Source organism: Odontesthes bonariensis, chromosome 21 (genome assembly GCF_027942865.1).
Source record: "Odontesthes bonariensis isolate fOdoBon6 chromosome 21, fOdoBon6.hap1, whole genome shotgun sequence".
NCBI lineage: Eukaryota > Metazoa > Chordata > Actinopteri > Atheriniformes > Atherinopsidae > Odontesthes > Odontesthes bonariensis.
The window spans coordinates 22,231,375-22,347,244 of record NC_134526.1 but is presented as its reverse complement, the minus strand read 5'-3'; the positions used below and the strand labels follow the sequence as shown (position 1 = coordinate 22,347,244).

General features: G+C 41.4%; 3 protein-coding genes across 5 annotated transcripts; 2 read left to right on the top strand and 1 right to left on the bottom strand.

The window, feature by feature from the left end:
• The first annotated feature begins 7,119 nt into the window (after positions 1 to 7,119).
• Positions 7,120 to 58,338, top strand: pvalb6 (parvalbumin 6). Of its 3 annotated transcripts, none has more exons than XM_075454099.1 (5): positions 7,120 to 7,348; positions 55,457 to 55,522; positions 56,707 to 56,839; positions 57,267 to 57,376; positions 57,605 to 58,338. In XM_075454099.1, exons 2-5 carry the CDS (start codon positions 55,462 to 55,464, stop codon positions 57,628 to 57,630), a joined length of 330 nt encoding a protein of 109 aa, XP_075310214.1. In that variant the 5' UTR covers positions 7,120 to 7,348; positions 55,457 to 55,461; the 3' UTR covers positions 57,631 to 58,338. The 3 variants fall into 3 exon arrangements, with proteins under 3 accessions (XP_075310214.1, XP_075310213.1, XP_075310215.1); XM_075454098.1 differs by lacking the exon at positions 7,120 to 7,348 and adding an exon at positions 43,459 to 43,541; XM_075454100.1 differs by lacking the exon at positions 7,120 to 7,348 and adding an exon at positions 55,001 to 55,103.
• Positions 58,339 to 58,923: 585 nt separating this feature from the next.
• On the bottom strand, positions 58,924 to 77,183 carry baiap2l2a (BAR/IMD domain containing adaptor protein 2 like 2a). Its single transcript, XM_075454097.1, has 14 exons — positions 77,129 to 77,183; positions 76,698 to 76,773; positions 74,664 to 74,750; positions 72,566 to 72,627; positions 72,380 to 72,451; positions 72,016 to 72,096; positions 71,755 to 71,886; positions 69,379 to 69,477; positions 66,848 to 66,917; positions 65,850 to 66,057; positions 64,278 to 64,343; positions 63,308 to 63,491; positions 60,388 to 60,428; positions 58,924 to 59,947 (listed from the first exon to the last, which is right to left on the bottom strand). Exons 1-14 carry the CDS (start codon positions 77,180 to 77,182, stop codon positions 59,869 to 59,871), a joined length of 1,311 nt encoding a protein of 436 aa, XP_075310212.1. The 5' UTR covers position 77,183; the 3' UTR covers positions 58,924 to 59,868.
• A 3,557-nt stretch (positions 77,184 to 80,740) lies between these two features.
• On the top strand, positions 80,741 to 100,899 carry nptxra (neuronal pentraxin receptor a). Its single transcript, XM_075454394.1, has 5 exons — positions 80,741 to 81,763; positions 94,927 to 95,209; positions 95,704 to 95,936; positions 97,840 to 98,019; positions 98,411 to 100,899. The coding sequence occupies exons 1-5, from the start codon at positions 81,062 to 81,064 to the stop codon at positions 98,639 to 98,641; spliced, it is 1,629 nt and encodes a 542-aa protein (XP_075310509.1). The 5' UTR covers positions 80,741 to 81,061; the 3' UTR covers positions 98,642 to 100,899.
• The last annotated feature ends 14,971 nt before the right edge of the window (positions 100,900 to 115,870 follow it).

Here is a 115,870-nt window from a genome sequence, read left to right as displayed (position 1 = left end):
GGAATATGCTGTAAAAGTTTAACAAAGAAAAAGGCCACTCCACCCAGGAGGGAAAACAAAAAAACTATAAGCAAAATTAACTCTGTACTTCTTACAGCATCTATATTATCAAACTTACTCTGGGAAAAAACAAAATCACTCTCACGAGGATAAATACCACTGGGAACTAGGAAACATGGGAACTCGGAAACGGGCTTGGCAAAACGCTAGGATGATACACTATACGGAGACAGAAACAACACACTGGCACAAGACAGGGGGAGACGCAGACTCTTAAGCACACCAGGGTAATGGGAAACAGGTGGAATCATTCATACCACAATCAGACTGGAACACGAGAGGAAGAGCAAGTGACCTGGAACGAGAGGGAAGTTAGTCTTTCAAAATAAAACAGGAAATGACGAAACAATACATGAAACGAGACAAAAACCCAACTTAACCTCACCACGGTGTGACAACACCTACCTGCATTTCATAATGAGGTTGCCAGATAAGCTCTGAAACGACGCCAATAAGGGCAAACGACGCATTCTAAACCCAGCATAGTAACAGCTGTTTCAGAGAGCCTTTTAGAGCCTTCACTGGCAGTGAAGCGGCTGTTCGTTGCTGCATCTGCAAATGGAAATGATATCTCTACCCTGCAAAGAGAGACATGTCGTTTCATTCCAACCAAGAAGTGAAGCTTCCTTCTTTGGGCACGAGTCAGCGTCTTGCTGTCGGAAACGGGGCCTTTGCCCCGCGTCATCGGACAGTTAGGAATGAATACAAATTGTTCCTTTTATTAGCAAATGACAGAAATAGAACAACATTTTGGTCTAAACAGCAGCAGTGTTGACAGATGTAAGAATAGATGAAATCATCAAATGACAAGATGAGGTGTACCACATAGTGCAGGTCACCATCATCAGTCCTCGTAAAGTAACAAAGTGAAATCAGTCAAATCGTGGACGTCTTCACTGAAAATCCAGTTTGTGTCAGTTTCATGTCACTTTTTTGCTCTGCTTATTGTTCGTAACGTTTGGCTGACCTTCAACTTGTTTCGGTTTTATCCCTCTGACTTCCTGTCAGCAAATGTCTTTCACACCTCTGAGCAAAGTTGATGATGAGTGAATATAGAGCACGACCAATTCCTCTTTTCATCAGTCGACCCTTTGTTTATTCGACACTCTTCTGCCTTGTGTTCCCCACATAACAGAGCCCTTATCGAAAGAAAACAAACGCGTCGCCTATCATTTGAGGGACCAGGTACTCAAGACAGTGAAATGTCTCTGTTTGCTTCGTTTTTTTTGGCAAACAGCTTGTTCATTTAAGTGCTAAAAACAAACGGATCAACCGGAGCAAAGCGTTGATGCAGAACTGTCCGTTTCAGCACTTTGCGGTGGGTTTGGCAGGAGTCCCAGCAAGTTGGGAAGACGAAAATAGCAGCAAAGAAACCAAACCGCCTGGTTCTCAGAAAAAAATGAGGAACTCTCAAACCAGTGCCTTTTTTTTTTTTGAGAAATAGAACAGTGTGACAACGGGCACCGTCAGAGCCCAAAATGAGCGCGAAAGATTTCACAGGCGTGAAAATTAGACCTTTGTGGCAACAGCTGATAGTAGATCAGGTCCTTGGCTTTATTTCTCATGACCGGCAATGTTGAATGTGTCACAAGGGTTACCGAATATAACTAACAGATGATGGGCGCATAGAAAGTGTTCTAGCCATTCCATTTGTTACCCCTTGAGTTGGCAAACAACAACTACTGCTCAACATTTCTCAACATTTTGCATTCAATGGACTTCGGCCTGCACACATAAAAACAGTCATGTGAAATCTGTTGATTTGTCACCACAGGCACAAATCTGAGGATGTGAAAATGAGCAGATATGCACGAAATTGTCGTGGAACTGTTGCATCACATTTTATGGGCTCCACACTTAAAAGTCAGAGGGGCTGGGGGGGACCCAAACGAGACTTTAATGCCAAACAAACTGAGTTCAAATCCTGTCCCAATATTCTTTTTAAAAAAAGAGTATCACTTTAAAGGGATAGTTCGCCTCTTTTGACATGAAGCTGTACGACATCCCATACTAGCAATATTATTTATGAACATTTTCCCATCCCCCGCTGCGTCCTGTGAGCTGAGTTACAGCCTCGTTTTGGCGGTGAAGTAAGTAGTCCGGCTAGTTGGCTGGGGCTTCACAAATAAAGCGTTTTGCTTCTGAAAAGAATATGCATTCAAAAGAGTAATACATTTGCATCACAAAATCGTATCTTCCGAAAAAGTTACACCTCACAATCGCTTGGCACTAGGTTGCAGTATCAATGCGCGCTGCCACCTGTCGACAGCTGCGCCTGTTTCTCGGTGTTTACTGCTCGGAAAGTTAACGTAATCATGTCTGACTACGACACCGATGATGAAGACATCCCTTTTATCACAGAGCTAAAGGGATAGCTACTGTTGCCACGAATGGGAACTCATCATGCCACAGATGCAAGACCTTTCAATTGATGAAGAGGCCAGTGTACCAGCTTCTGTCTGCATCACATATCATAAAGACTTCCCCGCAATCCTGAATGCTGGACCTTTTTCCAAGTTCCCAAAATGAACTGGAAGAAGCGACCCAGGCCAGCTCTCCACCTCCGTTGGCATTACTGGGCGCTTCGAACCAGTGCACCACCATTTGTCGGTCACCCTGTGTCTCACAGCTGCAGCTGTGGCTCCAACTTCAGCTGGGACCACTTCTCTGTCCCTCCTCTCTCTCTCTGCCCGTTCTAACTCCATCTGGTGAAGTTCGGCATCTGTATATTCTGGTTCATAAAGATATCCCTTTAGCTCTGTGGTAAAAGGGATGTCTTCATCATCGGTGTCGTAGTCAGACATGATTACGTTAACTTTCCGAGCAGTAAACACCGAGAAACAGGCGCAGCTGTCGGCAGGCGGCAGCGCGCATTAATACTGCAACCTAGTGCCAAGCGATTGTGAGGTGTAACTTTTTCAGAAGATACGATTTTGTGATGCAAAATGTATTACTCTTTTGAATGCATATTCTTTTCAGAAGCAAAACGCTTTATTTGTGAAGCCCCAGCCAACTAGCCGGACTACTTACTTCACCGCCAAAACGAGGCTGTAACTCGGCTCACAGGACGCAGCGAGGGGTAGGAAAATGTTCATAAATAATATTACTAGTATGGGATGTCGTACAGCTTCATGTCAAAAGAGGCGAACTATCCCTTTAAGATTGAGTCACCGTTTCTCCACGGTTGGCCACCTTGCAAACTACTGCAGTAATTACACACTGCTATAAAATAGGTCACGGTAGGGAAAACTTCATGGCTTCTTAAATGAAAGTCCTTTTCCTGGATGACACACTGCTGCGGCACACGTTGGACCGACGAGTCACATGTCCTTCTGAAAAACGTGACGCTGAATGTGGCACACAGCGTGTTATTTTTATTGCAACAGGCTGCCACAACACAGGACAGTTATTATTTCTGTCATTATCCTTATTCACTTGGGTACTTTCATGTAGAGATTTGGACTTGAATAAAAAATAGTTATACTTGCATTTAAGTACAATACTCAGTCCCATACCAAAAAGTACAGTACGTTCCCCTGAAATTAGGTAGATTAAATGTAAAAAATGTTTTTTGTAAAATTGCCTGTAGAGTTTAGGCTTTACTCCTCAGCAAATATCCTCGGTTACTTGTCTCCTCAGCAGCTCATGAGACTGAAACGATTCAGACTGCTTCACAGGTAAAACATGTATATGTAAATGTAAAAGTACTATTTTGATCTTATAGACAGTTTACAACACACTGTGCACATCATAGTAAAACCATCTCTATACTACCTTCGAACAATAAATAGGCAAGAGAGATGTGAAGAGCCTTAATTCCAATAGTTACATGGACAATTTAACTTGACAGCAGTTTTGAGATGAAATAACTTTGAAGTTAAGGCTGAAAGCAGTTGCACTATAATTTGACATCATTTACATGGTACACATGACCGAGCCAGCGGAGAACATTTATTTCCTTTGCACCGCTAACTGAAAAAGTGTTGTTGCTCTGAAGAAGTGACAGTTAGCCCCGAGATATGGATACACTGAAGTGTAAGTCTGTGCACTGTTTTTAAGAGACTGGATGAGGCCATTTCAAATCCTTATAAAGTGTTCTACAACAATGTGAAGGTAGGTGGTGAGGATCATAGTAACATCCGTGTGAACGCCAGAATGCAGGCCTCCCCAGCACAATGTTACACTACAACAAGATGTGCAATGCTGCCACCTGATGGGGTGTAAATTATTTTTTTTTGAGGAGCTTTCTGCCCTTTAGCTGCTGTCCCAGGGTGTGGTTATTACTGACAGCAGCTGATGTGCTCTTATACATCTTGCCTGGTTAACAGAGCACAAATTTTTACGGCGGCAGTTGGTTGCTTTAGTTTGATTTTTCAAAGACAGAACCAGTATTTTTGGTCATTTTAGTCGCACGCAGGGCAGTATACATCAGATGTCGTCCAATGTTCTGAACAAAATACAGCAGGAAGTGTGATTACCACAAACAGAGCAGGTCATATTAAAAGATGTAGTGTTTTTCCTCTGGTTATATGTATTAGGCTCTGCTGTGTTTCATAAAAGGAAAAAAAAAGTCCCAAACATGCAGCAGTGACATTGAAATAATTCATTAGATTCACATTATGGTCCAAATGATTAGAACAATCTGTTGCTGCAGACTAACAGCGCTGCTTTCACGTTGCACAATCTGTAACTGTAAAACAAATCACTCTTTAAGGCTAATGAGAATGTAATGCGAATTAATTAGATCAACACTGAGTGCGCCTGGTGTGTTTAGGGAAGACAAGAGCCGGTAAAATGCACCGTCAATCACTGGACTCTAATTAAGAGAGGTGTGCTTGTCCAATAAGAGCCCATTAAAGAAATTATAAAGCAGTTGTGCTTTAATCTGAGCCTGCTTCCGCTGAACAGGACACAGTTTGGGTTCTTTATCCCTTCTCATGCATTTTGTGACTTCTCCTCCTATCATATGGCACACACTAAAACACACACTGTTATACACAGTTCCTTTTAGTATACCACAGCAGAGTTGCCTATTCCTATCGCTGGCGCGCAGTGAAAGTGAAAGCAGGACTCGAATCCCCTTGAGGTTTGTACGAATGTCAACATTGGCTCACGAGGCCTCTGAAATTATGTTAGCACTCAAAAAACCCCGCTTAAAAATGCACAAAAGAATCTTCAGTGACAATACTATTGTCACGACCCCTCCGTATCCTCATTTTTTCATCGAAGTAATCTTAAGACGAGCCTACAAATCCAATGACACTGATAACAACAGAAAATAACGCATGCATGGGGGGCCCTTAAAGCACAGTCATCTGTTGAAACAGCTGAGTAATGCCTTTTTTTTTTTTGTGAAAGGGACACAAGAACTTTGGGGATTAAGCACTGCACTGGCATGCATACTCACCTTGCTATAAATTAATCCTCAAAAGTACTGCAGCTGACCTGGAGCTCTAAAATAGAATACTTGCATAGAGTTAGAGTTAGGTTTAGGGTTAGGGTATATATATCTATATCTATAGATATATATATTTAGCCTGCATATCCTACTGGGATGGGACTTGACAGTCGCATATCTTTCACAACCTTCTCTAGCTGTTTAAATTACAAATAAAGTTAGTGGCATTTATTTGCCTGTTAAGCTAAAACATTTGCTGAAAGGTGCACACACGTATTCAAAGATTTCTTTTTTTTTTTTCTTCAGTTATTCAACATTTCATGACAGACAAATTAAAAAATGGGCCGGATCAACACCATCTCACCAAGTTGATGGATGGGTTCTGACAGTGCAGATGGTCAAATAGTGGTGAAATGACCACAGTTTAAAAAAAAAAGACTTTAAAGACGCTAAATGAAAACTAAAGAGACACAAAACCACCTGAAAGAAATGACATGGACACTAACAACAAAATGAACCAAAATGACCTGAAAAAGACACAAATAACAACAAAGAGAAGGCACAGAGCAAGAATGATTAAAAACAACTTAGAAAAAAGAAAAACTGCCAAAAAATACCTAATAAACCTGTGTCATAATCCTTCGTCCGTGGCTGTAAAGTGTTGCGTGATGCTCTAGAACGTTGCCGTCACACTTCATAAACTTTCTGAAAGGCACATGACAGATCAGTGGATTTTCATAATATCACCATGTCCCATTCATCCTTCTTTCTTCTGTCCTGTACCCCTCTCCCCACATCCTTCCCTTCATCCCGGAGTGCATTGAGCCGGAGGCTAAACTGCTTGTCCTACTCTCCTCTCCACGGGTCCTGTCTAATGCCCTGTGCCATTATCACGCCACATTTTTTTTCATGGATACCATCTTCTCTGATTCCATTTTTTGTCACTTACGCATTGGAAAAATCTCTCCTCTTCTTTTCTTCCTGTCTCTTTTCGCCCCCCAGCAGTCCTCCACTGGCCGGCTCGGCTTGCTAAGTTATTGCCCCGGAGTTAATTGCAGTATCAGTCCTGCAACACACTAACACAAGATTGGATTACAGTGTGATTTAATGGAGAGAAGGACATTTTCTGCACTCTGGAATTGATCGTCTCCGGGGACGGCTTGACATAAGTTGTACTTGTATTTCCTGAGCCCGTTGAAGGTTATAATTGTAGTGAAGCTGTTTTCTGCAATTTTGCGCTTCTACTCATTTTTTTTACCCAGTTTTTCATTTTCCTCTGGATGTTTTTTGGCATGTTCTCTGCCACTTTGTCCCCCAGCTCTCTTTGTGATGCTCCCCTCTTTTTCCTTTTCCTCTAGTCTGCCTTTTTCCACCTCCATTACTCGGCTACGAGTATTCCCTTGTAAGCTTCTCACTCTTTTATCCTCCCTCCTCTTTACCACTAAACCCATTTTCCTCTCTTTTTTTCCCTCTCTGCCTCCATTCCTGTCCCTCCTTCCTCTTTTTTTTAAACTAACTTCTCTCTCCATTCCTTGCTATCCCTCCTCCCCTCAAACATCACACAATCCCCTCCTATCCCAATCCAGTGCACCCTTGCAAACTCCCTCCCTCTCCTTTTATCTCTCCCTACCTCTCTCTTTCTCCCCTTCATCTCACCTCCAGCTAGCCGGAGCACCCTCCTCCTCCTCTTCTTGGATCGTTGAGCCCGCCTGCTCTAGTCCACTTTTCTCTCTCTATACCTCTCACTCTCTGTTATCTCTGTTCTTCTCCCTTTCTATCTCTTTCTCTCTGTCCTCCACTTCTCTTCAGCTGCCAGAAGCTCGCTGCCTCGCCGCTCTTCATTCAAGAAAGGATTCAGAAGCACTCCAGACAAAGACCTTGTCACAGAAGGTAAGTGCCTCTCTTAGTCCTGTTGGTGGTCATTCACTTTACCTGCACTGGAAGCTGCTTTAGGACGCAGTTGTGCCGGTGAGAAGGAAAGAAATGGGAGAGAAAGATGGAATGACGGAGAAAAAAGACGTTGTGGAGTAAGCCAGCTGTTCTGCAGTGGAGGGGAAAGTGACATGATGGGATAGAGGAGAAAATGCAGAAGAGGCAGTGAACAGTGCATGATGTCAGGGGGAGAAGTGAGGGAAAAGCAGTGGAATGAAGACTGTCTTAGTGCAGCAGTCACAATTCTTCTGCAGCATCTGAAAAGGACAGAAAGTGGCAGAGAGTTCAAAGAAGATGAAAAGAGAAGGAAAACTGTAAATGATTAAAAATAAAAAGATCTGCAGAGCCGCAAACAGAAACGTTTCAAGGTGGTGTAATTAAAAAAAAAAAATAGAAAATTGGTCGCTGATATTTCTCTGTGTAGCATCTACATGTCTACAAATGCAACGGTGCCTGCCTCCCCCTCCTCCTCCTCCTCCTCTCCCGTAAGAATCCCATTTACAAACAGGACCTGAAAACAGGCAATGGTGATTGGTTCCCTGAGCACTGTGTGCCGATGTGTTCTTCACTGTGTGTTTCACTGGGTGTCTGTGTGTATGTGTGTGTGTGTGTGTGTGTGTGTGTGTCAGAAAGAAAGAGAGGAAGATATGGAGCGAGGGAGAGGGAGGAGGGGGGGAGGAAACACATTACGTTCCTGTGCGGGTGATGCTTTAGAGTGAAGGCTTGAATGAAACTGCAGGGTGTGCTCTTGTACATTAACATCATCTGTGGTACCACAGTCTGTACCACACACTGCTGCAGTGACGGTGAGAGATGTACTGTCCATTTTAAAAAGGCTTATTTGTGGAACCAATGCGTGCCATGACGTTACATCGCGGTGACGGACAGATGTGGTGGCAGACTCGGGCATGAGGGGTGGTTTTTACACCAGACCTAAACTCTTTCTCTCTCATTGCGTCATTCACAATGCTGTTTCAGATTGTTATCCTTCTCGCCGCCGCTGCCGCCAACCCTCCTCGATTAACAGCTGACCAAACAGCAATGCTCTCCTGTCTCCCCAGCGCTGGCCAATTAGAAAGTGACATTTGTCATCTTATAACACATTAACTGCATGAGTAAAAGGTTTTACCACATTTAGGCCCAGAAGGCAAACCAGAGTCATCGAGGTTGACTTATATGTAACGTATTGTTCTGAAAGACTAACGGAAGATAAATGAGAGAGTCACCAAAAACAGAAGGAATTTCAGGACAATGAAGGTCATGTTGAGCCTGAAGCAAAAATAAACTAACAGGCAGGGCAGTAAAAAAGCTTTATCAATAGAATATGTAATGAGCTAATTTCCCTTCAGAGATGTTTCTTGTAACTAAATCAGTGCAAATCACCCCAAACCTTAGGACTGTTTAATGAAAATTTGATAAGTATTGTCGAATGGCCGGGAAGTCCGATTAAAAGGATGCTGAAATTAGGGCAATTGGTTTTCACCGTGCAGTTCTAGGTACTGCACTCGAGGCTATCTGAACAATTCACTGCTTTTCACGGAGGTCTGAATCCATTTAGTGCAAACATCTAGAACTTAGATCAGTGGTGACAGAAAACGATTTTCTCTGAGACAAACTCATTAACATATCAAACCAAACGCCGAATAACCTTGTGCACTTGTGTTCAGATTTGAGGTGGGAATTAATGCAATTTTAGTGGCTCGGTAATGAGGCATGCTTCATAGTATTGCAACGGACGGCCGAACGTAAAGAAACAAAAATCTGAAAAGTTGACACGAATATAAAACTCTACGCCATGTACGTGCACAGCATTCAAGGTAGTGAGTGTAAAAAGAGGCAAATGTGAGCCTGAGAACAGCCTTATTCTACGGACAGAAGTCCATAGTAGAGTGTGTTTGGTATGGCGTGGTACTTTTCTTCCAGAGCTACTGTGGAGTTGCATATTGTCAGTCATCCTCCTGCACTGGTAAGTGACACACAAGGCTGCACCAATACTAAACGAAAATGTCATTCTATAGGGCCTGGGTTGCACAATTAACATAGACTAATTAAGAAGTTCAAAGGGGAGGAGGGGGACTGACACCTGATTCCGAAGCATGTGATTTGCGTTTGAGTCCAACCGTGTCCATTTTTTTTTTTACTTCCTTTGCTCTACGACTGTAGCCCGCTACTTCACGAGGCAATTAAAGAACTTGGTTAAAGTGAGGAAAATGTCGTGGTTAACTGTTTGAATCCAGAACATTCGGATTTAGGGTCACTGGTGAAGGGGGGGATTCACACAGAAAGGCTGCAGCCGGGATTTGAACCAGGAACCCTCTTTCTGCAAGGCAACAGTGCGAACCACCGTGCAGCGAGACGTTGAGACACACAAGAAAACTTTTTTATTGCATAAAAAAAGATTTTCCTACATTTTCCATGTTACCATGCCAACGTGTGCCAAGAGTGTTAAATTACCAGCTTGAGGAATCCTGCCTGTCCAAAACTGACAATTTGGGGTGTACCTTCTATGCTCAAACCATCAGAATTTGACACGTTCATTCCATGGATATGTGAATCAGTCACATTTTTAGACGCATTCTAATGCCCCATGTGAATGTACTTCAAACTAACTACTTGGGAAAACTTTGTCTCTCCCCTGTCTGGGTCTTCATAGAACTGGATACTATTGGAATACATGAGGATTTGCAGTGACCATCTTATTTTTGTCCTGCCTCTCGTGGGCCACAACTCTCTCTCCATTAGATATAAAAGTCAGGCTTGATACATGGGGAATATCTTCTCCCGATTTCATGGGAATCCAGTGATTTAACAGGAAGCTCTGTGGAGTGTGAAATACTCAGATGTGAAATGATGTTCCTGTGGGAGGCGACCTCAGCATGTGGCTGTGCGTGTGAGGAAATCAGAGTTAAAGAGATAGAGGCAGAGCTTATGCATATGTCTCCGTGTGAGAAGGAGGACAGGGAGGACAAAGGCAAGCGTGCATCTTGGGAGATGTGATCGTAACCACTCATGATCAGAGTTTACATCTCTGCCAAATGTACTTTTTCATACATCAGTTGAGCGGGTGGTTCTTTAGTGTGGCCAAGGGCACATTTACATTCACAATGCCGAAGGAAGTGGTCCGAGCAGTTACATCTGAATGACCCCCTTTAGATCAACTTGAATAAGGTTGTGGTGCTAAATCCAGTTTAGAGTTAGTTCGACTTCAGCTCAATCAAGCAACCCGTTTACTAGAATGTACTCATACATACTTTTTGGAATCACTGTCCTGGTTTCCATTCTTGCTAAGCAAATCTGAAGAGATCTTTTGAAAAGCTCCAAAAAAGACATGTGCATTACACACATTTCTGTGACTGCTTTAAAGTAAACTTGTCTGCGTCGTGTCACCAGAGGGTGGTGGTATAGGCTATGCTGCTAGTGGTTTTCAACCCAGTAGAAGCAGTTGTCTTAACAGGAAATAAGCCTTGTGAAGGAAAAAAATAAAAATAAATCAAACAACTACAACAACTGTGGTGGACATCCACAGAGGAAAACAAAAAGAGCTCTTTTTACTTTAGTGTCTGGAAATATCTGGGATATGATATAGAAGTAGAACCAGTATAGTGCTGAAGATATAAAGCTGGAAATACTCCACGGGTAGTCCAGAGCCAATGTTGGGCACATTTGTAGTCTCAGCAATTCATGTCTGAAAACAGTGACAGAAAAAAGCTTGTGTGGAGCTGTGGCTCCACTGCATAAATTTCATCTCTGTGTCGATGGGAGTGGGACAGGTGCACAGCATGGGAAAGTGCATTAAAAGTCATGAGCCTGTTTGTGTGTGTGTGTGTGTGTACATGTTGCCAGTATGAGATTAATGACAGGAGCAGCAAAATGTTGGTTTGAAAAGAAATGAAAAAAAAAAAGAAGTGCGCTCTGTGTGATCCCCTGTGTTCCCCTTCCACTTTGACACCGTTTTCCACGCCACAGCATCTACTCTTGTGGGTCCATGTTGTGTTTGGTTCAAGATCAGAGCCCACCGATGGCTGCGAGCACTGCTGAACTGAATGAAGACACGATTCTTATGATAATTGTCGCATGAAAGTGGAACATCCATTACTCACACTAATTCATGACCTCCTTGGGGCTCACTGGGCAGTGTCCTTGGGCAAGACACTGAACCCCATGTTGCCCCTGATGCATTTGTCACCGTGTGAGTGTGCGCATGATAGAGAAAACCTCTTCACAGGCCAGTATTGTACAGATAAAGAAGTGACTATACGTGGTTTGTAGTGTGAAGTGCTTTGAGTTGTCAAAAAGATAAGTAAAATGCCCTTTAAAGGTACTACTCTACCATCTCATTTTAGAATGCATGATAACATTTTGATGGTCAGCACAAGCCGGCGGTAATGCCAGTGGGACTGTCAGTTTGGCTTAACCTATCCAGCAAACTGAAGATGACGAACTGCAGGAATCCCAGAAATGTCAAGAATTCATTCTAAGAGGAGCTTGAATGTTTGTTCCTAATTGCAATCCACTAAAATGAAAAAATAAAAAATAGCAATCTTCTTATGACACCAGCAAACCGGGGATAACCACAGAGGAATGCATGAAAACATTGAACTAATCTTATGGCAATCCATCGACCAGTTAAAGGTGCAATTTGATGCAAATGGTGTGGCATGGAGTTGCTGCCGTTTTGTTTGAATAGTTTAGAGAAACGATAGCTACTTTTCTCATATCTTAGTTTTAATATTGACTCAATGGGTACTTCAAACACTGCTACGGGACAGAAATGATCCGACAACCTATTTGCATGATGATAAGCTACTACGCCTAGATTTTTCTCCAGGGACCAGGTATCCAGTTGCCTGGTCCGGGCGGCCAAGGGAGTGGACGTCGCGAGCATTGTGCGAGAAAAAAGGTCAGCCAGAATGCAGAGTGAAAGTAAATGGCTCGTCTCCAAGACGTCAAGCTCTCAAATGGTTGCTGACCAGAACAATCAGCTTTTATTGAGTCGACTGACGCTTTCATTGTCAACTTGTCCTTCAACATGATTGAGAGTGGAGTCATGGAATGGGCAGAGGATTCCAGTCTGCTGGATGCTGCAGTGACCTCCTGCCCCATCATGTGGTACATAGTGGTAATTCATAATCAAAGGGCCGGACATTTAGATGCCACCATTCAAGGGTAACAGGAGACACGCCATTGAGACCACCTGATCTGCACGTCATTGTGCAGACCTGCATTCTGGCTTCATGCACAAGAAGACATCGTGAAAGGAATGCCCCTGATGGCTGCACAGAGGCGCACTTGAGTGCATACAGTAACTTTGTGTGTATTCTTGTGTAATGTTGGGGGAGGCTATCCTTTATCATACTTTGCCAGTTGCCCTCTGGTACTCTATTTTCCCGCCCCCCTTTGCTGTGTAGTGGGGCGTGTGCGGTGATATGATTGAGAATGTGTGCAAGTAGAACAGAACATTGCTGGTGGGAGGACTGGATGGGGAAAGATATAGGAGGAGCTGTTTGCGTAGGCTTGCAACCGAAGATGAGAGATGTCAGGAAATGGTCAGTCAGTTGATAACGCTGAAAGGGAGGTGTAGTGCTTACTCTGCACGGACTAACATCATTCCGCTCTTTGCATTCTCTCACTTCTTTTGCGAGCTGATACGTAATTTCAGCCACTGAGATTGCTGAGCATATGGCCGCCTTGTCTCCACAGTGCTTCTGCAACTTAAGAGGTTGTCGGCATAATTAAAAATTTGCATTTGCGCTGATTTCAGGAAAAGCGCAATTAACCCCCGTGTTTTGCTGCATTAATCAATTGACAGAATTTGTCAAAGCTAGATGAAGAGGGGGACGTCACATGCTCTTCATGGCGTGCCAGGTTTTGGAAAAGAAAACGAACGGGAGATTAAAAACCACCAGTGCATTCCCTTCCTACGCGAGCACATACAGTATACACAAAACTTTATGCCAGAGTGACCCTGCACTGATGCTGCAGACTAATACAAACAGGAATAAACAGGTGTGCACACATGCATGCCAATGTGGCAAACAGACACATTAGTGAATGCCCCCGTTATCATAATGGACCCTGACAGAAGGCTATGGGACGCCTACTGGCTCCCCAGAGTTCTCCCTGGTTAGTTTTTGTTGACAAGGTCAAGGACAGATGTTTGGCTATGTGGCCGGCATCTGGACAGAGCTTGATGGTCTCACTGAAACACATGCTGATCAGTGTAAAACATGCCCGGCGCTGCCTGTTTGGGATTCACTACTCTGTGTATGTGTCTGGGGACATTAGCGCAACATCATGGTGCTGGTGTTGGCATGCATGTGTACAGCATGTTGCCGTTTTCTGTGTTGGTGTCACTGGAATCGAGCCACTAATGAGGAATGAAGAGCGTGAAGTGAATAGAACCTATTGAAGCATCAGATGTTGCAGTTTGGCTGATTTTTGTTTAAGTGATGGGATTGCAGCAGTGTTCTGCTGGACCGAGCTCAACTGGACTTTGTTAGGTCATGTGAAGATGTTGCAGAGCACTGGAGTGAACGAAAGGGCCTCAGGTGTTACGTTGCCCTGCAACAGACACCAAATGCTTTTGATGAAAAGGTTGTCTCCCTCTTTGTTTTATCACTGTAGCGTGTTATTCCTCCTCTCCATCCTCTCTGATTACAGTACATACTGTATGTGTTGAAGTAATTAAATCCTAATAAGCCCACATACCTGGATGCATTAACTCACATTTGCACGAAATGTTCTGAATGGAAAGCACTCCGTCGAGGGAGGTCCAAAGGTTATTTGAGCAATTTAAAGGGGATGGGTGTGTTTGTGGGCACAGCGAGTGACAGAAGTTTGAGTATTTTTAGTGAGGACGAAAAGTCGATGCTAACTTTAGACCGTCACACAGGTCAGTCCACAGCAACAGGAGTCCGCCCATTTCCAATTAGGAAACCCATGACCCCTTAAATGAGATCATTAACGAACCCATGGTCAGATGGGACAGAGAGCCAGAAAAAGGGATTGAGAGGTCTCTTTTTATTTTAGCTCAGTCTTTTTTTCTTTTTCTCTTTTTTTTTTCAGAGAGAGAAAATTAATAGGATGATGATGTGGCCTATTTCGACAAAGTCACTCAAAGCTTCCATCTGTGGGGAGCGTGGTGTATATATATAGATTCGCACTGTTTCTTAAGCTGTGAATAGCGTTCACAGGTTAAGCATTTATTTGGCCCACAAATTTACGGTAACCACACAAATACCAATCTTTCATTCATTCTTAATGTAATATGCCTTTAAGTTGGTTGTACATTACCAACAGGGAATAAATCTAAAACACTTCTATGGATTCACAGAACTACTGATAGATCACAGTTGAGCTGATTCACATGCACATAATCTACAGTAGCTCTTCACTCAAAGCTTTAATCCCACAATAAATTACATTCCACACATGCAGACTTCTGAAACTTTTTTCATGTTTTATGCAGCTGAGAAAACAGTTGACTTATTGCAAAATATTTAAGCACTTTATCGTTGTATATTCCGCTAACAAGATTACTTTCTCTCAAGGATGAACCACCAGAGCCTCTACATAAAAGATAGATGTAGCAACGATGACGTCACAGTTTAAGGACTGCTATTTCAAAGCCTCGAATTGGACATTTTGGTAGAAATCAGTAGAAATCAGATGACCCCAGTATTAAGTGGACTTTGCTGATGACCGGCAGACATCATACACACTCAGAGGATATTGAAGAGTCATCACGATGTAGCCTCATCTTAAAACATGCACTGGAGCAAAAAAAAGGGGGTGAGGAAAAAAAACCTTGTTTTTCAAGTGTTGAAATCAAACATTTAAAACATATTTGGATCCAAATTCCCTAAATGTTTGTTCCTATTGTGCATTTATTGTGTTCAAAGTAGGATTATTCAAAGCGGGGGAAGCTCCTAGTGGAACTGAGGTGAGCATGTGGGAGAAGGAAAGTCTCCAAAAAAGCACAGCCCTCTATCGGCTCAGCAAATGCTTTATCCCAAAAAGCCTCAAATGTGTTCCAATGTGGAGCAAAGAACAGTTGAAAGCACATCATCAATCCATGATGTGAATGACAAGGCCTCATGAAACGGGATTTGTAGTTAACATGATCCATCAATGCTGCTTTGAATGTCATATTCCAGGCTACATCCTGCCCCTAAGGAACAAAGACTCGGATGCTGAGGAAGGCTTCTTGTTCTCACTTCATCGTCTGACTGTACTTCCCTTTCATTTGACCTTCATTTCCTAGTCCCTGACTGTACATTTTATTTAATCCACAACTGTTATCCCATCATCTATCCTCTCTCTTCCCTACTACCATCTCTGTTTTGCCTGCTTTGCTGCTGCTGAGTACCATTCAAACCCTAAATAAACAACGTTGTTTGAGTTTGACAGACTTGATCAATTGAGAGCTAAAACCTGGTTGGTATTTCACACACAAAGTAGGGCAGATTGAATAACCAGGATTTTACTGTAACGTCAACATTTCCCTCATCATCTAATGTACTGCAATTTCTCAGAGGTCGAGGCCTTCATTTTACTGGAACTGCTTTGCTTATGTGGCATACAGAGCCATCAGTGGGTTGATATTCCTACATTGCTATTATTTACATGTTTGATTTGATTTCCCATTTGGTACAGCTCATGTTCAGAGTGTGGTGAAAATAGTCTGGGTGTTTTCTAATAAGGTAGGAGATCGGTTTATTGAGTGAGAAATATCGTTTTATCTAACAGTATGCAGTGTCTAACCCCGACCAGCAGAGGACGCGTTAGCTACTGTGTGCGCAGGGACAAAGAAAGTCTCGCGGGAATATGTTCAGAGAACGAGAACACACACACTTGAGTATGAAGTTATGATTTGTGTGGCGAACTGTGATGAATAATATGACATGCCTTTGCTCCTTGCAGGTAAGAAGGGAGATTTAGAATTATGTTATTGACGGGCAAATATGCTATGTGGTAGTTTATGATCCCGGTTGGACTTTATGTGGTTAGCGAACCAAACGTACTTGTTAGATCGATTCTTTCAATGGCTGCTCAAGAACAAGCCGGAGGAATCTCAAGTTAAATAAAGTTTTTATTGGTAGTCACATGTCAAAGTATATCAGCACTGGGGCGGTCGGTGGCGTAGTGGGTTAAGCAGGCGCCCCATGTACAGAGGCTGCAGTCCTCGCTGCAGCTGGCCCAGGCTCGAGTCCTGCACCGAGCGGCCCTTTGCTGCGTGTCTCCCCCCTCTCTCTACCCCCTGCTTCCTTTCTCTCTCCAACTGTCCTAACATTAAAGGCATACAAAAGCCCCCCCCCCAAAAAAAGCATATCAGCACTGGGCTCAGTGGAACAGAGCTCCTGCAGGAAATCCATCAGACTGAGCCTTGATTTCCGGGTATCATTTGCATTTATAGCCTCATAGGTTGGACTCACTCTCGACCGAGTATGATTGGACATGAGTAGGTTCAACATGCTTCGTCATATTCTCTGGATCAGCCAAAACAATGTGAGTGTGTGAATCTGCACCTGCTTGCCCAGGCTAATTGTTTTGTCTCCCCATTCGTGGATCACTTTAGGTCATCATGGAAAAGTACAGAGACTATTTAATTTATAATGTCTAAGAACAAAGCCAATTTTTACATACTGAAAATGGTTAGCCAGTTGTTAGCACTGATAGCCTTGCTACCTCGAGCGCCGATCTTAAGAGCCCGCGCTGCTCGTCTGTTGTTCATGGTTAAATAAATAAATAACTTAAAATTGATACATGATTGATTTGGTTAATATGACAATGTTTGGAAGACATGATTGGCTGACTTTGAGAAACAAGTTGATATTGAATGTACTTGATGAAACTGGTCTTGAATTGCGATGCAACCTACATGATTATTTGTTTTGATGTTGTTGCCGATGTTTATAATTTTTCTGTGTTAAAATATCCAATACTGTGTGCGCAGGGAAAAATGAAGTCTAGCGGGAATACGTTCAGAGGACGAGAACACACACTTGAGGTTGAAGTTACGATGTGGCGAACTGTGATGAATGATATGACATGCTTTTGCTCCTTGCAGAACAAAATAACAGATTTAAAATTAAATTGGAAGTGGAGGAAATTTCACTCTGCACAACGCTACACATACCATGCCTGTATTAAGGGCAGGCCTCTCAAATTCCTATTGTTATTAGTATGAATGACATACTTTTCTACAATGCCTAAAAAAAATGTATTTGGAACCATGCATTTAAATACGCCTGGTTTCCACTCACGTGTTGGTATATATGCGAGTCAACAGGAAGTCTATTCATGCCCATGGAAATCTCCATTATGTCTGATAATTGTGTGAAACTTTGTGTAAACATTCGAGGCCACCCTGTGTGGCAGGAGGTTGGATAAATGAAGTAGTAAACAGGCTAAATACTAGCTTGACAAGCTGTCATTACACATATAGCACACCTTGTATGGTATCAAATAAAAATCCCATCAAAAAGCAGATTCAGATACATCATCCATTTCAAAATGCTTTCTCCTTGTCAAAATCTGAAACCTGCATTACCCAGTAAGCAACACAGCCGCAGACAGTCCAGGAAAACGAGGTGTGTTATGCTTACAGAAGCTAATGCAGCCAAAGCTTTTTAGCCTCATGCACCTCTAAATGCACAGCCACGTTTCATATTTGAATCTTCGGTTGAATTCAAGTCACGTCACCTTTGTTTATCATAATTTTTGCATATCCCCCAGGAACCAGAAAAAAATTTATAAAACTCATATACTGCTTTTTTTTTTTTTTTTAAATTCTGTACGACTTCATGTAAATTTAGTGGACTTCTGCTGTAGAAAGGCTTTTTAACTGGGGTTGGAGAAGTTTTTCACAACTGCAATCTCATTTTAAAAACATTAAAAAGATAAATTGTGCCATCAACCCACGTGGGTGTATTACATGCCGGATCTACACCAGACTCCATCTGGCGTTAGTAATGTTCTATAATGTTTTTTTGCAGACTACTATAAGAATCGATAAATAAGATGAAAAGAAGCCACTCTTTACTTTTTGCTATCATTATTGTAAGACGAACAAAAAATTGGGACATTGGGAAAAGAGATATTTTTTATTTTATTTTTTTTATGTGGGCTTGTATGTAGTCTTTAGAAATAGTCAAGAGTCTTACCTGCTTACATCAAAGTCAGAGTGCTCTCAGTTTGGAGAATCCTCGTGGTTGAGCTACTCGGAGGAAGCTACTCCGTACAGAATTTCATCGCGGTTTGAGTAAATGCAAATATTGTGGATTTTTTTCACCTCATTACTTCTGCATCAGACACTTTCAGACTTTGTCTGGGTACCGTGGTCCGTGTTGCCACGTGGTTTTCCAAATAGGGCCATTTTGAAACACACCACAGGTGGTATTGCTCCGCAGGCGTTCTGTGTTTGAGAAAGTTTAGTGACACAGTAAACACTGTTTGATATGCAGAAGGCACGCGGTGTAGTGGAGTTTTTTAAACAAAGATGTAGGTCGACTTATATGGTGCTAAAATTTACAAAATGTTTTAATGTAGTAATAATTGGTACATGAGCATTACTCCGATTTATGCTGTGTACTATGCTCTGTTTGCATTGCTTGCTGGTACTGATAGACAGTTTCCGTTCCGTTCAGTTTCCAGAGCTTGTGTTTGATTGGTGACTAATTCAACAGAGTGTCTTATTCAGTCTGGTAAGACCAGTCTGCGGCCTGTGCTGCATGTATCATGGTTAAGAGGGGCAACGCTGAAGGGCCACGATGCTTTGATGGAATCATTTTCCAATTTTTATTGAAATTCTAATATGGAACAAGTGTTCCAGACGACATTTGACAAAAGGGTTTGAAAGTTCTGTTTTTTTTTCCCACTTCTTTTTCAAAAATATTTTATGCAATGTATATATTTATATATATATATAAAATAATTTTTCTAAACACTGCGTCACTTTTTGTAACGTGACATAGAGTAAGCATACTGTTGGTCAGAGTGCGTTACATGGACCTTGAACTATGCTGCAACAAGGTTGTTCTTGGGTTGAGAAAGTTGCAGCTGTCTGAAGCAAAGTGACGCTTTATAAAAATCCACAATCTTGCGTCTGCTTGAACTATTCATTTTTGGGGTTTGAGTTGTCGCAGGTGACCAACTGTATTGTTCTGGAGTCCCTCATCTGAGCAGAAAAACCCAGCAAACCCAGCAGTATTTCTGCATTTATCTCGACTCTTCTGTGAAAGCCTCTGTATAACAGCGCTGTATAGCTGCGTAATGCACTTTACCTTTACATTACTACATGTAATTCTGTACAAAGTAGTCCAGAAATCCGTGGTACTCAGTGTATGCATCTCTATTCAATTCTAGCCCTGCGGCAAGAACTGAGATACGCTGTCTTTGTCTCTCGTGGCTTCATGAATGACTGAACTTTTTTCTTTATGTGAGTTCTCTTCGGTGTGTGTGTGTGTGTGTGTGTGTGTGTGTGTGTTTCACCCCCCCCCATCGATTGTGTTTTCCATTCTGTTCACTTTCTCCAGCTTTGTGAGAAGCTAGGGCCCTGTGAACCGGCCTGAGGCGAGCGCTGATCACAAGTATGAGGATGGAGTTTGCCAGTAAACCGGCCTGAGGGAAGTGCTTATCAAAAGTATGGGGATGGAGTTTGCCAGCAGCAGAGATGCATCTGCTAGAGTGTGTCTGAGCTAGTATCACTTGGAACTGTTTGGTGCGTTCTGCTGCAAGGTCAACAAAGCCCAAAGCCCAACCCCCGCCCATCTCTCTCCCTCTCACAGCACTGCAGGAGATGCTGTGAGTGACAAGAGGGTGTTAAATGCTGACCAAGCATCGCTGCCAGGGGTACAGATGCAAGGCAAAATACACATACTGGCACACATTGGCATCCATGCGCACACCCATGGGAGCGGACAAGCACTGCTCACTCGAGCAACTGCATATTTGAATGCATCTTCGCACACTATGCCACCAGCGCTCAAACAAGAGTATTGATGAGCACTCGAGAGGCCATGAATGGAACCCGCTCACTCTCCCATTCCACTAACGGCATCGTTATCCAACTGTGAAGTTAAACTGTGGGTCTATATTTAGACGATCCTTAAACCCACCAGCAAGCTCGAGCGCAATGCAGACAAGTCTTGTGTCAAAGTCGAAACCACTTGGGTAATGATGCACAAATTGGCAAGGTTGAATAATTCTCAAGATGCAAGTATAAGGTTTAATGTGTAATTTCAATTAGCTGCAGAAGTTAAAATCATTTTAATGATATTAAGTAGATTATGCTGCAGGGTGGTGCTGTTAGGCCTATTCATTGCTGCTGAAGGTCAAATCCACTCCTTAAGAGGAAACGAATGTGTTGACTATGTGGCTGAGCGCCCCTCAACACTCGCCTTCATGTCCGATGCATTTAACCAGTCTTCAAACTGTGACTTTAACAACCCCCCCCCTCTCTCGACTCGCATCACAGACACGGTCCAGAATACAAATGATGTCTTCCTTTCTTTATTTGCATCGCCTATAGTGCTGTGGGCTCGAAGAGAGTAGGAGGTGGGGGTGAATGTGTTGCACTAAAAGAAAAGGGAGGAAACAATAGGAAAGGGAAGCTGCTCAGCAGACAAAAAGATGAGAAGATAGTGAGAGGAAGAGGAAGAAACTGAGCTAAACTGGGGGGGACGGAGGGAAAGTGGAAATGAATGGAAAATGCATGAACAGGAGGGAAAGATGGTATTTCAGGCCACTTTTTTTTTTTTTTAAATCTCAGCTTCTGAAGTAACTAGAAACATGAAAACTATTTGAGCCGTTATTGTAAGTTGGTGACTTTTGCTATCGTGTTTATCAATATTTGTCTCATGCCTTGAAACTGTTGATGCGATGCATGCTTGGACCCATGGTTGTCACTCCAGTTCATAATGGATTGGTCAAAAATATCCAGTCCCTTTTTGCCCCTCCACGGCCTCCACCGGTCGGCTGCTTATTGCATCTTGCGTAGCTATGCATGACATTAATTTCAGAGGGCGTGCACAAGACACTCCAAATGAAAGCGGTATACATGAGGGAGCCATCATAAACAAACGTGTAAACAAAAATAAGTGTCGTCTTGCATTTGTTCCAGCGTTTGTTTTAGGAGTTCCCGAAAGACGAGCAGTTTGTTTATCCTGCCCAGCAACACAGCACTGAAAATGTCCTGTTGAATAAATGAATGAATTTGTTCCCTACACTACACGGATGACTGTTTTAGGAACTAGGCTCAGTACGACGCTGGCTTTGCAGGGAGACTGAAACTGAAAGTCGAGGCTGTTCCAACAGTAAAAAGGGCACAAGTCTGAACCTCAAGCGGTGAGTGAAACTATTTCAAATGTCTGTTTCGTTGGCACGAGGCATATGAATGGATATTTTTCTGTTCGCTGGGCAAATGGAAAGTATCCATTTGCTGCTTCTACACCCGGTCAGAAACACAAAGTTTCCATAGTTTGCATTTTCCACCCGCTCGCACTTCACATAATGTCTACAAAGAACTCCAATTAGCAATTTAGCCTCAGTTAACAGTGGGGGAATGTGCAAGCATCGTTACCTTTTTAGTTCTTGGCAGCAGATGTTTTCTGCCTCAGCTGACATTTCCCCACACTTCCCACATCTGCGCCTATTAACACAGGAGTTTAGAGAAAAATATATACACGCTAAGAAACTGAAAGACAGCGCATTCATAATGTTGTACAGTTGCAGCTAATGGGCAAATTGACCAAACAGAGGCGTCCTGCTGTAATCTTTGTCCGGGTGATTTGTCCTGCTGCTCACTTTCATATTATGGTTCTGATTCTGGCTCCTTCGTTCTGAAACAAACGCAAACTATTTGGACGTTTAAAGTGAGCAAATCTAATCTATAGGTACCCAAGATGATAATATAATGGCGAGAAATAGTGTATGTATCTTGTATAGTTGCTAAAAAGGGACGAATTAGCTATTTGTCCTTATGTGAGACCAAGACTAGTCACGTCCATGTGTCCATTTTAACCTCCAAGGTTGGATATGGTAATGTTAGGGTCTATGGAGATCGAACTGCCATTAAATGAGCCATAGTTGCTTCATTTTTCAGTGCCACAGGCTGCCTCTTGAGACTTTATCATCTGCAGTGCATGATGTCATTTAAAGAGTCCGAGATTCTCGAGAAATCTCTGTGGGCAAGTGGCAAGATTAAAAACCAAGAGTGGATGACTGGGTCTTTCTGACCCGCTGGCAGCTCTGCATTAAAAACAAACAAAATGATAAATGGAAACAACTGGGTGGGCTCAGAAAGCCTTCTGAAAACTACTGTCATTGATTTTCTACTCCGAGGGCAGTCGTCTTCTCTGTACCCAAACACTTTAGGGCTGTTGTTAAAAGAAAAGCTGATGCAAGTCAACGGTAAACACGGCGCTGGAATCAGCATTCATTAAAAAAAAAGCAAAAACACATTCAATTTTTGTCTCAGTGCTGTTTTTTTTATACCATTCAATGAATGTATTGATCACCTATTTGAGAATCATTGTGCTGTGTTTTAATTCATATTTCACAGCGTTTTTAGGAGCCTACCTTTGCTAAACAAAGACGGGAACTGTGATGTGCAAGCCGTGGCACAGATTAACTAAGCCGTATTTCTTAACAAGGCAAGGTTGTCCTGACCGCTCTCAGGCAACATGCAGTGAGTCAGCTCTCAGAATCCATCAGCACTCATTAAAATAATCAAAAAGGGGTCTTCTCCCACTGACCCCTGAGGACCTTTCACTTTGTCCTCAAGATGGAAGGGTAGACGATGTAAATGCTTTAGCCGAGCTGGTATTTGTGTAAATCCTCCAGCATTAGAAGAAACAGAAAAGGGGACAGAGAGAATGGAGCGAGCAGTCGGCACCGAAAGGTTAGAAGTATTTACTTATCGTGACTCTACTCTGACCCCATTTACTCATGGCTCAAACCGTTTTTTTTGTTTTTTTGTGTTGCATCGCCCCAAGCGCCGCACCATCCAATACAAATACACACATAGAAGCCCTGCGACACAATCAACACCCGCCTCATTGGATTTAATGAAACAAAGCCAAGCCGAACTGGACACGATCCCTTTAAAGCAGTCAAGGGAAAAAAAAGAAGAAAAAAGTAGGCCCTGACATCCCACTGCCGTCAGCCAGTCAGGCATGACAAAGACTGCAGCATTTTCAGCCGGGGAGATGCAAACTCTCACGCAAACACACAATGAAGACACAACAGCAACCTAATCAAGCCTTCAAGTGGCGTTTTCATTCAGCAAGATTTGATTTGAGAGACTCTCGGGGCAGAGTATGAGTGAAAGCATATATGATGGTTTGATAAGTAACTGTTGTGAGTTTCCCGTGAGACTGCAGGCGCGCATAATGCGTGGATGGATGAATTTTCACTCGCATTGAGTGTGTGTTTGGGAGAATCCCGGCCTGCTGGCTCTCTGTTTCGCAATGCTGAAGAATAAAAAAAAAAAAAGGAAATAAGACTGTGAAAAGAATGAGGCATCAACGGTAAAGTGACGGGGGGAGAGGGAGTTCACTCTGACAGATGTGCAGCCGGCAGGATGGTGACACCAATCACGCAGAGAATGTTAAAAAAGCAGAGATTTCACTGCCAGAGTCAAGGTTATCGGACTTACAGAAATGCACTGGTGAAGCAAATAGAAAGTCTGGTGTTGCTGCTCTTGGTGATGGTTGCGTTTGGAGGGTTGGTTTCCAGCAAAACAAGCTGGAGGATAATTTTGTTTCCCTCAGACACAGAGACTAAACACTTGGGTGTGTACCATAGATTTTGTTCTTCCTTAAGCCCGCTGGATGAACGTATTAAAAACATGGGCGCAGCCACGGTGACATCACAAGGTTGTGTGATGATGACGGTTTTTAAGCCTTGGATGATCTGACTTTTACTCTAAATGGGATCATAGTTTACTGAATTGAAATCCTACTGTACTGAAAATGATTTGGAAACAGCGCTTTTGACCATAAACTTATTCGGAAAATGTTGGGTGAAGTGATGAATAAGTCAAATGCAGTGGATCTCTTTTTTTGGGACCAGAATGTGCCCCCTGCTGGTTGATAGAAAAAACGCATACGTGTAACAATAGGCGCATTCGCACTGTAGGAACCTTTGGCAGTTCCTATAACCTTTTCAGGAACGGGGCCGCTTTTTCCCGCATTCGCACATACAGGAACTTGGGACCATCTCCCTCAGTTCCTGTAACCATTTTAGCTCCTTCTCCGAGGCTGGGTCTTTTCTGGGTTCTATAAGAACACATCTGACGGAGGTGTTTGGTGGTCGGTAGCTACGCCCCATGTCATGTCATCGCCTGCGCTCGATCCTTCGTCTCCTGACTCTCTTTGTGTGGTTTTCCAGCCTCGAAATTAGACGCCCGATGTGATCGTCCATGATTAATATCACCATCATGCAGACCATGAACACGGTGGCCTCCAGGCTCTCCATATTAGCTTCTTGGTGGTGTCTTTTTCTTCTCTCCTTACTTGTTGTGGGTTTTGTTTTGTTTTGTTGTTGAATGTGGCGCAGACGGTTGCGTCCCATCAGTCTCTATGAAGGTCCCCACTCATGTGCGAATGCAAACTGGGGAAGGGCAGTTATTTGAACGAAATTCGAGGTGGACAGTTCTTAGAACAGCGTTCTTAGAATGGCGTTCTTAGAACTGCTCTGTCCGAATGCGGCTAATGAAGGGAGTAACTCGGCTTTTTTATTAGCATAATGGTCCCACGTAGTACACTGAGATGACTGATTGTGTTTCCACCAGATGAGCCATGGGACATTTCAGAGGTGCCCCAAAAGTGGCTTGATGTTTTATCTACCCGACAAATACCCTACATTTATCTGCGTAGATGGTCACTTCTCAAACACTGGGGGGGGGGGGGGGGGGGGGGGGGGGGTTCCAGTTTGCACCTTTTTTTGGGGGGGCTTTTTATGCCTTTATTAGATAGGACAGTGTAGAAAGACAGGAAGCAGGGGGCAGAGAGAGGGGGAACAACACGCAGCAAAGGGCCGTCTGATGCGGGATTCCAACTATAGCCTCTTGCACATGTGGCGCCTGCTGTACCCACTACGCCACAGACTACCCCCCAGTTTGCACTTTAAACGTATAGATGTCACTACATTCTACACACTGGACCTTTAAGGCACGCCTGCATCAAAATTGTCTAACTCTGACATGCATACACGTTTAACCATAAAAGAAGAATGAAGACATTTCACCTACCAGCCGCAAAATCAGACAAGTGATCTTTTTATTTTTTTTTGCCTTTCCTAATAAGTTGTTTTTGCCATTTTAAGACTTCATACTTCATGGAGTAAAAATTGTGATAATGCAATTTTATTGATGCAGTCGTCTATTTAACCAGCCAGATTAATAAATCCATCTGGAATGAGAAGAAAAGAGGGACGAGGTGGGGGAGAGTAATGGCCTGGCACAGGACCCAGCGGTGGAAAGGAACACACATTTGTCACACAAAGCCTAAAACACACATTTGTACGTGTGTGGATGTATATGAAAAATGATCACAACAGAATGTTATTTTAAGTTGGACCTATTTGTGTTGTGTGTGTTTGCTGCATATGCATGAAGAGAGACACTGTTGTCTGAATGAGATATCATAGCGGATGCTGACTGGCTAAACATGAAAAGCCGTTCGCCTGGAAGAAGGAAAAAAGCTGAAATGTTGGGCACAGAAATGTGCAATGATGGGGCCATTGGCTGCTCACTGAGTGTGTGTGTGTGTGTGTGTATGTGTGTGGGTGTGTGTGTGTGCGTATTTGTGTGTGAACCACAACCTGCGGTCATCATTCAGTGCAGCACACCTGGAGTTTAAGAGCCCGTCTGCTGTGGCCAAATGATCTAGAGAGGTGGAGGGATAGGGGGTACAGGGAGGGAGAAACGGAAGAAGAGAGAGGAATCGAGGATTTAGGGATGAGACGATGGGGGGCTGCAAAATGTGCCAAGATGATGCAAGTACATAGATGTGTGTTGCTGAGGGAAAATGAAAGCGTAAGATGAATGGAGGGAGATGCAAAGCAGAGAGAGTGAGTGAGTGGAAGGAGACTCTGAGAAGGACAGCTAAATGAGAGGGAGGAGACGGATGAGAGCTTTCATTGGGTTGCAGGGACACATTGTTTCTTCGGCTTCAAGAGGATGGAGTGGGGCCACACAGACAAATGAGGGAGATTAAATAAAGAAAAAAAAAGTAGAAATAAATCAAAATCTATGAATAGAGGGAAGAACAGGCAAAACTCTTAACTAAGCGTTCACAGAAAAAGGAGATCAAGAGCAGTTCTCAGTGGATAACAATTGAGTTTTTCATTTTTTCACTCTGCTGCCCAATTGGGCTCCAGTCCCAACAGAGTATGCCATAACAGACACCTTGGAGGTACTCAGACATCATTTTGACATAAAATAGATCAAATATAGATCCCCTAGTCTTTTCTTCACAATCTCACACTTAAGACATCTTCCAAACTGTGTAGTTGACAGAGACGGACTGACGGCATACAATGATTCTGTACCATGGAAATCACAGGAAGGTCTTGGAGAAAGTTTGTCTTTACGTTCGCTTTTTTTCTTTGTTGTGAGATGAAAAATAAGTTTCATTGCAGATTATAAAGTTGCAGTCAGTAGAAGGGACAAGACACAAGAAGATTTCTTTATATTGTCAGGTTGCAACCAACGAAATTAACAGAATTATAAGAAAATAATCACATATTCAATCCTTGTCTTACCATCACATACATCTTTGCCACGATCCAGAGGTGAAAGGGCTCGTTTCGTTCTGCACAACTGTGACTGCTAGTGCCACAGTGGCCGAATGGAGGGCCGAGTTCGAGTAGATCGTCATCTACAGAAACATGTTTCCTTCCTCTACATAGCCCATAGACCGGCCCGCATGGTCAACAAATGATCAGTGACACTGTCACTCACAGAGAACCCCAAGACAGACACCAGCCTGAGGAGTAACCCAGCCTCCAAACTCTCCAGGTACTAACCGACAAGGACCTTACCCTAAAACCTGCAGTGCACAAGAGATCTATAGCTAATATCCCAGGAGCAGAAGTTTTGGACACCCTCAGCGGTTCTTTGTCCAGGCCCTGACTGGTCAGAGCTCTTTTTGGCATTGAGACTTCCTCAATAAAAGACCAGTGATGGCAATGTTAGTGTTTGTCTTTGTATAACCGTGTCGTAATGCTGTCTTTACAAATGAATATGTTCTTTAAATGGAGATTTCTCCACTAAAAACAAGTCATCTTATTCCCATCCAATTACTAATAGCAGGGTGTTTAGCGTCAGTGCTCTGGGGGATGCAATGTATTCAGAACCCATCCAGTAACCACCGCTACCTCCCGGGGGACGAGGCTGTAACTATAATAACACTGAGGGATGGCAATACATTTAATGCTGCAGGCTTTTGTACCACAGTTTCTGATAATCACGACTTTCTGATATAAATGGCTTAGTTTATTATTTTTGATGGACAGCAAACATTAGCTCCACACAGCTCACATAGACTGAGTGAGACATCTGTCTACGGTTGTTGTAGTTGGTGCTGTCAGTTTCAGAGCCTCCATGTTGTTTTTTTTCCAATCAATGCTGATTGGAGCTGGAGCCGATAAAACACAGCTAATGTTGGAGTCATTTGATGATGGACTCGATGCCAAATAGACGAATTCCCATCCCACCCAAAAGTCAGATGTAAGTGGGTGATGGTGAGATTTTTTTGATCAATGTAGAAAGAACTTTCTTCAAAGGGAAGGTCTGGCACTTTGCAAGGGTTGCACTTCTAAATCAATTATTTTTTTCTAAACCTCCGAAAGTAGATTTGGTGCCTGAACCTAAGCAGCCAGCTGGAACAAAACTTTAAAAAAGTTTCAGGGTTAAACTAATGAACAACTAACTCTCTAATGAGAGTTGAACCCAAGCTCTTCCATACAGAAGTCTTTTAGTTTATTTCGCCACCACGCATCCTATCTCTGGATGCACTTTTAGTCGCTGGTACATACGTCCATACATGCATCCTTTATTGAATATTACTGTAGCATTAGCGAACCAACATCAAAGGACACCGTGAGCTTATGTCAGGAACAAAATTTGATGCTTTTTGCATCTTTGATTCTCTGACTTTTGTTCAGTGTTGCAAGTTCTTGTACGTCCCCCTGAATGTGTCTCTTCTTCTTGAACACATTTCTCATTCGGTTATTAACTATTTGGTGGCATCTGCTTGACATGACGAGCCCCGGAGCTACTTGAGATGCAAAGAGACTCCTTCCCGATGAGACATGCCATCCGATTTAATTTGGTCTCGTCCAAAGAGAGAAAGGCATAACAGTGGCATGACAGAAATGAGAAAATCGGCAAAGATACTGACGATGCTGACAGCTGCCAGCACTCATCAAGAAGGGAGTTGGAGAGGACACCACCAAAGTGATTATTAGAAAAAAATTATTTAGTTTAACCTGGCACCAGATGTACCATAACAAGAGGAGGGATGCAGAAGGGATGACACAACCACTAAGGAGTTGATGTGATGGTGATGAGAGAAGGAGGGTCAATGCAAAGAATCGGGGCCAGCAGGAGGACAGAGAAGAAGGAAAAGTGATGAAAAAGAATCAGCCAATCATTAGTTTATAATAATTCAAGAGGACCATTGTTGGTTTCATTAAACTGTCAGCACAGCTGTCAAACACTTTCATCCGTTTCCTTCCACATGTGCGTTTGTGTTGCATCTTTCTCTTTCACCTGAATCTCTCTTCCCTCTGCTCTCTGTTTCATTCAAACACCTCCTTCCTGCATCCGCCTTCTCCAGCATCGCACGCCTCTCCTAATTACTCCCACTGTCTGTCTCCTTGTTTCCCCATTCCCCTCCTCACCTGCCTCACCTGTCGCCTCTGATTCCACGTCAGGACCTCTTGTTGGCAGACTGAGCTGAGGAACAACCGCAGCCCCGATCCTCAGCGCATGCATGTCTAAGTGGGTGCGTGTTATGTGATTTAACGGAGGGACGAGGAGAGTGTGTGTGACCTGATGTGTGGCTCCTGGCAGCTTCTATCAATGTTGCCAAGATGGACAAACCCCTGATGAGTGAACGATAAACCAAAGCCAAGGGAATCAGGGGGATCAGACGAGATCAGCCACATTCTTTGCACACATTCCCCCCGTCTTTGACTGAAACTCAATCACTTTGCCTTCTTCTCTCATTCGCTTTAACTTTCATTTATCAACTTATCTGCTTTGTATTCACTTTAGCCCTCTTTGTTCAGCTGCACAACAGAAAAGAGAACCTTTGCGTGCGCATACACACACCCACACCCGAAAGTAATTTGCAGAGTGAGAGGAAGTGGTGAAGTGTGTTGAAGCAGGGGTGCTGAACAGCTCGACTCCCTTGGGTGCAGCAGTTAGTTACCCTACAGGGAGTAACAACAAAGGTCAAAGTATTGATCATTATTCATATTCATCCTCTGGAACTCTGGGAGTTATTGAATGTTTTTCTTTCTTTTCTTTTCTTTTTTTTTTTTTTTTTAGACAATCGTAGCATATCAAAGCATATCAAAGCATAAGCCATGTTTTCATGTATCCTCAAGCAACTTTGCGGCGCACTTCAGAAATAATAAACAAGGCTGTGTGATCGGAGGATGGCGGTATGGGCAAATGCAAAGCAATCGCATACAGTAGAAAGGAAAAAGTAGAGAAGGAAAAAGAACTAAAAGGAAAGTAATGTGAGTTGAATCTTTGGAAAATGCCTTTCCATCTCTCCTCGTGTGCAGTTGGTAAGACTTGGCAAGCATAACATCCGATTGACTTTGCCAAGAACCATCTTAGTATGACTCAACGACAGGCTCTGGCCAATTCCATCACTTCAAGAAGTGGAGAGTGTTAATATATACAGTGATTAGTGGCTACAAAGAAGTGGTCCAATGAGGCGAAACTGATGAACCTGCCCCAGGCTTGGGAGCTACCAAAGCTCTTGAAAGGGGTGAGAACACTGACCTATGTCTCTCCCGTCTGATAGAAGAGCCCTACAGTATCACAAATTGTTAAAATTATTTGCTCTGACACTGATCGAGAGGTGTCGAAACATTTGGAAACTGTTACTGGTTCCAGTGGTAGGTTGTGCTAAGAGGAAAAAGGCAAGTAAATGGACGCTGTGTCATGGTCTGATCAATGTGTTGATAGGACTTCTTGGGTGTTGGCATTCATGCGTGTGTTTCTTTTGCATGTACCACCTAGCTAAACATTACTGCACACTATGTACAGTATACCCCTCCCGTGGGGATTCTAGATGCCAATCACTTCTTTCAGCAGGATAATGTGCCCTGCTGGGCTGCAAAAATGATTCAGATTCGAGAATAGCAGAGGCATTGGTGAGATAAGCTGGAAAAACACGTCTAATCCATCAGAGCCCCGCTCCGCAACTTCTAACTTAAGGGATCAGCGACACAGGACAGCTTCAGCATTCTTGTGGAGATCCACACCTTGATAGGTCGCAGCTGTTTTGGTGGCACGCGGAGGGCTTACGCAATTTTAAATGGGTATTTGATCAATATTGGCGTATAAGAGTATAAACGTTCTGCAGAGGTTGGAGAGATGAACGTATAATAAAGGTATGTGAGGTGTGGCATTTGAACTTACTGCCATAAAGAGCATTAGATGGGAGTGAGAAGTTATGTGTGTGTGTGAAAGGATGACTGGTGAAAAGGGTTAAGTCAGCAGGAAAGTCACTTTTAAAGGAGGCTGATCCAAAACAAGCTATGCATGAAACCACAAGAAAAAATACTGGAGATTAAATTGAATCATGAGGCTTGTCTTTTTTCCACAGAGACACTCTTTAGACTTCCCATTGGCTGTACACAATCAGTTGACTACTTGGTATGCGTGTGCTTCAAAGCCATTACATGTAAGATTTCACTTCATACATGACATTAGCATAATAATAAGGCAATTCTGTGAAATTCAAGGTGATACGAGAGGCATTTCTTGTATTTCCGTAAAATGACAAGAAAGTCATTTAAAAAATTAAAAAATAAAAAAAATCTTTCATTTATTTCGAGAAAAAGGCCAAAAGCTTGATAACACCTCATCCCAAGCGCTAAATTCAGGCTGCACTATCTGCTTCACCAAATGCTTTTCAGCTGGTTATGGGGAGAACTCATTTAAAACCCAAGCGTTCAAATGAAACCATTTCCTATTTTTGCATAAAATTAAACACAGTGGGGAGGTTTAACGTCACAATTAGATAAGAAGACTTTTTCTGTTTTCCATTACAGTATTTATTATCCATAAAGGCTGGCACTGTAGCTGCATCTGGCGACGGAGTCAGCGGTTCAGTGTGCCAGCCGAATGCGTCCCCCTTTATCCTCGTCATACTGTGGTTGGAGGTGTGTGCACTTAATAAGTAACAAGTCACGCAGCCGCTGGACATTAGCAGGGAGTGGATCGATGCACATGAGATGCTAGTGCATTAACCGGACTTAATTACAGTATCTCTCTAGTGTCTACCCCCTCCTCCTCCCGTACCTGCAACACGGACACACACACACACACACACAAACTATACTCTCTTGCCAGTCTACTACGTTCAACAAAGTGAAGCTACTACCATCTTTCCTTGGAGACATCCCAGAGAGGTGTTGCTTTAAATAACTATTTTGCTGGAATGTGTTTGTAGTGCTGTGGAAATTTGTTGAAATATCTTGGTACATGTTTTTATCACTTTGTCCTTCCCATTTATATCATAGTAAATTCAACTTATTGGTCCGCTAATGATGATGAAGCTGCTGGTGTTTGATGATTACATTTCACTTGTTAGTGTGCATATATTTTCCCCTCCTGTCAGTCGCAGTGTTTCTCAATTCCGAGAATGGCTCCTGATCAGGCCACTGCAGAGATTGATGACGAGTTGATCATTTGAATCAGGTGTGCTGGAGGAGGGAAACATCGAAAACATGCAGGGTAGTGGTTCCCTAGGACCGGACTTGAGAAACACTGGTGTAAAGTGTGAGCCGACGCTACCGAATGCTCTCTAAATGCAGTAAAATGGAGCTTATTATGCATTTATTTTTGTATGTCAGAGACGAGCCTGACAAAGCTCCTTCAAATGTAACCCTGTAACTTTTGTTGACCGCTTTAGCGAAAAGTAACTGCTGAAGCTACGCGGAGAAAGGAGCCTCCTAGGTCTGGTGCTGATGAGTTGGTTAGGAGCCGTAGCTTCGGATCAGAAGTCAGACCAACCAACCATTCCATTCCATCGCAAGACGAGAGAATAAAGAGCAGAATGTCTCAAAGTAACCAGCATAACCAACCACTAAAAAGATTGTGGATCCAGGTCAGTGAAAGAGTGGACTGAAGTCCAGCAATTCTCATAACTAGCAGTGCTCACTCCATATTCAGAATGTAAAACTCTGATCATATATAATAAGATTAAACTCTTAAAACTACATAGAAGAGCAGAGCTCTTAGATCCAAGGACTCAGTTCAGCTGGTCCAGTCCAGAGTCCAGACTAAACATGGAGAAGCAGCATTTAGCTGTTATGCTGCAAATAAGTGGAACAAACTGCCAGTGGAGATTAAACTTTCACCAAATGTAGACATTTTTAAATCCAGGTTAAAGACATTTCTTTTCTCATGTGTCTATGCATGAAATATCTTTTAACTTATCTAGACTGTTGCCTGATTTTAAATTCATTTAAATGATTTTATTTGTTCCTCTTTATATTATTTTATGTATTTTTAATGCTTCTTGCACTCCCTGCTGCAATGCTTTTATTTTATGTAAAGCACTTTGAACTGTTTGTACATGAAATGTGCTATACAAATAAATTTGATTTGATTTGATTTGATTAGAAAAAGTGAATACAAGCACAATGAATTGCCTGAAAATGATGTGTATGGGACGTGTATCAGGAAATCGCTCTCTTAGTAATGACAGCTAGCTTAGTTTTTGACGGCGGCTGGAGCTGATTACATTGTTTTCTTGGAGCCCACCTTTCACATGAATCCCTCCATCATCATGGACTGCTTTGGACATTTTCTGTACTCTGTATGGAGACAAAGTAATCTTGAATCAGAACCTGACATTATTCCTGACAAAGATAGTTTGAGGTGTTAAAATGTATAAAACAAAAATTGAAATTTAATCATTTTTGTAGCTTACTTTTGAACTATGAAATATTGTTTTATGGTTGTGTTGCTTCATTATTGAGTCGACAAGAATTTGCAAACAATTAAAATGAATATTTATTAATGATGTCCATGCAGATCTGAGCTCAGTACGTTTAAAGGTGGCAGTGGCAAGTGTTTCTGAAGTTTAGCCAATAAGCTGAAACATATCCAGCGTATATGTTATGCTTCAGTAGCGGTTCTAATTGGGTTTTTTCTGTCCTTATGTTGCGACAACCAAAGAGCAAACGACAGAAAAAGCCTAAAAAAATGTCAATCTGTTTACGATGTTTCAACACTTTTAAAACTTTATACATTTGCATATCGTCTGTTCGTTTTACTTTAGGTTACAGAGGCCGGTATCAATAAAATTAAATTATCGCAGTATTGATATCGACAAGCGGCCCAGCGTACCCCTACAGGCACCTGCACACATGCACTGATGGTATGATAAGAATGGCCTCTGTTCTCTGCTTTGCAATCTTGCAGCGTTTACTAAGAGTACGCCGCACGAGTGAGTCCTTGACTGCAACGAGATTTTAGCTGCAATGCGGCTGGCACTGAGTGCACAGAAAACTGTTACCCAGCTAACATAATGCGTGTTAATGGACCAGTCACTTAGGAATGTCCCTCAAACGTCTGTTGTCCATGAAGAGCAAATCGGAGCAGGCGTATGCAGGATGACAGAAAAAGCTGTTATCTATAAGGACGCTGGCTTTCGTTAGGGCTCTAATGTTTCTCTAATGTTCATCATCTCGCAGCACAGTGAAACCAAGTTGCCTCTGACAGGCAGTTCATGCTTGTTATTCGCATAATGGTGTGCTGGTGAAAGAAGGTAAGCTTTTGATGATTTGGTGTTGAAATAATCCTTTGGGGATTGGCTCTTTTTTAACTGCCTGACACCAGTGATCCGCTCCCATTCTGCACATGCCTTAGCAAACATTTTCTTGTACTCACTGTACTTCAAGGTCAAACACTTTCAATTTTTTATGCTGGCATATGAGCAGTAAGACTGGTAGGTCTACTGTGAATATGAATGTTTCTATACACACAGGCCCAATTCTGCAGGTCTTTACAGCTTTGAAGGTAGCAAGGGAAGTTTCAGAAGGTTAAGGATACATGCCCAGTATGTGTGCTTGTGAGTGGGCCTGTTTTTTTTTCTGTTCTCGTGCCGTTAAGACGGGGCTAAGTTCTACTTTGAAAAAAAAAAAAATCAATATAGCAATTGAGATTAATGCCTGGACTGTAATTTATAGAGTATGTCCCCTATTATTCAGTCAAAAATGGAAACTTTGTGGCAGTTGGGGCAGTCAGACAATTATCGATATGATAATGAAATGTGCAAATGGGCCGTCGGTGAAACAAAAGCTGGAGCAAGTAATCATGGAGAACTAAGTGAAGTAAGAAGGTTTGAGTGCCAGGTCTGCAGTTAGTTTAGTGAAATGTTAGATACATATGAGCTCATTTAAACACAAACCTTTAACTGAATACCAATCATTAGCCGTTAAACAAGATAATCAGTTTAACTGGTCAGCAGTTTGTTCGACCTTTAGCTTATTAGGGTTCAGATAAAAAAGGTTAAAGCTGTGGGGAGATTCCCACAGCAATGAATGGAGGATTGCAACCAATTCCCTAATTTACACAAATTAATGTAAAGAAGAAAAAATGGTTGTTGAATCTGAAGCCTCTTTCACATGTGCCTTTGCAAGCAGGGACTGATGGGCCTTTATTTGCGCTCTGGGTCGTGTGTGAAAACAAAGATGCAGGACGAAGTGGGCACGCCACTGATGCTCCTCTCAGCCGGAAAAGCAGGTAGCAACCAGGGCAAAATGAATGTGTACTCACATACATCAAGCCAGAAAGTGTATCATATTCAGGACATTCATTTAGAAAATGAGTTGTAATTTTTTACTCTATTGATGTTCTGTAATATTAATTATACCACAGTCATGCTCTATAAAGCCGCTACTTATAGATGGATCTCTCTCCAGAGTTCTTTGGCGCTCTTAGAGTTTTGCTTTACTTCCTCCATTCCCTGACGTTAATTTCCCGTTTCAGTTGGTGACCCAATATGTATCCTACCTCCTGTTCTTCACTTAACCCTTTATCAGTATGACATTACTTCGATGACAGCTAGCTTAAGTTTTCTCTACTTGGAAAACGGAGAAGACTAAGAAAAACACCCCCGCCCTCGCTGTCATTTCGAGGTGCTGGAACTCATATTGCCTCTGCAGTCACTCTCGAATATTCCCAGACACCTGTTCCTTGAATTCACACCATTCTTCCAGCCAAGGCTGGCCATAGATACTGTGTGAATTACACAATCATCTCTCATCTCGGAGCTGCACTTAACACGCTGTAGCTTTCCTCGGCAGCCTTGGGATGTGCACTATGCACCAGTATGCACATGCCAAGTTTCATTCAGTACTTCTAGATTTGTTTTGGTCTTTATGATGTATTCCCGCATCTGCCTGTAACTCGACTGTGTGTAATCAAGTCATCATTGCTGCATTTTTAAGAAGTAATCTTTTGGCACTTATGTCACGTTGCGTAATATATTCCAGAGCAGAAAGACAACCCAGAGACTGTGGTTTGCTCAAGGCACCTTTAAGAAACCCCGTAGAACTATATGACCTTCATATTTCCTGGTGACTATTACCTGGCTCGCTAGGCCGCAAACATAAAATAGATACTGAGCTCATAGATTTACAAGATAATGGGATTCATTGTTACAACCAACCAACCAATCTACGGTAACAATCTAAAAGCAGCTCAAGCTGATGCTGATGAAACCGATGAGAGCAATGAAGCTCATGCACCACTCACATTCATGCACTGCCACTGCAAGGCCAGAGTGGGAGCAGAGAAACCTTGATGATCAAACAAATCCTAGTTACATTTGTAAATTGTCGATTGAGTCCAAAATATATGAGGACCCTTCAGCCCTATTGTGCCCCCACTGCGATCATGTCTCCCCAGCAGTCGTGACTGGATCATGGCTCCTTGCAAAGACATCCTCAAATTGTTAGCATTGTCTTTTTTGGGGCCTCTTAGCATACTGGTTTTAGCATTTACTTAAAAGGCTTTCTGTGCTTTTAAGTAAAACCGTTTTTAAAAAGTTAGTTCCGTTAGTTTTAAATGCTTTAACTTGTTACGGTCCGAGAGTTTTGTTGAGCTTTGGCTCGTTGTCATTGGGTTTCTTTGATTGATATTTTGATTAGACCTTCTGGTTTTGTTGTGTCCTTTGGTTCTCAGAAGTGTTTGCCTCCGGTTTGCTCATTCCAGTTGCTGCATTAGTGTTATTTTTGTGGAGCCTTATTGCTTGTGGATTCTGTTCAGTTTCTTGTCACTGATTTCTTGTCTGTTCAGTTTGGTTCGTTCTGTTGCGCCTACATTTACTCATTTGCCATTGTTGTGTTACTCACTCAATCACCATTTCACCTCTTGTACTCGTTACTCACCTACATCCTCTCAGCTTCTCACCTTCCCCAGTATACAGGCTCCTTGGTTTACACAGATCCTTGCCAGATCCTTAATATAGCTTCCCATGTAGAAAAAAAAGGTCACGTCTTTCTCACTGCCGCTCTGCTTCTTGTTTGTCTCAGAGTTCTTGCCTTGGCAGTGTTTTTAGTTAGTTTACAGTTGAGTTCTTACCTACGACCTGCCTCCTGCCTGTTTAGTTCTGCATCCTTTTTCTCACAACATGGACTGAGACTACTTGTCCCACTGAGAACATGTACCAGTGTCACTACATTGAATTACCGTAAACGATTGCAGTAAGTTTACCGTTCAGTACTAAGGTATTAGAAAAACTTTTCATCATCACCATCAAAATCAGCGGTTTCTATGAAAATAAATCTAAGATGCAGTGGATGAGAATTACGAAAAACCTTAGGTAGCACAACACTGGCCTGGGAGATCAAATCACCCAGACAGTCCAGATCAACTGACTGACACAGGGATGGATAGATGACAATCTCTGAAACCAAACTCGGATATCTTCCTCACTGAATCACATGCAGAAAATCTGCTTTTCTGCAGAGCAGTTTTGTATCTCCTCTCTTTGCCCTCCATGGCGTTATCCTGTTATATCAGTGCATCATCCCTCCACGCATGCACAGACATGTCCATCATTTTTTTTTTTCTATCCGCTGAGTTTCCTGGTATCTTTGCACTCCTGACGGATCATGTGTTCTGTCCAATATCCACAGAACCTGCAGCAAGCCTTCCTTTGCGTCAAAACATGCCGGACGTGTGAAGCACTTTATCTTTCCAGGATAAAACCTAATATTGTATGCGAGAAGGATTTGTCCAAAGGGCTTTGATATTTAAGCTGGAAAAATAATGATTCATTTGGTGGATCATTTTTCTCAAGCATCACGCGCACACAGACGCACAATATATGAAAACAGGATATGAGATTGGATGTTTTATTAAAGAGCTAATCACTCCTCTGCTGTCTCGATTTCATTTTTTTCTGTCGGATCCGATGTCACTCCGCCCTGTCGGTCTGTATCTTGTGTTCTCCCATTTCTCCGTTATGCATACACCGTTTCTACCTTTCTTTCTTATCGTTCTCAGTTTTTCTGCCCCTTTCTTTCCCATCAGTCTCTATTTTTGGTGTTTCCCTCGCCACTTTTTGTCCACTCACTGTTTTTTTTTTTCTCAGTATCATTTCAATGTGAAAGAGACCGCTAAAAAATACTGCTGGGACAGAATAATGCAATAGTGACATTAAGGACAAATATAATGACATGTTACTGCTTTTTGCTCTTGAGCTGTCTCTTTTACAAATACTCATTGTGACTAAATACACTTTAGTGACTAAAGAGTAATTAATTGATTCAATAATTCCATAATCGTTTAAATCTCTAATTCTCTCAAGTCAGTATTGGCATTCTTGAGCACGCCCAAATGGTCACCTGTCATTTACTTACATGTTCAAGGAGTAGTGTGAAAGAATTACTGACATCTAGTGGCAAAGTTGCAGACTGCAACCAAATACGTCCGACGGGCCAAATTGGACAATTTCTAGATCAGATGCTCATACAAAATGATGATATGCTGCAGTCAGACAGTTGTCAAGGGCATCCTCAAGAACTTTTAAGTATTTCCAGAATTACGTGAAGTTGGCTTTGTCAGCGTTAACAGACGAATTCTTTTGGGGCAGGATTTTCAAAGGAATGACGACACTCTCGAGGACAAATAGATATCAAAGTCAGGCATACCGGGATGCATTCTTCAACCTCTTTGTCACTCGCAGAGGGGAAAAAAATACTCACTGAATATAATCTGGAGAGCAGGCAGTGGAACGGCATGCGCTGAATGTCATCCGCACCCATCAGATCACAACATGCTTTGAAATATGAGATCAAGACCAAGTAACCTGGTAGATATAAACATATATCTATATATTTATATATAGATATATGTATAGGGATTGGAAAAACTTTTAGTTCCTTGGTTGTGGATTTCCTTTTTCTTTCTTTATTTCATGCACTCAATAATAAAAGGTTTACAATATGAAACGTAGGATTAAAATGTGTTTCTAAAAGATTTGTTTGCTAAAGAGGTGAATCTTGACACTTAATTGTTAATCCGTCTTGATTGCAGTGACGGCTCTGCGACTATGAAAGAAGGAGACGGCAAAAATACACGTTTTGACTGAAGAATGGAGCAATAAAAATTGCTGTTAAAGTTATGTCAAATGGTGTACGACATGATCGGGTGATTCGATTTCTGTCGGAGCTCACTGACATCCTCACCTGTCACCAATTAATCTGCTGATTGGAGAATGTTGTCACTTGTATCTAATATCAACGTCACTGTCTTTATCAGCGTCTCACCAAGTGGTGCTGGCATCAAATTTTAGAGTTTTATATATATTTCAAATACGATGTTTTTGGTCAACAAAGACACTGAAAATGATGTGCTTTTGGCTGTCCTTTGGCTTTTAGACACAGGTTCAAACAAATGAACAAATTACACATTTGACTTTTATTCTTTATTGGATTAAAAGAGAATTGCCTACTCTCCTGGAAATTAGGTTTGTACATCAATCAACGTTTTAACAGGCTACATGTTAAAACGACTCAGCCAAAAGGCTTATTTTCATCATCAGTTTCTTGGCCTGATTATAAGGCAACGCTGATCTGAAAAAAAAAATGGCTCTATTTGTTTTTTCTGTCAAATCTTTTTTTTTTTAATTACAAACTTGTTCTGTTTTATTTGAGTAATGAAGACTCAAAGGGAGGCAGTGAAGAAAACGACTTCACAGAGATAAGTTACAGCATGCATGAATGTAGAGTAGCAGGAAAGAGTCTGCAGTGTGCAAAGGCTTCAAACACACAAAGATCTGTGAAGTCAGAAGAAGTGGACAAGATAAACAAGGTAATTACTGCAGAACATCTGAGATTTATCTCATCCAGTGAATCCATATGTGGACTTCAGCTATTGAAATTTACATGGGCATCAACCCAGATGGATAGACACATACTGGCTGTTTTTATCTCTGTCTCCCTTTGTGCTCCAAGAGCTTCTCAATGTGTCTGCATTATGGTGGCTTACCTGGACTCAGGTTCAAAGGAATCTTCACCCCCCCCCCCCCCCCCCCCCCCTTTTCTTATCAGCATTGCTCTCTCGCTTCCTCCACGGAAATCTGCCTCATTGTATCTACTTAGTAGATCCAAAGAATAATTTTCCTTTGTTCTGAGCTGAGGTGCAACCTCGAGTTTTAACTCGAACCTTGCTGGGGAAATTTGAAGTGATTGTGTGTACTGTGAAAAAACAGTAGAAAGAAGAACAAATATTTCAAAAAACAATTAGCCTGTTTTAAAATTTAACACAATACGGTACATTTTTGATCATGATCGGAAAAACAAATGAACTCGGATAGTCTCAGGAGAATTTCCTAATAAGCAAAGCTAACTTTCTTGACTAACTATAGATCTGTTGATGGCTTGAAGCCCCCAGAAGGAAACGGTTGTAACTGAACAAACTTCAAAGGTTGCAATTTTCTGCTTTTATGGCCAGTTATTGCACGATATCATATAGATTTGAAACTACCCCAAACAAACCTTGATAAGAGAGTCCCAAATGTAAACACAAGCCAAAAGAGGGTGGTGCTAAGCCAATCCGGCAGCAGTGTGACAACTGAGACTTGAATATAGAAGCTGTTCACTTGGGAAGAGTTGATAATGCCATGATGTATAAGGACAGAAATTTCTATTTTCTCTCCAAATGCAGTCTTCAGATATTAGGATAAAACCTACACACATGTGGCAAATGTAAGCAAAACTTGTCCTCCTCATTTCAGTCTACTTACCTTTTGATCCCTACGTTTAACATCATCTTTGGTCCACTGTCAATCTCGAACATAACTGGTCTCTTCTATCCCTTCTAACTTTTCTCCTTTGCTTGGTCGGAGCTCTTCTTTTAATCAGTGCTTGCTTTGTCTTTTTTTGTGATGCATCTCCACTCATTTAGAGCTTAGCTTTTCACTTCTCACAGTCCCTCTCATATTGGCCTGTTGACACCCAATGCCGGAGGACTTTTGTGGCTCTCGGTTTAAATTTTTTTTAATTAACTGGCGTAGCGATACAAGGGGGAATGCTTCGCCAAGGACAAAAGAAAGAATAAAGAGAAGGAAGAATGTTTGATACAGCTAGGTGACAAATAATAAGACGTCTATTCTGTAGGGAATTAGTATTTGCTTCAGTTATCCCACATATAAAAGTGGCTCTGACACAGATAATTAATTGCATTGATCTAATCTTCTCAGCTTCATGGTTTCTTGGTGCGCTTTCATTGTGTCTTTCCTGCAATATATTAATTGCTTGTTAGCTTTCTGAATTGTTAGCCTCTGTGAAATTCTGAGCATGTTTATATGACTAGAAACTTTTTTTTTCGTCTGACCAAAATCATACAAGATCAATCAATAATTAATAGCACTGATCTGATACATCAAACTCAGACTAACACACCCAGACAATACTGTTGGAGTTTGAATCATACTACTTGTATACACAAGCAGACTTGAATGGGCCTTGGTGCTCAACTCATTCTACAAAGTTCAAAAAGAGTTAAGTGCAAGTAAAATCGGGCACTGCCAAATTCCCCGCGAAGCTGTCGTTTCTTCATTCAGATGGCTTAATGGGTCAAAAATTGTGATTTAAAATCAGCCCATTATGACTTTGTGTCAACTTGTGGCCACCTAAAGCACTCCCAGACTGTCGCTCTGCTCTAATAAAATCCTGATTTTATAACCAAAGTGTCATCTGACAAAACACAATTCAAGTCAATCAAAGACCACGTCTGTGCAGTGACTTAGACTAGACTTACATGTATAATAACCTCCCATAGAAAAAGTTACAAGCAGCAGAATGTCTTGAAAGTCTTTTACACAGTTCACAGTGATGCACTGTTGGACATACTCCGGTTTAATATCTCCATTCTGCTTCCATGGATGCCACACGTAGTGGGACAAGGACAGTGGTCCAATTAAACTGGCAGAATCAACCTCTCACCTTTGCTCGGCGTGCATTTAATCATACATACTGTTGGAGTGAGTGGTTAGGTTTATGGCTTACCCAACCCGGGGTCAACAAACTTTGCACGTAAAACGGCAAACATTTTGTCATAATAAGTCATAATACTAATTCACAAGCCCCATATAAAGTCGGCATATGTCAGCAAAATTATTTGGACTGAAAGGAAAGGGGAAATTAAAATCATGCAATGCAATAATAGTGAAATCTACTACTAATAACACTGACTGAATTGGGAAAAAAAAGATAAATAGTGTCAGATTGTACTTTTAAAGCAGTTGATAAAGTATATTTAGGATCACATGCACTAACGTCATTTCCCACTGTCCACATTCACACTGCATGCTTTACACATAAATCCATCTCTCCCAACAAAACTTGTTTATGACTTAGCATATAGAAGGTAGACATTGAATCGGCAGAGTTACCCAAAGGTTAATGCAAGTGGCTCTTTGCTAATACCAGGGGGGGGAACAGCTGATGTCGGCTGTGATCTAAAATCACGTCACATCTATAAGCAAGCCTTTGGGAGAATTCCTGGGCAGGGTGTGCTGCACTGTCCCACTGAGATGTATAGCCTGCCAGTGCCTTGGTGTTTTATTGTTGGGGGTTGATGGACTGCAGCGGTGCCCCATTGCAGGTTCTTTCTCTGCAAAGTCACAGCTGGACCTGCATAGTGGAAGGTTGAGGTCTATACACCTGCACATCGTAAGATCTTTGAATATACAGGATGATTTGCCACGCTGATCATCAACATAATGAGAGACTGAGATGCATAAATCAGAGGTGTATATGTCATGTGATGGAGAAGCTTGATAGAAAACTCAACAGTAATTAAAAAAGGTGACTGACTTGTAACCTTTCCTACCATCTTTGCCACAATTTAAACTAGGTTATGGAGATGTTGCGATTCATCTCTGATGATGCAGAATGAATTAAGAGGAGAAAATGATGGATGAGAATTAAAAGTGAAAATTAAACGTTTAAGAGAACACTGTCTTAGAGGCAATGAGAAGAAAAGCGGGGGGATCAGAGGACGGATCAAGGTCCCATGGGCGCATGCGAGAAGAAACTACTGGAGAAATCTGCAATGAGGGAGCCTCAGAGGTAGGGAGGGGCAAGACAGGGCGAGTATAAGAAAAGAAACCTGGCTGGAACGAGGGGTGGAGATTAATGATTATTAATAGTGATGTCTGATTAGCATAAGCTCGTTTTGAAAGCGATACGGCCCACCCCACCATCATAACATCCCTGACCTCACGCTCAACTTGGAGCCCATTTTTCATCCTAAAATAGTTGGAGTGGACATGTATAAAATGGCAAAGAGCAAAGCCTCTGATCTGTTACTGGACATCCCTGCTGTACCTATCTGGAGCCTCTCCCACCTCAACACCAAACAACCAGTGACAAGGTAAGAAAAAAACAAAAGAAAGAAAGATAGAGAAGCTTTATGAGAGTGATGTTCTGTTCCAATAAAAGAAAAAGACGGACAAGACAACTGTCTTTGTAGCATCAACTGCAGCAGATACCATATTTGTCATAGAAGAAGTTCAACATGATAATGTTACCACACACAGGGTTGGCATTTACATGCATGAAGTGTTGTCAGAAACTAAAGTGATGGATTCAGTTAATAGAAAAGTGATGGGTAAAGAAATGCAAATTTTCCTCTTTGGAACCAGATTAGATTAAGATACAGGCACAGTATATCAACAACGTAATTACTTTCAGATAACAACGGTTTGTAACTAAATTAATAGGCACGATGTAATTTCGCTGCCCCCATGTGATATTTTCAAGGACAAACTTTAATCACACCTAATTAAATTGAAAGTAGTCTCACCTCTGAGCTCCAGGGGAATGTAACTTTGTAAAAATGCTGTTGTCGTTAAAGACATGTAGTTCCTTTTTTTTTTTTAAGAAATACATCCAGGTACCAATGTTTCCTTGTTTGATCCCAGTGAATTAGAAAGTGTTGCATGCATTCATACAGTGGAACATGAATATTCATGGGTGGATACTTACTTTCGTGGATGCAGTCTCATTAATCGAATGAGGACTCAAAATGATTTGCTTGAGTGTTGCAATGAAATGTGAGTGCCTTTAAATATTCTTGCCGCTGATGCTGTTAATAGCAGATTAAATAGAATTTACATCTTTAATTTGTTTGGTAATATTTTATGTAAATGTGAACTGAGCCTGCATGCTTCTCTTATTAGAGGTTATTATGAATCCGAGCAGTGCCAACTCAATGTTAAGTGAGAACGCGTTACCATGGCGTCATGCAAATATGCTAGCAGAGTGGCTGTAGGGACTGATTGTAATGTCACAATAATCACTGGATGAATTGCCATTGAATTGTATCAAAGGAACTCGTGTTCCTCGGGGGATTAATCCTGATGGCTTTGGTGGTCTCTCACATTTTTCCTGTCTTTGGTTTCTTTGCTTTATTTCTTTACAGCATTTTGATGGATTGCATCATAAATTCAGACTGTGCATGACATTAATGTTCCCCTCAAGATGTAGTGCCATCACGAGCATCTGGCCAAATGGTCAATATGTGCAACACCCTGCAAAACAGATGACGTCCCCATCAGTCTCAGATGTATGCCATGTGTAGTGCTAACTGGAAAACATTATCAGTGCTAACATGAAGTACAGCATATGATGCTATCGCTAACCACATATTTTTGGTCCCCAAAATCCTAGGCAAATAGATTACAATAGGTATAAACTTATACGTCCACCAAAAAATGAGAATTCACTTGCCTTCCATACCTAAGCCACGTATTTGTGTTACCAAGACTTACTTTTAGATATATTATGTACTGCCACCACCTGGTGTTTTTTTCAAGAAGTTGTGCTTTTTTTCACCAGATTGAAACTAAAATGGCGAGCTTTATATAAAATAAAGATATTAAAGTATTTCTGTTGAACCTGTTTATTCCTCCACTAGTCTGAGAGCCAAGGCAGAGCATTGTCTTTTTTCAGTTTGTCTTGCTTTGTTTGCAAGACAATACAAAAACTACCAAGCCAAATATCATGACACTTTTGGCGCTTTTCCACTACCTCTACACGGCTTTACACGGCTCGCCACGGCTCGGTTTGGTTGTGTTTCCATTACACTTCCATTACACTACGACGACCCCGCCCACCTCGTCGTAACACGGCTGCGCGTGTTGCTGCTCACCCTGTGGCTTTTTGATGCACAGAAGGCAAGAGAAGAGAGCCAGAGAAGACTCCTGGCCGCCAGACAAAACAGTATTGAAAAGTACCGGAGAGTTTTGTTACAAGCTTCAAAAAGACGTTTGGAGGTAAGCTAACGGTTGCTAACGCTAGCTTTTATTATCAGCGTTGTGACACTTCCAGTGACGACACTCATCGGCCAATCAGTGGAAGGCAGTCAGCTGACGTCACGTTTTAGTAACGCTTCGGCCCGCTTGGAACCAGGGCTGAGGTGGTACGAAAAATCATGCCGGTTGCAGGTACGGCGTGCTAGTGGAAACACGCAATAGCCCGCCAAGCCGAAGCGAGCTAGTGGAAAAGCGCCATTTGTGGGTTGCAGCATGGCGAAGACAAAATCTGTAAATTTGGTTGAGACTTGGATGATCTTCTTCAGAACTGCCAAATACGACACCTAGGACTAACCTGGGTGATGGATGCGCTCTATAAGTGATCTTATTTTAGAATTCACTAAAAAGAGCAGCTGCCTGCATATGAGGGAATTGGACTGTCCAATTTTGTTCACATCCAAATTGTTTACCATGTTACTTTACGAGTTTCACCCACTAAACCATAGTTCCTAACCCCAACCCTAACCATTTAAATGGGGTGTTGGATTTGGACAGACTTGGATAGCCCAGCCACATGTCATGACAACACATACTTAAACTCATTGGCTGGGACTGTACTTTAAAAAAAAAAGAAAAAAAAAAAAGTAGATTGGTAGTTTATGATGGCGACTTCACATATGTTGCTTTTAGAGCTTCAAATGAAATGAATGCTACGGGTACGCAAGATGCAGTATGGAGGCAAATGTCCCCGGTTAACCAAATGTCCTTCATTCAGGGCCTTCAAACACTGTCTACAATACCCCAACCGGTGCGTTTTCTGTTGAACAAATAGCAGCATCCTTTATTGTATCCAAATGTTTTTTTACATTCTGCACTTCTGGAAGTTGAGTACAGTCTTAGGGGGGTCTTAGGATCCCTCCATCAGACCTGTCCACAGACTTTCAGTACCAATGTTATATGCATTTTACCCAATATAATATACCCCCCCAAAAAATACTTCTCATCAAAATATATTAAAACACAACAATACATGGCAAATTGAAGTACTCTTCTTTTATTCCCATCTATACAACGCCTCATAAAACAAACGAACAAAAAAAAGTACAACGGCGGGACCATATGAAAAGGCTCTAAAATAAGTGAAAAATTAGGGAATCGTTAATGAGATTCATAAAATGACTAATAAATAACGCAGCTGGGAACTTGTTCTTCGGTCCACCTGTTCCTGGGACATGTGCAGGTAAAAAACACCCAACGTTAGTGTTGTAAGGTTAAGTGTATGTCAGGTTAATACTGGATTTTTTTTCTGGTTTTCTAAGAAGAACACATTCAGATACTGTTTATTTGTTGCTAATAGTTTTTTAGGACCTGTCTCTCGTTTTTTTCATCCCCTTGTTCAGTTTCCTCAAATCACACCATGCCAAGAAATGCCAAGCTTTTGGCCAACAGTTCTTTGGGAATCCACTTGCAGGTGCAAAAATACAATTTTATGTCAAACTGTGTTAGCGTTGGTAATATTCAAAGGGGCAACTAAAGAACTGGGAACAAATTGTTTGTCATTGCAACAGGCTGCTCGTAGCAAAGTGCCAAAAGATGCAATTTAGGAAAAGCAGCCGATGACAAAATACCTGAAAGACCTTCAGAAACCCTGAAGAACTATTGCTTCAGACCACTCTAATAGATTAAAGGAAAGTCGGGCTTCTCGGCAGCAAAACATAATGAATTGAGGTGTGGATCAAGACTTTTTCACGGTACTGTAATTGACTCCTTTCACATATGTTATCTCACTTCGATTTTCAATTTTACATCTAGTGTAATTTAAAATGTCCTCAAAAACATGGCATTTAATTTGAGTATAACAGAGTCGATAGTAGGTTTGATTAATAAGGTCTACCAACAATTAATGTAATCAGGCTTTTGTCAAGAAATTAAAGGACCGGAAGATTTGTTTGTTGCTTACATCTGTCTGTAGACTCATAGTGGACACACACACCACAGAAAAAACTAGACTACTGCTGCTGGCATGCCTGTTTCCTTGTCGTATATCGGCCAGCGGATTAAACAGTGGACGGTGGCGATAACAGTCAGATGATCCCCCAGGCTGATGCACTTAATTTATCAAGCCCACTCTCATGCATACGCATGCATACGCACAAGTTTGTTTCTGCATTTGAATGATTACCATCAACAGCTTCTGTGAATCGACAGTAAGGCACACTCAAAAGATAACTGTTCTCGTTTAACCATTGACCTTAATTTAATGATCAATTATGCAGATCAGTGGCCATTCGGATAAGAAGCGCTCACAGAAGGAGAAAATCACTTGGGTCTCTCTTTGATTCTATAAATGCCCTCCACATTAGTAAGCCAGCTACAGAAGCTGGGAGATTTTTAAGATGCACTGTCAGTGTCCAAGTATGACTTTGTTGGCCCTCCACCCACCATTTTTGCAGGGATAAGGTGCCCCTCTTCTTTTGGAGATCAAGAAGTAGCGGTCATCTGTTCTCTCAACCGGGACTTTAGGGGCCAAATGTATGACTTACCACAAGTGCTTGAACCCCAAAAGAAAAAGGTCACCCTTTCAAAAGTGCCGAGGTGGTGCCAAGGTGAGGAATTGAGATCGGACATCGTCATGTATCTGTAGATTGTAATACATTTTTTTTATGGTTACAGAACAACCATATACTTATAAAACTCATAAAGAAAAGAAGTCATTCAAAACAAAGGAAACCGTAATATTCGTGGCCTCAGCTGAAGGTTCAAACAGCATAAAGCCCAAACGGCGAATAAGGCACATAATAACAGTAATTCCACAAAAACAATGCTCATCGTTTAATGGCTCAGTGCTGCAAACTGACATGGTGGCATAAAGAGAAAATAACCGCCCTCTGAACACAGTATCATCAAAGCTCATTTATGTCTTGTGCTATTTCCAGTTTGCACAGCTACCAAGCTGAAGTGGCATATTCCTCTGCTGTATTGTATGTCTCACATTCACCTCAACCTTTCCTTGCTCCACGTGCATCTGTAACACACACTCACATTCCCCCTGCATTTTACATACTCCCTCACAAACGTACACACAAATGAGCATACAGGGCTCGGGTTTCTTGAAATGCAAGTATATTCCTCCCTGAGCCTCCCATCCCTTCGGTCTAGTCTATATAAATCCTCTTACACACACATATTCACACACTCGTGCAGCTGTTACAGTAGGCTGGGGGGCTGGCAGCTGTGCAGCATGGTTAGGTTTCCCACACCTAGCCCGAGTGTTAGGATCGTAGAACTTCCCACGAGGGAAACATCAAACTTCAAAGGACTCCCAGGTCGCTTCGGTTTAATGTACAGCCACATGAAAATGCAAATCTGCTCTGGATTTTATGCATGGACATGGCTGCTTTCACCCAACAAAAAAAAACGAGCTCTCATTGCATTGTCTTACAGCAGCATTTTGCCTCAGGATGCAAATGTTGATTCTCTGCGAGATAAACAGGAAGCAGATAGCACACCCTCAGGGATGAGCTTTGAAGACCAGCACGATTCAGGCTTAAACGTCAGATGTGGCAAAGATAAAGGCAAGACAGAAGCAACATTCAGACGATGCGTTACACCGGCTGTGCAGACCAAAAGCTAACTGGTGCTCATATTGCATCTGCTGAAGTCAGAGGTGGGTTCAAAAAAGACAAATCACCTAAAAATTGTCCAAGGAGTTGAACAGATGTTGAGAACACAGGTGGGCAAACAGCCTGGGAAAACAGACAGTGGCCTTTACAAAGGGCAGGTCAGGTCTGTAAATACACCGAGAACTAACGGGGGAACAGGATAAAGGTGATCATAATGAGGTGATCATACAAGGAGGAAAAACAACAACAAAGCAACCACGAGCGCAGGAAATAAAACATGACACGCTAGTGGAGGAGTCTTCAAAATAAAACAGGAAGTAAACACAGATGGATTTCTGTGCAGTTCCATCACAGACGTCTTGTCAGAGACAAGCTTGTAATCTGAGATGACACAGCAGTCAACTGTCGAAAATGATTACATAAGAGTTTCACACTCTCCATCCAGACCACTGCTTTCCCTGGTGGTCTAGTGGTTAGGATTCGGCGCTCTCACTGCCGCGGCCCGGGTGCGATTCCCGGTCAAGGAATGTTTCTTTTGCTAAACTATTCCCACATCTCTATATTGCCCTTATCTGCACATAACTGCTCTTACTTACATATTGTACATACTCTATATGCTGCATTTTTGCACTTCTGATTAGATGCCAAACTGTATTTCGCTACCTTGTATTTATACTTGTCTAATGACGATAAAGTTCAATCAATCAATATGTATTCCACTTTACTCCTCCAATCCTTTTGGCCCTCATGTCACATGGAGACACTTCTCCCAGTGATCAGCACCTTCCTACAATCCCTGGCGTGCTGCCCTTTTTCAACTACTCAAGGCAGTTAATTGCACCAGCTGCCAAAAAAAGATGGACGGAAATGATTCAATATTCAGAGGGACCACAGGTCCTTCGTAGATCCAGAACATCGTAGATCCAGGCCAGTAAAAGAGCAAAAGGAGGTCCTCCGAGTCCCAAAGGCAGCAAAGTCTCTCCGGTGCCTACTGCACGTCTCAAAAAGCAAAACTCTAATTTCATGTCATTAGACTTCATCTCTTGCAAGTACACAAAGAACATTATTACCTACAGGGATTCGTTTACTCGCATATTTTCCTTCGTATAAGCTCTTGGCTTCTCAGTGACACGTATGTCGGACCATTCAGTTACTCTCTCTGTAACATCAAACCATCCGTTGGACAGAATGGAATGGGCACCTGGTCCTTTCTCAGCATATTTTAACACCAACCTAACAATACAAGCAACTTCAGCTACTGACACAGACTAAGCGAGCTCAACTCTGAGCTCTGAAACATTTAATTCTTTTTTGGATTCTTTCGTGTCAACGAGAATTGAAAAATGATAAACTGTTCTTTAAAGACATTTATTACAGTTTTGGGACAGTTTTGCTCCTCGGATGTACATGCATCCATTAATTACTATAAGCTTGAAACGCATCTACAACAGAGATCATGACAAAATCAAGACTGACCATAGTTTTTTTTTTTTTTTAAATAATCTGTACACCCACACAAAGAAAAATCCCCATGACCTGAGAGGCAGGTGAATCCAGCTGGTCAAAAGCTCATCAGCAAGCTTGGACAGGAATGGAACACGTTCCTGTAGAAGCATAGCTATTTCAGTGAGGAGATGTGAGCAAAACACGTCAAAGAAATTCTGATTTGGTGGTTAAACTCCAATGTATCATGAGTGAAGAGGTGAAATGATCCAGACCTCTCAGGTATCAGGGAGAGCTGGAGATGTGGAGCAGGTGGGCTGTGAACCTGGGGGGAGAATGACAGAGACGAAGAAACTTTAAAATAACGGGGTTCAGTTTTCTTTAACGTAGTGGTTTGTATGACTTTTATTTGCTTTTTTATTTACATTTTACTAGCCCTAAGACCTATTTTTTTTTTTTTTAATCACTTTTCTATTCCAGGCTGAGTTAAACAGGTGCTGGCTCCAGCATCAGCATCACAGTCCAAGCATGACAGGTGGCATCGTATTCTCATCTATCTCTCTGCAAGAAAGCCAGCAAGTGTACTGTAGAAACGTCTACTTGGTCTTTTTTTTTAATTTAAATTTTTTTTTTTACAGGATTACATGACTCAAATTAAATTGCATGGCATTCTGCTGCAAAGCCTCAGTATGTCTGCTTGTAGTCGGTGATTAATCCCAGAGACGAAACATCAACACGACAACGATCGCTCTGCTTTCCTTTAAATTGAATCAATGCGTCTTACCTCATCCAGCTCGAATAGCAGCACACTGACTGCGAAGCCTCAGTAAATCAGTCTTATCCTCCTCATTTCGCGTTGAATTGTTTGTTTGTTTCTGTTCCCGTGGACACCTTTGTGCTAAAGGTCAGAGGAGGGGGGGTGGGCTTTCATTGTGATAAAAGATTGGAATGTGTGGCCACACAATTTAAGTACAGTTCAGTATTGATTGGTGTGTGCAGCAGTGTGTTACTGGAGTAGATAACACCACGCCTCCCCAGAAGCTCATACATCACTGTAGCCAAGTGTGACACCAATGGAAACGATCTATGAACGACTTCAAATGGTAGATCAGACTTCACTAATCTGTTTGTAGTTTGATTCTGAAACATCGGAAGATCTGTTTTCTGTTATCTATAGTTAGAAGTGTGGACGTATTCATGCGTGTGGCTGTTTCTTCTGCCTTTGTGTTTCTATTGATTCAAGGGTGGAATCCAGAATAATAACCACGACTCCTAATGTGGATATTATTGTCGATTGCAGCCAAACAAAGGCAATGACACCACCAATTTTTTTTTCCTGACGGAGGCATGATGCAGCAGACACTGTAGCTTGTGCAATCTTCAACCGAGGGGAAATGTACAGCAGCTCAGACTGTATTTCAGATCCTGAGAAGGGCAGATGATATGGGCCAGCTCAGCACTATGAGCCACGCAGAAAGAACACAGTGAGGAGGACGAGGGTACAAAGACGATGCCTTTGGGGTCGTCCTGGACACTTTTTTTGAGAGACATTTGTTCCGTATTGGCATCACAGGTTTCTTGGCAGATTTCATTGTTTAACGGTATCATTAGGTAGTCCACAGTCAGTGGGGTTTACATGGCACTGAAAGGATAGGATAATTGGCTAAATTACAATAAAACTGAGTTATTAAGTTCATGTAGACGCCTTAATCGGACAAGAAATTGGATCGGATCGGATTAAAACCCCGAGATAACTCGGTTGAAAGTCAAATTAAACGTGCATGTAGACGGTGAAGCACGTGCTGAATTAGACTTTGCGTTCTGCGCATGCTCGAGATTTTTTCCCGGGGTCGGGAACCGGAAGTCGGAAGAGACGATATTACTGTTGCCATCGGAAAGAAACAAACAATGCGATGCAGAATGTGCCGTTGTGCATCGCGTTTGTGCAACAAGCAGCTCATCACAAACAAAATGTAGAGACGTACCTTCATTTTGCTCTTCGTTCGCCATTTTCTCAAATGCCTGAGTTTCTTGTTATTGTTGTTGGTGGTGAAGCGGTCAACCGGAAGTATGTCATGCTTTGTGCCTCTGATTCGATTCATTCACCGCCATATATCCAAGGATAATTACCCTTGCTCAAATAAAGAGCAACTCAGTCTTATTGTAATTTAGCCAATAATCCGATCCTTTCAGTGCCATGTAACCCCAGTGAGTGTTGTTCTGTACGACATCTGAGCAATCTTCGATCCCAGGCCACTTCTCTAAAGTTTGGTTCGCACATTGTTTCACAGAAAAATATATTTACAGCTGATAAATATTCCTTTCCTTCACATTCAGTAAGTGTTGCATTTAGTAGTTCTTGAGCTCCTGTGCGTGTACACTGAAAAAAGTGACTTTTTGGTGAAGTAAACTCTATTAGAGTAACTGTCATAAGTTCTACCTTGTATTTTTAAGATTCAGTAAGAACTAGAGTTTCTTAAGTAAAATTAAACATTTTATTAACGTAATACATGAATTATGGGGGAAGAATAAGTTTTACTTAGGTTTCCTCATAAAATTTAAATGTTTAATAGTTGTATGTACATAAACCTAGAAATACTGCATAAACTTTACTCTGAAAGTGTATCGTTAAAATCTACTAAGTTACTTCATAACAGCAAATACTACAGATATATAAAATTTACTTAAAATTTTGAGTAAAATGATGTTCCTGCCTATGAAAAACAAGTAGAGTTTACTTAATTTGTTTAAATAAATACAACTTAAAACTTAGATGTAATTAAGTAAATGTTACTTAATATCTTCAAAACCGTTTTGTTTTATGGTAAGTAAAATTGACTTGATACTGGCAAGTGAGTGTTACTTGATATTGCAGCATTAAATATTACTTTAATCGTGGGGTGATCGTTCCTTTGCCATTGCTGCTCCTAGACTGTGGAACAAACTGCCCCCTGATATCCGCACCATCACTGATCTCGGCCTTTTTAAATCGAAGCTTAAGACCCACCTTTTTAGACTGGCGTTCCAACTCTGATTAGGGCCACTATGCTCATTCTTTCCGCTCTAATTATCTTAATTTTATACAAATTTTATTCAATTAATTTTTATTGCACTTGTGGAAGGCTTTTAATGCCCTGCATCACTTTTAGCACTTTTAGCACTTCTACCATTTTTGCATCGTGTTTTATGTTTTGTTTTACGTATTGTTGTTTTTTATCCTGTTGTAAAGCACTTTGAGTACCAGTTGGTGATTGTAAAGGGCTATATAAATTAAATTTGATTGATTGATTGATTGATTAATCATTTGAGTGCAAATACTTACAAAGGGTTTTTTAAGTAAATCTTATGAGTTGTTTTTTTCAGTGTAATAACTTTGGTAATACATGGACATTTGACTGAGTGCCGTCGTGTTGTCAAGATTTCCCAGGATGCATTCCTGATTGATATTTATCCGACAAACTGGTCTTTTGTTATTAACAAGGATCCTGACGACTTTTAACCCTTGAACATATTCCCTCAGATTGCTGTTGTGTAATTTCAAATGAGCAAGCAGCTTTGCCTGATATTTCCCGTATTTTTACAAGTATGGCGTGTGAACATTAGTGACACTTGTGATTTCTTGTCACTATCCTTGACGTCCCCATTTTGATCCATGTCCCTCCTCTTCTTACATGTCCTTTTACGTCAAATTGCTGTCAAATTTGGGATGTTTAAGTCATCGGGCCATGGTCGGATCGTTCTTTGTCATTAATAGCTTAGAGCGTCTTCAAACATTTGTTACTCAGTCTTAGTAACGCTTGGAGTGATTCTGACAAGTTGGACAAAGGAGTTTAGCGTTAGCCTTAAAACGAGACCAAAATCAAGCATTTCCTCCATATGGTTCCAGAACAGCTTTAAATGAAATCGGGTATGTCATAGATAGAATGAAATGGGAAGGGGTTAAGATGGCATGCATGCTGAAAATACGCCCTGTGCAGTTTAGCTAATGGTATTATTTCTTTTTATAAAACATTTCTAACCATTATTATGGCCATTCAAACTGAAAGAAGGTGAGAAAATAACATGCGGAGCCTGCTGAGGGGGGGTATAAGGGTCAGGGTAAAAGGGGCCTATTGTTTCATAAGGCCAGGCTGTCTTTAAGCAGCCTCTTTAGAAATACTCATATGCAGTAAATCTCAAATGTTAGTCAGTTGATAATCCGTTGTGAGCTGGCGACGTGCACCCAACGCTTTCAAACCTGAAAACCTTGAGCCTAACGTGTCTCCTACACTAAATCCTTTGAGGTTTGCTTACACACAAGGTAAAACCAAACCACTCCACCTGCCACTCACTGCCTCTCAGTATCACGTACGTGTGTTTGCAACATGAACCGATGAAAAAAGGGCAACACTCAAACGTCAGAGGGGAAAGGGACAACTTCATGAGCAGCGATCAGGTTCAGTCACACAGTATAAAGCCAAGTCTCAGGCTCACCTTTCATAGAGAGGTACGAGGAGACTGTGTCTGTGGACGCCGGCTGACCAACTGGATCCTCCTGCTGTGTTTTAGACACAGAATACTCAGATGGCCTCCTAACTCCTGTGCCTCACAGAGCTTAACAATATCACACAAGTGGTATGGAAACCCCACTGCTTACTGTCTATCAGTCCTTCCCTTGTCTCGTCACTTTATTTTTTCAACTTCGTCATTTCAAGGACCCCTGCTGAACCCTCAGCTCTCAACGCCACCCCGTTACAGCTCCTTTGACGTCTTCTTTATAACTGTCACTAATTCACTCTGTCACTCATCACCTCTCTCTCGCATGCCCTGATTTCCTGCTCCATTTCCAGCGTGTCACCAGTGTAATACGAGAATGTCTCCGAGTTCTCTCTCTGCTCTCCCGCAACCTTGTTTCTAACCTTGTCCCCTCTGTTTCTCTTATTCCTCCCCCCCCCCCCCCCCCCCCCCCCCCCCGTCGTCTCCTCCAGCTGAGATGGCAATGAGCAGCATCCTCAACGCTGATGACATCAAGAAAGCTCTCGATGCCTTTGCAGGTAAAAGCACGCACCCTCTGATAGATATCACACAAGTTCTCGTGGAGCACCAATCCTAGAAGATGAAATATAAGCGGTTTCCTCAATTTGGGGTGATGTGGATGATTTAAGCAGTGCTTACATCCACTGCAGCCATGAAAACACGATTATGTTACAGTTTTGGAGCCATTATTGTGAAGCTAATATGTGACATATATGTCTTTTCTGAAGTGAATGAAGTGGCTCCCAAGAGCTTTATTCAGACAGCTTCTTGTCACTGTGAAGATGCCGAAGTGCAAATGAGAGCTGAATGAAATTAAAAAGCTCTGTCATTTCTGAGTTGGGCGTCAAACTACAGAATGAGAAATGAATGATGAAAAAGAATAGGTAAATAAATGAGGCCATATACACGCCGAAATAGATCCATAAGTGTGGGAAGATAAAGACAAAAGACTATCTATCTCCCCCCTATTATTCTTTAATTCCATCATAATTTTCCCACTGCCAGCTTTCTTCTGAGCCATTCAGGTTTGAGCATGAAGGGTCGACAGAAGGACTTGTGGACTTGTGCTCCATACAGGCCACTTTTGTGTCTTTTTCCAACCCTATTTTTGTTTTTTAGTGGTTTATTTTTCACTTTCACAGCCCTCTCACAACATTGGCCATTTATATGTTAGAAACTTCAGTTGTGTAGCTTCCCGGAGGGACCAATCCTACATTTGACCTTTTTAAAATAGATAATAAAAAGAGAAAAGGACATAAAAAAAGAGGGTTCAGGTGCTGAGGAAACATGATGTACCGGACACCTTAAGCTGAGGTAGCTCCATGATCTAATAATGATGTCACTTTCTAAACAAATGCTTTCAGTTTGTACCCGTCTCAGTGTTTGAATAGTTCCTCATCAAAAAAAAAAAAAGCATTTTTTCTTTGGGCTTAATTACTCAAATGAACTAAGAACAAGAAACATTCTGCGACTTTTGAGTTTGAGGCAACTTCTTGACATATTTAGTCATTTAATGCCTGACAGTGAACATGCACACTCACGCATGTTCACACAATTGCTTGTTGGGATTTGATGCCCATTCTAAGGGGTCTAATTTCATCAAGTGCCTGCAGACGTCAGAGGAGGCTAAAGGCTAAAGTTTAGGACCAAAGCACTGACGTTGTGGCTCTATCTGTCTTTGTCTGACTGTATGTGTGTTCAGTTGCTGACTCTTTTGACTATAAGAAGTTCTTCGAGATGGTGGGTCTGAACTCCAAGGCCACTGATGAAGTGAAGAAAGTCTTCTTGGTGCTGGACGCCGACAACAGTGGCTACATCGAGGAAGAAGAGCTCAAGTGAGGCAAACGCGCGCACGCGTAGATGAAACGCATGCAACAGTCGGGTTTTCATTGCCGTTTTACGTCTTGAATTTTATGCACTTTGAATTTGAAGAAGATGTGATGGAGAAAAGCTGAATGGAAAGGGTGAAAGATGAGAATGAAAGAATTTTTTAGAAAACGTGGCTGACTGACTGGCATCTTCCCAGATAGGGTGCTCATCCTTTGCAGACACAACGCAGCCTAATTGATTTGCTTCAAACCCGTAAAAGGAAACCTGTCTGATTTAGAGTTCTTTTTTGGGGCTTTTCAAATGACTGCCTCAGATTTGCCTCTCTGGTAAATGGAAACCTGACTATTAAAACCCCCAGTTTCCCACAATGGCACATTCAAAAGCAAAGCATATTTTCCTTGGCATAATCTGCTTTCTTTCCTCTCCGCCTAGATTTGTCCTGAAGGGTTTTGCCAAGGATGGCCGAGACCTGACAGACAAAGAAACCAAAGAATTTCTAAGAGCAGCTGACAAGGACGGAGACGGCAAAATTGGAGTCGACGGTAAACTCAAACATCTTATTCCAGTGCTGGGAATGTCTGAAGGCCACTTCAGATGAACACAGATGTAGAAATAACACATGAAGTGACAGAGGCAGATTACTTTTATTAGCTTCTCGTGTCACAAAAACTAAAGAGCATGCAGCTGCCCCACGGTCAGTCGAACTGAAACGTCGTGAGAAAATGGCTCACAGATCCTGATGGCTTTTGTTTCTCCCTCCTCTTTTTCAGAATTCGCTGCCCTTGTTAAAGAATAAGGAGTCGCCTATCACACTGAAGGATCACCTCCCACCCATAGGCGCATTCTGACTCCCCCACCTCCCCCACCATGCGAGCACCTACGCCTCACCGCCTCACCCCAGCTCCCCTCTCACCAGACGAAAGCCGATTCCTGCCACGTTCACTCCTGTCCTCCACCTCTCCCTCACTGCTGCCTTCACCAAATGCAATGCTGCAGTGAAGTAGGCTGTTACGCCGCCCCCCCCCCTCACCTCCCCCAAATTCCCCCAAAGCAATGTTTACCCTTTTGATTTCGTTCTTTTTATACAAACTGCTCTTGTTTGTGTTTATGTATAGATATAGATTATGCCTCCAGGAAAGAATCTCACATTTTAAAGCATATAGTAGATATTTAAAGATTGGATTTTCCTCTGTATTTCTGAAATGACCGTCTGTTCTCATGTCTTTGTTTCTCTTCGCCGGTTCTTTCTTTCACTTTACTGCATTTTCCCCCTCTTTTTCTGTTCTTCTTTCTGTTGATCTCAGTTTTGCCCCGTTTGCCCCCCCCCCTCTCCTGCACCTCTTCTCCTTTGTCCTCTATCACACCATCATCCCGTCCATCTATCAGACCATCCATCCATCTTTTCCTCTGGTAACAAGCTGTTATTAAACAAAAAACAGAATACCAAAAGAAGAAAGAAGTCGAGCTGTGAACGGATCGAATAAAATGGGAAAACTAAAACAAATCCTTGTGGGGACCTCTGTTAATTCCTTTCTGTGGTGTGATTCTCTTATCTGATGGGGCTTGTTTGCTCTCCCTCTTTCGATTTGGCTGCCATTTATCTTATCAAGCAGATCGACTGAAGCATACCAGGAGGTGTACTTTAAAAAGCTTTTGTCTATAAGGGGGCCAACGCTGTCCCCTCACTGACATTTTTGTTGGTTTTCATTAAAATTAACTGTGTCAACCGAGCTGCGACAGGAGGAAAAGAAGTGGACTGAGAGCAAAGTCTTTCACTTACAGTTTACAGAGGAACCTCTCGCAACTAAAATTTGCATAGCCAGGCCACATTGGGAAAAGGAAAGGAAAAAAGGCCACATTATCTCAGCTGCTGAAGACTTTTTTACTCAGAAGTGCCATGCTGCTGTCAAGCCATTAGCAGAATTGGATTCACACCAAGGTTCAATTTAGGCTAAGTATCCCCACCGGAGGACCCTAACAGGCAATGGAGGAAACTTGATCTTTTTTTTCGTAGGACATTTAACTGCCTGAGCAAATAAATACAGATCTGAGGTGTACAGACCATCACTTTATTTGGCATGCGGCAGAGGAACCGAGTACTCATTTAATAGGGAAAAAACAGTAAAAAGAAAGACGATTTGTGGGAGGAGGAGACATATTTCTAAACATACGGTTCATAAATGTAAGTAAAGACTTTATTTAAGGTCAGGCTTTATTTATTCACAAAGACACACTATACTGCAGAAGCAGTGGAATGCATGTTGGACATCGTGTTTGCACTTCAGCTTCACACAGGTTAAAGTATGACGGTATAAAGGTGGTGTGACATTATCCTCTGATACACTGCATAATTCATTACAGTCCCACCTGCAAAAATCATATCCTAGTCTGAAAAGATATTATCTGCCTGAAGTCACATTAACATTTGAGATGCAATTGATATTTAGCAACGGCCTTCATACCACGAGCAGTGTGTGACTATAAATGGTACAGATAGAATATAAAAACATAAAAAAGATCATTTCGGCAGTCACATTGTATTGAGCATCTATCCCTGAGCTACACATGACACAACTTGCATTCAGAAAATATACGTTTTGGTGCATATCAACTCATTCCTAGCACTGATTCCCAACAATAACTGTATACCGTATACCTAAAGCTGTTCAGAAAGCATTGTAGTGCTCAAATAAATCAAACATCACGGATGAGAAATGATGACTTAGAACTTAGTGTGATCAAGACCCCTATCCTTTTATGTCACATAAACATATTTTTGATTGGTTCTCACTATTGTAAACATTGCTGAGCAAAGAGCTTATCATACAGCACAGTTTAAGAAGCCGCCAATTGCTTTAGCAGGATTCCAAAACACCTAGTTTTACTTTTTTTTTTTCCCTTCACGCAGAGGGGCACTACAGCTAAAAGATCCGCAACAGCCTCGGTTTAAGATTAACTTCCGACAGAATATATATTGCCAAGGTCAAGAACCGCCGAGCTAAATCAAAGCATTTGTTTCAGCTTCAACATGTCATCACCGGTGTAGACGTGGGGCCGATCTGTCATTGGTGGACGTGGGCTTCAGCTTAACTGTAGCAAATGGATTGGTGCCCCTACGAAAGAAATAAAAAAAAAAAATAAGGAAGGAGGGAGAGAAGGGACGGCATAATAAATGTTGAGGAAAAAGTATCAGAAAGAATATCAGATAATGCACTGAGCCATTTTTGAGGCTAGCAGTACAGGGTTAGGACTGAAGACACGAGGACTGCATTTCAAAGTGTAGTAACATCATGGAGTGAACTGTCCACCGGAAGTGAGGGTGACAGTCACGCTTCTCAAACGTCCATTACTGAAATGGTGCAGTATGCACTTCAAACTCTAATGGAAGGGAAGCATTTTGGTTCCATTTTGATCACTGCCCTTCAGATTGAATAGGCTCATGATATGCTGAAAGAAATATTATTAGCTCCTCTGGAAGAGTGTCCTGAGTGGCCTCCATTTTAACAGCTTTTTGTCCACCGTCAGAGCAAAGCTGCAGCTATGTTACTCTTACCTTGGGAAGAGATCCGGCGGGGCTCCATGTGCTTGTGAATTCTGGTAAAAGAAGATGAGAGAAGATGAGTACTTTGAGTTGGCGATGGCCAGTATGAAGGTCAAAATCTAGACACATGCGCTAATGGAGGCTTGGCAGGCCTCAACCTCCTCGCCCCCTCCTGCTGTTCGCCCAGACCTTGATGCACACACACACGCACACACACGCACACACACACACACGCACACACACACACACACACACACACACACACACACACACACACACACACACACACACACACACACAGACACACCCATTACTCTGTGTCCCGTTGACACAAATCACATGTTTGCAGTAGAGATGAAAAACGGAGAAAGAGATGAGACCATGCAGAGACATCTCAGAAAGTGTATGAATATCACAAGTTAAAATGAACATTTGTCAAAAGAGTGAGACCATTTTTTTTATAATAAAGACATTTAAGACTTCATTGCTCAACCTATGTAATTTACTCCAAAGTAGATTATTTTATGATACAAAGTACTGCGCAAATGTCTCGGCCTACCCCTCATTTCAATAAATTCTCCTTCAAGGAGCCAGACTTTCTTCTAATCTTTTAATGGGCTCTAATGGACTTTCTGAAGGTCTTTCAAAGTCTGCTTTTCCAGCTGGTTTCAGTCCAGTCCTTGTAACTGACCATTTTGAGACGAAAGTGTTAAGCCACTGAACACTGACCTATGAATAATTCAAACATAAAAAGATACCCAAACTCAGAGGATGAACCAGTGTTGTGCCTACACATAACAAGCAAAACAGTTAAGAATCCATTTTAAATGGCATCTATGGACTTTATAAAAAAGCAGCCTGTCACAAAGACGAACATTGTGTTCCCATTTCTTAGTTACATCTACAAAAAAACGTCAAAGATGACACAGATTGACAGACATAAGATAATATTTTTGCACCAGCGAGGTGATTCCAAAAAAGAGCTATTGGAATGTCCTTCAAGAAGCCCGGAGAACTATTCCTGAAGACCACTTAAATAAATGGCAGGAAAGCTTATCAAAGAAGGTTTAGGCTGTGTTGAAGAATCAAGGAGCTCAGACCATACTTTAAAGCTCTTTAGAATGATAAAAGTCTGTATTTCCCTTGAATATCATACTTTCAGTTATGTGTGCACGTCTGAATAAACTGCTGCACTTATTTCCACATTTTCTTTGCCACATATAAAGAAATGAGGGGTTGATGGTGACTTTTGCAGAGTACAGTATATTTCAAAGTTCATGATGGTTATAGCCGTCTCGTCACACAATGACTGCATTGAGTCAGAGGAGAGAAAAGCTCAAACCACTTCCTGATGTGAGTAAATAGCAACAGAACAACAAAAAAGGACTAGAGCTACAAAAATCCAAGAACTTCAGAGAAGTGTTGAATTTATTTATCTCCAACACACACAAAAAGAATCTCACACCCACACACACACGTGCACACAACCTCCTCACTGACGTCAGCAGCTGGAGCTCCCCCCCTGCATCCACCAGAAAGAGGGGTGTGGTGTCATTGAGAACAGCACCTTGCCGCAGTGCCCCTGCTGGACAGATGCGCAAACATCTGTATGAAATGTATTTCACTGGAACTGTTTCACACCCTTCTCCATTTTTATTGTAACATTACTGTCATTGCTTCTAATCTTCTAGCCAGTTGCATACTCACGTCTAACCTTCCTTTTATCTCCAAAATCCTTGAAAAGCTGTCTTAAACATATAATAAAGAACTGAACACATCATCAGACGGGTTAAAAAAAACAAAATTTATCTAATTAAATCCAGATTTGTTCATGTAAATAATGTTCCTTCGGTGTTCTTCACTGGGACCATTTCTCTTCCATTGATAGATGCGTCCTGTGGGCCATATCCACAGCAAACATGAGAGGGATTTCTATTGTTATGCAGATGACACTCAGCCCTATTCACCTATGAAACATCAGGAAACGAATGACCATACAAGCTTTGCTAAACAGAGGCAGTTGTTTTTTTTAAAAATGATTAATTCCATTCATTGATTCCATCATTGCTGGGGAGAGGGATGTCTGGGTTTTCTCCTGGACCTATTGCCTGCGTGACCCCATCTCGGATAAGCATACGATAATAGACGGACGGATGGATTAATTCCATATTTATTAACAGGGTTAACAGGGTTAATAAATAGGGTTGTACAAAACCTTTGATAGCCAAGCTTAGTCTTATGTTATCAACCCAACGACACATTTCTCCCATGGCGCAGTATTTTCCAGGACCAGCATGAGAGGCAGAGCTTTTAGTTTTCAGGCTTATCTTCTCTGGAGCCAGCTGCAGGTTTAAAGACGTCAGAGGAACGTGTAGAAATAGCATCCAAATAAGCCAAAATGAACCAAAACCACTTTTGAAGAGAAGCTAATTATCCATGGACTTATTCATGGGTAATATATTCAGTGGGGCCCTGGAGATAAGTCAAACATTTAACATTAACAACACTTCTGGGTGCCAACTTTCGAAACTTTTTTGGTTTCGACCAATTCAACGTGTTTGATGAAAGGGGCTGCAGGCAGTTGTAACACAATTTAATTTCATGCAGATTAAGAGGATAATTACACAATGTGAATTACATAAACATACATGAATGGATTATTCAGCGCAGGCTAAAATATAGCATAGAATTAAGTATTTTTTTGTTTTGTGAATCCTATAGATTCTATCCTATTTGCTTCCACAGAGGGAGCCTGTCTGATCACAGACATTTTCAGTTTTGTCCTATAATATATCCTGAAAAAAACAAGAATAGAACCACAAACACAGCCCAGTTTGGTTGCTAATATTTCAGAGTCCTGCTGAGGACTCTAACAACGTTAAGGCAAACCTGTAGGACCAAAGAGGCTTATGTGAGTCGCTGACAGTCATACCTTGTTCTGTGAAGAAGACATCGGCCTTCTGTCAGCGGTCTGCGCTGCTGGCCTGTTCTCCGTCTGTTTACTCGAAGATGAAGGCGGAGGTGGCGGTGGAGCGGGTGGGTCTTTGTTGTGGCTGCTGAGTCTCGGCTGGTCCAGCAGGTTGCCCGTGCTGCTGCTGCCTCGGAGAGTGGAGTTCCTGAAAATTGCACAAGAAAATCCAGCCCATATGTTTTACTTGTTGTTAAAGTGAAATCCTTCCCCTGTAACGCTTGAAGGATATTTCATTTTTGTGTCTTTTAATCACAAAAATAAAACATATTGCAATCAAAATTCAGCAAGTTTGACTTTTGAACCATTTATATTTCATATTAAGTTCACTTGGGTGACAAATGAACATCTCTGGAAGTCTATTGGAGAGATGGAAATTAACTCTTTCAAAAGATGCTCCCTAATTTGGCCTTTTTAACTCTCGGAGCGGCTTTGCATCGATACGACCTCTTCCTTTGAAGAAAAACATTAACTCGAATCATGCCAGCGACAGAGCCACTGTGGGGTTCAAGGGTTCTGGTCTGTTCTTTAACACGTCACCAGTCTGTCCATACCATCACTGCATTAGAGTACATTCTATCGTAGACATTTTGCAGTGCTCATGTCCACAGTGAGAAAGTTTCAGTTTAACAGCCCTCTGTGGTTTTCCCTCAGAGCGATGGGTCACCCAAATACCTTAAGTAGCTCATCTTATCATTCCCGGTTGGAGTTTCATGCTGACCCTCTTTTAAAACTATTAGCCCGAAAACAATAGGGTCAGTCTTTGGGAGGCTGCACAATATATTCTGTACCATTTCTAAAAAATATTAGGCAGTGAGTCTAGCCTTTGATTTCTCTCTTCATCTACACAAGTATGGCATTTATTATGTTTTTTACTCCAGATGTAGAGGACCTGTCAACCATTCTGAGATAATGCATTTGATTGGATGATTACCTGGAGCTGGCTGAGGTCGGAGGATCATCTACCGGTTCCACAAAGGTAGATGGAAACCATCCCTTACTGAAAACAACGGAGACAAAAAAGTAAAGATGAGAGCAGTGGGTTCGTGTTAATGTCACAAAAAACACGTTCAGAAAGAGAGTTCTCGCACTGGGTGGCTGGTCAGGAAAGAGGTGAATGAAATTTGTCATTTCACAAAGCTTGTTGTTCTATAAATCTATCGGCATTTTCTACCAACGCACTTGCTTCTACAAGTCGAAAAAAAGATGTCCTCTGATTTTCATCAAATCCGAACAATCCAGAGTGGAGCATCTAATGAGAGGATGTTTGTAACTCGTGCAAAGATACTGTATGTTGAGCTCAGAATAAGACCGTAGTATAAACATCAATATCATTTCCAAACAGTCTTGTGAAAACTTAAATGTGAAGCTTAAATGATAAAGTTTAATCTGTTGAACAAGATAATAAAATCATCTGGTCTTTCCCAGTTCTTAAAACTAAACACACACAGCCTCAGATAAATAACAATACATGACATATTACACTGTGTTTTTCATACTGTGTCATTATTCATGACATGAAAAACTAAGTACACCCTTACTGTGTTCATAGGAATAAAGAGAGTAAGTATCAGTGTTGCCAGTGTTGAACAATGCTACGGAGGAAAGACATCAGCAATGACTTTATACCAGCAATTTTTGATTTCTAAACTATTTGGATTCCATCATGTTACAGCAAGAAAGCTTATTCACAAGCTGAAAATCATCCCAGGAGTTCCCCAAAAACGTCCTTGTGTACATCCCAACAAGTTCACTCCACGTCAGACTGTGCAATGCTTCAAGGAATTATAGGGAAATGCAAAAGACTTCTGGGACAATGCTCTTTGGGCAGGATTTGGGCTTGTTTTGCAGCCACAGGAGTTGACCATAAACTCTGTATACCAAAACAATTCTAGAGTCAAATGTGAGGCTGTTTGTGTGACAGATAAAGCTCGGCTGAAACCGGGGCATCAACTGGACAATGATCCCGAACGCAGCAGCAACTCTACAACAGAATGTCTGGAAAAGGAGGAATCAAAGTGTTGCTTTGGTCCAGTCAAAGTTCAGACCTCAACCTGACTGCAATGACCTTAAAAGAGCCGTGCAATAACAAATGCCTTGTTAAACCTAAAACAAATGAAGCGACGTTGTAAAGAAGAGTGGGGCAGAATTCCTCCACGATGATGTGTGAATTATTACATTTAAGTTTTAACTGCTACTGGTGGTTCTAGAAGCTGTTGAATCCTGATATGTGCTTAGTTTTTCCACACTGCTCCTGAGTTTTGGTTGAGTTTTTGTTGAATAAATAATGGCACAGTGTAATATGTCGACTGTTATTGTTCATCTGAGGTTTTACTGCTCAGGACCAGATGATTTTTTTTTGTTACCCCCTTATACATAAGTGTTAGAATTGAAGGAGGGTGTACTTTTTTCATGACTGTATCACATCAGAAATGTGAGCAATCCACGGAAAGACGGATGCTCACAGATCCAGGCACACGCACAGTCACAGCTCCGCTTTTCTAACCGTGAGCCGTTGTCTGTTTGTCCGTACAGCCAGCCCTTCTTGGGCTGTTGGACCAGCACAGTGATTATCTGTCCCTTGGGGAAGGGCAGTAAGGTGGGGTTGGAGCCAGCAGGCTGGTGCGCCACCCTGGCCCTCATGGCTCTTCTTCCACCTCCACCTCCCCCTGAGTCGGCTGAGACACGGTAAACGCTGCCCTGCGGAGACGGGGCTGGAAGCCCAACGAATGAAACACACAAGCACAGCGAGAACAGTTTGTTAGAGCACAAGTTTGCTGATAGATTATCAATTCAATGGCTAGAATTTATTTTCTATTTATTTTGTAATCAGCCTGATTAAATTATTATTCGTTATTACTCATTATAATCCTGGCAAGCACAACTCGGAGCAGGCTGCTAAAAATTAGACTTAATTTTTCTATTTCAGCAGCAGGGGACGCGGCTCTTTTGATTATACACAACAAGGGGCTACTGTTTTCTCTCCACCCCAGTTAGGCCTCTGCAGTAAACAAATCAGCCGTTTGCAACCCGTCAGGGAAAAAAAAAAAATAAGTTCAATAAAATGAGGAGGACTTTTTAATGCTATGGTGAATGCTTATAGTCTTTTGTCGATATGCCATTGCTGGGTCTATTTTTTACTCGAGATAAGCGAGCCAAATGATTAGACCGGCTGTCGGCGGGAGAAGCACGGATGAGGACGTGATAAAGCGCATGATTTGCAAAATTAACAAGATGGAGGGAATCAGAAATTAAAGGCTGAAAGTATTAGCAAAACCCTCTGATATAGTGCTGGCAAAATGAACTCTGATAGAGCCATAATGGACTGTAAATAATTCACAGGCGGAAATGAACGTGACTGGAACGTATTGATTTTGAAATAGAACTATACTAATAAAAATAATTCAAATGCAGTTGGAGAGCTTAAACACCTGCTCTTTTAAAAGTTTTTCTGCTGCCCAAGCATGCTGCCAGTGAGGTGATCGGTTTGCACGAACCACTCACCCCTCGATGGTGCGTTGCCAAGGGACTGCTCCTCAAGGCTCCTTCTGAGTTCCATCTCCTGCGTTCCCATCTGCAGATGCACAGGTCCAGACAGTTATCAATGAAATGCTCACGTGAACCACAGCAAGAACGACTGGCAAAGTTGAGCTTGAGCTTAACTAACAGAAAAACAAGCAGGATTCGATCAGTCATTGAAACCGTCAAAGTTGAAGGTATTTTCAGCCACAAACCGCATTCGCAGTCGTTAAAACTATCGTTTGTGAAGCCGGTTTATTCATGAGAGCAGCACTGGCTAGTTTGCAGTGTAACGCAGCCACTCAAGAATTAGCTACTAAAAGGAGTATTACCCTATTTTGATTTGATTCCGCTCTACATTTAGCTGCCATTTAGCTTCGCTTTGCATAAACACAGCAAACAAGAACAAAGTAGCGAGCCTGGCTTTGTGCAAAGCTTTGTAAAGTCTTTTAAAATGAGGTAAATAGCCGCCAGCATCCAGCTGTGTGCTAACACAATGCCAAGGAGGAAAGACATCAGCAGTGATCTTAGAGAAGCAACTGTTGCTGCCCATCAAAATGAGAAAGGTTATGAGGACATTTCCAAACTATTTGGAGTCCATCATTCTACAGAGTTGAAGATTATTCGCAAGTGGAAAACATTTAAGACAGCTGACGATCATCCCAGGAGTGGACGTCCCAGCAAGTGCCCTCCATGGTCAGACTGTACAAAAACTGGAAGGAAAAAAAAAACAAGAGATTCCCTCTATAGTTTAAGTTTATGACAAAGTTTAACTAGAAAAAGACTGAACAAGTCACACTTGTTTGGAAGGGCTGCCAAGAGAAAGCCTCTTATCTCTAAAACGAACATTGCAGGTTGTCTTTGGATTGTAAAGTCACATACTTCAGGGACAATGTCCTTTGGACAGACCAGACCAAAGTGGAGATATTTGATCATAATGCACAGCTCTATGTTTGGAGAAAGCCAAACACAGAATATCAGCACAAACACCTCATACCAACTGTCAAGCACGGAGGTGGAGGGCTGATGATCTGGGCTTGTTCTGCAGCCACAGGACCAGGACACACTGCAGTCATTGAGTCCACCATCAACTCCTCTGGATATCACAGTCAAATGTCAAATGTGAGGCCATCTGTCTGACAGCTAAAGCATGGTTGAAAGTGGGTCATCACCAGGACAATGATCCCAAACACAGCAGAAAATCTACAACAGAATGTCTGAAAAAGATAGGAATCAAAGTGTTGCACTGGTCCAGTCAAAGTCCAGAAATCAACCTGACTGAAACGCTGTGGTGGGACCTGAAGAGAGCTGTGCATGAATTAACACCTGCAAACCTCGGAGAACTGAAGCGCCGCAGTAAAGAAGAGAAGAGTGGGCCAAAATTCCTCCACAACAATGTGAGAGACTGATAACATCACATAGAAAACCATTACTTCCCGTTATTGCTCCTGAAGGTGGTTCTACAAGCCACTGAATCAAATCATGAGCGTACTCGCTTTTTTCCCACCCTACTTCTGCATCGTGGCTTTGTTTTCTGTTAGATTAATAGTAATAGGGTCTTGTTCATCTGAGGTTGTATTTACCTCATTTTAAGACCCGGTAACGATCAGATGATTTTTTTTTCCTTTTTTTATTTATCATGTCCTGAAATGTAAAACCTTGAAATTGAGTGACGACGGGCCACATAACTGTAGGCATATCATGGGTGACTGTGCCTCATATATCTGCATAAAGTGGCTCATTGCTTCTGCTCTGTTGTATGCAAGGATAAATCCCACGTCAGAGCAAAGCAAACACTGAATCCATGTTAATCCTCTGATTGTTATTACGAAGGGATGTGGGATCTGTGCAGTTCATTGGCATGTCACCCCTCACATGGAGAACAGACGGTGGGATGTATCTCAGGGTGCCTTTGTTGTTTATGTAAACAGTAATTTCAACTGTCATGTTTAGTATGCTATGGTTTCAGATTTAGAATTATCCTCCCAAAAGACAGTACTGTTAGCATTTAGGCCACACAAATGGCAGAAGGTTCAGATAAAGTGAGCTTATCGCAGTTATATGTGTTTCTGCTTTCTACAGCGATAGCTTAAATCCTCCTTTAAAGCTCTCTAACCATATTGTACCTCAAGTTTGAGGTGCAATTCGTTTTTGATGGGTCTCAAATTAAATCAGAGACCAACCATTAGAGGGCACTCTTGTAACTAAATTATCAACCAAGTAATGTACTGGTTTCCTTTGAACCTATCTCAGTTCAGATTACACCCAATTATATCACCGTGGGTTTTCCTATCGAGCGCTCAGTTCATACATTCCGCTGTACTTGGGAGCTTTAAGACTAAGGTTATTAAAAAAGATTCAATCCGTTCACTCCCCAAAGACAGGATTTTGCTGCACAGCAAGGCACATTTCTGATGTTTTGGAAGATTCATATGCAAGTTGGCTCCTGCCCTGCATGAAAAATTAATCTTTGAAACTTGTTGCTGTGTGAGTCACTGACACTCGTTTGAACTCACTGTGTTTCCCTGAGAAGCCGGCTGTCTGAGCTCAGGTTGTCGGGTGGCACTGATCTCTTTTGTCCAGGCATTAACTCTCTGCTGGAGACTTCCTCCTGTCTGCAACACACAACGCAACACCACATGAAAACTACATGAATGCACAACACTACACAAAAAGGGTATTTTCGCCCTCTGTAAGAGCAAAAAGGGAGCTCTTTATAAATGATTAAATGGAAGTCACTTACTTTCGGCTTTCTTACAAATTTGTCATAGTCAGAAACACTGATGAAGCCACTTTTAAGCGTCATATGTTCACTTTTGATATAACTTAGACGTCTGTTAAACTGGCTTTGAATTTGAGCATTCATACATGGATTATTTAGATCAAAGAAAATTATAGTCTCCATTCTACAGGGACGATTCAGGAGGCACAGCAGCTGTACTGTGTACTGCGCCCCTGTCGTCACATGAGGGCAGCATCAGACGAGAGGAGGTCTAATTCACTGGAATGAGCCTTTTCATACAAGCTCAGGCTTATCAAGGATCAAAGGCCACCTCGAACAAACAAAAACTCATTTCAATCACTATAGACCTAAACCAGCAGTGCAGTTTCAAAGGGCTTTTTAACTGTGAAAAAGTGCAATATTTGTCAGAGTGATCTGTAGTTTAAGTGTAAGGGCTTGGTTGGATTTGCAACACAAAACCTATTAGCCATCATAAAACATTTACCACCTCAATTTCAAAAAGGTTTGGACACTGAAAGGTGTAAGTAAAAACAAAATGAAATGATGTGCAAATCCCATAAACCAATTCATATTCAAAATAAAATCTAGCAAACTTACAAATGTTAAAAAGACAGACGTTTGAATTTGATGGCAGCAACAAAAGGCTGGAAAATGAATGGTACTAAAAAAGATACAACAGCTGGAGGAACATGTTTGAACTAATTCTATTATTTGGCAACAGGTCAGTAACATGTTAGGGTATAAAAAGAGCACCTTAGGGAAGCGGAGTCTCTTTGAAGTCAAACTGGGCGGAGGTTCAGCAATCAGCATAAAAAAAAACACATCGGCAAATCATGGAGTGACATCGAAGTAATGGTTCTCTACGTAATATTTCTCAATATAATATTGCGAAGACTTTGAATATTTCATCATCTACAGAAAAATGATATGAAAAAAGTCGGAGAATTTTGAGGCATATTAGTTCACAAGTGACAAATGAAAATCAATACTGGATGCACGTGGCCTGTCATGGAAATCAGTGCATGTGGCAGGGAACAGTTCCAGAAATGGCTGTCAGTGAACAAAGCTCACAGAGCCATCCACAAATGCAGGTTAAAAATCTATCATGCTGAGAATAAGCCATATATTTGAACAGGATCCAGAAGCACCACCATCTTCTCTGGGCCAAAGCTTATTTAAAATGGAAAAAGGCTAAATGGAAAACTGGTTTGGGGTCTTACGAGTTGATATTTCTGAGATTCCTTTTGGAAATTATGGACATTGTGTCCTTTGGACTAAAGAAGAGTTCGGGCCATCTGGTTTGTTATTAGCACTCAGTTCAAAAGCCTGCATTTCTGATTGTATGGGGGGTATATTAGCATCTATGGAACTGGAAACTTGCACATCTGGAAAGGCACCGTCAGTGCTGAAAGGTATATATAGGTTTTAGAGGAACATATGCTTGCATCCTGACAATGTCTTTTACAGGGATGGCCTTGCATAGTTAAACAGGACAGTGCTAAACCGCATACTGCATCTATTACAACAGCGAGGATTAGCTGTAGAAGAGTCCAGACCTCTCTCACCAAGTGAAAACATTTGGCACATCATGAAACAGAAAATAAGACAAAGATCCACGACTGTTGCACAGCTAGAATCCTCTATCAGACAAGAATGGAACAACATTCGGTTCCCAGATGCTACACAGTGGTAAGCATGGCCCTGTCCCAACTACATGTTGCTGCCATTTAATTCAAGAAAAGCTTGTATTTTTCATGAAATAACAAATGTCTCACTTTTAACATTTGGTATGTTTTATATGTTCGATTGTGAGTAAAAATGTTAGTTCATGAGATCAGCAAATGATCGAGGTTGTAATTCCAAAAGTGCAGCAGTGTCATAAGTCCAGAGTCCAACCATGCAACCTGTTCATGGTGAAACAGTCCTGTTACAGAAACTTACAAACTGCCGCGTTTGGATTGACCTTTGGTTGTAAAAAAAGGAGAATATACCCGCAGGGAGCAATAAAGTGTGCTCATTGTCTTTCTGACATTCATTCCTTGTAACGGCTTGTTTGACAACCCTCATCCATGTGGCACTTGGAGCCAATAAACCAAAGTAAGTGATAGGATATCCAATTTTCAAATGCTATTTGAAGTAAGATACAAACCTTATTCATGAGCTGGGCGATGGACTGTATCAGGCCACAGTGTTTCTCAGCCAGGAAACGGTATCGTCTCTCTTCCTCTTTCAAAGCCTCACCATTGCTTTCCCTCAGGAATTGCATATACTCACTATAATCCTGAGGATACACATCATTGAAAGAACATATATAAAGCTTACTCTATAAGGACATATGGTAAATATTCAAATATGCTGATGAATTTAACCTCCAGGGCGCAGGAGTTGAAGACAAAAATGAAATACCAACCTGGCCGATTCCTCCCCTAAACTGTCTCTCCAGAGAGGGTGCATGGTTATGGATCTCCCTCTCGTACCGTATCTTACTGCCCTGTGGGAGAATTAATATTAGATCTGGGAAAGCCATCCCCATCCAGGCAATACTTTGGATGAAAACAAGCAAACCGGTAAACTGGATTATTTAGTTTAAATTACTTTTGTCAAATATGTAAGTAAGCTACATCACAAAATCCAGTGCCATACCACCTGTTTGTAGATTCTTTTCAATTCATATTGTTTTCTGTAGTTGTTATCCTATTATTCAACCACAAAACAGCCTGTCATTTTGTGCGTCATTTGTGAACTTGTTGTGCCCCTGCTTGACTCTCACTCACTGATATGTAATCTCTGTCCAGTCGAATGTTGTTGTCCATCTGCTGTAGAACCTCCAGACTGAACTGGCGAAACTTAAAGAAAACACACAAAGTCATATTGCTGTAAACAGACAAGAAAACTCTGCCCATGTGGGTTTTATTCTTGTCAAAAGCTGTGATAGCTGGAGCCATGTTGATGTAACTAACCACGTCCTCCATCTCCAAGGTGAGTCTTTGTTGGCTCTCTGAAATCTGAATCAGGACATCACCTTGAGGACAAATGTACAATTTGATATAATCAGACTCTGTTTTCATTATTCCATGATGTCAATATTAAAGTCTAATCTAACCTCGACACACCCACACAGTAAAATTCAACACGATGTAATAATCTGCCAAGCACACGTAGAACTAGAATGATTGTAAAGTGGCTTTTTTCTGTTGCTAGCTTGTGCACACAGATATGGAGGCAGGACTCTTCCGTTAACAACAGCTGATTATTGTGGACACTTGTATATTGCTTTAATACACTTAGCTTTATATCTCTTGTATTTCCTGCTCAAAGACCCTTGTTGGAGAATATTATGAAGTCACACCAGTTTAGGCCTTTATCAGCATTAATGGTATATGATGGTATAATGAGATATATTCAACTTCTGTGATTCAATTCAATTCAATTCATTTTTATTTATATAGCGCCAAATGCAACAAATGTCATCTCAAGGCACTTAAATAATAAAGTCCAATTCAAGCCAATTTGAATTCAATTCATTGTAATCAAACAGAGAATGTGTGTGATGTGTTTAGTTGCCACAAGCTCTGCATCTCTTCTGTCCTTATTAATCAACAAACCAGTATCTAGCTAGCAACAAGCTAACTATTTATAACTTAAATTTGTAGTCATTACTTCTTCAAAATTTTATTTCTATTTAAATAATTTTAGCTGCAGAAATTATAACTGATTACCTTAATACTGCAAATGTGAAAAGACCATGTGACTGTAGCGGAACTTTCCAGAGTATGTTTTAAGCTAATCAAGCAAGCTATTAAGCTAATGTTGTGGTGTTAAAATGTTTACTTATAGCCTACAGAAAAGAATAAAACATTTCACAATCTCTTGATAGGTGTTTATCTTCATACATAATAAAATGGGTTTTTTTTGTAAACTACTCAGTTTACAGTAAATTCAACTGCCACAATTTTGTATTAAATTATTTGCTGTTTACAGTTGTACCTTAATTCTTTTCTCCCCTGTGTGTTCACTAAATTAGATATTGTATTACATTGATCCATGTGACTCACTGCTGATCGTTACTGATCCTACTTTCTTTCCTCCAAACAGGGAGGAATGTTTTTAATATGACAGCTAATCTATTCTTTTATGATTCGTCTTTCCTTATTATTGCACTGAAGCCTCTTTATAACACCTTTGATCCAACTCCTTGCTAAAGAATATTGTTTTTCTGGTTTGTAGATGCCCTATAGTGTTTGTTTGGATAGTGTCATAATTGCTTCTAATGAAACCATAAGAAATTCTGATACGAGTCCTCTTTGGAACGATGCTTATTTAAACACAACTCTAATGAGGGGGGGACAGGAGCATCTAATAAGAGCTATAAACGTGCAGGTCTGGTATTTTAATACTGTTTAATCTAAAAAGTGTTTGCTGGAATTAACGATTAACGTCCTCGGTGACATCCAAATAATTGTACACTACATTTCCTTTAACTTCAGCTTAACCTTAACCTGGCAAACCTCTGTCATAAGGAAGTTGGGTTAAGTGAGCAGAGGGCAGCCCAGCTACCTGTTACCATCTATTATTCATTGTTTCTAGTTGACATCAGGCCCATATGCCAACATCTTCACTTCACTTAAAAGCTCACTCAAACAAACATTAGATTGCAGCTGAGTTTGGAACCATACTGTTGTCATATGTCGGAAACAGTTTCGCCCAATCATACTAACCTAACCTGAGCTCAATATTTTACTGCTTATTGTTTTTACAGGTGCTTGGTGTTAGCTACTAGTGAATATATGTCTGCAACAACCTCACGCATTGACTTCCAAGAGTATGCTAATCTCAAAGACAAACACACACACACCCATTACATATACTCTGTAATTGTGAAATGAGTAATAAAATGATGCCTGAGGGTAAACTTTAGTGTTAATCATATGGAAGAACATGGTGTTTAATAAATGACCATAAAGACAAACTGCTCATGTACTGGGCGAGGCCCAAAAATACACTACGCATTTCTATCTGATGATCACGAGCTTGCACAATCCAGCGGTGCACACATACCGAGGGACTGTGAGGACATGGTGTAGAAAGCTTTCTCTCCAATCTTCGAAAGGGCATTGAAGTAATCCCCACTCGTGACAACAAGAGCTGAAACAGACAGACAGTAATCTTCATTTTCAAATTTAAATTTTTACAGACTTTAAATATTTTTCTGCATTGACGTATAATTATTAAAGAAGCAAGACAAAATAGTGCACACGATAGTCCGTATCTTTGCTTCATCTTGACTAACAATAACCATAAAGCCAGAATATGTTCTCATTTTTAGCACTGTTGTATTGGACCACTTGGCACTGCTTTATTTCTACGTGTCAAGTCACACTTTGCTAAATGATCCAGCAGGTACTGTCTCAGTATCCTGAGCACAGGATTGGGTCTTAAAATAAAGCTGTTTTTGTCTTTTTGATTTGACTGAGTTTGAGTTACAAAACTGTGGCTTTATTCGAACTATCAACCTGTTCACATGTTGTGCGCTACAAAGTGAGTCAGCACTTTTGCAGTGTTGTTTGAAATATTACCTGAAACTTTTCATTCATTATATAATGCACAACAAACTTGCTGCGTGGTACATCAAAAGTAATATACAGAGGCTGTACAATACAATAGTCCATCATGCTTTGAGGCCTGGAGCCAGGGGCTGAGGGAGTGTGCTATTGCTAGCTAGCGCTAATGTTTACAGCTTGTTATTAAAATATTCTTACTAGTTGAGAATGCCTGCGGGGCAAATAATATGTTCTGACTTCTCAACCGTAAAGTTGCCGGCCTCATTTTTTGCCTGAGATGCATGACTTGAGAAATTATTACTAATTTATGTTTCAAAACCATATTTGAAACTGAGCTTGTTCAGGTTGAACTGTCGGTAAATATTATCAAGGAAGGTTGTAAAGTAGCTCACTTTTGAAATATCAGCATATGAGCTGCAACACTGTGAACACTGTGGTCCTATAAACAGTTGTTTACCAATTGTTGTTATGTTTTGACATATTTGATAGAAATTTAAAACATATTAATGATAATTGGGCTACAGAGTGAATACAGAGTGTAGACAGGGCAAGTAAAAATAATTATGGGTCCTTGAGAATTAAGGATTTTTTATCATATATCATATTACAACCTTTTGTCAACCAAAAGCAGCAAACTTTTGCTTCCGATCACCACAGATTTGGCGTGTAGCTACCTATGCTGCTTCAGTTTGTTTATGCTACATGTAATTGTGCATTTCTGGTGCATAATTGTGACCCACCGCTGTATACAAGTTGTGTCTGAAATGCATTATCAGCTGTTTGTCCCCCACCAGTGTACGTATCAATAAACAAGCTCCCATTGTATAATTTCTTGGTTTTGGCATAAGCTCATCAAGACAATGTTATGGCTCATCCCTGCACACACATCCGTAAAATTATGGCCCCTCTACAGGTGGCAAATAGACACATCCTAATCTATATTTGATGTCTTCTGGGCCATTGTTGGTGCCATTTACTGATCTGTGGTCTGTGTATTAAATAAAGACTTGGTGTAGGATGTATTTCTGTAGCCTAAATTCATTTACATTTCTTTGCATTTTGAAGTCTGTCACATTAACACATAACAGAAGAATTGGTGGTAATTGTGAATTATTAACATATAAAATGATCACATATTAGGAGGTTAATCCTAGCTCTGAATTTAACTCACAGATAAAATCTCAAAACCACGGGGTTAAAAATATACTGATGGTTTTCAAACCCTGCCTTGGTATATGAAATTCAAACATAGGGATTGTTGTGGGGCCTTGTTTTTCCAATGACAACGTAGTCATAACTACCTCTTGTATACAGCCCCATAATCAAAGGTTATTATGGCACCAGGATATTCCCAAAGCATGTGGACTTTGGAGTCAGTTTTATAGAAATAGATACCGAGTTACGAACAAAATAGATAGTTTTGTTCGTAACTTCAAAAGGTAGTTAGAGGTTATGAACAAATAACTTGTTGTAACTTCCCACTACTGTTACAACTAACAGATCTTTCTTTCTTTCATACAAACACACTTACCCTTGAAAGCTTGGGCGTAGCTGTTTCCCAGTAAAATCAGTTTCTGTAGACTTGGGTTGAACTCATCAGTCAAATTCTGTTTAAAACAAGCACAAACACATAACCCAAAGGTTCTGTTGAACTTAGTCAGGAAAATAGTAAATGCATGCCTTAGCAAGACTCATCTTTGAATCAGTTTAAAGACTTAAATCTCTGAGATAAGGAAACACACCCAGAATTTCAAAATTACTTTGTGGATTCACCTTGTCTCTGGCTTGGTAGAAATAAAACACAAGAGTTTAACTCAACCTCCTTTCTCAGTAACCAAGAAACATTTTCATGTTCTCCAGAAACTGCCACCAGTTCCCTAAAATTCATCTTGAAAGGAAAAGGTTTCTTTAATTAGAATCACCGGCTCACACGAACAGCCACGGACTCTACTTGAGACTTACCGAGTAAATCCCCAATGTGGAGCGGTGAAGGTGATCACTATCATTTCTCGACATGTTTACATGTAGAATACTGCAACATCCAGTGAAACCTTGGGAATGTCCGCAGGCCTTAGACCATCCAGCAAATGTCGTACAGCCTCTGAAAGAAACGAGCGGGAACTGTAATGGACTGGACGTGGAGTTAAGGAGAGGAGGCAGCCTAGTGTGGCGGTAATCGACACCACTATTGGCTGAGAAAGACAGGAGTAAATAATTAAACGCACCTCAACCATAAAACACACTGGGCACATGCCGTGTGTGTATATTAGTGTGTGCTCGAGAGCGAACGCCCTGCACTGTATGTTTTATTCAAGACTATAACTGAGATCTGTTGTCAGGCAGGGAAAAGAAATCAACAAACAATATATTCACACACATATATGTAATCCTAGCCCTCATATTAATGGTGGTAATTGATGGTTTAAGGATAGATGAATTGCAGCCTTTCAAGATAGGCTTCTAAAAAATACACAGCCTTGCCAAAAAAAACAAAAAACAAAACAAACCTCACCTCTTGGAATTGATTAAGCAAATGATTTGAGCGTTCTGCAGCTGGTCAGGTCTGATGTTAGCACTGTTATGTGCCTAAAAAAACGAGGTCAACTGACTACCTGAATATAGTGAATGACCCGGTTTTCTGGTAGATTTTTTTCCCCTGACGGCACGGGCATACTCCAAGACGACAGTGGGTCAGAGCGCATGCAACATCATCTTTACAGATGGATTTACCAAAACCACAATTATCTTAATAGTCTTAATCTTGAAAGGCAGGGAAGGTTGTCTGCCTCCCGAACTCAAACCAGCAGCTGCATCTGCAAAAGAAGAGCTGAAGGCTCTGCCTCCCATTTTACTTTTAGAAACTCTGGGAACCACAAGTAAGCAAAGTACCCTATTTGAATGTTGCGCACCTATGAGGTCTTTGAACTATAACGACACTTGGAAATTTAAGAGGTTTATATATGAGGAGGATTTTAAATTTTATTCTGGATTTAACATATATGATCTCTCCTGCTGCTTCTCATCAGAACTATCGATGTAGCATTTTGGATCAACTGGAGGCTTTTAAAAGGACTTTTTGGGACAGCCAGACAATGACAAATTGCACTTGTCCAGCAGTTGTGTTTTGTTCATTTTGGCAAAATTCCAAAGATGGTCCTAGAAACTTAATATGTCCGTTAAAGGGATTCTGGTGTAATATAACTCCGTGGTATCATTTTTGCTGTCAATATCTACTTGCACAAAGTCTAAAAAGCAAACCGAAGGAGACGTTTAGCCCAATACTGGTTTGAAATACAGAAAAGAAGCAGGGCTGAATGCCTCTCCTCTAAAGCAGGAGAAATACAAATTAAACATGCACGGTTTCCATGAATAACCCCAAAAGGTAAGGGAACTGTTTGTATTCGTTTCACACAGACAATCAAAATTTGATTTGATTGACAGACACAGGAAGAGTGTTGCTTGGCCCTTTTGAGCAGAGGAGATATCCAATCCTGTCTGTCCTTCAGCCTTTACTTTCCAGCATAACACCTAGTTCTCGACCCTCCTGTTGCCAGGCGGAAAAACACACTGCTGTGAGCTGCCCTGATCCTACAGCTCAGACTGATTTGTTATTGCCAGACTGTTGGCTTTTTTCAAAAATATCTTTTATAAACATATCAGAACAAGTGAACTCCCCATGAACTCCTTGGAGAGTATTGGTGAGTGTTGATTGTGTGCTATTTCATTTAGACTGTCTAGGCAGGAAGTGGAGAAGCGCACTGAGAAATCTTCGGTTCCTGGGTTAATTGTTTACAGTTTATCAGAGTGCACACCCTGCTGGGAAAAGAGAAATCTGCACATGTGACACAATGGAAGGATTTACTGGAATAAAACAACACGAGTCACATTAATTTAGTCTCTATTTTTGTAAATTTTTCTCTCCTCTCGTAACTTATCATCTCAGAGGGCAGGTATTGTCTGATTATAGATGCTGGAAGGAATATTAGGAATATATCAGGTTGAGGTCTTGACCATTTCAACACCTTGATTCTTTTCTTTTTCAGTTGTTCTGTTGTAGATTTGCTGATTAATTTGGGATCCTTATGACCCTATTTTAACCCTTTCCAGACTGATGTGCAGCAACAATTGGTTCTCTTAAATCGTTGCTGATGTCTTTCCTCCTTGGCATTGTGTTAACACACGCCTGAATGCTCCAAACAAGCAAACTGACAAAAAGCGTCTGCTTTTATAAGGTTGCTCACACACTGCTTTTGCATTGTGGCTTATTTTTTTGCTAAATAAATAATAGCACAAATCGATGTTATTCGGCAATTCCGGTCAACTGCAAGACTGATCAAACAGCAACACCTGAGGGGATACACAGTAAGCACATCATTTAAACAGCGGTGTATGAAATAATGATACCAAAAAGTTTGACAAGTTTTTTCTTTGTTGAAGATAAAACACACTGAAAAGAGACTTAGAGACACAAAAGATGTAAAACAGACACATAATTTAGATTCGAAGAGTGCTTTTTGACTTCTCATGAACTAACAGATTCCAGAGTGGTTTACCTCCACAGGCCTGGTTTTACAACTCAGCTGGCGGAAAATTGAGCATTTTATAGTGCCGAGTCTTGATTCAATTCAAGAAGCCAATAACAAAAGGATGCAATACTTTGTTTTCTACATTTAAATACAAATGAGTGAAAATGAGAATTCAACTGCCACTCTCTTGCTCCCATCTTGCAGCCAGAGAGCTTGAGCTATTTCTGCTGAACACACAGATGTCCCATCCTTCCTCCCGCTTCCATTTTGAATGAGAGCTTTCAGCCCCTGTGGCTTTAAAAGGTCTTTGCCCAAATCCCACTTGTTACATGTACGAGAATGCAAATCACTTAGTCTCAGTTTTATATAAATGTAAGGTATATCTGCACTGGACAGGAACCCACCTGCCTTTGTCTTTTGGAATTATTTCCCTTCTTTTCTATTATCACACTGAAATGAACGTCTTCTCAGTCTAGTAGCAGGTGTTTATGACACACACACAGAAACGCACACACACACACACACCTTAGAGTTATCGTTCTCCTCTCTGCTGCTGTAGCTGTTCCACAGGGAGCCTTGACGCTGACTTATGGCTATCTACACATCACATTACACCACCTCATAATGTGCAGCTCAGCTTGGAAATATTAAATCAAGGGGAGGAAAAGCTCATTTCCTGGTGTACTGTGGGTTTTATGCATGCAGGACATGTCTGATTCGGTGTTGCATTTTCAGTGAGAGCAGGAGTAACAGGAAAAGTCTAAAAAAAAAGACGAATTTCTTCCTGTTTTACTTAAAATGCCTTCTCAGCACCTGCAGCAACATACAATCTGACGCGTTTGGCTGTGCCGGAAGACAGCGCAAAGATTCCATAAAAACAAGTTAGCTCCTGTAGAGTAGAAGGGGGATAAAATGTGTTGGATGTCACAGTGCAAGAAGCAGTCCTGCACAGCGATTTATTTTTTATTCCTTATGCCCTCCCCCCCTCCCACTCCGACTCAGTATTAATAAGATGGATTTTGCCTGAATAGGCGGACATGCGCGCTGAACAGCGGGAGGACGTGTAGCGCCTTCCCTCTGCTCCTGGTGTTTTGGGTTGTCTCAATGATCACTCAATTATGTTGCGGAACTCGCATTTCTTCATCGATTGCTCTAGCAGGGAGGAAGAAAAGTGAGGAGTCACCCCCACGCCCCCTCCAAATTTAGATGCTGATCAGTATTTTGATCAATAATTTCATACTTTGTTGTTTTTTGGGAGCTTTTTTAGTTTCTTCCAGATCAAGAGTGTTGGACTGTTATTAGATTTTTCTAATAATCGATCGTCCCCGCCGCCACCCTGAAGTTCATTGTTATTATCTTGGCCGCCGGGATGGTGGCCTTCATCGGAGCGGTTATCTGCATCATCGCGGCTGTCCACACAGGATCCTCCAAGGCTGCGGCGGCACAACAGCAGCCCTCAACCGACAACCACTCGCTGTATCCGGACGCGGCGGCGCAGACCCCCGCTGCGGGGGGCTCTGTGGCCCGGGTCGGATCTCTGGGCGCTCTCCATGGTTCTGAAACGCCCGATTCAGAGGCGCCTACTTTCAACGTCGGGCTCAGTGGGCTGGATGGGGTCACTGGACTCACTGGACACGACCCGACGGTCAGTCGACTCATCTGCACCCCGATCCCCGCCGGAGAGTGCAACCCGAGAAACTTTCAACAGCAAGCGGATGACCCGTCGCTCTACGCGGGGGAAGATTGGGGTTACCTCCGCACCACCGCGGAGGAGCTCCGGCAGACAGTTCTGCAGCAGAAGGATCAAATATTAACCGACCAGCGGACCATCAGAGAGCTGACGGGAAAACTATCGGAGTGTGAGAAAGGACTGGGCGGCAGAGCGGACAGACGCGCGGACGCTGCGGGGCTGCGAGGGGGCAAAGGTGCGGAGGACACGAATCTGGAGCGGATCATGGTGCGGGACAGCCCGGATTCGACGCCCGAAGGTGTCCATCTGCTCACCGTTCGAGCTGTGGATGAACTGGAGCAGGCTATCGCTCAGCTGAAAGACCGCATAGAGAGACTGGAGGTAAGTGGAGAGTGAAAAGCAAACCACAAACCACACAATCTACTCTCTGCAAACAACTGAGCAACACTTACATGTTTCATTAATCCCCAACATACTCATTAGTCCCATATAACATAACAGCTTGGAGACACACAACAGGAATCTGGAGACCTAAATAACCTTTATCAGAAGTGGGATTGGTCTTTTTCTTTTCTGTAGTAAATAGTTATTAGAATAACATCCGTGAATTTGTCCTCTTACCCTAAAAAACGATGTTTGGTTTTCTTGACACGAGTAGTTTATGAGCGCCAAGATTTTCATTTCTCAATGAGAGAAGGTGATTACCCCTCTTATTTCTCTCTGGGGGCTACTTACAATGCCCAGTCAATTTATGGATGATATGATTCAGATTAATGTCATCGCCACCTATATTCAAGACACATTTTAAATGTCAATCAGTGATGATGTCTCTATTTATATGTGAACTCATTGCGTTGGAAAGGTTGCCAGTTCCCTCGTGCCTGAATTAAATGTCAAATTCTAAGAAAGATGGAGTGAAGATGAGGAGTGGGGTGGTGGTGTGTGTGTGTAAGGGGGGTGGGGGGGTGGGGGGGGGGGGGGGGGGGGGGGGTACAGCAGAGTATGGAACATGCTCTGCTTGACCAGAATCAGATGATGTACAACCCCATTTTTGACTAAAGAAATATCATGTATAATTCATGAGGTGCCTATATTTGTTGTTGAGAGCACAGAGTGAATGTGCTCCTCTGCAGCGTTGTAGTCCTCACTCACTTTTATGTAGGACATGAGTGTGTGTGGGGGTCATTTCTTTAGTTTGATCCATTTTCTGTATTGTCACTGACACAAACAGGAAAGTGATGTCAGAATTTCAGTTTTGCACTTTTCAGGAATTAAGTACCCCCTGTGATGGCTCACACACAAAAGGTTTTCACTGATCTCGCAACATCAAAGCTGAGCAGTCAGCAGGATGTTGTTGTTTTCTTTACCTCATTCACGTATATATATTTTTTTCCTTTTGCAATCCAAGTCAGCCGTCAGCCATGTTTCCTCCAACAGGAGCTACTTGGCCTACTTCAGCAGCACATTGTGTGATGATGGGGTCAAACATTCCCAGTTTTCTTCTTGGATGTGGTTAGAAATAGCCATGTCAATTAATTAATTGATTAATTTCCACAGAAGTAAATTTTTTGTGCTACTGAACATGGCAATATCTTCATAGAAAAACACGGTGTCACACCTTTTCTTAAAGCAGTCGCATTTCGACTGTTCGCATTTAATGGGCATAAAGGCCTGCATTTTGAGGTGTTAGGGGGTGGCCAACCCCTATTTACCTTCATGTAAATACAAGCACCCTTAAACAAAAGCTGTTAACATCGGTGGATTGTGGAGGTTGAGGATCCGATGCAGAGCAGGAGGCAGATTGACATCTACATGAGGATCTTATTAAAAACAAAACCCAGGGGTGGTATGTGGCGTAGTGGGTTGAGCAGGCGCCCAATTTACAAGAGGCTATAGTCCTCGCTGCAGCTGGCCCCAGTTCAAGTCCCTCATCAGACATCCCTGTGCTGCGTGTTGTTCCCCTTCTCTCTGTCCCCCGCTTCCTTTCTCTCTCCATTGTCCTGTCCAATAAAGGCATAAAAGCTCCAAAAAATTATTTTAAAAAACCAACAAAAAAAAAAAAACATAAACTAACAAACAAAAGATTGGATAACTAGGACAGGATACTTGATTCAATTAAATTTTCAATTCATTTTTATTTATATAGCGCCAAATACAACAAATGTCATCTCAAGGCACTTAGATAGTAAGTCCAATTCAAGCCAATTGGAATTCAATTAATTATTAATAATCATAATTCATAAAATAATCCAATTCATTCATATAGAGCCAATTCAAAAACAATTTCCTAGCTAAGAAAACCAACAGATTGCACTGAAAACTTTTTGTTTTTCGGTCCAATCTCCCGGCCTGAGCGGCGTGCCTGAGGCGACTGTGGAGAGAAACGACTCCCTTTTAACAGGAAGAAACCTCTGGCAGAACCAGACTCAGGAAGGGTGGCCATCCGCCTCGACCAGCTGGGGTTTGAGAAGACAGAAAAGGGGGGGGGGGAGGGGGAGGGGGACAGGGGGCCACCGCGACGGCGGCACTGTAACATCATTCAAAGGATATCTGTTGGAACTGGGAAACACGAGTTAATGACCACAATAATGTCACATTTACATAAAGAGAGTAAAGTGAGGAAAGGTGTGTCAGATGAGGCCCCCCAGCAGTCTAGGCCTATAGCAGCTTAACTATGGGATGTTTCAGGATCACCTGAGCCATCCCTAACTATAAGCTTTATCAAAAAGGAAAGTTTTAAGCCTGGTCTTAAAAGTGGAAAGGGTGTCTGCTTCCCGGAAATTTACTGGCAGCTTATTCCACAATAGAGGGGCCTGATAACTGAAGGCTCTGCCTCCCATTCTACTTTTAGAAACTCTGGGAACCTCAAGTAAACCTGCAGTTTGGGAACGAAGTGCTCTGTTAGGAAAATATCTTACAATGAGATCTTTAAGATATGATGGAGTTCGGTCATTAAGAGCTTTATATGTAAGGAGAAGAATCTTAAATTCTATTCTGAATTTAACAGGGAGCCAATGAAGAGAAGCTAAAACTGGAGAAATATGATCTCTCCTGTTAGTTCTCGTCAAAACTCTGGCTGCAGCATTTTGGATCAACGGAAGGCTTTTCAGAGAATATGTGGGACAGCCCAATAATAAAGAATTACAGTAATCCAATCTTGAAGTAACAAATGCATGAATTAGTTTTTCTGCATCACTCTGAGACAGGATGTTCCTGATTTTAACAATATTACGAAGGTGAAAGAAGGCAGTCCTAGAAACCTGTTTTATATGCGAGTCAAATGATAAGTTCTGGTCAAAAATAACTCCAAGGTTCCTCACTGTAGAACTAGAAGCCAAGGAAATACCATCTAGAGTAACTATATAGCTAGACAATTTCTCCCTGAAACGCTCAGGTCCAAAGATAACGACTTCAGTTTTGTCTGAATTTAGCAGCAGACAGTTCTGAGTCATCCAGGTCTTTATGTCTTTAAGACATGCTTGTAGTCTGACCAACCTATTGGTTTCATCTGGTTTTATAGATAAGTACAGCTGAGTATCATCAGCATAGCAATGGAAATTTATGCCATGCTGTCTAATAATGTTACCTAATGGAAGCATGTATAAAGTGAAAAGAATTGGTCCAAGCACAGAACCCTGAGGAACTCCATGACTTACTCTGGTGTGTGAGGAAGATTCTTCATTTACAAGAACAAACTGAAATCTATCAGATAAATATGATTTAAACCAGCCTAATGCAGTTCCTTTAATCCCAATAACATGTTCAAGTCTGTGTAATAAGATACTGTGATCGACCGTATCAAATGCAGCACTGAGATCCAACAGGACAAGCACAGACACAAGTCCGCTATCAGAGGCTAAGAGGAGATCATTGGAAACTTTCAGCAGTGCAGTTTCTCTGCTATGGTGCACTCTGAATCCTGACTGAAACTCTTCAAACAGATTATTTCTGTGTAAATGATCACAAAGCTGAGCTGCAACTATTTTTTCAAGAACTTTAGACATAAAAGGGAGATTGGATATAGGTCTATAATGAGGCAGCACTTCTGAATCAAGAGTAGGTTTTTTAAGTAAAGGTTTAATTACAGCAACCTTAAAAGTCTGAGGTACATATCCTGTCAACAAAGACAGATTGATCAAATCCAATATGGAAGTGTCAATTAATGGGAAAACCTCCTTGAACAGTCTGGTTGGGATTGGGTCTAAAACACAAGTTGATGGTTTAGAAGAGACTATTGCTGTTGTTAGATCAGAGAGATCAACTGGGCAGAAGCCGTCTAAATACAAATCAGGTTCTAAAGATACTTCTAAAGCTGCTGTACTTGATGATACATCACTGATAATAGTGGGAAGGACTCCATCAATCTTCTCTCTGATAGAAACAATTTTATTAATAAAGAAGCTCATGAAATCATCACTGCTGAGAGTTAAAGGAATAACTGGCTCAGCAGAGCTCGGACTCTTAGTCAGACTGGCTACAGTGCTGAAAAGAAACCTGGGATTGTTCTTATTCTCTTTTATCAATGATGAATAATAAGCAGTTCTAGCTTTACGAAGGGATTTCTTATACATTGTTAAACTATCTTTCCAGACTAACTGAGACTCTTCTAAATTAGAGGAACGCCACTGTCTCTCCAGCTTTCTTGCAGTCTGCTTTAAAGCACGCAGCTGTGAATTATACCAAGGAGCCAACCTCTTCTGACTGATTACCTTCCTTTTCAGAGGGGCAACATTGTCCAGTGCTGTACGCATTGAAACTATAGTGCTGTCAACAAGAGAGTCAAGTGCTGCTGGAGTAAAGTTTAGGTAGTCGTCCTCGGTCATATCTGCACATGGCAGTGAAGAAAAGGATGATGGAATTAATTCTTTAAATCTGGTTACAGCATCCTCTGATAGACACCTTCTATACGTAAATTTCTTCTCAGAAACTGTATAGTCAAGTAATATAAACTCAAAGGTTATCAGAAAATGGTCAGATAAGACAGGGTTATGAGGGAACACTGTTAACTGTTCACTCTCAGTGCCATGAGTCAGCACAAGATCAAGGGTGTGATTAAGGCAGTGAGTCGGTCTGTGAACACTCTGAGAAAATCCAATAGAGTCCAATATAGAATTAAAGTTCATATTCAGGCTGTCATTTTCAACATCTACATGAATATTAAAGTCACCCACTACAATGACTTTATCTGTACTCAGCACTAACTGGGATAAAAACTCTGAGAATTCAGACAGAAACTCAGAATAAGGGCCAGGTGGACGATACACAACAACAAACACAAGAGGTTTCTGTGATTTCCACTTTGCGTGGGAAAAACTGAGAATAAGATATTCAAAAGAGCTAAAACTAATCTTGGGTCTGGGACTGATGAGTAACCCTGATCTGAAAATAGCTGCCACTCCTCCTCCTCTGCCTGTGGTTCGAGGAACGTGAACATTTAAACAGTCAGAGGGAGTTGCTTCATTAATGCTAACATGATCCTCCAGCTGCAGCCAGGTTTCTGTAAGACAAAATATATCAATATGATGATCACAAATCAACTCATTCACTAACAGAGACTTCGAAAGGAGAGATCTGATATTCAGCAAACCACATTTAATAGTTTGATGTTTTTGTTTAGTTAAAGTTTTTGTTTTAATAATTTCTTTTTGCACAAGAGGATTTGCTCCTTTTGTGTTAATTGATTGGGTGGGTAGCAGTAGGTGGGAAGCTGCAGAGAAGTGTGTAAGACTACAACTCTGCAACTCTGCATCCTGGTCTGAGCCCTGGGTTGTCATGTTTTAGGGTGGCAAATAAATTCGTCCATATTTCTAGAAATGAGAGCTGCTCCTTCCAAAGTGGGATGGATGCCGTCTCTCCTCATCAGACCAGGTTTTCTCCAGAAAGATTGCCAATTATCTATGTAGCCCACGTTGTTTGCTGGACACCATCTAGACAACCAGCGATTGTAGGACGACATGCGGCTAAACATGTCATCACTGGTCAGATTTGGCAGGGGTCCAGAGAAAACTACGGAGTCCGACATTGTTTTGGCAAAATAACACACCGATGCAACATTAATTTTAGTGACCTCCGATTGGCGTAACCGGGTGTCATTAACGCCGACGTGAATAACTATTTTACCATATTTACGTTTATCCTTAGCCAGCAGTTTTAAATAGGATTCTATGTCGCCCGCTCTGGCCCCTGGAATGCATTTGACTATGGCCGCTGGTGTCTCTAATGCCACGTTTCTGACTATAGAGCTGCCAATTACCAGGGTTTTGTCCTCAGCGGGTGTGTCGCTGAGTGGGGAAAATCTGTTTGAAGCGTGGACAGGTCGATGGTGAACAAAGGGCTTGACTTTAGAGCTATGCCTCTTCCTGACAGTCACCCAGCCACGATGTAATCCTGGCTGCTCAGGTTCTGCTAGGGGGAGGCTAATGGAGCTAGCTACGCTAGGTGGCTCCACACTGGCAAAAGGGGCCTGGCTCGCTATCGGTTGATTTTCAACAGTGCAGAGCCGAGCTTCCAATTCAGATATCCTCGCCTCCAAAACTACCAAAAGACTACATTTGTTACATGTACCATTATCGCTAAAGGAGGCAGAGGAGTAACTAAACATCTGACACACGGAGCAGGTGAAAGCAGGAGAAGGAGGAAGAGTAGCCATGCTATGCTAGAGAACCAGACACACCGCTAAAAAGTGAGAATAAAGATTAAAGATCTGTAGGAGTGTGTTAGAACAGAACGGTAAGCTATAGAGTTTAACTATCCAAAATTGTGTAAGTTATAGATCGAAATAAAGTGATTATCAGTACTCCAAGCGGAGCAAGAAATTCCACAGTGCACAAGCAAGGTAACAGGAAGTGATGCAACACGTCTTACCGCAAAGCGTCACAGCGTTATTATCACACACATACAATAGAGAGATAGAGAGAGAAATATTCGAAAGGATCTGACAAAGCACAACTGAAAACCAGAGCTATATGCACCGAGCATAATCAACAAATGAACAACAGCCTTTTTCTGCCTTATGTTAAAGTCACCTTTATTATCAGCTCAGCTTCCTCTTTTGTCACTATTTGATACAAAACACTGCATATAGACTCACTACTGAGATAAAAAGGCAAAAACACATCACATCCTTCAGCTGGTTCACGCTTAGATTTCATATTTATTCTAAAATCTTACTGAACGCCTTCAAAGCTTTAAATGGCCTTGTCTCAAAATATGTCAGGCAGTTCCTCTCATAGAGACCCTTTAGCAATGCTTGATACATTTATCTCGTACTTAATTATTGTGTTTTTGTGGAAATCCATTGGACTGTGACTCACCTTATCCCTTCTTGTTTAAGGTACTTTGTAAAATTGTTAATAAAAGTGCTCTACAAATAATACTTTCCCAGAGTTTTCATGCTTTCATATGATTTTCTACACTTTTATTTCATTTTTCAAACATTGCTGCCACCAGCTCAGCTAATTTTCCCCTTCTTCCTCATCTTCACATTTCTCTAAATCTTCATCCATTTGAATCCTGTCATGGTATCACTATTCTCTCAGAGTAGACTCTCAGTCTGCCTCCCTTCTCTCTCCTAGTAATTTGTTCGTGGCCGATGCCGTCGATCCTCTCGTTTTCCGTTTCCACACACATCTGAGCACCTCGCCTGCCAGCTATGTCTGCCCACTTTCTGCCCTCGGCCCATCTACCTGATAACAAGCAGAGAGCGTAATGCTATGCTCTGGTGGTTTGCTTTGCAGCTGCACACGAAAAATGGGAATAGTGCACGGGGAGAAACTGTGGCACACGCACACACACAAGTAGTTCACTCATATGTCCGCGCACAGCTAACACACACATGCATACACACTTAATTTTTTCACCACTAGTCATTAGGCTGGTGAGAGGTTAGCATCCAATATGAAATGTAACAGCCTTTTCCTGCAAGCTTTACTTTCAATGGGCATGCAGACGTGGATATAAATAATGTTATAATTCATGCCTAGAATATTGATTTCTCATGCTTACCAGCTGTGGATACTTGGACACGTGTATCATAACTACAGGTTTCTCTATCGAGCATTTTGATTCAGTCATATGAAAATACATCGTTTATAAAGATTCAAGATGCGTGAGGGAGTCTGTCTCTATGTTATTAAGTAATCTGCATTATAATGTGACAAAGTTGGACATGCAACATACTTCTACTTTGCTTCTTGAAAATAAGTGAACATAAACAAGACTGAAAATGACGAAAGTTCTTAAAAATCAATCACCTTCAAACTTTTTAAATGGGGCAAAACTCAGAGACGGGGAACTGGCAAAATACAGGATCCAAAAACAGAGAGTGTGAAAAAAATCCAAAAGTGAGCGACAGGTCAAAAGTCACAAACAAGGAACAAACGCATAGACTCACAAGGGTGACGCAAAGAACAATCTGCTGGAAAGTAATAATAACAAAGAACTGGCAGAGAACATCAGAAACCAATGAGTATGTATACAAAGTGAGGAAAGACTGAACACAATCAGCTGTGGATTACATGAACAGAACAGTGGAGGGAATCAGCTAAATCAGGTGAGGAACAAGCACAGGAAGCAAAGGAAACGAGAAGTAAAACGTCTCGTTGTTTAGAGTCAATGCAAAAAAAAGGGGATGAAAATCTATTTGAAATGAGAGAAAAACTCTTTCAAGATCAAATAAAACTGAAACTATGGCATGCATGCCATTTCTGCTCGATGCCATATCAAATTTAGTGCTCTGGAAACAACTCAACTGGCAAATCAGTTAAAAAGGAACAAGTCTGTACTGTACCAAAGTTGCAAAAGAACATTATAAAGTAGCTCTGCGTTCATGACTCTAATGTAGGTAGTCAGCCATGAATAACTCCCTGACCCTTCCTCTTTCTGGCCAGCTTCTGCCATCCAAATAATATAACAGTAATTATAATATTAGATCAACTAGAGATATATATGTTTATCACTATTATTGTTTTATTATTACTGTTGTTTATTATTGTTTATCATTGGTGTCTTGTGTGTGGGAGGGGCATGTTAGTGGTGGGCGGGGCATGATTGGAACTTGAAAGAACTTATTGTGGGTGGAGCTTGATGATGTCACTGCAGAACTTCAGAGTATTAGAATTCCATACCGGACCAGAATTTATCGACTTCAGCCAAGTGCAGACAAGTACGATCAATTGGAGAATTACAGTCAGAGAAATACAGTCTATGACAGTGAACGACAAGTCTTAAAAAGGCAACGAAATCCGAAAGGAAACCGCTTGACAACAAGCAGCTACAAGTTTCCACCTTGAGCTAAAATTTAACAAAGCTTACCCAACTGTTATTGCAATGTCACTGCAAAACAGCTGGGGACGTGTGAACATCCCTACCCAGGGTGTTCAAAACTTTGTTAGGCAGCTCAATGACACCAAAAGAGCCAATGAAGCCTTAGAGCACCAAAATAAAAACCTCCGAGAATTCATCGGTGGTTTGAGGAGTCACATCGAGGACCTGAAGGCTGACAAGAAACAGCTCAATCAGACCATCGAATACAAAGCCCAGACCGAAAAACAACTCGTATTCGAAGTCTACATGCTCAGGGACGGCATGAAAATCATGGAAGAGGAACAAAAGTACTTCCAGGAAGAAAAGACCAAGATGGAGATGATAAAGAGGAAGGTGTGGGACACACAGAAAAGGCTGGACGAAGAAAGAATGAAAATGAAGCTTGATTTTCAGAAGGCGAGAAAAAAAATGCTGGATGAAACCAGAAGAGTGAAAGAGACCATCGCTGAGGTGGAAAAAGAAAGAGAAGATCTGGCAACACAGAGGAAAGATTTAGAAGAAGCTTGGAGGGAAGTAAAAGATGAGAAGAAGAAGATGGAGGAGGAAAAAAGACAACACGGGCAGGATTTGCAAAGGCTAGAAGAGGCCACCTTAAAGTTGAGGAAAGAGAGTGAAACCCTGGAAGAGCTAAAGAGAGAGATGAAATGTCAGAAGCAAAATCTGGACGCAGAAAAGAAGGATTTAGAAGAGAAGAAAGCAAAAGTGGAGGAGGAAAAAAGAGAGGTAGAGGAAGAGAAGAAGAGCTTTGAACAAGAGAAGACACAACTGCAGAAAGACAGAAAAGATCTGGAGCTGGAAATACAGCAGCTGGAAGAGGACAAAAGAGAGTTTGAGGAAAAGACAAAGGAAATGGAGGATGTTCTTCATCCATCAATTGGCACTTTTCAAGAAGACCAATTTGATGCATATGAAGATCAAACATCCCTCCATCCCTCCACTGACGCTTCATGCACATATTTTCAGCCATTTGACTATCCTGAAAATATTGAACATGATGCTTATTCATCCCTGCAACTCTCCTCTGACCCTACCGACTTCTATGAGCCCGAACTCCTCGGATATTCAGTACCGTCCCTCCACCTGCCTGAAGATCCCTCAACTTTGGGAATCTATGCTTCACCAGCAATAGATTATTCTTCAGACTTTTATATGCATGGGACCTATTCTCCCTTTTATCCATCTGAGGAACCTTCTCCTTTCTTTGTATGCATGAATCCACCCATGCATACACCATATTATGTATAGATTACTATACATAACTTTCTATTTCTATTATCTATATATATTATCATTATTTTAAAACTATTAATTGAATTATTTTTGTAATATTTATATTTATATGTATTATTATATTTATTGCTATATTTTTATATAAATTATTTTTTATACAAATTATTTTTATATAAATTATTTTTATACAAATTATTTTTATACAAAAATGTAAAAAACTAAATAATTCTAAACATAAATAAATAATAAGAATCATATTTCTGCTTATGTGTCTTTGTCTGATATTAAAATGTCAAGTGCTTCACTCTGGTTGCTGAATGTTGTTGTAATGGGGCAAAGTTTTGAAAAAGACTGAAGCTCTACAGTGTTTCGATATGGAATGGATCACTTTATGTGGAATATATACATTTTAAGCCAGTAACAATTAGAAATATAGATATATAGGTTCCAGGAACAGGCAAAAAAAATCTTAAAAAACCTTTAAAAGTTTTGGGGAAAAAAACAGTAAGCATACATTTACAGGTGATCTCACATTTAATCAGCAACATGACTGTGTTAAAAGACCATCCCAGAGAGGTGGCATCTGCTCAAATAGTTGGAAGAAAATGATCCTCCGTAGTCTTCTCTGAAACATTTTCACTTGATCTGGATGGAAAACGTCATGGAACAATGTGGAAGACGTTTTTGAGGAAAATACGACCACGTCTCCACAAGAAGCTGAACACTGAGCTGTGATGTGGGTCTGCAGCAGTGTGCCGTTATCTGTTTAAAACATGCTCAACAAGAAGATGCATCAAGTGTTCTGCATAATACATACATATCACATTGTTTAAGTGATGCTATGTTATATATTTAAGTTGCCAACTCCAAAAAAAATAAAAATAAAGACGGTAAAGAAAATTCTCACATTTATCTCACAAATCCAAGATATTTTAAGGTTTGTCTCATCACATGCGGCCGTGGCTCAGTGGTTAGAGTGGGTCGTCCAATAACCGGAAGGTTTGCGGTTTGATTCCCACTCTCACCATTCAAAAGATTGGTGACCTGACAGCGGGGGGGGGTGGGAGTCCAGCTCCTTGCCACGGCTGAGGTGCACTTGAGCACCTTACCCCCATGCTCCAGTGTGTATGGCATCTGTGACCCTGTTCATGTGTGCGTTCAACAGGTGCCAACCTGGATGGGTTAAATGCAGAGGAGTCATTTTGTGCATTTACGTGACAATAAATCTGTTTTGTTGAATTTTTCAATTCTCAATCATTCTGCATTTTAAAACAACAACAATTGTGTTAAAAAGTTGATTTCAACATGTGATGGTAGATGTGTTTTGTTCCAAAAGTATCATTTAAAGGCTGAGTTACCGAGTTGCAAAAATGGGCAGTAAATCTTCAAATTTTCAACATCAATTCAAATCAAATCAAATCAAATTTATTTGTATAGCACATTTCATGTACAAAACAATTCAAAGTGCTTCACATAAAGTATAAGCATTGCAGCAGGGAGTGGAAGAAGCATTAAAAATACATAAAAGAATATAAAGAGAAACAACTAAAATAATTTAAATGAATTTAAAAACAAGCAACAGTCCAGATAAATGAAAAGATATCGTGCAGATTTCATGCATAGACACATGAGAAAAGAAATGTTTTTAACCTGGATTTAAAAATGTCTACATTTGGTGAAAGTTTAATCTCCACTGGCAGTTTGTTCCACTTGTTTGCAGCATAACATAATTTAAATGTGTTTACATGTGTTTACATGTAACCAAGGAAAGCAGCAAAATGGCGTTCATGGATGACAGTCAATTCTTTTCACAAAAGAATGACTTTTTACACAAGAGTGTAGTAACAGCAGTTAGTATCAGCAGAATATCCACAGGGGATAGCATGCATCTGATATGGAAAAAGCTCAATACCGGGAATCTAAAAAGAAGCCTAACTCCACCTTTCACATCAACATTTTCTCATCAATAAACCGATTTCCCTCCCGTTCTTGTATGCTAGGACAAGGACAATAGTTCAATAAGATATTCACTTAGTCAAGTTGTAGGTCTAACCGTAGTGTGACTTAACTGTGCCCTTAAACGCAGTGTTTAAGTGTGGGAGTAGTTGATGTGATCCATGGTTGAAAACAAGAGGTTTGGACCCAAAAGCAAACCAGCCTGCTGCAGCCTGGTGTCAAATTACTCCAACATTTATACTCTCAGTCAAACTGGCCAAGGCGCTCAGTGCGTGCTCCCCAGTTCCTTTACAGCCTCTGACCCAGAAATAGCAGAAGAAGTACTCAGAAGAAGAAGAAGACCGTAACAACAGTGAATTTCTGACAACAGGATGGCAGGATGTATTCATTTTTGGATTATGAAGTGACAATATTAATGTTGTGTCAGGTGAAAGATTTAAATCAACATGGTCCCAATTTCCCTCTAGCAAAACTGTTTGTCAAGAGTTTTGGTCTGTGGCATGTAGGTCAGTTGGAAAAGGACAAGCTGAGAGGGGGCAAATCGCTTCTTGTCATAGCAGAATTGGACACACCTCAGTCAATAAATCTATTACATCCCCATGCTTGTTTACTGGAACAAGTACATTCGTCCAATCAAATGGCCAAGTCGAGCAGTAACCACAGCTCCACTAAACTGTGCAGGTAAACATACGGTTCCCAAACAAATTACTTTAACGAAAAGCAACTAAACCATAAAATGAACTAAACCATAAAGTGAAACCACAAATCAACCCATTTATTCAACTAACCTGAGGCGTAATGTCATGTTTCAAATAGATGAGTTATTTTTAGGCTCCTTCAACTTTGCTGTACATATACATTTTACTCAGAATCTCCGAGAACCTCTCAAAATCTATGGCTGATAATCGATGATGTGTCATACCATGCTCATTTTCTGCTGTCAACATGTGAATAAATCCTAAAGCCGTTGAGTGGAGAGTCTCAGAAGTCCAAACTCTGATCCAGTTTTCGTCCACTGTCTCGCTCCTCTGCAGTCAGACATCGGCCCATTTCCCCACAACCGGACAGACGGCAACATCTCAGAGGTGCCGAGGGAAGACGACGTGTCTGGGGGCCCAGAAAGGTCAGCTGGTCCCGGGCACAGAGCTGATGCTGACAGACCCTGGAGGATTGAGGACTTGGAGGGGGAGCTCGGGAGGAAGGTGGAGCTGCTGGAGAAAGAGAGAAAAGCCCTCAGGCTGGAAACAGAGAAACACAGACAGGAAATCGATCACGGCATCAATAAACTACATTACAGAATATCGGGCCTGGAGGAAGGTAAAGCATCCAAGAAAAAAAATAAGAATCCACAGAATGCGTGCTTGTTTGTGTGTGGACATTTTTGAATGCGGAAATCAAGCTGTGATGATAAAGAAGAGCAAAATGAGGGTTGAAGTGCTGATTTGAGGAGCTGATTATCATACAATGGTGTAAGTCGCTAATGATGAGAAATAATCTGGCATGAAAATGACCTCGGAGATTAAATTTTCATTTGATTTTAATCAAATCAAGCCACAAGGTTTCCGTATTATGAATAAATAATGCTTGAAGGGGGGGAAAAAAACACATCAGAAAGACTGTGAGATTCACGCTCTGCTTGATATAATATAACACATAAGATTTTCTGTGAGGAGGATGAAAATATGAAAGCAGAACATCTATTTGATCTTTTTTCTCTTCTCGCCAAATAACTGTAAACGACTTAACGAACATATCTTTGCATTTTGTCCCACTTTTCTCCTCATTCGTACTAAACTTCAACGGTATTGCAGGGCATTCTTTCCCAGAGGGCTACAGACTGTCCTTCCCAGTACGGACAAACTACATGTTTGCTCTGGTGAAACACTCTATCCCAAAGCTGCGGGCCTTCACCGCCTGCCTGTGGCTGCGGCCCGCGGGGGTCGGCATCGGCACTCCGCTGTCCTACGCCGTTCCTGAACAGCCAAACGAACTGGTGCTCCTGCAAGGTCTGCACACTCCCGTTGAGCTCCTCATCAATGATAAGGTACTGCACGAACCTGCAGCTGCGGGACATCTACTGCACACACGTCCGTAGCATCCCATTCGCAATTCAGATCCGACTTTGAATTACTCCCTAATCATAGACTTGAAATGTCCATTTCTCAATGCCATCCTCTCTGATTTTCATAGGCACATCATAAAGAGGGCTTGTTTCACAGAACTTATGAGAAAAGTCCTGTAACAAATGTCATGTTTAGGTTTGTGATGGAAATTTTTAAATCTGTGTTTGTGTGGAACTTTCTTAAAACCTGTTCTCACCAGATCCCGGATGCTAATTTCATATGACCTGTAAAGAATGTCCGCGTAAAATAACAGGCAGCTGACATGCCAGGACTTTCATGCTATTTCACAGCTCACTTTATTGTAATTAAGTCAACAAAACATTACTGTATTTAAAGGGATAGTTCGCCTCTTTTGACATGAAGTTGTATGACATCCCATATTAGCAATATCATTTATTAAATTTGACTTACCCCCCGCTGCGTCCTGTGAGCCGAGTTCCGGCCTCGTTTTGGTGCTGACGAAGGTAGTCCGGCTAGTTGGCTGGGGCTTAAAAAATAAAACAATATGCGTTCAAAAGAGTAATACATTTGCATCACAAAATCGTTCATCCAGAAAAAGTCAGACCTCAAGCATCGCTTGGCGCTATTTTCTCTCTACGTTTGTAACACTACGGGCTGTGTAAACCGTGCAGACCGAAGTGCAGACGAGCAGTAAACACCGTAACAGGTGTGGCTGAACGTATTGATATGAAGGTAGAGAAAAATAGTGCCAACCGATTGTGAGGTCTGACTTTTTCCAGATGAACGATTTTGTGATGCAAATGTATTATTCTTTTGAACAAATATTATTTTGAGAACCAAAACGCTTTATTTTTTAAGCCCCAGCCAACTAGGACTACCTTCATCAACACCAAAACGAGGCTGGAACTCGGCTCACAGGACGTAGCAGGGGGTAAGTCAAATTTAATAAAAGATATTGCTAATATGGGATGTCATTCAGCTTCATGTCAAAAGAGGCAAACTATCCCTTTAACTGAGGAATAACAGATGGTGTAACATAGTTAGCTAGCTAACAGTCAAGACCACTGCTTTGTCTAGTGATGAGGATTCCAAAGCTTAGGTTTTCAAATCATTAACATCATTAATATTACTAAACTTTATTATTTTCATATTACTCTGTAGCTAGTATGATGATCACAGGAGTGATCACAGGGTCAAGGTGGATGTTTATTTGTCAATAAATACTGTTTTATGCTGATAGATTACAGTCATCTACTGTTACTTGTTCATTGATGGCATTATACACTGTTTAAAACCCACTGTGAGTTTACATCTATTTCTATCATAAGAAGGTCACCATTCTTTCTTCTGTAGGGTATGTTAAAAAGGTGATGGCTTATAACCTCAATTAGAACTTCTCATTTCTGTTTCTGTTCTCATTTCTAAGAGGAAGAAGTGCTCCGCATTTGCATGACATTAGGCAGAAAACATCAAATGAAAAGACCAATTTATCAGACAAGCTAAATAGCCTTGTTCCCGTGTCTAAATTAAAGATTAAAGTGCCACCTTGACGGCATTACAGGATTATGTCAAGCCGTGCTATGGCTTTTGGTATAATTCAGTGAAATCATTATGGTAATCGACGCCTTGGAGGTAGCAGAATATCTTTAGGGAAGAGGATGTTTGGGCCTTGAAGACTCAGAGAAATAAAGATATCAAAGACACACCAAATGTATTGCGATGCGGCTCCAACTCATTTGTATCATGCTTATGCAATTTCACTCCTCGTTTCCCTGATGACTTGTTTCATCTGTAAATGTGTGGAAATCAGGACAGCCGCACAACTGCTTCATCCTAATTTCACTTTTGCTCTCAAATTCCTAGGTGGCACAGCTGCCTCTGAACCTTTCCCGAGGCAGCTGGCAACACATTTGTGTGAGCTGGACCCAGAAGGGTGGAGCGTGGCAGGCCTACCAAGGGGGGAAGCTAAGGGGGGAGGGCCGAGGACTGGCTGCCGGACATCACATCAGACCTGGAGGCGTGCTTGTACTGGGGCAAGAGCAGGTGAGAAAAAGAAGAATGACTTTAAGAAGAACTTTTTGACTGATTAGAGATAATTAAGTTCTGGCAGTTTACTCCAAAAATAAACCTTGTGGTGACAAGTGCAATGTGTGTATGTTGGTCATAAGCGGCAAGGATGATTGCCAAGGGAACCATCATCCAGAGCCAGAAAAACCCTTCGCATATGGTTGCTCTGCTTTGTTGGCTCATTCTCAACCTGCTCCCCTTTCACTGAATCTCACATCAAGTCCTCTTGCCTTTGGCAGCAAAGCAGTTACAGCTGAGCCTGTGTATATATATATATATATATATAGGCAAATATATATATATGTGAAGTTAAAATGCCTATTTTTGAATAATTCAATCATCTAACAGTTGCCTCATTCCTCTCCAGGACTCCCTGGGTGGAGGTTTTGACTCATCCCAGGCATTTGTTGGAGAAATGTCCCAGGTGGGTCTTTGGGACAGAGTCCTGTCATCGAGCCAGGTGGCCACCTCGGCTCGATGCGGCAGAATAACCCAGGGCAGTGTGGCGCCCTGGTCCGAGAACGGGATTGAAACATACGGCGGAGCAACGAAAGACCCGGGGGAGCCTTGTAGTAAGCACAATGGGAGCTCTCAGTGACTGATCGAGGACGGATTTAAAAGAAGATTCCATCGTCCCGGTTTTAACACTGATTTGCCACGTTTAAAACAAACAAAAAAAGGACTGAGTTATGAGGTGACAGGTGTGCGGAAGCATAAAGAATAATGGTTAATATATTTATTTGACGTGACGAGTGGCTTTGCCATTATTTCACCACACTGCTAACAATCCAGCTGATGCAAATAAGCACGTCTCCTGGGAAAATTTGCATTGCAGTCTCCATCAAAATGATTTAATCTCCGTTGCAAATGCCATTTTACTGACACCAGTACAAGATAAAATTTACTCATAAGTATGATTAAAGCATCCTATTAAAGAGTTGCATTTGGTGTCCTTCAAAGTAAAAGAGCCTTGTGATTAAGTGTTGTAAGACTTAAATTGCATCAGATTGCAGTGTGATTTTTCTTCTGCTCTCCAAGCAGACCAGTTCAAACGAGAACACATCAAACGCACATTTGAGAAGACGAGCCAAACGTGTAAACTCCTGCTCGCCACAGACTGAAAGCAAATATGCTAACAATGACTTAACCCCTTTTCACACAGTTCATCTCAAGGAAGGACTGACGCTCCTTTACTCAGCATCATGTCCTGTGTAATTGCGCAGAGGTAAAATGGGGGTCACACACCTCTGAGCCGGCAACATAGGCAGTCAAGCAAAGCAGTCTGTGTGTACAATGGCAAACCTGCACTGCAGAACACTTTGCTCTGACCAACAATGTTGTCACTTAGATGAAGTGGTGTCGAGCCAGTTCTGTTTCGTCTGTGTGGATTTGAGAAACAAAGGCAGCCTAACAAGGATGTCTTATTTGCACGAGTACGGCCCTACCACTGTGTGAAAAGGGCTAAAGTGGTGCTTAGCTAATGACAGTGATGTGCAGCTGATAGGTCACTATTTAATCATTAAAAGGGATTTTTTTAAAATCTTTTTTAAATGGGGTTTTGTGAGATACTTATGAGCGGCCTGTGTCTTACCTGCAGCAGACAACATTGAGACTACTCGGCTTGGAGAAGCTGCTATGGGGGAGCTAAGCCATGGGGTACTCAGAGGCCAAAAGCCATACCCAAACCTCAAAGATTTCACAGTGGTTCAAGCAAATGCTGCATATTTAGAATTTTACGCCGTGTTACTCTTGCATAGGAAAGTTGTTTACTTTGTCATTATTTCTTCAACCGAGGAGCTGTACAGTGGCTGCCCGACACATCCAGCCACTGATAAGCCCAGTCCGTTGGTCTTGTCAGACTTGCAGGATAGAATACTGCTGAGCATTACTTTTGCAAAGATCTAAAAGATAGTAAGTGTTTATGGTCCTCTGGGCTTTCCATTAATTTTTACTGTCTGGTTGCAAGCATTTTGAGATTAGAACACAGCTGATCAGCAGCAGGATGTTATACAACCAGAGTGCGTGCAATGATGCACAGTAAAACCTTCTTTTTACTGCAAAAGTAGAATGTATAAAATGCACTTTTATAGAGCATGACTCGAACCTTGATTAGTTTGTGAGTCTTAAGCTCGTTCAGATGGAAATAATTTGCTCTTCTGTTTCTCCCCTGTAAAATGATCAATTCTTGTTCTAAGTTTTGAGTGAAACAATATTATAATGAGATTAGCTGTTTCTTCAGCTCTGTCAGCAAATCAGTAAAAAGTTATAAAGGAAAAGCATCAAATGTAGACTTGAGACTACAAGCCATGAACTGAATCTTCTGCTAGCTACGGGATAAATAGCGTATATGCTAGCAACGATGTAGTTCTATTTAGCTAATACGATTTAATGTACAGCTAGCTAACAGGCCATTATCTAATCCTTAAGGAAATTACTAAAAATATTGGGAAACTCTTTCTTGCATCTCCAATAAAAATGAGCGCATCAGCAGTAGCTGACAACAATTACCTAGCTTAGTAAATTGTTTCCAGGCCCTGACAAAGCAGGAGAAAAGTGGCTTTGCTAATCTGAATCGTAACAAAATGAACACACTGTCTTTAAAATGCATCTCAGTGCCCCTCAGATTATTCAGTACTGTTTGTCATGAGTTCAGTAGTACTTTTAAGTTTGTTTCGTCCAAGTTTAGCCAGCCAGTAGAAGCACAGTCCCAAAGTTACCAGCACAGGAGCTATTGGATTATGATGGTTTCTGCTTTTGCAGGAAGTATGTAATTTCCAAAAATGTTGAATTTTTCATTTAAACTGTTGGGATCAGGGGAGACAATTCCATTAAAAAAAAAAAAAAAAAAAAAAAAAACACATAATAACATTGTTTCCTTCCTTTGTTGAGACAGCCAAGTTGGACTAAATTCAATCAGTTGTTCTCAGCCTATTTCAGCGTCACAAAGCTGAAAGCTAAATATGAAAGGCAAAGAGTTGAACCAGGGCAACCGAAATCCCTCCATGTATGGAGGAGGGTCGGAGTGGAATTAATTAAGGGCTGTGACAGCCTTAGAATTTGGAGTCAAGGTAAGGTGATGAAAACAGCTGCAGAGAGCAGGGTGAGAATATTAAGTAGTCGATGGCAAGCCAAGGAGTAGATGATGAAAGAGAAAGGAAAGGGGGGAAAAAAGACGACATCACTTGCTGTGAGTAAAGTTACATTGTTTTCACCTCTGCATGATGTAATCTTACACGTTTAATGTCTTGCCACTGCAGCGTGTTTCTCACAAGTGTCACAAAAGAGGTGCCAGGTGGCTGTCTTTGTGTTTGTCTCTGAGAGTTTCTTTTCTTCCTTCCTCTGAAATTTCAGAACTACTGAACAAATGAAAAACGAGTGGGGAAAGTCCCACCTCCTGAGAAAACTGCTTCCACTTGCAGAATATTTCTCTTTTTTTTGGTGCATTAACTCATAACTTGTTCAAAATATGTCTAATCAAAGAATTCTAACATTTGGTTTAGTTTTAAAGTTTATCTTCACGTTGAGTGAATCAGACGTGTTAAATGCATCAAACATGCATTAGGACAACTATGTGGCCACTCCCAAAAGTGGTGTGAAAGATGAACAACCTGTAGTCTCCAACTCATTCAACCTTAATGCACTTCATGCAGGAGTTATAACACACCATGCTGATCTCCTACAGAACTTTAATAATCATTCCAAGCCGTTGTGTCAGACCTGCTGGTAAAACACAAATTGTTCATTTCTAAAAAGCTGTTTCTCTGTTGCATAAAATGATCCATGGTGGAAAGTGCCTGTCGGGGGTGTTTGTACCCATGTAAACAAATCATCCACTTTATTCTACCGACGGAAAAATTGTCACCGCAAGATATTTTGAACTAATTCAGCATCTGTGAATTCTATGGTAAGGCTTTAAGATTAGGGAGGTTAAGTAACAAATTTGAGTTTGCTGACGCATTACTTGAAACTTCTGCATAGTGCCGCAAAAAAAACTGATGCTACATCAGGTCAAAAATCCTCTTGTCGAGCCTAATAGTGTCTTCGATGATGCCTCTCGGTCTACAGCGTGTTATTGTGTTTCATGCTTGGTGTCGGCTCAACTTTTCGGGGCTCTTTGATAGTAGTGTGTCATTATTATGTTTGTGGGTACGGGAACGAAAAAAACTTACCGAACACCTTCTTTTTTTTTTTTTTCACTGTATGCATTGGTATCTGTCTGTTTTCATGCAGTTGGTAGTTGAATTATTATATGTCGACGTCTTGTATGGTGTTGTATTGTTCTGCACGCGCTGTGTAAAAATGTCAACTCTTTATTAAAGTTCTAATTTTCAGAAGGAAATACTGCGATCGTTTTCTTAGCCTCTGCAACAATTTCACAAGCGAGTCCGAAAAAGGAAGTCTGACGACGATTCAGTGGGCTCCCCATTCATGCAAGGATGTGCACACAGGTGCAAAAGTGCAAACTCATACATGGATCTAGCCAGACTAACGTAAATTATTTTATATATATAGATATATATTCTAATATTCTAATATTCTTCCCTCAACCCACTTCATTTCCACTGCAGGAAACATGGGGCTGAACAGAGTACAGGGGGAGAAACCTAATTTCAGGTTTAATCTTTAAGTTGAACCAATTCAGTTTAGGTTGTTTTTTTTTCTTTTGCACAAAATCCCAACAAATGTCATCTCAAGGCACTTCAACGATAATTTCATTGTAATCCAATCATAATCCAATCAAACCAAATGCATTAAATTGCTAATTAGTTTAATTCATACAAAGCCAATTAAAAAACGAACTGTAAAGAACTGTAACCAGGAAGGACGGCTATCTGCCTCGACTGGCTCGGGGGTTGAGAAGACGGGAAAGAGGGGGCAACAAGTCACCATAACACCAGGCCAGGGATACTTGCTGGAGAGTAAAGAACAGAGTGAGGACAGGTGCATCATGGGAGGTCCTCAACATTTCGCTGCAGCCAGTCATGCCCTTTTAGATCAACTGAGAAGACACGGTTGCACGACAGGCTGGGATAAACTTTGGGAAAGATGTAGCAGCATCATTCATGACAAAAAAAAAAAAAAAAAAACGTTAATGAAAACACCCACGGCCTTGAACAAATGTGTAACAAACAGATTTTCAGTGAATGCGGAAAAAAAAAAGCACTCTGATGTTTTAGTTCTGGCTACCATTGCTTGAAATGTCCGTCTTCTCATCGAAAGCGTGTGAGCGTAATCCCGTTCACCTGGAGAAGCTATCAAAGTGGATGTTGCTACGACACATAGCACATACATAGACACTGACCACATACACCCCTTCATGGCGGAGCTATTCGCTTTTAGCAGAATCATCCTGTCATCCTGTATACATTCTTATGACCAAAAAGTGAGATAATAACAATACGAGTGTAGATGTCATATTGAATGGAATCTCTCACTATTGGCTATTTTCTCCAATTAGCATGTAACTCTCATTCATCCTCCCACCTCTCAGCCATCCTACATTCCCCCCTTCATCTCAGTCCCCCTGTGTCTTATCATGGTGTTAGTCACCTACGCTTTCATTAATAGGTCGTAATTGTCTTCTGCCAAGACACACTCGCCATGTTTCATGACGAAAGGAAAAAAAAGGAGAGGCATGCAGAGCACGAAGCCTTCTTTAAGCCTGCTGTTATTTTTACAGATTAGCTGGGGAACTGAAGTCAAACACTGCAGGCAGTAAGCGCTCAAGATACTGGTTAACAAAAGAAAAAAAGAAAAACAAATGTCTTTATTTCTGCCTCTTTGCTTTAAGGCACGAGTCGTGCAGCATTACTTTTGAGTCCCTCTGCTGTGTCTGCATTAAGTAACCATGGCTGGGGTTTGTCAAGCTCACACTTCAATAATACCGAAAAGGCAACAAATCCCACACCTGTAGATGGAGCAACTAACAGATGAGAACAAAGAGAAACAACTAAATCTTCCTTTATTTTTTTCTTCTCTTTACTCTGTTAACCAATATAACACACAAGATAACCTGTTGAATAAGGGCAGCCTATGATCAAACACAAATGTAAACATGGACTCTTGGAGCTAATTGCGCCATACTGGACAACTGAAATTGCCTTGGCCTCGTGGCCTTTGCACATGCTCCAAAGTGCCGACTTTTTGCATCGTTTTGTAAAAATAGTAACGTATAAGTGTATCTCAGCACAGCTGAATTCCTAATAAAGCTGCCTTCATTGACACATTTGTCTTGTTTTCTACTGTCGGACCGCTAAACGAGTCAGAAACTGTGAGTGAAAATCACCCCATTAAAGCCGGAGTTATAGTTGACGCGTCTGTCACGGCGGTGGCGGACCGTGACGTCAAAATGACGTATCAGGCCTGGCGCTTCCCTTGAAAAGACGGCGCAGCGCGTTGTCGTGCACCAGTCGATTTTTGTAACTTTGCCAACAACGACAGACCGGATGGACCATTTTGAGACCAGGCTCAGTGAGGAATTCAGCTGTACTTGCATGTAAGAAGATCTCCCACAGACAAAGTTAGAAGCGGCAGAATTTCTCACGTTTTCAATTTGGAACGATACACAATACTCGCAGTGCAGTGGAAAAGCTCCGAAAGGATGAATCTATATCTCGAGGTCTGATGAGGCTTGTGTGTGTCCTGGGGGCTCAGCCTAATATTGGCTTTTAAATAGGCACTCTGAACCATGCAAAATGCAGGACCTATTCGCTTCTTGTTGTTGTTATGTATCATACACCTGCTGTATTGTAGCTTTAATAAATTGTCTGTCACAGCCAGTCCCCGGCCGCTTTCCGCCAGCTGGTTGGTGGTGTTGGCTTCTTACCTGCTGCATTCTCCTTTTCTCAGAGGCAGCAAACGGAACAGATGTGGGAGGAGACGTAAACTCCCTCAGCGATTCTTTTCTTCTTCCCAAATAATCGTTTTCTGTTTGAACCCCCTTTAACGCGGCCAACAAACGAGCAAACGTGCACCCTTGCATTCCGTGCGGCACGTGGCACTCTGACAGTGATGTGCACGCTGCAGCACGGTTTTAACCTGTGACCCTTCAGCTCCTTTTAAATCTCTCCGACCGTCAGGCTGACCATCTTTAGTGTTCGACACATTTCATCCACATTCCCTGAGGATTACCAACTCCTATCTAATCCATAAATGCTCCAGAGGGACTGGGCGGATTGCAATCCAATTTAATCCATCGAACGGTTTGTCTTGTACTTACTCAGGCCAGCAGACAGCGCAACCTAATTCAGGCTAAAAATGAAAAAGTCCATTTGTCCATGTTACAATATCCCTGCATGGTTAGTGCTTGTCTTCCCTTTTTTTTATTTCAATGGGTTTAAGCTTCTTTAGCGGGAATTTAGAAGGTAAGTGTGTCCTTCTCACTGTTTCCCAGCTATAAGGCATTCCTTTAGGTTCAGAAAGACTGAGCTTTGAAAAGTGACTGTTTATCACAAAATCATGTGATGCTGTGCTAGATTAGATTCCTGATGGATGCCAGCCCTGATGGACATGGTGACAACCTGAGCAAGTCTTAGAATTCTGGACGATTACGGTATTGATCAAATGGATGAATGCTTTGAATGTGACCATAAGAAATGGTTAAAAATAATGCTTTTAAATCAAGGGACAAATGCTTCTACGTATTCTACGCCTCATGTGATTCCTGTCTTTACTTCTAGAAGTCTCAGCCTCTCCAATGCTCTTTATTGAGATGTTCCATGAGATTTTTTTTAAGCCCAAGTCGACAGGGCTGTCAAACTGCTGTCAAATCTTCAATCAAATCTACACCAAATAAATACAGGTTCTCCTGCCACTTTTAATCATACAGGTAATTTGCCTGGGTGCTGAAAGGTTAACGGCTTTCGCTATCACACTTGAATCATAGCATAATTTAATGTCAGTCAGTGAAGAATAGAGCCATAAAGGGGCCTTAATGTGGACACTAAAGAGCGGAAGTCTCGAAACTGCTACCACACACACACACACACACACACAAACTTGTTTTTTTGTCTGTTGTGATTCACCGTTTGTATAATGCATTCCGAAGACACTTAACTCCGAAAACCCTAACCCACCACAGGTAAATGCATGACGCTAATCTTTATACTAAACCTAACCATAACCTATATCAAACCCCGACCATAAAACCAAGTTTTGATCATCAAAATATCCCGTGGTAACATGTTCAATGGGTCTCATCTTCAATTAACCTGTTGGACCCCACAAATACAGTGGGCTTCCAATTTTTGGACCCCACAAACACATTTAAACAAGATTACACACACAGATTAATGACATTCTATTCATTCATTGAGTAAATAAACAAACTTCTTGTCCCATGTCTAAATGTGCCAGTATATTCATCAAATACTCTAAAGTGAGTACTGATTACTCAGGCTGGGACAGAAACATGAGAGTTCCTAACATTTAGAAAACTGGAATGTAACATGGTTTTCCAAAGGTTGACTGCAAGGTAAAGGTTAGAAGAAAACAGGAACGTTTCCACTTTATATCGAGCATTATGCTGTGGTTGCCCCATTATAGACACAAGGATAACATTTGCAAAACGTCATGGGAACCAAGACGTGCAACTAAAATCTAAGGCTACATTTACATCAGAAAAAACTTTCCGGGTGAACCATTTGACATCTAAAAAAACTTTTTACTTTTTTTTCTGGAACATTCCTGTAACCAAAACAAACAATATTCTTGAAAGTTCTGAGAACCAGATTTCATTCGTTGTCTTCTCGATTTTAGCTGTCATCCAAATCAAAATGAACATGATTTTCAAAGAAAGATGCGTTGCCTTCATTCGGGGCTTAAGTGATACAACTGATAATCTATTCATATTTTACACATCATTCAACGTTTCTGGAAAGAGGGTCACATCTGTAGTTCTCTTGTGTCCTGATTGAGGGACTGTACCTTTTTTTCTGTTGTAGTTCAGTTGGAAACACCAGTATAAATTCAGACATTTTCATATTCATGAAAGTTGTTAGGCCTTATGAATAATTAGTTTGTCCAGGTCAAGTTGAACTTTTTTATGTACATAAGTACAGTTCCAGACCATGTCTGCATCCCCATAATGTATGTTATTAATCTACAAAGCCAAAAAAAGAGAATTATATTTAAAGACGGATAAAGATGAATTTAACTGAATTAATTCACTCTTTTTTTTTATAGATAATGTGATAAATCATATTGACCATGATGACCATTTAGTTCAAATTTGAAACTGTGGACAAGCCTTGTGGTTTTTAAGTGCTTAAAATGGAAATAAAAATACCCAAATGCTGAAACCAGCAGTCATAAAACAATTGTTTGAATCAAAGGGCTAAAAAACAAATTACAGTTGTGAATTTTATGAACATGTGTGAACAGAATTCACACAAAGGATGAAGGCTTTTTGCATTTTGCAATCATCATAGCGACTACTTTCTATCAAAATCCTTGAAAGATTTAAATCCACCTACTCAGCCCCCATATGGTAGCATACAAGAATCACACAAACACACACGGTCCAAATTCCCATGGAGGCTCCATCTGGACCGGAACAAGCTCTTCCCTTGTTCTTTGCCGCCCACTTTGCATTTCATACCCCCTCCATCCCATCCCTCACTCATTCTCTACAGCTTTATCATCGCTGCACTTCTCCGTATACGAGCAGAAGGCTTTTTATAAGCAGCTGTGATGCAGCCCTGGTTGCTGGTTTTGTTTCCTCCAAGGCCACTCGTATAAAAAAATGATGCTGTTGTGCCTGAGGTGATTTGCACAAAAATGAATCCTAAATAGCTCCTTTTGCCAACCAAAATTTTTTATTTATTCTTTTTTTTTTTTTTTTAATCTATATTTTTGTATTTAGTTTTTATTTTTTTCCAAATATCACCTTTTTTTTTCCAACACGCAGCCAGGGTTAATGCCAGGTTGCTAAAAATATGCAGTCCTGACTCACGTGATTGTGTAATACACCAGTTATTTGCAGCACCATTTTTCTCTGGTGCCAAGAGAAATCACATGTAGGTTGGTTCTATTATTTTTTAATCAGAACTCTGTGTTTTCTGCCTCTCTCTTAGTGAGCTTTACTTCCTGATGTTTCTTGGTGCATCTCGGCAGTTTGTCTCCCGTATTTGCTGCTTCACACTCGTGTCTCCTTGACAGCTTCTCACCTGTTTTGTCGTTGTCCTTGTTTTGTGTGTGTGGGATGCCCACTCCTCCAGTTTCTCTGCTGCAGCTTTTTCTCATGTTCTGTTTACATTTCCATTTGAATTATTGGATTTTCTGCCCTGCAAGGCTTTTGTTCTTTGTCTCAGCTATTAAAGTATTTATTTTTTTGTTCATTTTGTACACACATATATACATTATGTTTATTTATTTATTCATTTATATACGGTCGCTTGTGGTGATTTTTGCCTAGGGGGGATAATAGGGGGAAAGGAAGAAATGTGGAAACTGTGTCTGACCTGTCAAATATTAAAGGGATGTGAATCACCGACTGTTTCCAGTCTGACTCAGCAAACAATAAGCTCACGAGACTTGCAGGCATCATCCCAGATATAAAAGCAGTTCCTGAAGAAAACCTCTCTACATTTTCCTTTGGTGGAAGTCCACCACAGTTGGTGTTTTTTCCTTGTCCAGGTTGATTCGGATAACTACTTCTTCTGCTGAATTACAACCACTTGCACAGTAGCCTTCACTGCTGCCCTCTTCAACACACGCAGTTTGATACACTGGTTTCAGTCCAGCGTACAAAAACTGCAGCTTTATCAGAAGATTGCTTCTGATTTGCTACACTTACGAAAAGGAAACCCAATCATAATGTTTGCCTGTGACCAAAGTGTGTGTTTCCAAAGAGAAGCTAATGCTTTGTTGGTGCTTTTAATATGACATCTTAAAGGGGACGGTTTGCTTACTTTGACAATTAGATTCATTCCTCCCACCCCCATTTCTGCACGCAGCAATTTATTTCCAATAAAATGTCAAAATGAGCAAATAATAAATATGTAAGAAGATGAATGAGTGTCAGATGTTGAGTGGGGAAGTGGTAGAGTGTTAAATCCCGGTTGAACATTCAGACAGACAACTGAATAATAAAACGGCATTTAAAAGCTCTGTGAATACACACGTTAGAAGTTGGTATTTGTACACAGCTGTCACTTCGCTAAAAGATTTCCCTTCAGTACTTCCTGCCACGCTGCCCATCAATAAACAAAAAACTTTGTGTTTGCATCTGAATAGACCAGTTGAAAAATGTGTCCATCACTGTTTTGGATCTTGTCTTGAGTTCTTGTTCTGAGTGAGCACACTCTCTTGTTCTCCGAGAGCTTTTCATGCCATCTGCTCCAAATCAGTTTATTGCAGGGCAGAAATACACAATCAAAGGTAAATGTATACATATACACACACACACACACACACACACACCGAGCACTATACCTATGACTTAATTAGGGATGCACCGATACCGATACTGGTATCGGGCCGATACTATTCTAATATACTCGTACTCGTTAAAGTTAACCGATACCAATTTATTGCATGAAGACCGTGATCAGAGGGTGGCTTGTCATTTTTGTTGTATTTTTTTAGATTGGCGGCTCGGTGAGATGTCGAGCTAACCAGGAACAGCGTGTTTAGGCTAGTGAGACCGAAACCCGTCTTCCAATTCATTGCATTTTTTTTCGATGGCGCTGTGCGAAACGAAAAAGTTTTCCAGCTGATTGCCGCAAAAATGGCAGAGAGTGGTTTCAACCGGATCGACCCGTATCGGACTGTATAGTGGAAATGAGGCTTTAGACCAACTTTTGACCCTCAAAAATCCCATTTGGGGTCTAGTTGTAGTTGGGTCTTCAATTTGGGACCTTAAATATATGTGCGCACACACACTAACATAAAACACACATCTTCAGTCTGACTTGAGTGATGTATCCTTCAAAAGTACCAAGCTTTCAGCCTCAATAAAATTCCCTTACAAATCCTGAGCGCGTATTCACTGCGCGACGCCAGCGCAGCTGTCTGAGTCATGAGCAGCACGACCAGCAATACTACAACCTTTAAACACTCTTCCCATAATCTGTAATATGCTGTTCACCAATTACTCTCTACTTTGTTTTTGGTTTGCAAAGTTTTATATTTCTCTTTGAGGACACTCAGCTATCGTAAATGTGTCCATGTAACTTTGGTTGTTCCGGCGTTATTCTCATCCGAGTTATAACTCAAATCCAGTCTGTTCTGTCACTCTTAAATACGAGTCCATGCGCTGTCTCCCGTTAACTTGATTATTGTTAATGCTGCAGCTAGAATCTTGACATTGAGTAGAAAATGTGATTATGTAGGTCTGCCTCTCAGCATTGACTGTCAGAGCATGCTAAAGCTAATTATTAGGCATCTTCTTTCAACTCACCCGGCTTCAGATGGACTTTCCCCAGTGCTGTTGTGCAGGGCAGGATTTTGTACCCTTTTTTGCCCAGGAAGACCTAACCGTTTCTCTCTGTCCTTGGCAAATGCTAAATGCCTTCACTGAGAGGGGTTGTTAGATGTAGATATGAGATTTAAGTACTTTTTTTTTAAACAGATACTTGTGTACAAAAACTGACCATTAGTCATTTTATGAGGTCATGCTTTTGTAGCACCTGTGAATAACCAGGCCTAGCTACTACCATGCACCCGTCTCCCAAATGTTTGTGGCCAACTCTTGCTGTCGCCTCTGTCTGACGGTACAATACGCCTCCGTCACCTGTGTGAGCATTTAGAAGATAATGTTTAAATCTCTGGGCACAAGTTATTTTAAAACAATTTGAGGTTCCTGCTGTACATACCCTGGCTCGCGGCCTTTCTGCTCACTAGAGAACAAAGGACGACCACACACCTTGCTGTCTGTGCAGCCCAGCTCCTACTAGCTTGTGTCTTGGGAATTAGACACACCTGGCCTTAATTACCCACTACCCCTGTCAAAATTTACACAGCAGGCACTGTTCAATCATACACTTATATAAACATAAAACCGATGTTTGGCTCAATTTAGCTTAGTCAAATGCTTCATAAGCCCTCAGCAGTCCCCCAACATGTTAGGAGACAGAGGGCCGTGCACAGCCATAACATTAAAACCGCCTGCCGTTGTGTTGTTGAGGATGGGATCCTGAAGCAGAGGCTCGGGTTAGTTTTAAGCTAAATGTGGTCTTAATTGAAAATATATTGGCTGTGTTGTTTCTTTTTTTGTGGGATGTTTTATATGTAGAAATGCATATTTGCAAAAGGGGACTTTAGTATGTTGGCGTAAAAGTGGCTCTTCCCTTGATTTTGCTCTGCCAAAGTGGCTCTTGTGAAAAAAATAGTGAGTATCACTGCTGTAGGAGAATGACAGGTATGTTGCAAATTTTTCTCAAAAAAACCCCCAGATCATTCAAGAAATGATAATGGTGTCATTGTGTCTTTCCAGGTATGAACTGACTGGTGGCGACATATCCGATATTCGTATGCTTTCTCAGGTGTAGCAGTGATAAGAATTACTCAAACAGAGTTTCAAAGATGGACGCCAACGGTGTGGGGCATGGTGCTGCTGACCATCTGGGAACAGCACCCTGTGTTGGGAGAGTAGACCATGACTAATAAACTGGAGTTTGATGAAGCAGATATGTAGAATGAGAGCAACAAGCAGCCCTGCCAGCCAGGCCTAGGAAAAACACACAGGCAGAAGGGACAAACAGGAGAGACAAGAGAAATGGGAGAATTGTGCCAGACGCGATTTTTTTTTGGCAGCACAAGTGGCCACCTTATGGAGAGAGAAGGCCCGTTGCCATGGCTGGGGTGTTTGATGTGCAAAAATGTCGTGACGGGTGGTGCTCGTAAAAGTCACATCCGCACGATTGCCAGGAACCAACTTTTACCAGAAGAATGTTCATTGTAATCAGGTGAGCAGTGTCACTGAGCTTACCTTGAAGGGATGTTAATTCGGTGGCTGATCAATGTATGGAAACACGATGTGAAATGGTCATTTTTAAAAAGAAATATCTGACATGATTTTTCCTGGTTTTCCATGCAAAAGCTAACTCCTCAGGGAAGCCTACTGTCACCGCATCACATTTAGATCAGAGCTGAGTTCAACTTGTGATACAACCACTAACGTGGTTGAAATGACATTTTAGGGATTCAGTCGACGTTTCAAATTAGGAAACAATTACAAACTACCTTATTCTTTGTTTCATTAGGGCTAGGCAATGCGGCATAATTGAGCAGAATTAGTTATTAAAAACTGCAAAGTTAAGTTTGGAAAAACACAATTTGCATAAAAAAAAAAAGACACTGCAATAACAATAGCAGGATGCCAAGTCCTGCTCTTGTGCATAAATGCACAAAACCTATCAAATAAAAAATTTTCTTTTTCCAATTAAATTCAGAAGGCGTTGTAATTTGATAGGGTGCAGGAGGTATGGTGGCGTACAGTTCGGTCTCTGTACACAACCCACAGCAAAAGTCATTCATTTTTCAATACACTATAGGCAAATTGTGGAGAAAAAAAACAAACAAAACAACAGCTGTGTTTTCAAAACTTGTCCTAATCACAGATTTCCCCGCAGGAATGAATGGATTTTCTGGTCGACTCAGGTACGATCACACAGGTACGTGGAAACGAAGCCCAGGCGTTTGAGGCATTTACATAAAACATTGTAGAAGTGTATAACAAGTTTAACCAGCAACAATTAGATTTTGAAATAAATGCATGCCTCTAATAGAAGCCTGGCACCTTAAGCTGTTGAAGTGATTAAAGGCCTCAGCCTCTGGGGTTTCCATTAAACTGGGCCGTTACATAACATTTGAGTTTGTATATATATATATATATATATATATATGTATATTACAAAAATATTGATTTGGATATGGTGATCTCAGTCACAGGTAGTTTATGTTGTTTTCACCACTATAAGCCCATTAGTTGTTGTTTTCTTTATTTCATTTTCTGGCATATGTGACCTGTACACTTGGAAGCAGCATTTTCATGGATTTTCCATAGGGACAGCCTCTCTCATGAGGTGATCAAATAACACTGTGCAAAGTCAAGATTCACACACAACTGAAATCATCAAGCCAGCTTTAAAGCACATATACGACAAGTTTTGTCGTGTTAAGGGAATAAAAACTGTTTGCTACAACACGTTCCTGCCAGTTTCTCTCGTGAAACCCTTTTGGACACACTGCAAATGTTCCAAGCGGACGCTTTTGCATTCAACACGTAACGTTTTGTTTTCCCCATAATCGACTTAGAAAATGATTTCCATTGATTTTTGGCCATTCATTAACCCCTCTTTAAAACAGTGACAGGAACATTCTTAGACAACACAGATCCACGCTGTTCAGCTCGCAGCTGAAGACAGATTGTCCCATGTGGAGAGATGCAAGATCAGATTATCTCTCAAGCTGTCACCTCCAAATGGATGACAAGAGAAACGGAGAGGCAGAAAGAGAGAGATGCACCGAGGCTGGATGAGGGAGTACTGACAAGGAGACCGATCCAAATTGTTCTGTACGAACACAAAATGACAGATTTTGTACGGTTTTATTTAGTTTTCCATGTGTGTTGAAGTAGTTTTTGTGGAATGAACATGTCTCAAGAAAAAGAGTGCATATCAAACAAACTGTTTCTTGATCTCTAGTTGGTATTCCACTTGAGTTTCCTCTCAGTGGTCTCGCTCTCCTCCAACATCCATCTTATCCCCTCTACCCCCTCATTGTTTTTTTCTCCTCCCATTTGTTCTCATTTTGATCCTCTCTGTCTGTTTTTGTGCATTCTGCAATCACCTGTTTTACTCTATCACTTCCTCTGTCATTTCTTTTCTTTTGTCTCCCACGTTTTTTGGGTTTTTTTTACATCCTCTCCTTCCCTCTCTAGCTCACAAGATGAAATATTCATGCCCATCCATACTCGGGGTGTAGCGGCAGCAGCCAAAGCCACAGGAGTCAGTGCTTTCAAAGACGCAGGGCTCCAGTGAGAGGAAGAGAAAGAAAGAGAGATGGTGGTGAGAGAGTGGGAGAGGGCGGAAAAGAGAGAGAACTTGGAGGTCGAAAAGAACATATCAGAGCAAGAAATATTGAGAGGAGCTTTAAAGGAGGGAGAAAGGAAGAATAGGAGTGGAAGATGAGCACTTCCACCACATCAAACGCCCAGAAACCCATGAGGTATCGATCCTTTTCACAAATGACTTACACACTCAGACACACACACACACTTTAGTATATCTGTGGGGACAACCACTGGCTTATCCCGAGTCTGTAACTTTAACTTAATTCTAATCCTGTGAACCCGTAAAATCAAGCTTCAATCCTGAAAGAGCTATGGAAGATGGTGGAGTACAACATTGTTCGCTCTTTATACTCATTTTCAGTCCAGTCCTTGAGTCTGACCATTTTCAGAGGAAACCAAGATGAACCAGTGTTGTGTCTACACATAACAGACAACTTAGCAAATAACCCATTTAAAATGTTTAAATTAGAGATGCATCTGGACCTTCACTTTATCCATCTGCTGTTGGCACAAGCCTCAACAGAAATGGTCTCCATGGAAGGGTGGCTGTCAGGAAGCCGTTCTTAAGGAAGGGAAACAGGGAGAAAAGGCTGAGCTGTGCCAAATGACACAAGAAGTGGACTGAAAATCAGTGGCAACAGGTCTGATGGAGGGATGAACCCTCCCCAGAGCCCGGACCTCAACATTAATGAAGCGGTGTGGGATCATCTTGGCAGAGAATGGAACAAAAGGCAGCCTACATCCAAAGAAGAGCTGGTCTAAGAGGGTTCAGGCTGTGTTGAAGAATAAAGGTGCTCAGACCGATTATTCTCTTTTAATTTAGTTGAAACATAAAAAGCTTGTTTTGGCCTCCTGTTAATACGTAAGGGGAAAAAAGGAAGTTTAAAGATTTTTGCACGGTACTGTTTGTAAGGCTTTCTGCTCTTAAAGCATCCACTGACACATGATTAAATGCTTCACTCTAATTGGGTTCCACGCACCACTAAAAAAAAAGTCGTTCGGCACCCCTTGGGAGCTCATAAGCCCACTAAACTAGTTTTTTCTTTCTTTTTATGCCCAAACACGTGCACATCCACCAAGTAAATGTTATCAGCGCAACAGACCAAACACTATTACACACACACACACAACATCTACGACATGAACAAGCACACCGCCAAGTATAACCACAAGTATTCAGACAAACACACAAATCCGCAGATTAGATCCCCGCAGCTTTCATCAGTCAACTCTCCATATCATCCAATTGGCCCTCTGCTGCTTGTTCTCCCTCCAGTGTGCCAGATGCGATCTTGAATTCACTTTGTCCAATTATCCTGGGTTTGCACTACAGAGTCGCCAGCCGCCTGCCTGCTGGATGGAGCGCATGCACGCCCCAATCAGCTTCCAATTTCCGAATGGTTTCCAGGCAACCTACATTAAGCCGCGACTGCTGTGAAGGGAACCAAACTCAATCAAAACTCTGACGGATATTTTTTGCTGTTTGAAGTGTTTGGGATGGTTTGGGTGTATCCCGTATGAGGGGGAATGTGAGGAAGGCAATAACAAGGATAGAGAGAGAATACAACAAAATTGACTGCACAACACAAATTCACAATATGCTTTTAAACCTGTTATCAGATAAGTGCGATATTATAAGGAGCGATATTTGTTAGTTATGCTCACCTTTGCTTGAAAAAATAAAGTTCACTGGGCTCTTATATCCTCTCAAGGGTTCAAAATCAAGCAGTGTAAATTGCAAACTGTCATGTTCCATATTGCCAAAAGGAGGACCCAAACACAGGACTAAACAGGAGGAAGGCGGGGAAGCAT

Excerpts from the sequence above, each read along its gene's own strand:
- nptxra (XM_075454394.1), top strand. The coding sequence starts at position 81,062 with ATGGTGGCCTTCATCGGAGCGGTTATCTGCATCATCGCGGCTGTCCAC. Across the intron at positions 81,764-94,926 it reads ACCGCATAGAGAGACTGGAG|TCAGACATCGGCCCATTTCC; the intron begins GTAAGTGGAGAG and ends GCTCCTCTGCAG. Across the intron at positions 95,210-95,703 it reads AATATCGGGCCTGGAGGAAG|GGCATTCTTTCCCAGAGGGC; the intron begins GTAAAGCATCCA and ends ACGGTATTGCAG.
- baiap2l2a (XM_075454097.1), bottom strand. The coding sequence starts at position 77,182 with ATGTCGAGAAATGATAGTGATCACCTTCACCGCTCCACATTGGGGATT. Across the intron at positions 72,628-74,663 it reads CATGTCCTCACAGTCCCTCG|GTGATGTCCTGATTCAGATT; the intron begins GTATGTGTGCAC and ends TTTGTCCTCAAG. Across the intron at positions 60,429-63,307 it reads TGTCTTCTTCACAGAACAAG|AATTCACAAGCACATGGAGC; the intron begins GTATGACTGTCA and ends TTCTTTTACCAG.
- pvalb6 (XM_075454099.1), top strand. The coding sequence starts at position 55,462 with ATGGCAATGAGCAGCATCCTCAACGCTGATGACATCAAGAAAGCTCTC. Across the intron at positions 55,523-56,706 it reads AGCTCTCGATGCCTTTGCAG|TTGCTGACTCTTTTGACTAT; the intron begins GTAAAAGCACGC and ends ATGTGTGTTCAG. Across the intron at positions 56,840-57,266 it reads ATCGAGGAAGAAGAGCTCAA|ATTTGTCCTGAAGGGTTTTG; the intron begins GTGAGGCAAACG and ends CTCTCCGCCTAG.